This window comes from Bufo gargarizans, chromosome 5 (genome assembly GCF_014858855.1).
Source record: "Bufo gargarizans isolate SCDJY-AF-19 chromosome 5, ASM1485885v1, whole genome shotgun sequence".
NCBI lineage: Eukaryota > Metazoa > Chordata > Amphibia > Anura > Bufonidae > Bufo > Bufo gargarizans.
In genome coordinates, this window is record NC_058084.1 from 478,698,961 (window position 1) to 478,843,139 (window position 144,179).

Here is a 144,179-nt window from a genome sequence, read left to right on the forward strand (position 1 = left end):
TAGTCCAAGATGTGCCAGATTTAGAGGACATTAAAAAAATTACCCTTGAAAAAGATTGCTCCTATGGCGGTTTTCACGCATTCACCACTAGGGGGAGCTCAATAGTCCCTGTATTCATCCATAGCTACTGGGCTCCCCCTAGTGGTGTCCTAGTGAAGGACTTCTGTGCAGATGAAGAGGGAAGATTCTTTGCAGTGATCTCCCAACATAGGAGTCAAATCAGCCAGTCATGTGGGATCACCGCAGTGGCACTAACTGGGCCCCCATCTTAGATCTGAATAGGTGGCCTGGGGATCCAGTGAAAGCATTTCACCAAAATAAAAATAAACACTTTTTATGGTTTTTATTTTTATTGTGGTTTGTATTTTACAAAAGTTTGTAATACTGGAATCCAGTGGTAGTAGCATTTCATCATCCGAAAGGTGTAAGGAGCATCACTCCAGCTGGCAGTGCAGGGCTCGATGGTATACTGTACCCACCAGTAGCTGCCCCTTGTATACGGATGCACAGGAGGAGCCCTGAATCACTGAGCCATTGTCCACATAGACTTTGGTGATGATGGGGTTATTGGAGAGAATATTCTGTACACGGACCACCTGACATAGAAAACAGAAGAAAAAAAAAAGAGTGTAACATGGATCCCACATACATGCGCCAAATAGGGGTCCTTGGGAATCTGCAGCCTAGTTATGGGGCAGATCTCCTGTATGCTGACAGCTCCTCCTAGCCATAGAGAATTTAGAGGAGGTCATCACTTATGGTCTCCTGCCCCACAGCTAGAGGCAGCAAACAGGGGGAATGCTACGATACTAGATAGCAGTGACAACCAGAGGTTTGTATGATCAGTGAGCATGGAGGAGGAATGTCTACCTACATCGGGATGTTATCTGAGCCACTCTGGTTGTCACTCTTATGGGGGCACTCCGGCTGGCTCTGGATAGCTATATGGGGCACTATGGTTGGTTGTGTTATGTGATACTGTGGTTCTGCTATGGTTACACAGTGGTTGGTACTGTAATCGGGCATTGGTGTGGCTCGCTCTGTTATGGGGGCACTTTGGCTAGCTCTGTTATGTAGGGAATCGTGGCTAGCTCTGTTATGAGGGCACTTTGGCTAGCTCTGTTATGGGGCACCTTGGCTAGCTCTGTTATGGGAGCATTGTGGTTGGCTCTGTTATGGGTCACTGTGTCTTATTCTGTTATGGGGGCTCTGTGGTTAGCTCTATTATGGGGGCCTTACCCTGCTATGGGAGCACTGTGGCTTAGTTTGCTATGGGGTTCTGTGTCTGGTCCTGGTATGGGACACTGGTTGGTTACATTACGGAGCAGCATGGATGTCACTGTTAGGGGGCAGAGTGGTTGTGTTATGGGGGCACTGGCTGGCTCTGTTATGGGGGCTAATCCTCATTATATGGGAACTACCACTGTTTAATTTACGAACACGGTCAAGTCACTGGATTCTCCACCTGTGGTAGGTGGACCATGTCTTTAGGGGGTACTTTGACTGGAGCTGCTCTCCAAATGGCCTAAAAGGGTCTTTGGTCAGTGTCTCACCAGATGGTTGGGGGTAAATTTATCAGATTTTTCCCGCTGATCTACCATCCACCTCCCAATAGGTCTTTCAGCCTTCCTGCAGTACCCCCTCTGTGTACTTTATAGGCTGTGGTCTGAGTACGTGTCCTGTAGCTGCAGGGTCCCTATTACATAACGGTATATAATAACTGACCTCCGAGCATGGCGGATCGTCTTCTTTGTACACTAAGAATTTGTATCCGTTCGGATGAGCCCCCGTCCAGATGTCGCCGGTGACTGGATCCACCGACAGGTTATCCACAATTGTATCAAGATCTACCACCTAGTATACAAGGGAAGGGAAGTATTGTGAAGCGTCAGACAAGGTTCACGTGGCGTATTCCGTGACAGAAACCGGAATAGGCCACAGACCTCCTCACAGTTTAGTTGCATAATGTTTTTGATGACAAATCTGCACCGAGTTACGACTGGCTAGGGAGAGGGGAGTATTGACAAAAAAAGATACATAGATATGAAGTAGATTATGGAATTATCTAAACTGTATATTTTTACCTTTACTGGGGACAGTGACCAATCTTTATTCCTTTTAAAGACATTAATTGTATGACCTGTGGCATCGGCAGCATAGATATATCTACGGAAAGACACAAATGTCACATCAAAACAACGAGGCTTACTGTATGGTACAGGGGCGAGATGATGGTTCTAGGCTATGATTGGTAAGAAGGGAGAGAACATGAAGAACAGTTCCTGTGTCTCCCTGCTCCCCATCACTGGAGGCTGTATGGGGGGGGGACATGACCGTGACTGGTACAATGGGGGGGATGACAGTAACATCTTCTTCCTGGCGTCACCTTCAGCTTCTTCCCACTTCTCCTCTACACATGGACACAACCAGGAAATGAAACTTTTCAAGGTGCTCAAAGTCAGCCGGACCTGACTTCTATGTCAGAAGAATGGAATTGACTGCCTCAGGGCGGCTCTCATTCTGAAAACCAGATTTCTCAACATATTAACACCAGAAAACTGCCATAAATACCGTATTCTGCTAGATCTCCCCATATACCGTAGCTTTAAAGGGGTTCTCCGGGCTTTTAATACTGAAGACCTATCTGTAGGGCAGGTCATTAATATTAGATCGCCGGGGGGAGGGGGGGCGGTAGGGTGACACCTGGCACCCCCACCGATCAGCTGTATGAGAAGACGGCGCGCCATAGACATAGCAGCAGCAAGGGAGACGGTACGAGCACACTGCATGCGCCATCTCCTCATACATCTGATCGCAGGGGCGCCGATCCACATTTTTTTCAGATTGCACACGGACCCTTTAATTTCTATTGGTCTGCAAAAAAAAGGATGTCATCCTCGTGCTGTCCACATCCGTATGTCCGTCCACAAACTATAGAACATGTCTTAGTCGTGTCTGTATTGCGTATTTCTAGTGATGGGAGTGAAAAAAAATGTGCATTGCTCACAGAAGGTATCCATGCATTTGTGCTCCACAATACAGACATGGTCATGGGCATGAGGCCTAAACCTGTCTACCTTTAACCACCAATAGGGGGAGCTCAATGCATAGGATTTTATACAGTTAACATTGCGCTTAATGGAAGCTGTAAAGATCTCTATGCACTGAGCTCCCTCTAGTGACAGCTGCAGGAAAACAGGAGAGGTTCAGGGCCTGGACATGTGAAAATGGGTTGTGAGTAATTAGATGGGAGACACATGGACATTTTTGCTGTGGACATACAGATTAGAGGAACGTGGACTGAACCTGATCATTTCGGTGGGACCAGTCAGCCATACAGTCTGTCTCAACTCCCCCAATGTGTTACGGGGAACGAAGGTCCAGGCAGTTGGATTTCAACATGTCCAATCCTTTTGTTCTGAGGGGACGTGAGCCACTGCTTGAGGTTTGTATGTTTTGTCTGCCATCTGGGTCTCCATAACTGGTCAGCAACGAGAAGACATAGAAGAAGACCACTTACTGTTTGTCATTAGAAATGGTGATCCCATTGCCACTGTAAAATCCTGTGGCCACGTGTCTGACATCTCCAGGACTGTAATACACAACGCCTGTCCAAGATAATCCAATTAAAACCTCTGCAACTTTCATGAGCAAATTGGAGAAATAATAGTCGTTGGTGGCGTAGAAGCTCTCAGGTCCAACAGCGATTATATCATTAACACTAAAGAAAAAAGTGAAGAGCACTTACAGAGGTTCTCCAGGATTATTATTTTTTCGAACAGTGCCACTCTTGTCTAAGGGTCATGTCTGGTGTTACAGCTCTGTTCTATTGACTTAAATGCCAATGTCAATTGGTCTTTATTAAAAATGTTCAGCCGTTTCTGAGAAACAGAGGTTAAAAATCAGCCTGTTTGCAAGCTGTTACAATCTGTTTTCTTTGAATCCAGTCATCTGACAGCTCATGTGTAGCTCTCATCTCTGATCTCCTGACCTCAAACACATATTTCAGCCATATTCTTATCAGTTTGATGAGAATTGAGCTGTGGCTGCTTGCAAACAGACTGATTTGTAACCCTTTTTTTTCTTAGAAACGGCTGAATATTTTTTGATATAAAACATCTGAAAAAAATAACTTTTGGCCCAAAATGCAAATATAAAAAAATAGCCCTGAAGGTTTCCTTTAAATAGGAATGAGCAACTTATTGCGTCATGTCCCAAATACTGAGTTTTCCCTGTTCCTCCTCACCCCCAGGCACTGCCACAGACAAAATCCTGACACCAACCCCAGCGTCAGGAGATTGCCTGCAGTGACACCTGCAAGTGACGAGGTCTTAAATGGGTTTTCAGGCTTATATATTGATGACCTATCATCAGGATAGGTCATTAATATCCAATTGGTAAGGGGCTGACACCACATACTGCCACCGGTCAGCTGTTCCCTGCAGTACTATCACTGTGAATGGAACAGGAATAACAGCTCCATTCAAAATGTAGTGGCCGTGCTGGTATACTGCAGCTCAGTTCCCATTGAAATCAAAGGGAGCTGACCTGCAGTAACCTGTTGTGGCCACTACGCTTTGAATGGAGCTGTGCTTCCTGGTCCAGCACTGGAGGCTGCTGGAAACAGCTGATCAGTGGGGATGTGAGGAATCAGACCACCACCAATCGGATACTAATGATCTATCTTGAGGACAGGTCATCAATATCAGGAGCCTGAAAACCCCTTTAAAGAACGGGAAGAAATTAGTATTTTTAGAGTCAGGTCTTGGGTCTGTATTCACATTAATTTAAAAGGTTAGGTCAGGGGTCTGTTTTATTTAGGGGGTCTGGTCTTGGGTCTATATAAGGAAAATGACCTAGTCTTGACTCTGCATTCATTTAAGGGTTATGGTCTTGAGTCTCCATTAATTTAGGATTTCTGTATTAGGGGGTCTGGTCTTAGTTTGGTATTTGTTTAGGGGTTCTGGTCTAGAGCCTATATTTCTTTAGGGGTTCTGGTCTAGAGCCTATATTTCTTTAGGGGTTCTGGTCTAGAGCCTATATTTCTTTAGGGGTTCTGGTCTAGAGCCTATATTTATTTAGGGGTTCTGGTCTAGAGCCTATATTTCTTTAGGGGTTCTGGTCTAGAGCCTATATTTCTTTAGGGGTTCTGGTCTAGAGCCTATATTTCTTTAGGGGTTCTGGTCTAGAGCCTATATTTCTTTAGGGGTTCTGGTCTAGAGCCTATATTTCTTTAGGGGTTCTGGTCTAGAGCCTATATTTCTTTAGGGGTTCTGGTCTAGAGCCTATATTTCTTTAGGGGTTCTGGTCTAGAGCCTATATTTCTTTAGGGGTTCTGGTCTAGAGCCTATATTTCTTTAGGGGTTCTGGTCTAGAGCCTATATTTCTTTAGGGGTTCTGGTCTAGAGCCTATATTCTTTAGGGGTTCTGGTCTAGAGCCTATATTTCTTTAGGGGTTCTGGTCTAGAGCCTATATTTCTTTAGGGGTTCTGGTCTAGAGCCTATATTTCTTTAGGGGTTCTGGTCTAGAGCCTATATTTCTTTAGGGGTTCTGGTCTAGAGCCTATATTTCTTTAGGGGTTCTGGTCTAGAGCCTATATTTCTTTAGGGGTTCTGGTCTAGAGCCTATATTTCTTTAGGGGTTCTGGTCTAGAGCCTATATTTCTTTAGGGGTTCTGGTCTAGAGCCTATATTTCTTTAGGGGTTCTGGTCTAGAGCCTATATTTCTTTAGGGGTTCTGGTCTAGAGCCTATATTTCTTTAGGGGTTCTGGTCTAGAGCCTATATTTCTTTAGGGGTTCTGGTCTAGAGCCTATATTTCTTTAGGGGTTCTGTCTAGAGCCTATATTTCTTTAGGGGTTCTGGTCTAGAGCCTATATTTCTTTAGGGGTTCTGGTCTAGAGCCTATATTTCTTTAGGGGTTCTGGTCTAGAGCCTATATTTCTTTAGGGGTTCTGGTCTAGAGCCTATATTTCTTTAGGGGTTCTGGTCTAGAGCCTATATTTCTTTAGGGGTTCTGGTCTAGAGCCTATATTTCTTTAGGGGTTCTGGTCTAGAGCCTATATTTCTTTAGGGGTTCTGGTCTAGAGCCTATATTTCTTTAGGGGTTCTGGTCTAGAGCCTATATTTCTTTAGGGGTTCTGGTCTAGAGCCTATATTTCTTTAGGGGTTCTGGTCTAGAGCCTATATTTCTTTAGGGGTTCTGGTCTAGAGCCTATATTTCTTTAGGGGTTCTGGTCTAGAGCCTATATTTCTTTAGGGGTTCTGGTCTAGAGCCTATATTTCTTTAGGGGTTCTGGTCTAGAGCCTATATTTCTTTAGGGGTTCTGGTCTAGAGCCTATATTTCTTTAGGGGTTCTGGTCTAGAGCCTATATTTCTTAGGGGTTCTGGTCTAGAGCCTATATTTCTTTAGGGGTTCTGGTCTAGAGCCTATATTTCTTTAGGGGTTCTGGTCTAGAGCCTATATTTCTTTAGGGGTTCTGGTCTAGAGCCTATATTTCTTTAGGGGTTCTGGTCTAGAGCCTATATTTCTTTAGGGGTTCTGGTCTAGAGCCTATATTTCTTTAGGGGTTCTGGTCTAGAGCCTATATTTCTTTAGGGGTTCTGGTCTAGAGCCTATATTTCTTTAGGGTTCTGGTCTAGAGCCTATATTTCTTTAGGGGTTCTGGTCTAGAGCCTATATTTCTTTAGGGGTTCTGGTCTAGAGCCTATATTTCTTTAGGGGTTCTGGTCTAGAGCCTATATTTCTTTAGGGGTTCTGGTCTAGAGCCTATATTCTTTAGGGGTTCTGGTCTAGAGCCTATATTTCTTTAGGGGTTCTGGTCTAGAGCCTATATTTCTTTAGGGGTTCTGGTCTAGAGCCTATATTTCTTTAGGGGTTCTGGTCTAGAGCCTATATTTCTTTAGGGGTTCTGGTCTAGAGCCTATATTTCTTTAGGGGTTCTGGTCTAGAGCCTATATTTCTTTAGGGGTTCTGGTCTAGAGCCTATATTTCTTTAGGGGTTCTGGTCTAGAGCCTATATTTCTTTAGGGGTTCTGGTCTAGAGCCTATATTTCTTTAGGGGTTCTGGTCTAGAGCCTATATTTCTTTAGGGGTTCTGGTCTAGAGCCTATATTTCTTTAGGGTTCTGGTCTAGAGCCTATATTTCTTTAGGGGTTCTGGTCTAGAGCCTATATTTCTTTAGGGGTTCTGGTCTAGAGCCTTATTTCTTTAGGGGTTCTGGTCTAGAGCCTATATTCTTTAGGGGTTCTGGTCTAGAGCCTATATTTCTTTAGGGGTTCTGGTCTAGAGCCTATATTTCTTTAGGGGTTCTGGTCTAGAGCATATATTTCTTAGGGGTTCTGGTCTAGAGCCTATATTTCTTTAGGGGTTCTGGTCTAGAGCCTATATTTCTTTAGGGTTCTGGTCTAGAGCCTATATTTCTTTAGGGGTTCTGGTCTAGAGCCTATATTTCTTTAGGGGTTCTGGTCTAGAGCCTATATTTCTTTAGGGGTTCTGGTCTAGAGCCTATATTTCTTTAGGGGTTCTGGTCTAGAGCCTATATTTCTTTAGGGGTTCTGGTCTAGAGCCTATATTTCTTTAGGGGTTCTGGTCTAGAGCCTATATTTCTTTAGGGTTCTGGTCTAGAGCCTATATTTCTTTAGGGGTTCTGGTCTAGAGCCTATATTTCTTTAGGGGTTCCGGTCTAGAGCCTATATTTCTTTGCGGGTTCCGGTCTAGAGCCTATTTCTTTAGGGGTTCTGGTCTAGAGCCTGTATTTCTTTAGAAGCTCTAGTCTAGAGCGTCTGTATTAATCTAAGGGATCTTCATACGTCACTTTTCAGAATTTTCCTGATTTCCCTTCTCAGCATCGAAGACAGATATAACAATAGTTTACATATTTTTGATGTACCTGATGGGGTCTTTTATATATCTCCACTGGTGGGACTCCATTAACATGAAAAAAAAATAAAACTAAACTATGGGAGGGGGGATTTTAGGTTGAGGACTTCCTGTACCTGTTGAGAAGTTCATGTTTGATTGATTTCAGATGGATAAGAGAATTTTCTTCCTCTACGAATCTAAAAATCTCAATAATGGATTGTAAGTGAGGATGATTCACCACAAAGAGATAGACCGCATCATCTGAAAATAGAGGGAAGGACAAGGAGAAATTGCAAGCACTCAGGAGAAGCAGTGTCCGGAGTGTGTACAGAGTTCACACAGGTTATGTAGAACGTGGGATGTTCAACTTTGTACTTGTAAGGCTGAAATTCATTCTGCTGCCACTAGAAGGAGCACTGCACTGCGGCTGCATCTATGATTCACTACACTCATGCATAAAGCCATATCTGTTTTGCAGTCCGCGAACCGCGGATCCACAAAATACGGATACTGTCCGAGTGCCTGCCACAATTTTACAATGGATCTGCCAATTGTCTACAACACGGACAAAAATAGTACATGTTATATAATTTATAGATGCGGACAGCACATATCGATAAACTGCCCGCATTTATTGCAGACTCCACGTGCAACCCACAAAAATACGTATAGGACACGAACCAAAAATAAGGTTGTGTGCATGAGGTCATGGCATTCTGCCTGGGCAGCAGGTTCAGCTGCACAGGGACATACAGAACTGTCCGCAGAAAAATGGATCCGCATTATTGCGGACAGCAAACAACATATGGCTGTCTGATTGAGCCCTTAGTGGGGCTACAGGGCGGAGCTTAGCTGTGCGACTGGGCGAAGATTAGCCCAGTATAGCTTACTGGTGTAACAGGGGCGCCAGATATACCGGAACTTCTGGGGCCCCAGAAAAGCCAAATCCACCCATACTAATCCGCCCACAACTACTGATTTTTGGGATAATACAAAAAAAATTTTTAAAAAAAAGGGACAGTTGCTACCAGTAGTCCCACATTGTGTGACCACCAGTGCACTGTTCGACTTGTGCCAGTACGCTGGAGTGACACAAAGATGCCAGGGCCCTCTAGTCTGAGGAGTGGGGGGCCACAGCGGTTTGGGTAAATACAGTATACCCGGGTGGGCTGACTGATTACTTCACTACCATAGATAATGGGATCTGGCCCTGCGTCACGTCGGCTTACTGAAATGATTGGATCAGGCAAAAAAAAAACTGCCAAGGGAATTTATAAAAATTACTTTAAAATGATGAAAATACTATTAATTTCAGATATATGTCAATATAAGAGCACATGAAATCCAGGCTCATAGCCTGAGGCTGCACTACTGATGACAATATGGTATAGTTGCCAGCAGTCCCAAATTTGCAAGGAGCGTCCCTAATTTCAGCCACCCAGACACTGGCCCAGGCAAGAAATGGGCATGGCTTGTGTAAACCCTGCCCAAAAGTGGGCATTCCCAGGTAAGTTTGTGTGTTCCAAGGGGTGAGTTTAGTATGATTTTAGCTGAATTTAGTATGTATGGGCAATAAGGTACGTAAATGCGGTACCTTGTGTCGCCATCTATGTACAGTACAGACCAAAAGTTTGGACACACCTACTCATTCAAAGAGTTTTCTTTATTTTCATGACTATGAAAATTGTAGATTCACACTGAAGGCATCAAAACTATGAATTAACACATGTGGAATTATATACATAACAAAAAAGTGTGAAACAACTGAAAATATGTCATATTCTAGGTTCTTCAAAGTAGCCACCTTTTGCTTTGATTACTGCTTTGCACACTCTTGGCATTCTCTTGAGGAGCTTCAAGAGGTAGTCACCTGAAATGGTCTTCCAACAGTCTTGAAGGAGTTCCCAGAGATGCTTAGCACTTGTTGGCCCTTTTGCCTTCACTCTGCGGTCCAGCTCACCCCAAACCATCTCGATTGGGTTCAGGTCCGGTGACTGTGGAGGCCAGGTCATCTGACGCAGCACCCCATCACTCTCCTTCATGGTCAAATAGCCCTTACACAGCCTGGAGGTGTGTTTGGGGTCATTGTCCTGTTGAAAAATAAATGATGGTCCAACTAAACGCAAACCGGATGGAATAGCATGCCGCTGCAAGATGCTGTGGTAGCCATGCTGGTTCAGTATGCCTTCAATTTTGAATAAATCCCCAACAGTGTCACCAGCAAAGCACCCCCACACCATCACACCTCCTCCTCCTCCATGCTTCATGGTGGGAACCAGGCATGTAGAGTCCATCCGTTCACCTTTTCTGCGTCGCACAAAGACACGGTGGTTGGAACCAAAGATCTCAAATTTGGACTCATCAGACCAAAGCACAGATTTCCACTGGTCTAATGTCCATTCCTTGTGTTCTTTAGCCCAAACAAGTCTCTTCTGCTTGTTGCCTGTCCTTAGCAGTGGTTTTCTAGCAGATATTCTACCATGAAGGCCTGATTCACACAGTCTCCTCTTAACAGTTGTTCTAGAGATGTGTCTGCTGCTAGAACTCTGTGTGGCATTGACCTGGTCTCTAATCTGAGCTGCTGTTAACTGCGATTTCTGTGGCTGGTGACTCGGATGAACTTATCCTCCGCAGCAGAGGTGACTCTTGGTCTTCCTTTCCTGGGGCGGTCCGCATGTGAGCCAGTTTCTTTGTAGCGCTTGATGGTTTTTGTGACTGCACTTGGGGACACTTTCAAAGTTTTCCCAATTTTTCGGACTGACTGACCTTCATTTCTTAAAGTAATGATGGCCACTCGTTTTTCTTTACGTAGCTGCTTTTTTCTTGCCATAATACAAATTCTAACAGTCTATTCAGTAGGACTATCAGCTGTGTATCCACCTGACTTCTCCACAACGCAACTGATGGTCCCAACCCCATTTATAAGGCAAGAAATCCCACTTATTAAACCTGACAGGGCACACCTGTGAAGTGAAAACCATTTCAGGTGACTACCTCTTGAAGCTCATCAAGAGAATGCCAAGAGTGTGCAAAGCAGTAATCAAAGCAAAAGGTGGCTACTTTGAAGAACCTAGAATATGACATATTTTCAGATGTTTCACACTTTTTTGTTATGTATATAATTCCACATGTGTTAATTCATAGTTTTGATGCCTTCAGTGTGAACCTACAATTTTCATAGTCATGAAAATAAAGAAAACTCTTTGAATGAGAAGGTGTGTCCAAACTTTTGGTTTGTACTGTATGCCTGAGTTTGTATACTGGATGTGAACATTGATGTGCATGATTTGGGTCCAAAGACAGGAATCAGAAGGGAACACACAATATTCTCCTACCATTAATGTCTACAGACCTATGCGTTTCCATGGTAACAGACTACAAACCTTGTGTAGTCTGATCCTTCTATGGTCCATAGATTTGCGGGAAGAGGGGCCAGAGGGAGTAACACAAGACGGCAGGACCAGACCACATGAGGTTTGCTTGTACTCTGTAACCGTGGAGCCACATAGATCTGCATAGGAGCTGTGTACACAAAACGGCAGCATAATTTTAATGAAGCATGAAGGCATGGCATAATTGAAAACCAGTTGCAAAAGTATGCATACCCCCCAAAGCATTTATTTTCAGCAATGGATGCATTTATGCTGGAAACTGTTGATGTCATGTACTGCAGCGTCTCTATATTTTGCCTGCCCTAGATTTTTCTATATGATCTTCTTAAGCCAAGGGGTCAGCAACCTCAGGCATTCCAGCTGTTGTGAAAGTACAACTCCCAGCATGGTCCTCTGTGGGCGTTACGAGAGCTGCCAAGCAAGTGTGCATGCTGGGAGTTGAAGGAGGTTGCTTTCCCCTCGGCTGAACTTTACTCTGGCTCGTCGCCAGTATTTGGTTGGCTGCCTTCAGATGAGTGACATTGATATGTGCCCTATGGTATAATGGTCACACGTTCAGGACATCAACTTCTGTTTTCCTGGAGCAGACATTGCGATTCCTTTCTTCCCTTCTACTCCCCAAGTACCGTATGTACAGTATGTCCCCTCTCCTGACAGGTCTGTTTTAGTAAATTCTTGCATTCCCCATAAAATAACAATTCTGGAGCTATTTTACTTTGTGGTGTTCCCCTGGTTATTCCTCCTGGAAATGTATAACTAAGGTCTGGGCTAAACTGCGACTTCTTTGTCGCGCTACTGATTGATTTTAAATCTTGAGTGCCGTCTGCAGTCCACCAGACTGCATATTGTGTTCCTTTGGACTGCAGCTGTGGCTCCAGGAATTAAGAAAATGAAAATAAGTATATATTACTTTATTATAAATATATTCCCAAATAGCTTTCACTAGTTATTATGTCTTGTTTAGTCTCTTGAAAAATCATTAGGAGAAATAAAATGGCCCCCGTCCCATTAGTGCACACATAACCTGTCCTAATCACACAGCAGCACAAGTTACTTCTGAACACTTAGCTAAAGAGCTGCCTCATCCTCCTCTCTGCTCTGCTTGTCAAGGATTATCAACCTGGATACAGCTGATAAGATCTTCAGCTGAATCTCTGTAGGAATGGAGTCCATGAGGAGACATGAAGTACAGAGAGGAGGTGGGGATGTGGCTGATGAGCAGCGGTTCTTGTATGCAGTCTCCATTACCTCTCTGTACTTTGTATCTCCTCATGGACTCCGTTCCTACAGACATTCATCAGACATAGATCATATTAAACTGTGTTCATCATGATAATCCCTGACAAGCAGAGCAGAGAGGAGCATGAGGCAGCTCTTTAGCTAACTGCTCTGAAGTAACTTGTCCTGTGCGATTAGGACAGGTTCTATGTGTACTAATAGGACGGCGGCCATTTTATTTCCCCTAATGATTGCCCCCTAGACATAATAAGCCATTATAACTAATGAAAGGTATTTGGGAATATATCTATAATAAAGTAATATTTAGGTATTTTAATTTTCTTAATTCCCGGAGAACCCCTTTAAAATCAATCAGTAGCACTACAAAAAAGTCAGTGTAGCCTGAGCCTAAATGGACAACTGGGTTTTACCATTCCCCTGTGTCTGACACTGTCCGATCAGTGCTGACATTGATAATATTGAAACAGATGAGGGCGGCGCGAGGACAGTAACGATGCGGACCGACAGAGTGATTATAATGAGTTAATCGGAGCCCGGTGCGGCTGTATGGTGCTCAACCAGATGGTGCCAACGTTGTGAGGTCATATCCTAGGAAGGAACAACTTACCCTTCTCATCAATGTAGGTGCTCAACCCATGAGGGTTGAAGGAGGACGAGTCAAACCCTTCACTGAAGGACAGAGGAGACGGGCTGAGGTCGCCATCGTTCAGGTCTAAAAGCATGATTTGTCCAGGTTTGTCAGGTGCAAAGGCCTTCAAGCCAGGAAACTTCAGACCCTGAGGAGACATGCAAGTAATGAGCAGAAAGTCATACACAACCCCAAAAACAGGGACATTAAGTGGATACCGGAGGTTTTTTTTTGTTTGTTTTTGCATTTTCATTTTCCTTCCCCGTATTACTGGAGCCATAACTTTTTTATTTTTCTGTTCACATATCCGTATGAGAGCTTGTTCTTTGCGAGACAAGTTGTTCTTTCTAATGCCACCATTTATTTTGGCAAGCGGGAAAAAAATGGGGTGGAATTGGAAAACAAAAATGCAACTCCTCCGCACGGGTGTTGTCCCTACGGCATTCCCTATGAGGCAAAGCTGACCTGTGCCCCTCATTCTCTGGGTCAGTATGATTACAATATGTATAGGTTTTATATGTTTAGATACTGAAAAAAAAAAAAAAAAAAGTATGAAAACCATGAAAAATTTTTTTTTACATCTCCATAGTCTGGGTTTTTGGTATTTAGATGCCGTGATCACACTTAATCATGGTATCTAAAGGCTGTAATTGCATTATTGCCGGTCGCGGACATTAGCAGTGGGCCTCTGCTGTTGGAACAGCAGAGACATGTTAACTATGGCGCCCAAGGCATGCCAGCGGGCGCCATGTTTAAAAGACCCTCCCAGCGCCGTACGTCTACGGTGCTGGTAACAAAGCAGTTAAGGGGGTCGTCCTGAGGTCTTGATCCTGCTCTCAGCTGAGAAGTGGATATAATTGTATCCAGTGTAGACAATGCTCTGTGACTCCAGACTGATACGTTGTAGCAGAGAGATCTGTGCAGCTGCTGCTTATCTGTTTGTCTGGACCGGATACAATTGTATTCACTCCTTAGCGAGAGTAAGGCGAACTAAGGATCGGTTTACTGCCTCCGAATGTAGATGAGAGTGTTCTCATTCACTGACAGCAAGCAAATAGGAAAATGGTGAAGAACTGATACACAAAGGGGCACATTTACTAATGGACTTGCGAATATTTTAGTCATAAAATATTCGCAAGTCCCCTTTTTTAACTGGCTGTGCGACAATCTTTAGTCACATGGCCAGTCTTACTCCACTTCCGCCAGTTGGGCATGGCAGGGCTATGCTGGGGCCGGGACTTCAGCCCCGGGAAATTTACTAACATTTACACAGGCATAAATGTTAACGGAAAACTACGCCAGTAACCACAACGCAGAGGGAGAAATGAAGACTGGCGTAAAAAGCCAGTCTTAGTAAATGTGCCCCAAAGTACATTAGACTGTAGCAAACCAGATTTATGCATAGGGTGAAGTCTGCCCAGTGTGGCCGTACCGGTTTCTTTTTCACTCCTTTATCCTAAACGTCAAAGGTTAGAGATAAGGCTACATTCACATCTGCGTTTTCAATTCCGCTATTGAGATCCATCATGGGATCTCAATAGCGGAAGAAAACGCTTCAGTTTTGTCCAAATCTGAACGAAATGGAATGCACCAAAATGCATTTCTTTCCGTTTGGTTGTGCTCCCATTGCGGACAGAATAACGCTGCAAGCAGCGTTTTTCTGTCCGCGATGTGGTTCGGTGCAAGACAGATCCGTCCTGACACACAATGTAAGTCAATGGGGACAGATCCTTTTTCTCAGACACAATAGAAAACGGATTCCGTCCCCCATTGACTTTCAAAGGTGTTCATGATGGATCTGTCATGGCTATATAAGACATAATACAACCGAATCCGTTCATGATGGATGCATGCGGTTGTATTATGGTAACGGAAGCGTTTTTTGCAGATCAATGACGGATCCGCATAAAACGCTAATGTGAAAGTAGCCTAACATAGTACATAAGGCCAAAAAAAAACATTTGTCCATCCAGTTCGGCCTGTCATCCTGCAAGTTGGTCCAGAGGAAGGCAAAAAAAATAACAACTGTGAGGTAGAAGCCAATTTTCCCCACTTTAGGGGAATTAAAAATTCCTTCCCAACTCCAATCAGGCAATCGGAATAACTCCCTGGATCAGCGACCCCTCTCTAGTAGCTATATCCTGTAATATTATTACGCTCCAGAAATACATCCAGGCCCCTCCTGAATTCCTTTATTGTACTCACCATCACCACCTCCTCAGGCAGAGAGTTCCATAGTCTCACTGCTCTTACCGTAAAGAATCCTTTTCTATGTTTGTGTACAAACCTTCTTTCCTCCAGACGCAGAGGATGTCCCCTCGTCACAGTCACAGTCCTGGGGATAAATAGATGATGGGAGTGATCTCTGTACTGAACCCCGATATATTTATACATAGTAATTAGATCTCCCCTCAGTCGTCTTTTTTCTAAAGTGAATAACCCTAATGCTGATAATCTTTCAGGGTACTGTAGTTGCCCCATTCCAGTTATTACTTTAGATGCCCTCCTCTGGACCCTCTCCAGCTCTGCTATGTCTGCCTTGTTCACAGGAGCCCAGAACTGTACACAGTACTCCATGTGTGGTCTGACCAGTGATTTGTAAAGTGGTAGGACTATGTTCTCATCACGGGCATCTATGCCCCTTTTGATGCAACCCACTATCCTATTGGCCTTGGCAGCAGCTGCCTGACACTGGTTTTTACAGCTTAGTTTGCTGTTTATTAAAATTCCTAGGTCCTTTTCCATGTCAGTGTTACCCAGTGTTTTACCATTTAGTATGTACGGGTGACTTGCATTTTTCCTTCCCATGTGCATAACCTTACATTTGTCAGTGTTAAACCTTATCTGCCCAAGCCTCCAATCTATCCAGATCCCTCTGTAGTAGTATACGGTCCTCTACCGTGTTAATTACTTTACACAGTTTAGTGTAATCTGCAAAAATTATATTGAAGAGAATAGGGTCCAATACTGACCCCTGAGGTACCCCACTAGTGACAGTGACCCAATCTGGGTGTGTACCGTTAATAACCACCCTATGTTTTCTATAACTGAGTTACTTACCCACATACAGACGTTTTCTCCCAGTCCGAGCATTCTCACTTTATATACTAACCTTTTATGTGGTACAGTGTCAAATGCTTTGGAGAAGTCCAGATATACGACATCCATTGATTCGCCGCTGTCAAGTCTAGAACTTACCTCCTCATAGAAACTGATTAAATTCGTTTTGCATGACCGATCCCTCATGAAGCCATGCTGATATGGCGTTATTTGCTTATTTTCATTGACGTACTCCAAGATAGCATCTCTTAGAAAACCTTCAAACTGTTTACCCACAACAGATGTTAAACTTACCAGCCTATAGTCTCCGGGCTCTGTTTTTGGACCCTTTTTGAATATTGGCACCACATTTGCTATGCGCCAATCCTGTGGGACATTCCCTGTCAATATAGAATCTGCAAATATCAGAAATAAGGGTCTGGCTATGACATTACTTAATTCCCTTAGGCTACGGGGGTGTATGCCATCCGGTCCTGGCGATTTGTCTATTTTAATCTTTTTAAGACGCCGCTGTACTTCTTCCTGGGTCAGACAGGACACTTTTAATGGGGAATTTACTTTTACATTCTGCATTTCATCTGACAGTTTATTTTCCTCAGTGAATCCATTGGAGGAAAAAATATTTAACAGCTTTGCTTTCTCCTCGTCGCTCTCTGCGACTTCCCCCTCATTACTCTTTAACCCCTTAAGGACCAGGCTCATTTTCACCTTAAGGACCAGGCCATTTTTTGCAAATCTGACCAGTGTCACTTTAAGTGCCGATAACTTTAAAACGCTTTTACTTATACAGGCCATTCTGAGATTGTTTTTTCGTCACATATTGTACTTCATGACACTGGTAAAATAAAGTCAAAAAAATTATTTTTTTTGCATAATAAAATACCTAATTTACCAAAAATTTGGAAAAATTTGCAAATTTCAAAGTTTCAGTTTCTCTACTTCTGTAATACATAGTAATACCCCCAAAAATTGTGATGACTTAACATTCCCCATATGTCTACTTCATGTTTGAATTATTTTGGGAATGATATTTTATTTTTTGGGGATGTTACAAGGCTTAGAAGTTTAGAAGCAAATCTTGAAATTTTTCCGAAATTTACAGAAACCCAATTTTTAGTGACCCCTACAGCTCTGAAGTCACTTTGCGAGGCTTACATAATAGAAACCGCCCAAAAATGACCCCATTCTATAAACTACACCCCTCAAGGTATTCAAAACTGATTTTACAAACTTCGTTAACCCTTTAGGTGTTGCACAAGAGTTATTGGCAAATGGGGATGAAATTTGAGAATTTCATTTTTTTGCCTAATTTTCAATTTTAACCCATTTTTTCCACTAACAAAGCAAGGGTTAACAGCCAAACAAGACTGTATCTTTATTGCCCTGACTCTGCCGTTTACAGAAACACCCCATATGTGGCCGTAAACTACTGTACGGCCACACAGCGGGGCGTAGAGTGAAAGGTGCGCCGTATGGTTTTTGGAAGCCAGATTTTGCTGGACAGTTTTTTTGACACCATGTCCCATTTGAAGCCCCCCTGATGCACCCCTAGAGTAGAAACTCCATAAAAGTGACCCCATCTAAGAAACTACACCCCTCAAGGTATTCAAAACTGATTTTACAAACTTTGTTAACCCTTTAGGTGTTGCACAAGATTTAATGGAAAATAGAGATACAATTTCAAAATTTCACTTTTTTGGCAGATTTTCCATTTTAATATTTTTTTTTCCAGTTACAAAGCAAGGGTTAACAGCCAAACAAAACTCATTATTTATGGCCCTGATTCTGTAGTTTACAGAAACACCTCATTTGTGGTTGTAGACTGCTGTACGGGCAAACGGCAGGGTGCAGAAGGAAAGGAATGCCACATGGTTTTTGGAAGGCAGATTTTGCTGGACTGGTTTTTTGACACCATGTCCCATTTGAAGCCCCCCTGATGCACCCCTAGAGTAGAAACTTTATAAAAGTGACCCCATCTAAGAAACTACACCCCTCAAGGTATTCAAAACTGATTTTACAAACTTTGTTAACCCTTTAGGTGTTGCACAAGATTTAATGGAAAATAGAGATACAATTTCAAAATTTCACTTTTTTGGCAGATTTTCCATTTTAATATTTTTTTTCCAGTTACAAAGCAAGGGTTAACAGCCAAACAAAACTCATTATTTATGGCCCTGATTCTGTAGTTTACAGAAACACCCCATATGTGGTCGTAAACCGCTGTACGGGCAAACGGCAGGGTGCAGAAGGAAAGGAATGCCACATGGTTTTTGGAAGGCAGATTTTGCTGGACTGGTTTTTTGACACCATGTCCCATTTGAAGCCCCCCTGATGCACCCCTAGAGTAGAAACTCCAAAAAAGTGACCCCATTTTAGAAAGTACGGGATAGGATGGCAGTATTGTTGGTACTAGTTCAGGGTAGATATGATTTTTGGTTGCTCTATATTACAGTTTTTGTGCGGCAAGGTAACAAGAAATAGCTTTTTTGGCACTTTTTTTTTTTGTTATTTACAACGTTCATCTGACAGGTTAGATCACGTGGTAATTTTATAGAGCAGGTTGTCACGGACGCAGCGATACCTAATATGTATACAATTTTTTTTTATTTATGTAAGTTTTATACAATAACTTCATTTTTAAAACCAAAAAATTGTTTAGTGTCTCCATAGTCTGAGAGCCATAGTTTTTTCAGTTTTTGGGCGATTATCTTGAGTAGGGTCAAATTTTTTGCGGGATGAGATGACAGTTTGATTGGCACTATTTTGGGGTGCATATGACTTTTTGATCGCTTGCTATTACACTTTTTGTGACGTAAGATGGCAAAAAATAGCTTTTTTTACACCGTTTTTTTTTTTTTTTTTTACGGTGGTCACCTGAGGGGTTAGGTCATGTGATATTTATATAGAGCCGGTCGATACGGACGCGGCAATACCTAATATGTATACTTTATTTTTATTTATGTAGGTTTTACACAATGATTTTATTTTTGAAACAAAAAAAATGATGTTTTAGTGTTTCCATAGTCTAAGAGCCATAGTTTTTTCAGTTTTTGGGCGATTATCTTGAGTAGGGTCTCATTTTTTGCGGGATGAGATGACGGTTTGATTGGTACTATTTTGGCGTACATGCGACTTTTTTGATCACTTTTATTACCTTTTTTGGGAAGTAAGGTGGGCAAAATTTCAATTTTCTCATAGTTTTTATTTTTTTATTTTTATGGCGTTCACTGTGCGGGGAAAGTAACATGGCCGTTTTATAGATCAGGTCGTTACGGACGCGGCGATACCTAATATGTGTAGTTTATTTTATTTTTTTAATTTTTATTCAGTGATAAATGTTTTTTTTTTTATCTTAACTTTTTTCACTTATTCTTTTTATTTTTTGACCCAGACCCACTTGGTTCTTGAAGATCCAGTGGGTCTGATGTCTGTAAAATACAGTACTGTACTCTATATAGGTTTCTGTACTGTATTTTACTTCCACTGAACAGATCTATGCTTTCAGCACAGATCTGTTCAGCACCATGGACAGCAGGACGCCTGAGCAGGCGTCCTGTTGCCATGGGAACCTTCCCCGTCTGCTCAGTTATGGTCAGAACTTCGCAGACGGGGAAGGGTGAGGACGGGGCTTCGGGGGGCTCTCTGGGGGCTCTCTCCCTCTCCATCGGGGGGCTGCAAAGGCACAGCAGCCCCCCGATCGGAGAGGGAGGGAGCTCCCTCTTACTGTTAACCTTTTCCATACAGCGGTCCGTACGGACCGCTGTATGGAAAGGGTTAAACGGCTGACATCGCATCAACGATGTCAGCCGTTTATACCAGGGTGCCAGCAATGTGCTGGCACCCTGGTATACCCACTGTACACCAACGATTACGCAATAGGAGGCGGGCGGGGGATCGCGATCCCGCCTGCCGCACCGCCCGCCTCCCGCAACGCCCCCACCGCCTGCGACACCCCCCCTGCACCACCCGCCGCCATCAAATCATGCATGGGTGCAGGGGGGGGTGTACTATATTGATTTTAGGCACTCTAAAGTTTCTGATCCCCGCGGTCAGGGACCGCGGGGATCAGAAACTGCAAAAAGCGCAGCAAACCGCAGGTCTGAATTGACCTGCGGTTTGCTGCGATCGCCGACACGGGGGGGTCACATGACCCCCCCTGGCGTTTTAACAGGATGCCGGCTGAATGATTTCAGCCGGCATCCTGTTCAAATTAACCCCTGCGGCGCCGGAATGCCGATTTTAAAGTCAGGACGTACCGGTACGTCCTTGGTCCTTAAGGACTCGGGAAATAGGGCGTACCGGTACGTCCTATGTCCTTAAGGGGTTAAAGGGCCGACACCTTCAGATTTATACTTTTTACCATTTAAATAATTGAAGAACATTTTAGGGTTAGTTTTGCTCTCTTTGGCAATTAATCTCTCGGTCTCTAGTTTGGCTGCTTTTATTAGTTTTTTACATACTCAATTTTTTTCTTTATAGTTTTTCAGTGCTTCCGTGCTATCCTCCTGTTTTAGTGATTTAAATGCTTTCTTTTTGTCATTTATTGCTTTTTTTTTACAGTTCTATTTATCCACATTGGTTTCTTCTTGTACCTTAACCTTGTATTCCCATACGGTATGTACCTCTCACAATCAGATTTTAGGATGCTTTTAAAAATATCCCATTTTGGGCTGTATTTTTTATTTTTGAGGACTTTGTCCCAGTTAGTTAGGCCTATGGCCTCTCTTAGTTGGCTAAAATTAGCTTTTTTGAAGTTTGGTATTTTTGTTCCTCTCTGAAGAAACGCTCTTTTGAATGATAATTGGAAGGTTATTACTTTGTGGTCACTATTTCCCAGGTGTCCCCCAACCTGCACGTCTGTTGTTCTGTCAGGTCTATTGGTTAGAACTAAGCTCAGTATTGCCGTCCCTCTAGTCGGGTTCTGAACCAGTTGGGAGAGGTAATTGTCTTTGGTTATTGCCAAGAACCTGTTTCCTTTATGAGATGTACAGTTTCCAGGTAGTTAAAGTTTCCCATAATAACCACCTCATTATGATTTGCCGCCTCGTCTATCTCATTTTATATCAGATTTTCTGTGGACTCTGGTATATTAGGTGGTTTATAGTAAACTCCTATTAGTATTTTATTATTGTTTTTGCCTCCATGTATTTCTACCCACAGTGACTCCACATGTTCATGTCCCTCATGAAGACGCATGTAAAACGCATTTATCATTATGAGCCTTCTGGGATGTATAATAAAGTACACTGAAGAGCTGGAAATTCAGGTGTGACTGCTGTAAGCACCCATAGGGGGGGATATTGAAGTAATGGGTCATATTTGTCTACTGGATATGCATAACTAACAAAATTTGGATCCCTGTTTGTAGTAACTTTTTTTGTGGCTGTCTTGAGGTTGTTTTGATGAGCCACCTCTCATGACTGGGGTGGCCTATGGTCCTTAAGATAGCTCATCAATATCAGGTGAGGGATGAGGGGAAGCAGTGACTCCTGGCACCCCCAAGATCAGGCTGATGTGCTTTGGAAGAGGAACAGGATGAAAACAGCGCCACACGTTGGACAGTGGCCATGAATGGTACTGCAGTGCTGCTCCCATTTGAAAGGGTTTTCCAGGGAGATATAAAAAAAATGGGAGCATAAAGGTGCTGATGTCATATCTATTCCTGCTGACATAATTCTTCAAACTGATGATGTCATTTCTATTTTTACTGACATAATTCCTCTACATGCTGACATCATTTCTGTACTTGCTGATGTCATTCCCTGTGAAATCTATCGCGAAATGGCAAATACTCACAGTACTTATAAAGGCCAAACCATTAGGAAGAACATCAATATCTTCAGAACCAAACTCTGCAAAGAAGAATAGAAGAAGCGTTTAAAATGGATTAGATGGTTCAGAGCTGCATTCATAATTCTGCAGCATTCCCTGCTTCTCCAATGTCTGCACAATATCAGATCAGCGGTGGTCCCACTCCCGGCACCCCCACAGAGCAGTTTTTAGAGGAGAACGCAGCGCTGCCTTCTCTGTTTACCTGCTCGCCATTGACATTGCAGCGGCGGACGGTGTAATAACGTCTCCTCCGTCCCGCAGAGTGTAACTACACCTGCTCCTTTCCTAACAAGGTGGTAAACCACATGGAGGGGGCCCAGGAGGCAGAGGTTGGGGAGCTCTGACTAAGGGCTCATGCACACAAACGTATTTTCTTTCCACTTCCATTCAGTTTTTATTTTTTTTGCGGACTGTATGCGGAACCATTCACTTTAATGGGGATGTAGAAAATACAGAAGTTACTCCGTGTGCATTCCGTTTCTGTTTGTCCGCATGGCCGTTCAGCAAAAAAGTTGTGCATGTCCTATTGTCCACAAATCATGGCCCGAGGCCCCATTCAAGTCAATGGGTCCGCAAAAAATACAGAACGCACACGGAACACATCCGTATTTTGCGGATCTATACTGTAGAAATGCTATGCCCAGCCCATATTGCTCATGTGTTCGGTGATTAGTAAGTTACTGTTTCTGTATACGATCCGCAAAAAACTGGTCAAATACGGAAACCATACGGATATGTTTTGTGCAATAACGGAACGGAAGAGGACTTAAATCAGAGGGGGAAAAAAACCTCAGATACTGAACGAATCCGTGAAAAACGGACCGCAAAAAAAACAATGGTCATGTGCATGAGCCATTAGGCCCCTTTCACACGGGCGAGAATTCTGTGCGGGTGCAATACGTGAGGTGAACGCATTGCACCCGCACTGAATCCGGACCTATTCACTTCAATGGGGCTGTGTACATGAGCAGGTGATTTTCACGCATCACTGGTGTGTTGCATGAAAATCGCAGCATGCTCTATACTGTGCGTTTTTCACGCAACACAGGCCCCATAGAAGTGAATGGGGCTGCGTGAAAATCGCAAGCAAGTGCGGATGCGGTACGATTTTCATGTATGGTTGCTAGGAGACGATCGGGATGGGGATCCGATCTTTATTATTTTCCCTTATAACATGGTTATAAGGGAAAATAATAGCATTCTTAATACAGAATGCTTAGTAAAATAGTGATGGAGGGGTTAAAAAATAAACTATTAATAAACTCACCTTAATCCACTTGAACGCTCAGCTTGGCATGTCGTCTTTATTTTTTTTATAAAAAGGACCTGTGGGACCATGTGATGAGCGCAGTGACGTCATCAAAGGTCCTTTAGCCAGGTCCTGAAGAAAGTAGAAAGAAGAGCAGATCCGCTACGTGATCAAGTGGATGGGGTGAGTTAAATTTGTTTATTATGGACATTGTACTATGCATTCTGTATCAAGAATGCTATTATTTTCCCTTATAACCATGTTATAAGGGAAATAATAAAATCTACACAACACCGATCCCAAACCCGAACTTCTGTGAAGAAGTTCGGGTCTGGGTACCAAATATGCAGATTTTTCTCACGCGTGTGCAAAACGCATTAAACCGCTTTGCACTCGCGCTGAAAAATCGCCCATTTTCCCGCAACGCACCTGCATCTTTTCCCACAATGTCCGTGTGAAAGAGGCCTTAGGGCTTATGCACACAAACGTTTTTTGCTTTCCGTATACGGGCCGTTTTTTGCATTCAGCATACATTCTATATACGGAACCATTCATTTCAATGGGACTGCAAAAAAAACTGAATGTGCTCCGTATGCATTCCGTTTCCGTATTTCCGTTCAAAGGATAGAACATATTTTTGCCCGCAAATCATGTTCCGTGGCTCTATTCAAGTCAATGGGTCCGCAAAAAAAAACAGAACACATACAGAATGTACTCCACATATCTAACGTATCCGTTCCGTTTTTGCGGAGCCACCTATTGAAAATGTTATGCCCAGCACAGTTTTTTCTATGTAATTACTGTGTACTGTATATGCCATATGCAAAAACGAAACCAGAAACACTACTGAGAAAAAATAAAAAATAAAAAAAAAAATGGAAAAATGGTTTCAGGAAAAACACCGCAAAACACCGAAAAAGTCATACGGTCGGTTGCACGAGGCCTTACAGGGTTGACACGCTCCCTGCTTCAATTACGAAACCTTGTAGCATCTTGGAATTTGGTACCAGAGGATAGACATTTTCTTTCCAGCGCACTTACCTATCCCTTTTAAGAGCTGACAGTTTGGGAGGTCTATGGGCTCTACTTCTTTGAAGAATCTGGTTCTATGACTGCAAAAAATAAAAAATAAAATAAAGATCACAAATTTCCAAAAACAATTCAGCATCTACAAAAATATTTGCAGGCGATTTACAGTAGATCAGTATCGGATCGGTGGTGTCCCAGCACACCTGCTTCAGCCCTTGGATGAGCGCTGCGCCCTCTTCAAAGTATGATAAGCACAGCGCCATACATCGGATAGTGGCTGTGATTGGTATTGCAGATCATTCCCATCCACTTGAATAGGATGGAGCTGCACAAAGGCAATGTCACCAATGGACGTCACAGGCCAAGGAAGAAGCCGCAGCACCACAGCCCCTTTGTGGTGATGGGGATGCCAGGAGTTGGACCCCCACTGATCAGGTATTGATGACCATCGCTGCGTGCGAAAATGCCCATACTATTAAAATATAACAATATTAATGGAATACGGCAAATGGCGTAGCGAAAAATAAATAAAGCCAATTTGCCATTTTTGTCATTTAAACTACCCAATAATTTTTTTATAAAAGTGATCAAAAAGTCGCACAGACTTAAAATTGGTATCACTGAAGAGAACAGATCGTCCCGCAAAAAATGAACCCTCACACAGCCCCGTACACATAGCTACAAAAAAGTTATAGGGGTCAGAATATGGTTATGAAAAAAAAAAAAAGATTTTCTCAAAAGGTTTTACTTTTTTTTCCCAGTATTAAAACGCAATAAAAATTATTCAAGTGTGGTATCGTTGGAACCGACTGACTTGGAGAATGAAGATAACAGGTCAATTTCACCGCATAGTGTACAGTGTAAAAAAATTAAAACCTTTATCAGAATTGCATTTTTTCACAATTCTACCCCATTTGGAAAAAGAAAATCTGCTCCCCACTACATGGTATGCAACCTTAAATGGTGTCATTAGAAAGTACAACCTGTCCCGCAAAAAATAAGCTCTCATAAGGCTATGTGAATGGAAAAATAAAAAAAGTTAGGCCTATGGGAAGGCGGGGAGTGAAAAACGAAAGCACAAAAAAAGGAAAATGCCAGGGTCCTTATTCAGAAGCATTACTGTACTCTCCGGACTGTAAAGTGATGGAACCAGCTCCTAGTGCAGTGGCCGGGTGTGGGGTGGTCCCAATGCTATTCTGGGTCCCCTGAACACCATGTGTTGCTGCTCTGTGGAGGGGATGGTAAGACGTGGTGCACCCCGATGGGAAATAACTCCAGAGAGTCAGAGTCTGTAGTAAACCAATGCGCTTCTTTACTGGAGGAGCTGAAGTGCAAAACAATACAGGCAGTGCACCGAGCTGACTTCTCCAGTCTCCTCCCTGGCAGAAGAAGGAGGAAAAGCCTGAGATAGCTGTCCCCCACTCTCGCAGAAGACACTGGCCAAAGGGCTGGTGACTCAGGGTCTGTGGGAGAGTATTCCTGTCTCAGAGTCTTTTTCTGGTCACTCATGCAGCCTGGAAAAGTCTCCCCTACTAAAACCAGTCCCTATCTACAGACAACTGGAGGCTATAACTGCTCTCCTTATAGTCACTTTCTAGCTGAAAGGTTGGAGTGGAGAATAACAGCCAAAATAGAAACAACGTTGCAATTTCAGTCTGTCATAGACTTGTATAGAGTTTATCCAGACATAAACAAGTCTTTAGACGTAAACAACAGAGCTAAACCAGACAGTCAGAAGGTCAGTGTGTCTGGTTATTTGCCTCCAAAACTTTGCATAGTCCCTTATAATAACTGTGGAAGATTTCTAACTTCTCAGCGCAAAGATAGAAAGTCCCAAAGTCTTTCAGTTTTAGCTGGCTGTTCATTAGCCCTTTTCCAGATACAGTGCAAATAAACAGGATATATTACAATAAACTTATAAAATACAGTTCAACAATATAAAACAGTGTAAGTTTAAATAACTGCATAAATCAAAGAGCACTAAAGTAAGTAGTTGGCTTTGCGTTGCAGCAATAGGCGCAAATGTCCATAGTCCAAAGTACCCTTGCTACAGGGCAATATATACTGGATGTAACTAAGCAAACAGTTATGAGCCTCCTATTGGATAATTACTGCATGGGTGATTATCTTTCAGCTGGCAAGTTAGTTAACCCCAACTGGTGCAATGAGTTGCTTCTCATTTCTTAAACAACCATGTTGAAAGACGCATCTCGTGGTCGTAGAAAAGATGTTAGTCTGTTTGAGACGGGTCTAATCATTGGCCTGCATCAAGCAGAGAAAACATCTAAGGAGATTGCAGAAACTACTAAAATTGGGTTAAGAACTGTACAACGCATTATTAAAAACTGGAAGGATAGTGGGGACGCATCGTATTCGAGTAAGAAGAAATGTGGCGGGAAAAAAAATCCTGAATGATCGTGATCGGCGATCACTTAAACGTTTGGTGAAATCAAAATTGAAGAAAAAACAGTAGAACTCAGGGCTATGTTTAATAGTGAAAGTAAGAGCATTTCCACACTCACAATGCAAAGAGATCTCAAGGGATTGGGACTGAACAGCTGTGTAGCCGTAAGAAAACCACTAATCAGTGAGGCAAACCAGAATAAAAAGCTTCAATTTGCTCGGGAGCATAAAGATTGGACTCTGGAGCAATGGAAGAAGGTGATGTGGTCTGATGAGTCCAGATTTACCCTGTTCCAGAGTGATGGGCGCATCAGGGTAAGAAGAGAGGCAGATGTGATGCCCCCATCATGCCCAGTGCCTCCTGTACAAGCCCATGGGGGCAGTGCTATGATCTGGGGTCGCTGCAGTTGGTCAGGTCTCGGTTCAGCAACAGTATGTGCTCCAAGAATGAGGTCAGCGACTACCTGAACATACTGAATGGCCAGATTATTCCATCAATGGATTTGTTCTTCCTTGATGGCACGGGCATATTCCAAGATGACAATGCCAGGATTCATCGGGCTTAAATTGTGAAAGGGTGGTTCAGCGAGCATGAGACATCATCGTCACACATGGATTGGCCACCACAGAGTCCAGACCTTAACCCCATTGAGAATCTTTGGGATGTGCTGGAGAAGGCTTTGCGCAGCGGTCAGACTCTACCATCATCAATGCAAGATCTTGTGACATTGCAGAAGCTTATCGAAACAATGCCACAGCGAATGAGTGCCGTACTCAAAGCAAAAAGGCGGTCCAACAAAATATTTATGGTGGCGACTTTTTTTTTGGGAAGGGCAGTGTATTAGAGCGTTATTTTTAGCAACGGATTAGATTGGTCACAGTTGAGGGCAGAGGAGGGCTGGTAGTGGTCAGAACAAGATGATAACAATACACATCTGCATAACTCAGGAATTCAGAGAATTGTAATGCTCGGGGGCAGTAAGGATCCGATCCAGACCTGACAGTGTAAATCCCAGCCACTTCATCAGAATTCCTGTGCACTGTCCCTTTAAATCTAATGAGCGTAGCCTCTATTGCCATACGCCATTGATTTTCTTACTCAATAGTAGAGAGACCTTTACACCAGGGCCCCGGGGTGACCTTTGTGTGGAAATTTGTGTACATTTCACAACGTCCTCCTATCATATCCTAATATTGTATAAAGTCTTGTGAGGTCCCAAACCTGGGTTAATGGAGTAAGATAATAGAACGCGACATGTATAAGGATATACAGTACAGACCAAAAGTTTGGACACACCTTCTCATTCAAAGAGTTTTCTTTATTTTAATGACTATGAAAATTGTAGATTCACACTGAAGGCATCAAAACTATGAATTAACACATGTGGAATTATATACCTAACAAAAAAGTGTGAAACAACTGAAAATATGTCATATTCTAGGTTCTTCAAAGTAGCCACCTTTTGCTTTGATTACTGCTTTGCACACTCTTGGCATTCTCTTGATGAGCTTCAAGAGGTAGTCACCTGAAATGGTCTTCCAACAGTCTTGAAGGAGTTCCCAGAGATGCTTAGCACTTGTTGGCCCTTTTGCCTTCACTCTGCGGTCCAGCTCACCCCAAACCATCTCGATTGGGTTCAGGTCCGGTGACTGGAGGCCAGGTCATCTGACGCAGCACCCCATCACTCTCCTTCATGGTCAAATAGCCCTTACACAGCCTGGAGGTGTGTTTGGGGTCATTGTCCTGTTGAAAAATAAATGATGGTCCAACTAAACGCAAACCGGATGGAATAGCATGCCGCTGCAAGATGCTGTGGTAGCCATGCTGGATCAGTATGCCTTCAATTTTGAATAAATCCCCAACAGTGTCACCAGCAAAGCACCCCCACACCATCACACCCCCTCCTCCATGCTTCACGGTGGGAACCAGGCATGTAGAGTCCATCCGTTAACCTTTTCTGCGTCGCACAAAGACACGGTGGTTGGAACCAAAGATCTCAAATTTGGACTCATTAGACCAAAGCACAGATTTCCACTGGTCTAATGTCCATTCCTTGTGTTCTTTAGCCCAAACAAGTCTATTCTGCTTGTTGCCTGTCCTTAGCAGTGGTTTCCTAGCAGATATTCTACCATGAAGGCCTGATTCACACAGTCTCCTCTTAACAGTTGTTCTAGAGATGTGTCTGCTGCTAGAACTCTGTGTGGCATTGACCTGGTCTCTAATCTGAGCTGCTGTTAACCTGCGATTTCTGAGGCTGGTGACTCGGATGAACTTATCCTCCGCAGCAGAGGTGACTCTTGGTCTTCCTTTCCTGGGGCGGTCTGCATGTGAGCCAGTTTCTTTGTAGCGCTTGATGGTTTTTGTGACTGCACTTGGGGACACTTTCAAAGTTTTCCCAATTTTTCGGACTGACTGACCTTCATTTCTTAAAGTAATGATGGCCACTAGTTTTTCTTTACTTAGCTGCTTTTTTCTTGCCATAATACAAATTCTAACAGTCTATTCAGTAGGACTATTAGCTGTGTATCCACCTGACCTCTCCACAACGCAACTGATAGTCCCAACCCCATTTATAAGGCAAGAAATCCCACTTATTAAACCTGACAGGGCACACCTGTGAAGTGAAAACCATTTCAGGTGACTACCTCTTGAAGCTCATCAAGAGAATGCCAAGAGTGTGCAAAGCAGTAATCAAAGCAAAAGGTGGCTACTCTGAAGAACCTAGAATATGACATATTTTCAGTTGTTTCACACTTTTTTGTTATGTATATAATTCCACATGTGTTAATTCATAGTTTTGATGCCTTCAGTGTGAATCTCCAATTTTCATAGTCATGAAAATAAAGAAAACTCTTTGAATGAGAAGGTGTGTCCAAACTTTTGGTCTGTACTGTACATGGAAACAAACACATGACGTTCATACCCAGAGTCTACAGAATGAGACCCGGATGAAAATAATAGCGCTCAATGCCAGTCAGCTGGATCGAAAGCTAACAAAGTATTGTCTTGTGTTAGAAAGGGCATGGCTTCTGTACCTTGGGGCTCATTAACACCTCCCTACCTGCAATCCGTATACAACCTAGTACTGCTGTAGTTTGTTACAATGTGTCACTACAGGTAAGAGCTGTAACAGATTGCCTACATGAATACATTGTAACAAACTGCAGGTGCATGACTGCTGTACAGGTTGTAGAACTTTTCCAATCAGTGACATCAAGCAGAGCTATTGGTGAAGAACGTTACATGTAAGGAATCTTTTTTCCAGTTTACGTTCCGTTTTTTGCATTTTGTATACGGAACCAGTCATTTCAATAGATCCGCAAAAAAAAACAAACGAAAAGGTACTCCATATGCCTTCTGTTTCCGTATTTCTGTTCCATTCAAACATAGAACATGTCCTATTATTGTCCGCATAACGGACAAAGATAGTACTGTTCTATTAGGGGCCAGATGTTCAGTTCCGCAAAAAACGGAATGCACACGGATGTCATCCGTATTTTTTGCGGACCGCAAAATACAGAAAAAGACACACGGTCATGTGCAAGAGGCCTAATACTGAACAACCCTTTTAACTGTCTGCCAGATAGCGTGTACACAATCTGTACAGCAGATGCTGGGGGCTGGTTGCAGTTGGGACTTGGGTCTCAGTGGAACTGGTGGCAGTATGAGGCAGGTGATGGCACTGGCAGCCACAGTGCGTGAGGTGAGCGTGGTTGTCACGGCAAGTAGAGATAAGAGGAACACTAAGTAAACAAACAACAACAGGTAAACGGACTAGGCTCCAAAGCTAGGGAGGAGGTTGTCACAGCAAGTGGGGATAAGAGGAACACCAAGTAAACAAACAACAACAGGTAAACAAACTAGGCCCCAAAGCTAGGAATGGTAACCTCCTAACAATCCCTGAGCCTCTCCCTGACTGATGACAGTATGAGCAACTCCTGATGGTGAACAAACTCATACGCTGGAACCTAAGCCCTGCTGACACTGAAGCAAACCCTAACTTAGGGAGCGGGGAATGAGACAGCCAGTACCTTCCACCGTGAAGGGACCAGCGTCTCCCTGAGATCTAGCAGCAATACACGCACAAAGGGGAGAACAGAAGGACTTAGCTTGAGACGAGCAGGAAGTAGAGGATCCACAAACAACCTGTATAGAACTCCAGAAGGAAAATATCAACCGCAAAGTCAGCAGTAAGAGGCAGACTTAAAGAGAGCCACTTAAACAGCTAATGAGCAGTACCTGTCGAGAGGTGGGATCCTGCCCACAACAACAAACAGAAGGGAAACACAGAAATACCTGTCAGATAGACTCACGCGCTGCAAGTCTAATCTTTTCATGAAAAAGGTAGCGTCGATCATGCTCGTTGCCTGCACCCCACCACCCTAAAACCCTCACCCCATTGACCCAATAACTACACATGACACCAGGTTGGATTTGAATTGGCCACAGCAGCCGATTATAAAATGTATAACACTTTTATCCTTAAGTTTTAAATAACATATTTTAACAACGAACCCATATGCAACCGCATATGATATCCAACATATGTGCAACATATAAAATAACGACGAGGGAGGTCCTCGAAGCCCCAACAGTTTTTGTTCAACTCCTCCTCCACGTGGTACTCCATCTTGCTCCCCGCCAATGAGCGCCAGCTCGGAGGCACCACTGATGGACCAAAACCTGCCACGAAAATACAAACCGGATTCCAAAAAAGTTGGGACACTACAAATCATGAATAAAAACTGAATGCAATCATGTGGAGGTGCCAACTTCTAATATTTTATTCAGAATAGAACATAAATCACGGAACAAAAGTTTAAACTGAGAAAATTTACCATTTTAAGGGACAAATATGTTGAATCAGAATTTCATGGTGTCAACAAATCCCCAAAAAGTTGGGACAAGGCCATTTTCACCACTGTGTGGCATCTCCCCTTCTTCTTACAACACTGAACAGACGTCTGGGGACCGAGGAGACCAGTTTCTCAAGTTTAGAAATAGGAATGCTCTCCCATTCTTGTCTAATACAGGCCTCTAACTGTTCAATCGTCTTGGGCCTTCTTTGTTGCACCTTCCTCTTTATGATGCGCCAAATGTTCTCTATAGGTGAAAGATCTGGACTGCAGACTGGCCATTTCAGTAACCGCATCCTTCTCCTACGCAGCCATGATGTTGTGATTGATGCAGAATGTGGTCTGGCATTATCTTGTTGAAAAATGCAGGGTCTTCCCTGAAAGAGATGACGTCTGGATGGGAGCAGATGTTGTTCTAGAACCTGAATATATTTTTCTGCATTGATGGTGCCTTTCCAGACATGCAAGCTGCCCATGCCACACGCACTCATGCAACCCCATACCAGCAGAGATCCAGGCTTCTGAACTGAGCGTTGATAACAACTTGGGTTGTCCTTGTCCTCTTTGGTCCGGATGACATGGCGTCCCAGATTTCCAAAAAAAGAACTTGGAATCGTGACTCGTCTGACCACAGAACAGTCTTCCATTTTGCCACACTCCATTTTAAATGATCCCTGGCCCAGTGAAAACGCCTGAGCTTGTGGATCTTGCTTAGAAATGGCTTCTTCTTTGCACTGTAGAGTTTCAGCTGGCAACGGCGGATGGCACGGTGGATTGTGTTCACTGACCATGGTTTCTGGAAGTATTCCTGAGCCCATTCTGTGATTTCCTTTAGAGTAGCATTCCTGTTTGTGGTGCAGTGTCCTTTAAGGGCCCGGAGATCACGGGCATCCAGTATGGTTTTACGGCCTTGACCCTTACGCACAGAGATTGTTCCAGATTCTCTGAATCTTCGGATGATGTTATGCACAGTTGATGATGATAGATGCAAAGTCTTTGCAATTTTTCGCTGGGTAACACCTTTCTGATATTGCTCCACTATCTTTCTGCGCAACATTGTGGGAATTGGTGATCCTCTACCCATCTTAGCTTCTGAGAGACACTGCCACTCTGAGAAGCTCTTTTTATACCCAATCATGTTGCCAATTGACCTAATTAGTGTTAATTGGTCTTCCAGCTCTTCGTTATGCTCAAATTTACTTTTTCCAGCCTCTTATTGCTACTTGTCCCAACTTTTTGGGGATTTGTTGACACCGTGAAATTTTGAATCAACGTATTTTTCCTTTAAAATGATACATTTACTCGGATTAAACGTTTGATCTGTCATCTACGTTCTATTACAAATAAAATATTGACATTTGCCATCTCCACATCATTGCATTCAGTTTTTATTCACAATTTGTTTAGTGTTCCAACTTTTTGGGAATCTGGTTTGTACTACCATGGGAGTCCAGCCCCAACTATGGAGCCCTCCAATCCTCCAGAACCTGATATTCAACCAACTCCAAGGACCTCCCTCCGCCATGAACGCACAGGCTTAACACCTTATGCCTGGGCGTCTCTCCACACCCCCAAAGCCGTCTCTATGCCCCCTTGCAGGCCTAGGCACCAGAGATCGATTCAAATTGCGTTCAGGTGAATACCATCTCTCCTCCAGAAAGCACCAATCCCCTGTTCCAACTCAGCATGTCTCACAGCCACGGCCCCATTCCTAGCCATAAACCTCCCTATTACCCGGTTCACCTTTATCCTGGCTTTGTTCACCCAGTCCGCTGACCGAGCACCCCTCCACACATGCCTGTGGACCATATCAGACCAAACCGTGACAATTACCGGGAATAAGGCCCATATCCTCAGCAAATCAAATTTTATGTCCCTAATTAGCTCACAAAAAGGTCGTGCCCCCAAATCATTACCCCCCACATGAAGGACCAACACATCAGGGGCCCTATCTAACCGCACAAACCTGTGTATCTCCGGTAACATGTTACTCCACACCATGCCTCTCTTTCCCAACCAACGTATCACTGCTACCTCTCTTGCGAAGCCAAGCTGTCACCCCTCCTGCCTCACTGCCGCTCTTAACGCTCCCCAAAAAACAAAGGAATGGCCGAGTATCCACACTAACGCCGGGCACCAATCTGTAACGAGAAAAAAGAAACAGAGAACCATCCTCGTTAGCCGGCCAGTTCCTTAGGGGACGAACATTAAACTACAACAGGCAAACCCCAACTACATAATCCTTACAGGCGAGCCAGGAGTACAAACGACCTGAAACAAAGACTCCCAGCGACCAATCTTCTTAACCACTTCATCACCCACCCTGTGCTGTCTCAGTGGCGGCACCTATGCGAAAAGAATGCCCTGTATAACCCGTCCAATCCAGACCCAAGCTGGCGAGACACTGGCGAAACACCGCCAAAAACTGATAGCGGGACAGCGAAGAACCATCCTCGTGAATCAAAAGCAGAAAAGCCCTCCCCCTCCTTACTAACCTAAAATCCCTTAAGCAACGCACTGGGCACATCTCACAGTTTGGAACGTCGTACAGCGCTATCTTATACACCCTCCCGTTAACATCCGTCTTCGAACTGCGTAATCTAAACACTACCCTATCGGGGTACAAATCAACGTGCTCCTGCAGCAACCCACCCACTCTACGTTGTCACTAACTAATCCCCCTAACCGCAATGCCCAAAAGAAGGCTAATGAAAACGCAAGCTTAAACAAAAAACCCTCAAACACTGACCGACATCCTACCCCTACCTGTCTACCCATGTCCAACAGTAATGCAAAGAACACCAGACGCCTGCAATCCTCCACTCTCCTTTTTCACCTCCAACCCTACAACGCCTGACTCACCAGAAAACATTTTGTAATGTTCCTTAATCCCCGTAACCGAAAACCAAAGACTAAACCAGCTATTATTTTATTTAACTTGGCTAATGACCAACCCTCATCCCTACCGTGCCCAATATACAATAACATAGGGGCTTCAAGCTCAACCCCCACAACTTCAACATCCACTCCTATCGTTTGACACCAACCCTTCCAATCCTCCCAAGCCCTAGCCTACGAATCCCACGTCCATGGGGCCAACGACGATCTGATCAACCTTGCTACAGCTCCTCCAGCAGCTCCCATAGAAAGGTTGGACAGGGCAAGGGGGTACTCCTCCGCTTCCGGCGCCAGCACCCGAAAACGCTCCTACTGGAAACGAGAAAGTGCGTCAGCTATACAGTTCTGAACCCCTGGAGCATGAACTGCCAGCACCCAAGCGTTCAACGCCAGACACTCAAGGACCAACCGTTGCAACAACTGAACTACCTGTGGTGACGATGCCGACAGATAATTGATTGACTGCACTACACTCAGATTGTCACAATGGAAACGCACTTTCCTATGGTGAAGTCTCTCCCCCCACAAGAAAACCGACACTACGATTGGAAAGAGCTCAAGCAAAGCCAGATTGCGAACCCAACCCCTGGAGAACCACTCTGCCGGCCATTTTTTCGCTCACCATTGCCCCCCACAATAGACCCCAAATCCTGTCCCACCTGCCGCATCCGAGAACAATTCGAAATCAAAACAATCCTTCTTCCCCAAAATTAGCGACCGCCCGTTGTAAGATGCCAAGAAGGAACCCCAAACTGCTAGATCTGCCCGCAACTCCCTACCGAAACAAATGAAGTGATGTGGCGCAGACACCTTTGAAGTCGCCATTGACAAACGCCGCAAAAAAACTCTACCCATCGGCATTATCCGAAAGGCAAAATTCAGCTTGCCCAACAGCGACTGCAAGCTTCACCGCCAGCTTTAAATCCTCCAATTTGTCTGATGGCAACCGACACTTCATCCTTTCGGTATCAATAATGATCCCCAAAAAACTGTTCGGTGGCCGGGCCTACTGTTTTTTCTGGTGCCAGCGGGACTTCAAAACGCGCAAACACCGTCTCAAGCGTGTGCAGCAATAAAGAGCACACTGCCGAGTCTGGTGGGCCTATGCACAAGAAGTAATCTAAATAATGGATGACCGAAGCGCATCCTGCCACATCCGCCACCGCCCATTCTAAAAAGGAACTGAAATATTCTAAATATGCACACGACAGTGAACACCCCATAGGCAAGCATCTATCCACAAAAAATGTTTCTTCCCAAAAACAACCCAGCAGGTGCATGCAGTCCGGGTGTAATCGGCAGTAACTGAAAAGCCGACTCTATATCTGTTTTTACCAATAACGCCTCTTTGCCAAAATTGTTAACCCACCCTACAGCCGCGTCAAATGACGTATAAACCACCGAACAAAGTTCGGGATCTATCCCATCATTGACAGACGTCCCTCTAGGGTATGGCAAATGATGAATAAACCGCAAATCCGACACTGGGGGTTCCGCAAATAGCCCCGCCATTCTCCCCAGCCTCACCACCCGAAACAGCTTTTCCGTTACACAGAAAGTGCACTCATGCTTAAATTTGCACTTCGCACCGAACTTACATTAAACAGGAAGCACAGTCCCTTGGCTGAAGCTGTATGCAACGAGGTTTGACCGCCCCCCCCCCCTGTATCCCCCCAAAAGGACAGACTTGTTCTCCCCTGCGCCGTGACTTTTAGCCACAACGCAATGTCCTTGTGATCCCAACGAATATTGGGACGCACTGCTTTCCGCTGGCGAAATTGCTCGTCATATCGTAACCAAGCTTGACCGCCATAAACACGGTACGCCTCCCTAATCGCGTCTTGATAACAGAAAAGCGCTGAACAACATTCGGGCTCTTTCTCCCCAATAATACTCGCGAATATGGCGAAGGCTTGTAGCCAGTTGACAAACGTGCGCGGGATTTACAGATACCAACGCTTTTCCTCCTCCTCTCTCTTACAGTCATCTTTTTTAGCCCTGTCCAAATTAAAACGTTCTAAAGGGAGTAGTGAAAAAATTTCCACATACTCCCCCTTCCAAATCCGCTCCCTCATGTCCTGCTTCAAGTGAGCCCCTAATGGGCCTTCAAAACAGACATACACCTCCCCCCGAGCTGCGTCATCCACACTAACCGTTCCCTCCCCGCCTGTCTGCACTGACACAGAGCTCGTTCCTGCCGCCGACTACTCGTTCCCAACCGCAGCTGTTACCTGGGTTTGAACCGTCCCCAATTCCCCATTTTGTAACTGGTTAGCCCCTGGTCCCATCGCCCCCCAGGCGGGTAGCGGCGAACCCCCTTGCGTGCCCCCCCACACGCTGCCATTGACGCCAAGCCCCCCAACACGGTAAGAAGCCCCCGCCCTAACTCCCCCGTGGGTCCCCCATGGCACTAAATATAGATTATAAGGGTCCACAGTTGAACTCACCAGGCTGCCTAGGCGCTGTGATCCCACCAGCCAGAACTCCAGAATCCCTTCCAGTCACAGATCCCGCAGCTCGTCCAACCACGGATCCGGTAGCCATCAGTTGAGAGCCGGTGCTGACCAACGATGCCAAACCTAGCGGGGGAGGAGTAGATGGGGCCAGTGTCCTGCTGCCCGCTAAGCCTCTTTAGCCTGCCCCCCCCCCCCCACACAACTGCAGGGGGAAACAGCCGTCTCCTCATTGCTTCTAACATGCTGGGCAGTTTCCCACAGGGGCACCGTGGGAACTGCCGAACCTGCTCCATTTCCAGCGCTCCCACCAGCAGGAGGAGCGCTAACACCTGTCTGCGCTCTGCTGTAGTCCCGCCGTACATAAGGATTCCTCCCACAGCGGGACGGCCGAACGGGAGGCTGCCGCACAGCCGCCCCGCGTGGAGGGTCCCTAGAGGGGCTCCGGACTCTTGGGGTCAACTCGGGACTCAGGTGCACCGGTGGGCGAGTACGCCGTGGCCAGCGCGTCTCCTGCTGCAAGGGCCCGACCCCACACTCCTCGCTCCTGTCCGCAGGCCTTGAAGCTGCGCCTGCAACCATTGTGGGCCCTGCGCTTCCGTCCTCGACCTGAGCTGCCTGATCAACTCCTCGACCTCAGACATGACGGTAGGCTAAGGTTGGGGGATAAACACTGCACTATCCTAAAATGGCTCCCTCTCCCCTTTCACCTAGCTATTTAAGACCTCTCCTCTTTTCTCTCCGCCCCTACTTCTAAACAAAACTCCTAACCCCCCTATCCTAACTCGCCGCTGCCCCATCTCGTCATGCTGGCCTACCCCAAGGCTACGCCCTCCAGTCCGGCCATACTGATCTCTCACAGGGCAGGCAGTGACAGCAGTAAGCACAAGACTGCCGCCCTGCCCATCCACCCTCCTGCACAGTTCTGCTCTGATCTGCTGCTGTCCGCGACTCGCACACTGGCCAATCAGCAGCAGGAGCTTTGCACCACGAAATGCTGATTGGCCAGTGCAGTGCGAGCGCCCAGCAAACAGAGGAGAATGAGCGGCGTTGCAGTAGGTCACTGGCTGGGTCGGTCAGGAGGAGACAGCTCACAGGTGGGACATTGCCCATCGGCGGTTTGCACACAAGGTGGGTGGGGGAGGGCCTGAGCAGAGGGGAAGCAGGGCCCGTCCAAGCTCCAGATAGGGACTTGGGACAGAAGACTGTGGCAATGATAAATACATAACTACAGACATAGGGACGGGGCCTTCCATGCACTCCGGGCCCCCTCCCCCCCTTGGCACGGGCCCCATAGCAGCTTCATTTTTTTGTGTATTTCTACGGACATTGTTGTTAAAATTCCTATGCCTATTTTTTTACATTTTCTATTTTTCTTTGTGCATTTTTTTTTACATTTTACATATATTTTTATAATTTTTATAGTTTTTTTCTTGGAGTATTATTAATATGTACTGAATAAATAACTTTGGGTATTTACATATTGCACGTTTCCTTGCAAATCCAGATATCTGAGTGCCCTCCAGATTATCTATTTCTTTATACCTTTCAGACATTGGTGGCATATCGCTAGGCTATGCCCACAATGTCCAAGATTGGGACAACCCCCTTAAGGGATGCAGCATAAGCAATGGGAGATTACAGTGCGGTTACATCTTCTCCGATTTGAGTAGTCTGCTACCCAAATAGTGACCGCAGCATCTAAGGTGTTTGACAGAGGGTCTGATCTCTGATGTCAGCCAATGCATGAACATCAAACTTTAAACTGCTTGGGCTGTAGGTCCTATATGGGTCTTACTTTAGTCACTGCAGACCCCTAGACACCGCCAGCACTCTAAGCATCTGCAAGCATCTGGCCATGTAAAGGTCTAATTTTTTTAGGCTTTGTCCCTCATCAGGCGTCATTTTTTTCAAATAACACTGTGTGTGTTTAATCGCCATCTGCCTCCTGCGCATTAGAAATCTTCTCCCACAGTCTCCTTCACTCCAACTTTTCAGAAGCACAATATTTTGGCTGACAGACATCAAACGAGAACAGAAAGGAGATCAAACAAGTACAGCCAGCCTTACTGCGATGAGGGGGACTATGAGTGACTTGGCTTGTGGACCAGGTCACAGTTGCATTTGCTGAGACCCCTATAGTTATGCTGCAGCCAATCACTAGCCTCTTCAGCGCATCACCATCAGAATCAAAACTGACTAGACATGCCAAAAAGAAAGACGTGCAAACCCCTGATGAAGCTGTTTGCAGGCGATCTGCTTCCCCATGTGGAACCATAGATCAACAGATTTATGCTGGGACCGCTGTTTTTATCTCAGTTATCTCCGATCATGGACACTGCCTGCTGCGGTATAACACAGTAGTCACCTGACGGCTATGGCGCCATCCTCCTGAGGATGCGCCATGTTTAAAGACCGTCGGTGACATCTGCCATACAGTGGATGTCACAAAGTGCTTAAACAGTATGTGGTTAGCTTCTAAGCGCCACCCAGTGGTGACTGCAGACAACCAGAATTGTGTCTTGTAACTACAATGGGGGTAATTTAGTGCATCAGAAAAAAGTTGCAAATTTTAATACAAACACTATTTGGGCAAGAAATGTTGCTTTTTTATGCCATTTTTGTGACTTTGCTGAAAAATGGGAAGGGAGGGTGCAGACCTTAAATTACAGCAGAAATATGAACCTCTTAATAAATTTGGAGCATGTTTAATCCAGCATTAATTTATTTTTTATGTATGGAGTAAGAAATTACAGTCTTCATAAATTTACCCCTACGTCTATGCAGTGGATTTGGAGCTCTAAATAAAAATTAAATCACTGTAGAATTTTGGATCTATTTAAGAAAAAAAATTTATAGTGTCATCTACTCTTTAGATCACGGGCAGATTTACCATGCCTCCTATTCCACCCATAATAATTGTCCCAGTGCCATCTCACAGCGACAGAATGAGGACACCAGTCACTATAGATCACAATGATCCCAGGAGTCAGGACATCGGTCACTATAGATTACAATGGAATTCCATGAATCGGGACACAGGTCACTATAGATTACAATGGAATTCCATGAATCGGGACACAGGTCACTATAGATTACAATGATCTCACGAGTCAGGACTGTCACGAACCAGCCGGTGTGAACCCACTGTGCCACGTGTCAACCCCTCAATTCTTCACAGTACCCCTGATGGTGGGGATAGACTTTCCAGAGGGAAACACCAGGTCGCTACCTCTTGAGGAGGATAGGTACACGAGGCAGCTGGTCCAGTCGGACCAGGAGGAACCAGGGAAAGGTACCAGAAGTACAGGCACAGTCGTTACCAGGAGCAACAGTGCAGGACCGAAGGATGAGGCAGAGGTGTAGTCAGACAGGCGAAAGGTCACGGCAGACGGCACAGGTACAGGTGAGGCAATCCGAGGCGGCAACAGGAGAGTCAAGGCAAGCAGAAAGGGATCAGACTGTGAGCAGAATCCAGGAACGAAGTAGAAGTCAGGAACACACATGAGTATCAGGATCTTTAGCACAGCACCTTGACACTGAGGCATCTGGGAAGGGGGCTGAGCCACTTATATATGCGCATGAGGGCTAGGATTGGTCAGCAAGGTCACATGACCTAACCGATAAAGCCCAGGAAATGACGAGCGCCAGCCTTTAAAGGGAATCTGTCACCTAGTTTCACGCTATAGAGCTGCGGATATGCATGGATAGATCTCATCTAGCATGTCGCCAATATACCTGTCCCATAGCTCTGTGTGGTTTTATTTCATAAAAAAAAGATTTTATAGATATGTAAATTAGCCAAGTAAGGTGCCCAAGGCGTGGTTACTTACGGTTAAGCACCCCAGCCACGCCCCCTGTGAAGGAGCCCAGCACCACCTGCATCCAGGAATCTCCTTGCTCACAAAGTTACAGTGCCGTAATCTCGCAATGCGCGAGCTAGCGCATGCGCAGTTCGTTCACTGAAGCTGATGCCAGCACTTTGCCGGCACTGTGCATGCGCTAGCTCGCGCACTGTAATTTTGTGAGCAAGGAGGAGATTCCTGGATGCAGGCGGTGCTGGGCTCCTTCACAGGGGGCGTGGTTGGGCTCCTTAAGTGACCACGCCTTGGGCACCTTACGTGGCTAATTTACATATCTATAAAATAATTTTTTTAAACAAAATAAAACCACAAAGCGCTATGGGACAGGTATATTGCGGACATGCTAGCGGAGATCTATCCGTGCATGTCTGCAGCTCTATAGGGTAAAACTAGGTGATCCTTTAACCCCTTAGGGACACAGCCTTTTTACACCTTAGGACCAGGCCATTTTTTGAAAATCTGACCAGTGTCACTTTAAGTGATGATAACTTTAAAACGCTTTGACTTATCCAGGCCATTCTGAGATTGTTTTTTCGTCACATATTGTACTTCATGACACTGGTAAAATAAAGTTAAAAAAAATATATTTTTTTTGCATAAAAAAATGTCAAATTTACCAAAAATTGGGAAAAATTAGCAAATTTCAAAGTTTCATTTTCACTACTTCTGTAATACATAGTAATACCCTTAAAAATTGTGATGACTTTACATTCCCCATATGTCTACTTCATGTTTGAATTATTTTGGGAATGATATTTTATTTTTTGGGGATGTTACAAGGCTTAGAAGTTTAGAAGCAAATCTTGAAATTTTTCAGAAATTTACAAAAACCCAATTTTTAGGGACCACTACAGCTCTGAAGTCACTTTGCGAGGCTTACATAATAGAAACCACCCAAAAATGACCCCATTCTATAAACTACACCCCTCAAGGTATTCAAAACTGATTTTACAAACTTTGTTAACCTTTTAGGTGTTGCACAAGAGTTATTGGCAAATGGGGATGAAATTTGAGAATTTAATTTTTTTGCCTAATTTTCCATTTTAACCCATTTTTTCCACTAACAAAGCAAGGGTTAACAGCCAAACAAGACTGTATCTTTATTGCCCTGACTCTGCCGTTTACAGAAACACGCCATATGTGGCCGTAAACTACTGTACGGCCACACAGCGGGGCGTAGAGTGAAAGGTTTGGTTTTTGGAAGGCATGTTTTGCTGGACAGTTTTTTTGACACCATGTCCCATTTGAAGCCCCCCTGATGCACCCCTAGAGTAGAAACTCCATAAAACTGACCCCATCTAAGAAACTACACCCCTCAAGGTATTCAAAACTGATTTTACAAACTTTGTTAACCCTTTAGGTGTTGCACAAGATTTAATGGAAAATAGAGATACAATTTCAAAATTTCACTTTTTTGGCAGATTTTCCATTTTAATATTTTTTTTCCAGTTACAAAGCAAGGAGTAACAGCCAAACAAAACTCATTATTTATGGCCCTGATTCTGTAGTTTACAGAAACACCCCATATGTGGTCATAAACTGCTGTACGGGCACACGGCAGGGCGCAGAAGGAAAGGAATGCCATACGGTTTTTGGAAGGCAGATTTTGCTGGACTGGTTTTTTTGACACCATGTCCCATTTGAAGCACCCTGATGCACCCCTAGAATAGAAACTCCAAAAAAGTGCCCCTATTTTAGAAACTACGGGATAGGGTGGCAGTTTTGTTGGTACTAGTTTAGGGTACATATGATTTTTGGTTGCTCTATATTACACTTTTTGTGCGGCAAGGTAACAAGAAATTGCTTTTTTGGCACAGTTTTTTTTTTTGTTATTTACACCATTCATCTGACAGGTTAGATCATGTGGTAATTTTATAGAGCAGGTTGTCACGGACGCGGTGATACCCAATATGTATACAATTTTTTTTATTTATGTACGTTTTACACAATAATTTCATTTTTAAAACAAAAAAAATGTTTTAGTGTCTCCATAGTCTAAGAGCCATAGTTTTTTAAATTTTTGGGCGATTATCTTAAGTAGGGTCTAATTTTTTGTGGGATGAGATGACGGTTTGATTGGCACTATTTTGGGGTGCACATGACTTTTTGATTGCTTGCTATTACACTTTTTGTGACGGAAGATGACAAAAAATGTTTTTTATTTAAATGTTTAAACGTTTTTATTTTTATTTTTTTACGGTGGTCATCTGAGGGGTTAGGTCATGTGATATTTTTATAGAGCCGGTCAATACGGACGCGGCGATACCTAATATGTATACTTTTTTTTTATTTATGTAAGTTTTACACAATGATTTCATTTTTGAAACAAAAGAAATCATGTTTTAGTGTTTCCATAGTCTAAGAGCCATAACTTTTACAGTTTTTGGGCGATTATCTTGGGTAGGGTATGATTTTTGCGGGATGAGATAACGGTTTGATTGTTACAATTTTGGCGTAGATGCGATTTTTTTGATCACTTTTATTACCTTTTTTGGGAAGTAAGGTGGGCAAAATTCCAATTTCATCATAGTTTTTAATTTTTTATTTTTATGGCGTTCACCGTTCGGGTAAAGTAACATTACCGTTTTATAGATCAGGTCGTTACGGACGCGGCGATACCAAACATGTGTAGGGAATTTTATTTTTTTCATTTTTAATCAGTGATAAATGTGTTTTTTGATTTTTACTTTATTTTTCACTTTTTTCACTTTTTTTTGGACCCAGACTCACTTGGTTCTTGAAGATATAGTGGGTCTGATGTCTGCATAATACAGTACAGTACAATATATATTGTACTGTACTGTATTTTACTTACACTTTGTCTGAACAGATCTATGCTTTCAGCACAGATCTGTTCAGAACCATGGACAGCAGGACGCCTGAGAAGGCGTCCTGTTGCCATGGGAACCTTCCCCGTCTGCTCAGTAGTGGCCAGAACTGCGCAGACGGGGAAGGGTAAGGACGGGGCTTGGGGGGCTGCCTGGAAGCTCTCTCCCTCTCCATTCGGGGGACTGCAAAGGCACAGCAGCCCCCCGATCGGAGAGGGAGGGAGCTCCCTCTTACTGTTAACCTTTTCCATACAGCGGTCCGTACGGACCGCTGTATGGAAAGGGTTAAACGGCTGACATCGCATCACCGATGTCAGCCGTTTATACCAGGGTGCCAGCAATGTGCTGGCACCCTGGTATACCCACTAGACGTCAACACCGCCCGCAACCCTCCCCCTGCACCTCCCACCGTGCTCGAATAACTCAGGGGTGCAGGGGGGAGGGATACAGGAAACAATTTTTAATCCTAAAGTTTCTGATCCCCGCGGTCAGGGACCGCGGGGATCAGAAACTGCAGAAATCGCAGCAAACCGCAGGTCTGAATTGACCTGCGGTTTGCCGCGATCGCCGACATGGGGGGGTCACGGGACCCCCCCCGCGCATTTAGCCTAGGTGCCTGCTCAATGATTTGAGCAGGCACCGGGTTCCGATCACTGCCAGCCGCACAGCAGTGATCGAAAATGCACAGGGCGTACATGTACGCCCTGTGTCCTTAAGTACCAGGGCACAAGGGCGTACCTGTACACCCTGTGTCCTTAAGGGGTTAAAGGGTATTTTTTTTTTTTTTTGCTACTTTATTAGAGTTAGGCATGTATACCTGAGTTAGTCTGTCAATGATTGTCAAAAGATCTGTAATTACCTTATAATAACAGCTTTCATTAATGTCTCCTGTCCCTTTCCACTGCTCCCTTAAAAGACTGTTGCTATGGCTGGTCTGTCTCCCAACTTAATGTAAACAGAAGACAGAGGGGCGGTCCTTCACACTGCATGCCTGCATTAGGCTTCAGAGTGAGGAGGCGTGTCTCTCAGTAATCCAATTTGATTGGCTGGCAGGAAGCTGCTGGCTACAGCAAGTGTGTATGGGAAGTGAGGGAAAGCAGTTTTGGCCTCAGAGAAGGATTCAAGACAGCCTTAACTAAGGCTCAAGGAAAACAGTGATATGTGAAGAAACTAAAGATTGCTTTATGCATAATGCTGCTGCAGCAGTAACATATGCTAAAACTGATTTTTTGATGAAAACATGACAGTTATTCTTTAAGGAAGTGCTGCAGAAAACCACAGCACCTACACAAACAAAGCCCAGAGCTGCAGCGGTGAATGGGAAACTGGTCACAGATCACCGCTGAACACAGTGCCCGGGACCGCGGCGGTAAGCAGGGGAACAGCTGCGCACAGCAGCCGCTGTTACAAGGACGCCGGTCCCTATAGTGTAGAATGATCCCAGGAGCCAGGACGCCGGTCCCTATAGTGTAGAATGATCCCAGGACGCCGGTCCCTATAGTGTAGAATGATCCCAGGAGCCAGGACGCCGGTCCCTATAGTGTAGAATGATCCCAGGAGCCAGGACGCCGGTCCCTATAGTGTAGAATGATCCCAGGAGCCAGGACGCCGGTCCCTATAGTGTAGAATGATCCCAGGAGCCAGGACGCCGGTCCCTATAGTGTAGAATGATCCCAGGAGCCAGGACGCCGGTCCCTATAGTGTAGAATGATCCCAGGAGCCAGGACGCCGGTCCCTATAGTGTAAAATGATCCCAGGAGCCAGGACGCCGGTCCCTATAGTGTAAAATGATCCCAGGAGCCAGGACGCCGGTCCCTATAGTGTAAAATGATCCCAGGAGCCAGGACGCCGGTCCCTATAGTGTAGAATGATCCCAGGAGCCAGGACGCCGGTCCCTATAGTGTAGAATGATCCCAGGAGCCAGGACGCCGGTCCCTATAGTGTAGAATGATCCCAGGAGCCAGGACGCCGGTCCCTATAGTGTAGAATGATCCCAGGAGCCAGGACGCCGGTCCCTATAGTGTAGAATGATCCCAGGAGCCAGGACGCCGGTCCCTATAGTGTAGAATGATCCCAGGAGCCAGGACGCCGGTCCCTATAGTGTAGAATGATCCCAGGAGCCAGGACGCCGGTCCCTATAGTGTAGAATGATCCCAGGAGCCAGGACGCCGGTCCCTATAGTGTAGAATGATCCCAGGAGCCAGGACGCCGGTCACTATAGTGTAGAATGATCCCAGGAGCCAGGACGCCGGTCCCTATAGTGTAGAATGATCCCAGGAGCCAGGACGCCGGTCCCTATAGTGTAGAATGATCCCAGGAGCCAGGACGCCGGTCCCTATAGTGTAGAATGATCCCAGGAGCCAGGACGCCGGTCCCTATAGTGTAGAATGATCCCAGAAGCCAGGACGCCGGTCACTATAGTGTAGAATGATCCCAGGAGTCAGGACGCCGAACCCTATAGTGTAGAATGATCCCAGGAGCCAGGACGCCGGTCACTATAGTGTAGAATGATCCCAGGAGCCAGGACGCCGGTCACTATAGTGTAGAATGATCCCAGGAGCCAGGACGCCGGTCACTATAGTGTAGAATGATCCCAGGAGCCAGGACGCCCGTCACTATAGTGTAGAATGATCCCAGGAGTCAGGACACAGGTCAATATAGATTACAATTTGGGATGAGAGAATCGACTTCGAACAACCAAAGTCGATTTGCATAAAACTTTGTTCTAATACTGTACTGAGCAGAAGCGCCGTACAGTATTAGAATGTATTGGCTCTGATGAGCCGAAGTTATTGCTTTGCTAAGACTTTGCATAATAACTTCATAAATTAATTTGTACTGTAAAAAAACATTTCCCGAACTCAGGTTCGGTTCCAAGTGATACCCTAATTACAATGATCCCAGGAGTAAGGACACAGTCACTATAGATTACAATGGAATCCCATTAGTCAGGACACCGGTCACTAGATTAAGGTAGTGTCGGACTGGGGTACTTAGGGTCCACCAGTGTAACTGATCCTGGGGGCCCACCTTAGGGCTCTTTCACATGAGTGGATGCCGTACGCGGAATCCGCTGCGTGAATGAGAGCCAAGCCCCGCTCCGGACAGCAGAGACCCGGAGCAGTAACATGACTGATAATGCTCTGTGCCTCTCTGGGATCTTTTTACTACAAAATCACGGTGACAATTTTATCTCTCTGTGATTTTGTAGTAAAAAGATCCCAGAGAGAAGCAAAGAGCATTATCAGTCATGTTACTGCTCCGGGTCTCTGCTGTCCGGAGCGGGGCTTGGCATTCTTTCACGTAGCGGATTCCGCGTACGGCATCCGCTCAAGTGAAAGAGCCCTTAGGGCTCCTGCACACAAACTTATATTTTTTTCCATGTCTGTACCGTTCCCTTCACTTCAACGGGGCCGCATAAAAAATGACTCCATGTGCATTCCGTGTCTGTATGTCCGCATGGCCGTTCTGCAAAATGATAGAACATGTCCTATTATTGTCGGCATTACAGGCAAGGATCGGACGGTTCTATTAGAGGCCGGCTGTTCTGTTCCACATAATGTGGAATGCAAACACCCGGTATCCATGTTTTGCAGATCTGCAATTTGCAGACTGCAAAACATCCAACGGTCGCGTTCATGAGCCCTTACAGTGATAACAGAAATATTACAGATGAAGTATGATGGCGGACAGTCACAGCAACACGCACAAACATACATGTGGCAGAATCTACCCATATATGGATATCCTGCACACATGGCCGTGCTGCGGCCTGCAAATTGCGGGCCGCAATGCACGAACACCGACCGTGGAGCAGCCGCAGCGGATCGCGGACCCATTCACTTTAATGGGTCCGTGATCCTGACGTTCCGCAAAGAGATAGGACATGTTCTATCTTTTTGTGGAACGGAAGTACGGGACGAAACCCCACAGAAGCACTCCGTAGTGCTTCCATAGGGTTCCGTGCTTCCATTCCGCATCTCCGGATTTGCGGACCCATTGAAGTGAATGGGTCTGCATCCGTGATGCGGATAGCCCACGAAACGGCGCTCGTGTATTGCGGATCCGCAATACGGCAACGGGCAGCACACTTTCATGTGCAGGAGACCTAAGTCAGGCTACTTTCACACTTGCGTTCAGGACGGATCCGTCTGCATTATATTGTAAAAAATATTCTAAGTGTCAAAGTAGCCTCAGACGGATCCGTCCAGACTTTACATTGAAAGTCAATGGGGGATGGATCAGTTTGAAAATTGAGCCATATTGTGTCAACTTCAAACGGATCCGTCCCCATTGACTTCCGTTGTAAGTCTGGACGGATCCGTTTGCCTTTGCGCGGCCAGGCGGACACCCGAACGCTGCAAGAAGCGTTCAGGTGTCCGCCTGCTGAGCGGAGCCCAAACTGCTGCCAGACTGATGCATTCTGAGCGCATCCGCATCCACTCAGAATGCATTAGGGCTGGACGGAAGCGTTCGGGGCCGGTTGTGAGAGCCTTTAAACGGAACTCACAAGCGGAGCCCCGAACACAAGTGTGAAAGTAGCCTCAGTCAGACACAAGAAGTGCACACCAATCGCTTATTGGACACATGTGGCACACAAGACAGTTATACAGTACGTGGCTCACATGCCATTGATGTATATGTCACATGCTGCACACACACCACTGATACATAGATCATACATAGCACACACCAATCACACATAGGAAACCCGCAATGCACACACCAAGACATTGATGCCTAACCCTGTTATGTGTAGCACAAAGGGGTTAAAGGGGTTGTCTTACATCAGTAATTGGCATGTATCATGTAGAGAAAGTTAATACAAGACACTTACTAATGTATTGTGATTGTCCATATTGCCTCCTTTCCATTACATTATACACAGCACAGGAGTCAGGACACCGGTCACTATAGATTGCAGTGATCCCTGGAGTCAGGACACCAGTCACTATAGATTCCAGTGATCCCTGGAGTCAGGACACCGGTCACTATAGATTCCAGTGATCCCTGGAGTCAGGACACCAGTCACTATAGATTCCAGTGATCCCTGGAGTCAGGACACCGGTCACTATAGATTCCAGTGATCCCTGGAGTCAGGACACCGGTCACTATAGATTGCAGTGATCCCTGGAGTCAGGACACCGGTCACTATAGATTGCAGTGATCCCAGGAGTCAGGACACCGGTCACTATAGATTGCAGTGATCCCTGGAGTCAGGACACCGGTCACTATAGATTCCAGTGATCCCTGGAGTCAGGACACCGGTCACTATAGATTCCAGTGATCCCTGGAGTCAGGACACCGGTCACTATAGATTCCAGTGATCCCTGGAGTCAGGACACCGGTCACTATAGATTCCAGTGATCCCTGGAGTCAGGACACCGGTCACTATAGATTGCAGTGATCCCAGTAGCCAGGACACCGGTCACTATAGATTCCAGTGATCCCTGGAGTCAGGACACCGGTCACTATAGATTGCAGTGATCCCAGGAGCCAGGACACCGGTCACTATAGATTGCAGTGATCCCAGGAGCCAGGACACCGGTCACTATAGATTGCAGTGATCCCAGGAGCCAGGACACCGGTCACTATAGATTGCAGTGATCCCAGGAGCCAGGACACCGGTCACTATAGATTGCAGTGATCCCAGGAGCCAGGACACCGGTCACTATAGATTGCAGTGATCCCTGGAGTCAGGACACCGGTCACTATAGATTGCAGTGATCCCAGGAGCCAGGACACCGGTCACTATAGATTGCAGTGATCCCAGGAGCCAGGACACCGGTCACTATAGATTGCAGCGATCCCAGGAGCCAGGACACCGGTCACTATAGATTACAAAGATCCCAGGAGTCAGGACACCGGTCACTATAGATTGCAGTGATCCCAGGAGTCAAGACACCGGTCACTATAGATTGCAGTGATCCCAGGAGCCAGGACACCGGTCACTATAGATTGCAGTGATCCCAGGAGCCAGGACACCGGTCACTATAGATTGCAGTGATCCCAGGAGCCAGGACACCGGTCACTATAGATTGCAGTGATCCCAGGAGCCAGGACACCGGTCACTATAGATTGCAGTGATCCCTGGAGTCAGGACACCGGTCACTATAGATTCCAGTGATCCCTGGAGTCAGGACACCGGTCACTATAGATTCCAGTGATCCCTGGAGTCAGGACACCGGTCACTATAGATTCCAGTGATCCCTGGAGTCAGGACACCGGTCACTATAGATTGCAATGATCCCAGTAGCCAGGACACCGGTCACTATAGATTGCAGTGATCCCTGGAGTCAGGACACCGGTCACTATAGATTCCAGTGATCCATGGAGTCAGGACACCGGTCACTATAGATTGCAGTGATCCCAGGAGCCAGGACACCGGTCACTATAGATTGCAGTGATCCCAGGAGCCAGGACACCGGTCACTATAGATTGCAGTGATCCCAGGAGCCAGGACACCGGTCACTATAGATTGCAGTGATCCCAGGAGCCAGGACACCGGTCACTATAGATTGCAGTGATCCCAGGAGCCAGGACACCGGTCACTATAGATTGCAGCGATCCCAGGAGCCAGGACACCGGTCACTATAGATTACAAAGATCCCAGGAGTCAGGACACCGGTCACTATAGATTGCAGTGATCCCAGGAGTCAGGACACCGGTCACTATAGATTGCAGTGATCCCAGGAGCCAGGACACCGGTCACTATAGATTGCAGTGATCCCAGGAGCCAGGACACCGGTCACTATAGATTGCAGTGATCCCAGGAGCCAGGACACCGGTCACTATAGATTGCAGTGATCCCTGGAGTCAGGACACCGGTCACTATAGATTGCAGTGATCCCAGGAGCCAGGACACCGGTCACTATAGATTGCAGTGATCCCAGGAGTCAGTGCTAGTGAAGCACAGCTGAAAATTACTCACCTGAAATTCACGATCCTTTCCCCCAGGAGAGCCAGGAGCGCCCCAACAAGGGTTATTGTGAGCAGCCTCCCCATGGTGCTGTGCTGCCCCTGCACCTTTTTACATTTGAGGTAGAGGAGCAGACGAGGTGGCTCTGTGATCGCAGCAGCACAAGCACTGGGAGCTGTAAGTTGTGCAGTGCCTTGTGCCTCCCTCTGCTTCCACACCCCCTAAGACGTCTGTATTTGCTGCTATCATCTCAAGGAGGTTCCAAAGAGCAGCAGAAGCTGCACCGCCCAGAACCAGTCCTGGTATTACTGGTGGCCCTTACTTTACAGGCATTGCTATTAACCCTTAGGCTACCGGAGGTTTTTTTGTTTTTGCGTTTTCATTTTTCTTCCCTATTTTCCTTGAGTCATTTTTTTTATATTTCTGGTCACATAGCTGTATGAGGGCTTATTTTTTGCCGGACAGGTTGTACTTTCTAATGCCACCATTAATTATAGCATAAAATGTAGTGGGAAGCGATAAGAAAAATTCTAAATGGGGTGGAATTGTAAAAAAAAAAACACAATTCCTTCACGGCTTTACGGCTTTCGTTCCTACTCCATTTTGTTTATGGCAAAACTGACCCATGCCCTTCATTATATGGGTCAGTATGATTGCCAGGATACCCCATACGTGTAGGTTTTTTATGTCTAAATAGTGTAAAAATAAATGTAAACTTTGATTATTTTTTTTTACATCATCATATTTTGACCCCATACCTTTTTTATACTTATGTCTAATGAGCTGTTTAGGGGCTCATTTTTTGAGGAACAATCTGTAGTTTTTATTAATACCATTTTGGAGTGTGCATGACTTTTTGATCACTTTTTTTAAAAAATTTTTGGGAAAGAGGAGCAATGAAAAAATGGCAAATTGGCCATTTTGACCCTTTTTTCCATTACACCATTTGCCGTATTGGAATTTTTTATAAATATATTAATAGTATGGGCGTTTTCGGTCGCGACGATACCCATGATGTTTATATTTATTGTTGTTTAGATATTTATTTTTTAATTATACAGAAAGGGGGCTGATTTAAACTTTTATTTTTAAGATATATTTTTTATTTTTTTTGTAATGATTTTGAAGGTCATATATGAGCCTATAAATAATGTTTTTAGTTTTTGTTTTTTTGTTCTATCAGGGAGGGTGTGTAGTCTAACTGGGTCTGGGCGTGGCTTTTAAGTCTCAATGGCACCCTACCTGCCCCCTTAACCCTGGGTTCACACCTGAGCGCTTCTCAAACGCGCGTTTTACGCGCGTTTTTGTCGCGCGTTCTTATGCGCGTTTTTTGTAATAGTAAACGCGCGTTTGACGCGCGTTTGTGTCATTGACTGCAGTGTCCTATGGCCACAAACGCGCGTCAAAACGCCCCAAAGAAGCTCAAGTACTTGTTTGAGCGTCGGGCGTTTTACAGCGCGTTCGTACGCGCTGTAAAACGCCCAGGTGTGAACCCTTCCCATAGGGAAGCATTGGTTTTGATGTCTTAAGCGTTTTACAGCGCGTTTGAACGCGCTGTAAAACGCTCAGGTGTGAACCCAGCGTAACAGTGTCATCCACAGTGCTCTGCCCCTTTAAAGCTGACCTACAGCAGTGAAGAAAAATGGCTGGGTTGTTATGGAAACCTGGTGTAAAACTATGTGTATGTGGAGACTAAGGGCCTGCAAGCTTCTATTGGCTGATAAGGGTCATGTGACCAGGCTTCTTTTGGCTAATGCATTTTTTGGGAATACCTCAGGAACGGTACGTGCTAGAGAGCTGAGACCCGGTCTGAAACCTTCCCGGACACCTGATGTACCTGTTTGCCAAATTTCGTCATTGTAAATGCGACGGGTGGATTCCTTTAGTGGACATACACACACACACATACACACACACACACATACACACACACATACACACACACACATAAACACACACACACATACACACACACACATACACACACACACATACACACACACACATACACACACACACACATACACACACACATACACACACACATACACACACACACATAAACACACACACACACATACACACACACACATAAACACACACACATACACACACACACATACACACACACACACACATACACACACACACACATACACACACACACACACATACACACATAAACACACACACACATACACACACACACACATACACACACACACACACACATACACACACATACACACACACACATACACACACACACGCACACACACATACACACACACACACACACATACACACACATACACACACACACACACATACAGTACACTCAGCTTTATATATGAAATGTTTAATTAATCCTTCTATCTATCTATCTATCTATCTAATCTATCTTCAGCCCCAGCTCCGCAACATAATTATTAATACAGCCCTTATTATGTAAGGTCCAGAAACCTTTTACTCTAGTTTTTGATAAGTATTCACACCCCTCTTATGTGATACAACAGATGAAGGCGGAACGTTTCTGGAGTTCAGTTTCTTATGATCTGCACATGTGAATTCTTGTTCTGAAACTTGTTTGGCAGCGATAATGCAGTGTCCCACTCAGTGATGGTCGTGGGCACTTCTGTAGAGGTTACATCAATGTATTCCTGTATATAGCTGTAATTCCTTATAACAGGCTGTTCTAGAGGAGAGTGTCATTACATCTATTCACCCCTAGGTGGTGCTGGCACCGCATATATATATATATATATATATATATATATATATATATATATAGCTTAGGGTGTGTTAATGCGGGGTAGAACAAGAAGTACCGTATTTTTCGCTTTATAAGACGCACTTCCCCAAAAAGTGGGGGGAAATGGTTGTGCATCTTATAAAGCGAATACTAGTGAGCGCTTACTAGTATACATTAGGTGCCGGGAGAGGGGAGTGAAGCGCTGCGAGTGCTTCCTGTACTCACCCTCCCTGGTCTTCCCTCTGCCTGCTGTTAGGGAGACCGCCCTGTGGATTGCTAATTACAAGGAAGAAGTTATTATAGCCAGTATCTGGCTGTGTGGACAGATATAAGAAGGAATCTCTCCCACCGTTTGCCAAGCCTGTTACAAGGATTACAGCTGAGACAATATTTAGATTATTACTCTGGATATATAGATGAACCGTACTGACTACTCTGAGACAAGTGATCAAGTAAAAGTTCCATTGCTTTGAGCCATTGACTCCTCATTCTTTCTACCACCTTCCTTTGCACCTAACGGTACTGGCGTCACGAACACCAGGGACCCTGCCTCCAAGGCACCTAAAACCGTTCCACCAAGGGCACCTCAACCACCATCTGGCGGGAATCCGTGGACAGCAGAGTGTGCCCCGAAGGAACTGGTGCTGTCCTTTCCTTCACTGCACGCCGGCCCAGGGAGCGCTGCTAACCGTGAGTAAAACTACCACTACCCCCATCAGCCCACCGTAGCTGACGTGTTGCCCCTGCAGCCCGGTCGCTGCAATAATAGCGATTAGTCAGACAAAGCTCTTCTCGGTTTCAGTATCTCATGTGAGAGGATCATCTCATATTCCAGCTATGCCTTCCTTAAAGGGGTATTCAGGAATTTAAATGGGTATAAAATATTATTTTACTATAATTAAATTATAATTTACTTTCTGTTGCTCCAGTTGTGAGATATTCCTTTTATTTCATTATTAGCGCACCCTGGTGTTCACTTTGCATAGTAATGTGTATGTCCATCTTCTCAGGTGGTCGCACATGCTCAATTCCATCCTTCTACTGCCACCAGCCCTATATACTGTTTCAAGCTGTGACTGTTACAAAGAGAGAGTTGCAGTTAAAAGGACACAACCCCTGAGCTGTGATAGGGAGAGAGCTGCAGCAGAAAGGACACAACCCCTGAGCTGTGATAGGGAGAGAGCTGCAGCAGAAAGGACACAACCCCTGAGCTGTGATAGGGAGAGATCTGCAGGAAAAAGGACACAACCCCTGAGCTGTGATGGGGAGAGAGCTGCAGCAGAAAGGACACAACCCCTGAGCTGTGATAGGGAGAGAGCTGCAGGAAAAAGGACACAACCCCTGAGCTGTGATAGGGAGAGAGCTGCAGGAAAAAAGACACAACCCCTGAGCTGTGATAGAGAGCTGCAGCAGAAAGGACACAACCCCTGAGCTGTGATAGGGAGAGAGCTGCAGGAAAAAGGACACAACCCCTGAGCTGTGATAGGGAGAGAGCTGCAGGAAAAAAGACACACCTTCTGAGCTGTGATAGGGAGGGAGCTATAGCAGAAGGGACGCCCCTCCTAATTAGTTGTGATAGGGAGAGAGCTGCTGCAGAAAGGACACTCCTACTGATCTGTGATATGGAGAGAGCTTCAACAGAAAGGGCATGCCCCCTAAGATGTGATACAGAGAGCTGTAACAAAATTGCCCCCTTTACTGTGATAGGGTGAGAGCTTAGCAGAAAGGACACCCCCACACCCCCTGAGCTGTGATAGAGAAAGAGAACTGGTGCAGAAAGAACACGTCATCTCAGCTGTGATAAGAAAAAGAGCTGCAGCAGAAAGGACACACCAGCCTGAAGAGTATCTAGCAGAGGAATTGGATCAATGAATGAGGAGATCTCTGGATCCATGTGAGGTACAGGGCTGGCTCTAGTTTTGTTAGAAAGAGATTTGCATGTACTATATGATGTCTGATTTAGATTTTCACATTAATGGGGTAACTCCTTCATCAACGATGACCGTACGATGACCGTTCCTTAAGATAGGGTCATCAATGTCACATTAGTGGGGGACCAAACTAGATAGATAATTTTAACTGAATGAAGAAACAGAAAAGTCACAATCACATTTTATTTCACAGCACATTTGTCCACAATATGATTTATTTTGGTTTCATTCAAGAAATTTAAAAATCACATTTTTAGATAAAAATACAAGATAGAAAAATCCAAAATAGACATCATCCATGATTTATATAAACCTGTTTAAAGTGATCAATAAAAAAAAAAGCATGAACCAATACTGGGGCAGAATGATCAGTCATGGTGATGACAGTGCCCCAGTGAGCTACTGTCGTGGATGGGAACTTTAGGGGACGTCCACAACATTCATAACGAGACATTAGAACATCAGATATAATTGAAATTTACATGGCCCGACAACAGGATTCATAAATCTGCCCCATTAACCACCAGTGAGGCCGCAATGATGTGAAAATCTACAAACACATAGACTGAAATGAGACTAGATTCATCCATGGACCTAAAACCTATAGACACATCGTGATGCATAAAAATGCAATTTAACCCATTGGGATTGGGATGGGTTTAACACTGTGACAACTATATAATTTTTGCTTGCAGTACCCTATCTGACCACATGGTGTGCTATTACTAAGAACTTATTTATAGGCAGCATAAAGCATGATCTACATACATTCAGGCACATGTTGTACAATGCTCTATAGCACCAGCTAGTGGTAGAAAAATGTAATGCCCAATATATGCATTTCTCTGAGTTCTCCAAATTTTGACAGCCATTATATTACAAAGTAAAAGCACTGCATGTGTCTTCACGATTTTACGCCATGTATTATCATGATATCACCCCTTTAAGGGGAAGGCTGGGGAGTAAACGATGATGCCTTGTGTTAGAGGATGACAATTTGATAAATTGGTGAGTTTGATACTTATGCTAGGGTGCTTCCTAGTGAAACTGAGTTCATCAGGAGGTCCTACTTAAAGGAAAGAATAGAAAAACAGGACTATATTCTTCTAAAAACAGCGCCACTGTTGTCCACAGGTTGTTTGTGGTATTGCAGCTAAGCTCCATTCATATCAATGAAGCAGAGCTGCAATACCAGACACAACTCCTGGACAGATGTGGCGCTGTTTTTGGAATAAACTGCTACTTTTTTTTAAAATCCTGTACAACCCCACTATTACCTAATAACATTTAGTAACTGATGGGTGGCCGTAGACCACTGCGTACATTGAGTGTTCCTGGTAGCAGGTAGTAATAATCACAGGGAAAAGTTACCAATGTATCAGGGAAGCAAAAGTGGCCAAAACTTGACATATTCGTACTAATTACCCAAATTAAGTGCTCTTTGACCAAACCTAGTTCTTCAGCCTCCGGAGCAGCAATCCGGAGCTCAAGTTGTTTATTGAAACGGGCAGTACAAAACTTTGTGAAATACTGTGCCGACGAGAAGTTTCTTGCCGTACAAGACGGCGCAGGACGAGCCTTGTAAGACAGAGCCCTTGTTGGCATAAACGGTGGTCACTATGGGGTTGTCCGAGTGAATGTTCTGTATGCGGACAACCTGCAGAAGATAAAAAATTGTTAAAAAATGCAAAACATAGTAAATCAGGAGAGCAGTGATACCCTCTGTATCAAAGGGGCCACCTTATTTATGGTTTAAACCAGCGGTCTTCAGCTGTTTGGAAACTACTACTCCCAAGGGGCTTGGAAACCTTGGAGAACAACGTCTTGGAAACCACTGATTGAAAACATATCTCAGTAACGTCCTATAGACTGTAGGTTCTCTCATCAGAGAGGAGGCGATGAAAGATGGTTCCCAGTTCCCAAGCAAAAGTGGCCAAAATCTTCACATATTCGTACCAATTACCCAAATTAAGTGCTATTTGACCAAACCTAGTTCTTCAGCGATGAGCTTTGTTCAGGTAACCCTACAAAGACTGCCTCTCGCCCTGGAGGACCTGACCTGGCCATCAATTTGATTGGACACTGAGTAATGCTTCATTATCCTTGTGGTGGCCATGCAGGAAAATGAAACACTTAACTACCACTTTCCCCTATAGATTGCAGATGACTGCTGGGAGCCCCTGCTGAGGAAGACGTTGTCCTCAGCTTCTGGAAGACCCTTTTAAACGGGCAAGTTAATATTACAATCCCCCCATAGGCTGCTGTGGAGGGGTATTAGACGTAGGCAGCCGTAACCTGCAGACTTTCAGTGTGATGTAAGATCAGTGCTCTGATCAGATGTCTCCCCTCTGACAGCATGCAGCTGCATCCCCCTCCTCAGTTTCTTCTGTTTACTGTTTTACACTAGATGGACTTTATGGTGACTGAGGAGAATTCGGAGCAGTGTCTGATAATGGCAGAATTATAGATTCCTAATCAGTCTGGTTTTTTTCTGCTAAATATTTAGATGTATGGAATAATTAGGCTCTTTACAATATCACAATTTATGCACTGACCTCTGTCCCAGGAGGATCATCTTTGTTGTAAAAGAACAATTTATAGGCATTTGGGTGACCTCCTGTCCAGACATCTCCTGTAACTGGATCCACGAAGAGGTTGTCCGGGAGGGTCTCTAACTGCACCACCTGGTATAGAGATCACACGGACAATACACCATGGATTAGTCCTTTTCTACGTAATTTGGGTTTACACCATATTAGAGGAACACTATGGGGGGAATTTATATACAAGGTGGCACTGTGGGGGACCTTATATATACTGAGGCTACTACGGGGGCATTATAGACACCGGGGGCATTATGGGGACATTATAGATACTGGGGGCACTGTAGGGGTTGGGATACGAAAAAAATAATAATAATAATAAACCAATTAAATTAATCAATTTTTCATGGACATTTTTCTAACAGATGCAAAACTGCCATTAAAAATGGACAAACGGACAGAAAACACTGATGCAGAATGGCCATGAAAAACTCACAGCAAGTCTGTTTTTAACACTGTTTTGTGAATGTAGCCTTAGATCAGGGTCATTGCTAGGTTAAAACATTCGGGGGCCTGGGCCCCTGATGTTTTGTCCCAGGCCCCGAATGTCATGCCTGCCAGATAGATACAACTGTAAGTCCTCAGGACGGCAATACAATTGAATCTAATGCAGTAGAAGAGCTGAAGGACCTGTGGTGACATCACCGGTCATGTGACCAGTAAAACAGGCAGTGGTTGAGAAGGACCTGCGATGATGTCACCATCATGTGACCAGTGCAGGAATGGATGGCAGTGAAGAGGAGAAGACCTGGGGGAAGAAGATGTGGTGAGGTCTGCTACATGAGGAGAGGTAAGTGAAGGGAGAGGCAGAGCAATGCTGGGAGTTATTTAACTGGGACTGTATGTTAGGGCTAAAGGGAAGGATGTTATTTACATGGGACTGTATGTTGGAGGGGACTGTGGGAGGGAGTGATGCTATTTACATGGGACTGTATGTTGGAGGGGACTGTGGGAGGGAGTGATGTTATTTACATGGGACTGTATGTCGGAGTGGACTGGGGGAGCAGTGATGTTATTTACATGGGACTGTATGTTGAAGGCAGCTGGGGGAGGGAGTGATGTTATTTACATGGGACTGAATGTTGAGGGGTGATGTTTACATGGGATTGCATGTTGGAGGCAGCTGGGGAGGGGGTGATATTATTTACATGGGACTGTATGTTGAAGGCGGCTGGGGAGGAGATTATGTTTTTTACATGTGACTGTATTTTGGAGGGGGCTAGAGAGATGATGTGATGTTATTTACATGGGACTGTATGGTGGAGGGAGGAATATAAATACTGTAGGGGTATTATAAATCCAGGGGACATAATAGGCATTCTTATCACTACTGGGGGCTCTATAGGAGGGGGTTATAGAGCCGCATTATTTCTGCTAAGAGCACTATGGGGGCCTTATTACTACTGAGGGGTCTGTAGGGAGCTTTATTACCACTGGGGGAACAATAGAGGGCCTTATTTCTACTGGGGACTCTGTGAGGGTATTATTAATACTGGAGGGCTCTTCTACTAATGGAGGCACTCTTGGGGAGCACTATCACAGTTGGGGGCACTGTAGGGGGCAGTATTACTAATTGGGGCATTTTTGGGGAGCATTATAACTGTTGGGGGCACTGTAGGGGACAGTATTACTAATGAGGGCATTCTAGAATGGAATTACTATTGATGGGACTATGGGGGCACTCATTTTTCTTCAACATAGTATTTGGGAGTATTGGGGGGCACAGCGAGCAGCAGGATAACACTGTGGGGACTCCAGGTTGGGGGATGATGATAGAAAAGTGTCTGTGTGTCACACTCTGCAAAGACGAGGTGGCTGAGAGAAGTTGTCCGGACCAAATGGAGAAGATGATGACAGAGAATGTGCTCAGGCGGACGGGGATATAAACCATTGTTTTTGGTCTTGCTCATCTGTCCAGAGAAGACCATTACCCTAAATCCATTGACATTGAGGAATCTTTGGTTGATGCAAAAAACAACGTTAGACCAGCACCTCCAAGCAATATGTAATAAAGTACAGGTGCACCCCCGGCTGCAAAGCAGAAGCAAACACACACTGTATGCAGCAGCACACCGCTCCGTGCGCGAAGATACTGCAAACACTGGAAACAAGGATAAGACTGAATAGCATCACTGCTGTAGTTACTGTATGGTAGGCTACCACGGCTGCAACACAAAAGCAAACAAACACTGTGTGCACAAAGTATGGTAAATATAGCAGTGATGCAATTCAGATTCATCCATGTTTCCAGTGCTTGCAGTGTCTTTGGGCATGGAGTGGTGTGCTGCTGCATACAGTGTTTGTTTGCTTCTGCATTGCAGCCATAGTAGCATGCACCTGTACTTTACATCATATAGTTTGGAGGTGCTGGTCTAACTTTGTTTTTTGCATTGTACATTTTGGGGATTGGCTGCCTCCATTTGGACCGTCCACTCCGGCCCAGCTGCCCAGGGCTTCTAATCAGAGTACACTACAGCTGGATCCTACATTGCCCTGAAATTTTGTAGGCTTAGGCCTCCTTCACACGACCGTATGGCTTTTTCAGTATTTTGCGGTCCGCAAAAAATATGGATGACATCCGTGTGCATTCAGTTTTTTGCGGAACGGAACATCTGTCCCTTAATAGAACTGTACTATCCTTGTCTGTAATGCGGACAATAATAGGACATGTTCTATCTTTGAACGGAATAGAAATACGGAAACGGAAGGCATATGGAACACCTTCCTTTTTTTTTGCGGATCCATTAATATGAATGGTTCCGTATACGGTACGTATACGGAATGTAAACGGGAAAAAAAAAACGTTTGTGTGCAGCAGGCCTTAGGCCTCCTGGACATGAACGTGTGCGCCCTGTGGCCGTGCTGCGGCCCGCAAATTGTGGGCCGCAATGCACGAACACCGACCGTGGGGCAGCCGCAGCGGCTCGTGGACCCACTCCCTTTAATGGGTCCGTGATCCTCCCGTTCCGCAAAAAGATAGGACATGTTCTATCTTTTTGCGGAACAGAAGTACGGGACAAAACCCCATGGAAGCACTCTGTAGTGCTTCCGTAGGGTTCTGTTCCGTGCTTCCGTTCCGCACCATTCCGCATCTCCGGATTTGCGGACCCATTGAAGTGAATGGGTCCGCATCTGTGATGCGGAATGCCCACGGAACGGCACCCGTGTATTGCGGACCGCATATATATATATATATATATATATACGGCAACAGGACACCTACGGTCGTGTGCAGGAGGCCTTAGGCTCAGGAAAGGCAAGTCTGTTAGTGTAGGTCCCATCTGTTGGAAGCCACCTGGAGGCTGGTAAATGGGGTCTCACACATTTTTGATTAAAATGTGCACAAAGATCTTGTGAGTTTCCTATAGTCAGTAGAGCAGTGATGCAGTTCTAAATTACGTATCTATGTTTCTAGTGTTGGCACGTGTCTTTGAGCATGTGAGTGGGGAATCTTTGGTTGGGTGGACCCATCAGAATACAGTTGCACTAGGGGGAGAAGAAGTCTACATAATGTGGCGGCCATGGTCTTAAAGGCCATTTTGCATTTTTGGATGCAGCCCCAACCCCTTCCCAAGACATTATTCTTGGAGACTCTAACTCCAACTGGAAGACCCAGTACAATGTTTCTATTAAGTTTGAGAAAGCTTTATTCAAATATTGCCACATAGAATACAAGATAAGACAACACCTCAGCCCGACCACATGGTATTTGGAGAGAGAATGGACAGGAGACCGCCCTGTGTAGGTGTGTAAGTTCTTGATTAGTGTCGTTCTTTCCTGGGGTTGGTGATGGGGCCTATTGGCACTATGTCTTAGGGTTCCGGTATAACTTGAACCTTGAAGCTGACCAGACACATTAGACACGTATTCGCCAAACCCAACAATGTCAACAGGATTGGACAACTTATGTGTGTGGAGGCCTCCTGACTTTAGTTTCTACCAATGTTGGAGAAGATAAAGATTGGGCAGGTTGGGTTTCATCTGCCCGGTCCTTCTGTGCTTGGGGAGATAATTCAAGAACAAAGGTGTCTGACAGCAATTTACTCCCTTCTTGGGGAGGGTCAAGAGAGAAAGATTTCAGCCGAGTGTTTGGCTGACTGCTATCTAATGTGCATGGATGGTCTTAGAAGGAAGAAGATGGGTTAATGGTGACATGACTGGTTTGGTGCCTACATAGATACAAGTGGTCAGCTTTGAGGTCGGCATCTCCAGAACATTTGTAGATGGTGGAATTAGAAATAAGACCTTCATGCACTTATACTCCATATTACCTTTACTGGAGACAGAGACCAGTTGCCATGTTTCTCTAACACGTTCACTGTGTGACCAGTCAGATCAGAGACATAGATGAACCTACAAGAAGACAAATATTGCTTTCACGTATCTGCTGGCATCACATACCTGCCGCCTCCCCTGTAAATGAACTCACATTGGGTATTGCGCATTGGTCCTACTGTAATTAATAGACCGTGCACACAATACTCGCCTGGTATTGTACTGCAAACCACCCAGTGAGCGCATCTCAAAGCTGGCGTCAGACATAACATTAGTACGTCCGGTGACAGGGAACCCATGCAGTTTGTTTTACTTCATAGCAAGCCCTCCTGACTACACAGCCAGATTGGCTACGTAGTCTGGACCTCCCCCCTGTAACAGCAGCCTGGCTGCATACCCTGCAGAATCTATATATATAAAGAACAACATATACAGTGGGATGCGAAAGTTTGGGCAACCTTGTTAATCGTCATGATTTTCCTGTATAAATCGTTGGTAGTTACGATTAAAAATGTCAGTTAAATATATCATATAGGAGACACACACAGTGATATTTGAGAAGTGAAATGAAGTTTATTGGATTTACAGAAAGTGTGCTATAATTGTTTAAACAAAATTAGGCAGGTGCATAAATTTGGGCACCACAAAAAAGAAATGAAATCAATATTTAGTAGATCCTCCTTTTGCAGAAATTACAGCCTCTAAACGCTTCCTGTAGGTTCCAATGAGAGTCTGGATTCTGGTTGAAGGTATTTTGGACCATTCCTCTTTACAAAACATCTTTAGTTCATTCAGGTTTGATGGCTTCCGAGCAGGAACAGCTCTCTTTAAGTCACACCACAGATTTTCAATTCTATTCAGGTCTGGGGACTGAGATGGCCATTCCAGAACGTTGTACTTGTTCCTCTGCATAAATGCCTTAGTGGATTTTGAGCAGTGTTTAGGGTCGTTGTCTTGTTGAAAGATCCAGCCCCGGTGCAGCTTCAGCTTTGTCACTGATTCCTGGACATTGGTCTCCAGAATCTGCTGATACTGAGGGGAATCCATGCGTCCCTCAACTTTGACAAGATTCCCAGTCCCTGCACTGGCCACACAGCCCCACAGCATGATGGAACCACCACCATATTTTGCTGTAGGTAGCAGGTGTTTTTCTTGGAATGCTGTGTTCTTTTTCCCCCATGCATAAAGCCCCTTGTTATGGCCAAATAACTCAATTTTAGTTTCATCAGTCCACAGCACCTTATTCCAAAATGAAGCTGGCTTGTCCAAATGTGCTTTAGCCCACCTCAAGCGGCACTTTTCGTGCTGTGGGCGGAGAAAAGGCTTCCTCTGCATCACTCTCGCATACAGCATCTCCTTGTGTAAAGTGCGCCGAATGGTTGAACGATGCACAGTGACTCCATCTGCAGCAAGATGATGTTGTAGGTCTTTGGTGCTGGTCTGTGGGTTGACTCTGACTGTTCTCACCATTCGTCGCTTCTGTCTATCCGAGATTTTTCTTGGTCTGCCACTTCGAGCCTTAACTTGAACTGAGCCTGTGGTCTTCCATTTCCTCAATATGTTCCTAACTGTGGAAACAGACGGCGGAAATCTCTGAGACAGCTTTCTGCATCCTTCCCCTAAACCATGATGGTGAACAATCTTTGTCTTCAGGTCATTTGAGAGTTGTTTTGAGACCCCCATGTTGCTACTCGTCAGAGAAAATTAAAAGAGGAGGGAAACTTACAATTGACCCCCTTAAATACTCTTTCTCATAATTGGATTCACCTGTGTATGTGGGTCAGGGGTCACTGAGCTTACCAAGCCAATCTGAGTTCCAATAATTAGTCCTAAAGGTTTTGGAATCAATAAGACGACAACGGTGCCCAAATTTATGCACCTGCCTGATTGTGTTTAAACAATTATAGCACTTTCTGTAAATCCAATAAACTTCATTTCACTTCTCAGATATCACTGTGTGTGTCTCCTATATGATATATTTACCTGACATTTTATATCGTAACAACCAACGATTTATACAGGAAAATCATGACGATTAACAAGGTTGCCCAAACTTTCGCATCCCACTGTATATGTATGTATGTATGTTCCGCGATCACTCAAAAACGCAACCATCGATTTCAACAAAACTTGGTATACACATCCCTTGCTACCTGGAAAGAAATCTTGTGGGGGTCACAGCTCTGTAGGACGTACCGTTCCTGAGATATTCCCAAAAAATGACCTGCATTAGCCAATACAAGTCTTTCTCTTCATATCCCAACTGCCATGCACACGGTCACATGTCCCTTATCAGCCAATAGAAGCTTGCAGGCCCTTAGTCTCCACATACACACAGTTTTACTCCAGGTTTCCATAATAACCTAGCCATTTTTCTTCACTGCTGTAGGTAAACTTTAGGCTAGGGCTACATGACGACATGTGTCACGCGACAATAAGTCTCACGACATACAGGCCACAACTACACTGCGACATTGATGTCGCATGACAATTTTTATAACGATAGTCTATAGTCTTGCACTGCGACATGCTGCGACTGTGACGCGCGACACATGTCGTCGTGTAGCCCTAGCCTTAAAGGGGCAGGGCGCTGTGGAGGTCACTGTTAAGGGGGCAGGGGCCACTATTAAAAGGGCAGCTGCTGTGGAGCTCACTGTTGAAGGGGCGGGCACTGTGGAGGTCACTGTTAAGGGGGCAGGCCGCTGTGGAGGTCACTGTTAAAGGGGCGGGCACTGCAGAGGTTACTGTTAAGGGGGCAGGGGCCACTATTAAAAGGGCAGCTGCTGTATAGCTCACTGTTAAAGGGGTTTTCACTGTGGATGTTACTGTTAGGGGGCAGGCCGCAGTGGGGGTCACTGTTAAAAGGGCGGGAACTGCGGAGGTCACTGTTAAGGGTGCGGACCCCTGAGGGATGGGCTGCTGTCGAGATCCCATTTTAAGGAGGCGGGGCACTGTGGGGGGGGGGGCAGTGTTAAGGGGGGGGCAGTGGAGTTAATTGTTAAGGGGGCGGAGTGCTGTAGCGGTCACTGTTATGGGGGATACTGTCTATGTTTTAACGACACACACAAACATTAAATGAAATAGATGAAATATACCCGTGCGAAGCCGGGTCCTTCTGCTAGTCCCCTATACTAAAGTACACATCCAGACTGCTGTTATAGGGGGCGCCCCAGACTGCACATCCAGACTGCTGTTATAGAGGGCGCTCCAGACTACACATCTAGACTGCTGTTATAGGGGGGCGCTCCAGACTACACATCTAGACTGCTGTTATAGGGGGGCGCTCCAGACTACACATCCAGACTGCTGTTATAGAGGGCGCTCCAGACTACACATCCAGACTGCTGTTATAGAGGGCGCTCCAGACTACACATCCAGACTGCTGTTATAGGGGGCACTCCAGACTACACATCCAGACTGCTGTTATAGAGGGCGCTCCAGACTACACATCCAGACTGCTGTTATAGGGGGCACTCCAGACTACACATCCAGACTGCTGTTATAGGGGGCGCTCCAGACTACACATCCAGACTGCTGTTATAGAGGGCGCTCCAGACTACACATCTAGACTGCTGTTATAGGGGGGCGCTCCAGACTACACATCCAGACTGCTGTTATAGGGGGCGCCCCAGACTACACATCCAGACTGCTGTTATAGGGGGGCGCTCCAGACTACACATCCAGACTGCTGTTATAGGGGGCGCTCCAGACTACACATCCAGACTGCTGTTATAGGGGGCGCTCCAGACTACACATCCAGACTGCTGTTATAGGGGGCGCTCCAGACTACACATCCAGACTGCTGTTATAGGGGGCGCTCCAGATTACACATCCAGACTGCTGTTATAGGGGGCGCTCCAGATTACACATGCAGACTGCTGTTATATGGGGCGCTCCAGACTACACATGCAGACTGCTGTTCTAGGGGGTGCTCCAGACTACACAGCCAGACTTCTGTTATAGAGGGCGCTCCAGACTACACATCTAGACTGCTGTTATAGGGGGCGCTCCAGACTACACATCCAGACTGCTGTTATAGGGGGCGCCCCAGACTACACATCCAGACTGCTGTTATAGGGGGCGCCCCAGACTACACATCCAGACTGCTGTTATAGGGGGCGCTCCAGACTACACATCCAGACTGCTGTTATAGGGGGCGCCCCAGACTACACATCCAGACTGCTGTTATAGGGGGCGCTCCAGACTACACATCCAGACTGCTGTTATAGGGGGCGCCCCAGACTACACATCCAGACTGCTGTTATAGGGGGCGCTCCAGACTACACATCCAGACTGCTGTTATAGGGGGCGCTCCAGACTACACATCCAGACTGCTGTTATAATGGGCGCTCCAGACTACACATCCAGACTGCTGTTATAGGGGGCGCCCCAGACTACACATCCAGACTGCTGTTATAGGGGGCGCTCCAGACTACACATCCAGACTGCTGTTATAGGGGGTGGTCCAGACTACACATCTAGACTGCTGTTATAGGGGGCGCTCCAGACTACACATCCAGACTGCTGTTATAGGGGGCGCCCCAGACTACACATCCAGACTGCTGTTATAGGGGGCGCTCCAGACTACACATCCAGACTGCTGTTATAGGGGGCGCTCCAGACTACACATCCAGACTGCTGTTATAGGGGGCGCTCCAGATTACACATGCAGACTGCTGTTATAGGGGGCGCTCCAGACTACACATGCAGACTGCTGTTCTAGGGGGTGCTCCAGACTACTCAGCCAGACTTCTGTTATAGGGGGCGCTCCTGACTGCTGTTATAGGGGGCGCTCCAGACTACACATCCAGACTGCTGTTCTAGGGGGTGCTCCAGACTACACAGCCAGACTTCTGTTCTAGGGGGTGGTCCAGACTACACAGCCAGACTGCTGTTATAGGGGGTGCTCCAGACTACACATCTAGACTGCTGTTCTAGGGGGCGCTCCAGACTACACATCTAGACTGCTGTTATAGGGGGGCGCTCCAGACTACACATCCAGACTGCTGTTATAGGGGGCACTCCAGACTACACATCCAGACTGCTGTTATAGGGGGCGCTCCAGACTACACATCCAGACTGCTGTTATAGAGGGCGCTCCAGACTACACATCTAGACTGCTGTTATAGGGGGGCGCTCCAGACTACACATCCAGACTGCTGTTATAGGGGGCGCCCCAGACTACACATCCAGACTGCTGTTATAGGGGGGCGCTCCAGACTACACATCCAGACTGCTGTTATAGGGGGCGCTCCAGACTACACATCCAGACTGCTGTTATAGGGGGCGCTCCAGACTACACATCCAGACTGCTGTTATAGGGGGCGCTCCAGACTACACATCCAGACTGCTGTTATAGGGGGCGCTCCAGATTACACATCCAGACTGCTGTTATAGGGGGCGCTCCAGATTACACATGCAGACTGCTGTTATATGGGGCGCTCCAGACTACACATGCAGACTGCTGTTCTAGGGGGTGCTCCAGACTACACAGCCAGACTTCTGTTATAGAGGGCGCTCCAGACTACACATCTAGACTGCTGTTATAGGGGGCGCTCCAGACTACACATCCAGACTGCTGTTATAGGGGGCGCCCCAGACTACACATCCAGACTGCTGTTATAGGGGGCGCCCCAGACTACACATCCAGACTGCTGTTATAGGGGGCGCTCCAGACTACACATCCAGACTGCTGTTATAGGGGGCGCCCCAGACTACACATCCAGACTGCTGTTATAGGGGGCGCTCCAGACTACACATCCAGACTGCTGTTATAGGGGGCGCCCCAGACTACACATCCAGACTGCTGTTATAGGGGGCGCTCCAGACTACACATCCAGACTGCTGTTATAGGGGGCGCTCCAGACTACACATCCAGACTGCTGTTATAATGGGCGCTCCAGACTACACATCCAGACTGCTGTTATAGGGGGCGCCCCAGACTACACATCCAGACTGCTGTTATAGGGGGCGCTCCAGACTACACATCCAGACTGCTGTTATAGGGGGTGGTCCAGACTACACATCTAGACTGCTGTTATAGGGGGCGCTCCAGACTACACATCCAGACTGCTGTTATAGGGGGCGCCCCAGACTACACATCCAGACTGCTGTTATAGGGGGCGCTCCAGACTACACATCCAGACTGCTGTTATAGGGGGCGCTCCAGACTACACATCCAGACTGCTGTTATAGGGGGCGCTCCAGATTACACATGCAGACTGCTGTTATAGGGGGCGCTCCAGACTACACATGCAGACTGCTGTTCTAGGGGGTGCTCCAGACTACTCAGCCAGACTTCTGTTATAGGGGGCGCTCCTGACTGCTGTTATAGGGGGCGCTCCAGACTACACATCCAGACTGCTGTTCTAGGGGGTGCTCCAGACTACACAGCCAGACTTCTGTTCTAGGGGGTGGTCCAGACTACACAGCCAGACTGCTGTTATAGGGGGTGCTCCAGACTACACATCTAGACTGCTGTTCTAGGGGGTGCTCCAGACTACACAGCCAGACTTCTGTTCTAGGGGGTGGTCCAGACTACACAGCCAGACTGCTGTTATAGGGGGCGCTCCAGACTACACAACCAGACTGCTGTTATAGGGGGCGCTCCAGACTACACATCCAAACTGCTGTATAGGTGTCACAACCAGACAGCTGAGAAGCTCTGACAGAGGCCTTTCAGAACCTCCTCCTTGAGTTTCTGTGTTGTGGTATTCAGCTCCTCCTCTCGTTAGCCTCTCTCAGCTGTCATGTGTTGGACTAATTGCTTCCCTTTAAATTCTTCCCCAGAAGGCTTTTCTGGGCGGCTTATACTACTTCCTGGAGTGTGTGTGCACGCTGACTCTGTCCTCCTGTTTGCTTCAAAGCTAAGTGTTGTACCTTTATCTGTTATTTTCTGTTTGCTGGATCCCAGGTGACCCTGACTCCCTCCGTATCTTGTGTAGGGAGCCGGTGGTTGTGTCCCCTCACTATTGTAGGGTGCTCAGGGCTTTATAGTCAAGGTTCGTGGATATGCAAACCTCCACCATTCGGATCTTTGCATAGGCTGAGCAGCCAGGGAAAGTGCCAGGTCTTCTGCAGGGGTCTCCCTTTTGTTCCTTAGTTTTTGGATCCAGCGAGTCGTTTATACATGTTGCTTTGCCTTGTTTCCTGTACACCGTCCGTGACATTATAAGCCGCCATAACCGTCTCAAGCATGGATCCGGTTTCACTTTTGGCTGAACGCTTCCAGGGTCTTTCATTGGAGGTAGCTTATCTCCGTAAGACTTTTTCTCAGCTTCAAGTGACCGGTTCAGCTTGCGTTCATGGAGTTTGTTCTGAGCCTAAGATCTCGCTCCCGGATACGTTCTCCGGGGGTAGTGAGAATTTTGTGCGTTTTAGAGAGGCTTGCAAACTCCATTTTCGCCTTCTTCCCCACTCCTCTGGTGATGAGGAACGGAGGGTGGGGATCATTATATCGCTGCTCAGAGGTAACGCTCAGTCCTGGGCCTTTTCGCTGCCGGAGGGGGCACGGCCTCTCCGTTCAGTGGATGAATTCTTTTTAGCCCTGGGTCAGATATATGATGATCCGGATCGTATTGCTCTGGCTGAGTCTAAACTACGTCTATTATGCCAGGGTAAACAATCCGCAGAAATATACTGCTCAGAATTTCGGAGATGGGCAGTTGATACTGGTTGGAATGATGCTGCGCTCCAAAGTCAATTTTGCCATGGTCTTTCAGAGGGATTGAAAGATGCATTTGCCTTTCATGAGAGGCCTATTTCTTTGGACTCTGCTATGTCTCAGGCCGTTCGTATTGACAGGCATCTTAGAGAGAGAGGAGAGATGTCCCCTTCCTGTCATACTCAGTCCCAGGACAGTGCAGCGGTCCCGTTCTGTGCGCAGGGGTCTCAGTCGCCGTCACCCCCTTCTGAGCAGGAGCCCATGCAGCTGGGGTTGATTGCTTCTGACAATAGAAGATTCAGCTCGCATGGGAGGGTTTGTTTTTGTTGTGGAGGTATAAATCATTTGGCAAATATTTGTCCCTCTAGGAGATTCAGGCAGTTTTCTGGGAGTAATAAAGAAACAAACAGGAAAAAATCTTTTAAAAATGTTCCGTCTGTTACTATTGGCAGGGTTGAGGCGGAAATTGAAGGTTTTCCATTTGCTTGTAGTTCCCATTTTGTCCTGCCGGCTAGGGTGGCGCTACAGAGCAAGAACATTTTTTGTGAGATTTTTGTGGATAGTGGAGCAGCGGTTAATCTCATTGATAATCAATTTGCGATAACTCATGGTTTCCAGGTGCGCACTTTGGGAAAGGATATTCCTGTTTTTGCTATCGATTCCGCTCCACTTTCTCAAAAATCATTAAAGGGCATAGTTCACAATATCCGTTTAATTGTGAGTGATGCTCATGTTGAGGATGTGTCATGTTTCGTCCTTAGCGGTTTACCCACCCCTCTGGTGTTGGGTCTGCCCTGGCTCACTAAGCATAACCCCACCATTGATTGGCAAGCGAGGCAAATAAATGGTTGGAGTGACTTTTGCAGAGAGATTTGCCTCATGACATCTGTTTCTGAGGTTGCTACTAAGACTGTACCATCTTTTCTCTCTGAATTTTCGGATGTCTTCTCTGAGAGTGGAGTTCAGGATTTGCCCCCGCACAGGGAGTACGATTGCCCTATTAATCTCATCCCAGACGCCAAGCTGCCTAAATCTCGTTTATACAATCTTTCTCAACCTGAGAGGATCGCTATGCGTACTTATATCTCTGAGAGTCTGAGAAAGGGACACATACGACCCTCAAAGTCACCTGTTGCCGCTGGTTTTTTCTTTGTTAAGAAAAAAGATGGTTCTTTAAGACCTTGTCTGGATTTCAGGGAGCTGAACAGTATCACTATTCGTGACCCTTATCCGCTTCCTCTGATCCCGGACCTATTTAACCAGGTTGTTGGGGCTAAAGTCTTTTCCAAATTAGATTTAAGAGGGGCATACAACCTGGTCAGGGTCAGAAAAGGGGACGAATGGAAGACGGCCTTCAATACCCTTCAATGGCCCTCATTTTCAATGAGGGCCATTTTGAAAATTTGGTTATGCCTTTTGGTTTGATGAATGCCCCAGCCGTTTTTCAGCATTTCGTGAACAGCATTTTTTATCATTTGATGGGAAAATTTGTATTGGTGTATTTGGATGACATTTTGATTTTTTCTCCCGATTTCAAAACTCATAAGGAACATTTACGTCAGGTCTTGCTCATTCTGCGGGAGAATAAATTATATGCGAAACTGGAAAAATGTGTGTTTGCGGTTCCAGAAATTCAATTTCTGGGGTTTCTTCTCTCCGCTTCTGGTTTTCGCATGGACCACGAGAAGGTCCGCGCTGTGCTTGAGTGGGAGCTTCCTGAGAATCAAAAGGCGCTGATGCGTTTTTTGGGCTTTGCCAATTATTACAGGAAGTTCATTTTGAATTATTCTTCTATTGTTAAACCACTCACTGATATGACCAGAAAGGGGGTAGATTTTTCTTCTTGGTCAGTAGAGGCGCGTAAGGCTTTTTCTGATATCAAGGAGAGTTTTGCTTCCGCTCCCATCTTGGTGCAACCTGATGTTTCTTTACCCTTCATAGTTGAGGTTGATGCTTCTGAGGTGGGTGTGGGGGCGGTCTTGTCTCAGGGTTCCTCTCCTGCCAATTGGCGACCGTGTGCCTTTTTCTCAAGAAAACTCTCCTCCGCAGAGAGAAATTACGATGTGGGAGATAGGGAATTGTTGGCCATCAAGTTGGCTTTTGAGGAATGGCGCCATTGGCTAGAGGGAGCCAGACACCCTATTACCGTATTTACTGACCATAAAAATCTGGCCTACTTGGAGTCAGCCAAGCGTCTGAACCCGAGACAGGCCAGATGGTCGTTGTTCTTTTCTAGGTTTAATTTTGTTGTCACGTTCCGCCCTGGAGTTAAGAATGTGAAGGCAGATGCCCTGTCACGTTGTTTTCCGGGAGGCGGGAATTTTGAAGACCCGGGTCCCATTTTGGCTGAAGGTGTGGTGGTCTCTGCTCTTTTTCCTGAATTGGAGGCAGAGGTGCAGGCAGCCCAGTCAGAGGCTCCTGATCTTTGTCCTCCTGGGAGGTTGTTTGTGCCTCTCGCTTTAAGACACAAGATTTTTAAAGAACACCACGATACGGTCCTTGCTGGGCACCCGGGGGTAAGAGCCACACTGGATCTCATCGCTCGGAGATTCTGGTGGCCTGCGCTTCGTAAGTCGGTTAAGTGTTTTGTGGCAGCCTGCGAGACTTGCGCTCGTGCCAAAGTCCCTCATTCACGGCCATCAGGTCCTCTCCTTCCCTTACCCATTCCTTCCCGTCCTTGGACACATCTGTCCATGGACTTCATAACAGACCTGCCTTGTTCCTCGGGGAAGACTGTGATTCTGGTGGTGGTGGACCGTTTTAGCAAAATGGTGCATTTCATCCCTTTTCCTGGTTTGCCCAATGCTAAGACGCTGGCGCAGGCATTTGTTGATCACATTGTCAAATTGCACGGTATTCCTTCAGACATAGTCTCTGATAGGGGCACGCAGTTTGTTTCCAGATTCTGGAAGGCTTTCTGTTCTCGCTTGGGGGTTCGGTTGTCATTCTCTTCTGCTTTCCACCCGCAGTCGAATGGCCAGACAGAGCGCGTCAATCAGAATCTGGAGACATATCTGCGTTGTTTTGTGGCGGAGAATCAAGAGGATTGGTGTTCTTTTTTGTCCCTTGCTGAGTTTGCTTTAAATAACCGTCGTCAGGAGTCCTCTGATAAGTCACCATTTTTTGGTGCATATGGGTTTCATCCACAGTTTGGGACTTTCTCGGGAGAGGGGTCTTCTGGTTTACCTGATGAGGACAGATTCTCCTCGTCTTTGTCATCTATTTGGCAAAAGATTCAAGATAATCTAAAGAGCATGAGTGAGAGATATAAGCGTGTGGCTGATAAGAGACGTGTGCTTGGTCCGGACCTGAATGTTGGTGATCTGGTGTGGTTGTCTACCAAGAATATCAAATTGAAGGTTCCCTCCTGGAAGTTGGGTCCTAGGTTTATTGGGCCTTACAAAATCCTGTCTGTCATCAATCCTGTTGCATACCGTCTTGATCTTCCTCAGACTTGGAAGATCCATAATGTTTTTCATAAGTCCTTATTGAAACCTTATGTTCAACCCATTGTACCCTCGCCTTTGCCTCCTCCTCCGATTATGGTTGATGGGAATCTTGAATTTCAGGTCTCTAGGATTGTGGATTCTCGTCTTGTCCGCGGTTCTCTTCAGTACCTTGTTCAGTGGGAGGGGTATGGTCCTGAGGAGAGGATGTGGGTCCCAGTGACGGACATTAAGGCCTCTCGTCTCATCAGGGCTTTCCATAGGTCCCATCCTGAGAAGGTGGGTTCTGAGTGTCCGGAGTCCACTCGTAGAGGGAGGGGTACTGTCACAACCAGACAGCTGAGAAGCTCTGACAGAGGCCTTTCAGAACCTCCTCCTTGAGTTTCTGTGTTGTGGTATTCAGCTCCTCCTCTCGTTAGCCTCTCTCAGCTGTCATGTGTTGGACTAATTGCTTCCCTTTAAATTCTTCCCCAGAAGGCTTTTCTGGGCGGCTTATACTACTTCCTGGAGTGTGTGTGCACGCTGACTCTGTCCTCCTGTTTGCTTCAAAGCTAAGTGTTGTACCTTTATCTGTTATTTTCTGTTTGCTGGATCCCAGGTGACCCTGACTCCCTCCGTATCTTGTGTAGGGAGCCGGTGGTCGTGTCCCCTCACTATTGTAGGGTGCTCAGGGCTTTATAGTCAAGGTTCGTGGATATGCAAACCTCCACCATTCGGATCTTTGCATAGGCTGAGCAGCCAGGGAAAGTGCCAGGTCTTCTGCAGGGGTCTCCCTTGGTTCCTTAGTTTTTGGATCCAGCGAGTCGTTTATACATGTTGCTTTGCCTTGTTTCCTGTACACCGTCCGTGACAATAGGGGGCTTAACAGACTCCACATCCAGACTGCTGTTATAGGGGGCGCTCCAGACTACACATCCAGACTGCTGTTATCGGGGGTGCTCCAGACTACACATTCAGACTGCTGTTATAGGGGGCGCCCCAGACTACACATCCAGACTGCTGTTATCGGGGGTGCTCCAGACTACACATTCAGACTGCTGTTATAGGGGGTGCTCCAGACTACACATCCAGACTGCTGTTATAGGGGGAGCTCCAGACTACATATCCAGACTGCTGTTATAGGGGGCGCTGCAGACTACACATCCAGACAGTTGTTATAGGGGGCGCTCCAGGCTACACATCTAGACTGCTGTTATAGGGGGCGCTCCAGACTACACATCTAGACTGCTGTTATAGGGGGCGCTCCGGACTACACAACCAGACTGCTGTTAGAGGGTTCTCCGGACTACACATCTAGACTGCTGTTATAGGGGCGCTCCAGATTACACATCTAGACTGCTGTTATAGGGGGCGCTCCAGACTGCACATCCAGACTGCTGTTATAGGGGGCGCTCCAGAGTACACATCCAGACTGCTGTTATAGAGGGCGCTCCAGACTAGACATCCAGACTGCTGTTATAGGGGGCGCTCCAGACTACACATCCAGACTGCTGCTATCGGGGGCGGTCCAGACCACACATCCAGACTGCTGCTATCGGGGGCGCTCCAGACTACACATCTAGACTGCTGTTATAGGGGCGCTCCAGATTACACATCTAGACTGCTGTTATAGGGGGCGCTCCAGACTGCACATCCAGACTGCTGTTATAGGGGGCGCTCCAGACTGCACATCCAGACTGCTGTTATAGAGGGCGCTCCAGACTAGACATCCAGACTGCTGTTATAGGGGGCGCTCCAGACTACACATCCAGACTGCTGCTATCGGGGGCGGTCCAGACCACACATCCAGACTGCTGTTATAGGGGGCGCTCCATACTACACATCCAGACTGCTGTTATAGGGGGCGCTCCATACTACACATCCAGACTGCTGTTATAAGGGGCGCCCCTAGACTACACATCCAGAATGCTGTTATCGGAGGAGGTCCAGACTACACATCCAGACTGCTGTTATAGGGGGCGCTCCATACTACACATCCAGACTGCTGTTATAGGGGGCGCTCCAGACTACACATCCAGAATGCTGTTATCGGAGGAGGTCCAGACTACACATCCAGACTGCTGTTATAGGGGGCGCTCCAGAGTACACAGCCAGACTGCTGTCATAAGGGGCACACCAGACTACACATCCAGACTGCTGTCATAAGGGGCACTCCAGACTACACATCCAAACAGTTGTTATAGGGAGCGCTTCAGACTGCACATCCAGACTGCTGTTATAGGGGGCGCTCCAATAATTTTTTCCATTCTTTCATTTCAGACAAAGGATTGCATACAACAGAATGTATAATAATGAAGGGCGGATACTTTTTGTCTTTTGACATGGCAATCCCGTTGGCGCTGTAGAAATCAGTTGCAACTTCTCTGACCTCTTCCGGACTGTAATACACCACGTTTGTCAACTTTGATCCAAATAACAATTCGACTTGTTTCATGAAGTCGTCCGTGAAGTAATGATCATTAGTGACATAAAAGCTCTCAGGTCCAACAGCAACAATATCGTTTACACTGAAAGACATAAAAAACGTGTTTTTGTGTGTGCACGATCTTGTGATGTAGTCATGAGCGTCAAATCCCCTGCTTCCCTTCCCACAGCCATAAAATTACATGATAAAGTTCCGACCATCTGTGGCCCCCACTAAAAAGAACTTCCTGCATATTGTTTTATTGCAGAGTTCAATGTATGCAATTAGCTCCCCCTAATGGTGGTAATCAGAATGTAATAATTTCCTATTTCTATGCATTAGGTTTGGCACTCTGCATCAGATAAACAGCTGATCGCACAGGTTTCGTTCCAGGCACCCTGCCACAAAGGTGAGTGCAGGAGAAATGTTGTATTGCAGTCAACTGAATATCTCTCCATTAAATAAATGAATGACTGTTGTCCACCAGCATGGAAAAGCAGCTCAGAGGTCGCTCCTAAGCATGGGAACACAGCTATATATAACAGTTTGCAAATTATTTAGTTTAGTACAATAATGCATATAATTAAAGGGTCTTCTTTGCTCTGGACAATCCCTTTCTGTTTGGGCTCATGCATTTTTTTCCGCGTCTATTCACTTCAATTGGGCTGCAAAAAAAAAAGATAACTGAAATGACTCCATGTGCTTTCCGTATCCATATGGCGGTTCCGCAAAAAAAAAATAGAACATGTCCTATTATTGTCTGCATGACGGACAAGAATAGGACTGTTCTATCAGGGGCCGGCCTTTCTGCTCCGCGAAATGCGGAATACACACAGCCAGTATCCGTGTTTTGCAGATCCGCAATTTTCAGACTGCAAAACACCCAACGGTCGCGTACATGAGCCCTTAAGCCCCATTCACACGTCAGTATTCCACTTACATGTGCTGTACTTGTCCCGGTGGGACGATGCCCTGGGGGCCGCGCAAGTCCTCCTCTCTGCCGTTGGCCGTATACATAATGAGCTCTCAGCAGTAATTAACCCTGTAAGAATCAGGCACCCATGTACCCGACCAGTGACCGCACATGCCCTCCTGAATTCAGCTGCTCTGGCCCACATGTCACCTCTTAAAGGCTTCTGTTAGCTATTTGCTAATGTCAGCTGAGTGCAATCAGACATGTCCTACCTTTGTCTGTGGCTTATTTCTTGTAAAAATCATACTTTTATCATATGCAAATTTCTTCACTACCAGCAAGTTGGGCGTGTACTTGCTGGTAGCCTCCGCTTCTAGACACGCCCCATCTCCTCTTGATAGACAGGGCCAGCGAGCGCTCTCCTCCTCCCGCTGGCCCCGTCTGCTGCTGAATTCCCGCGCCTGCGCCGTAGCGTTCCTCGATCGGCGCAGGCGTACTGAGTGAAGGACGCGCGCTTGCCAGCTCCTTCCTTAGTGCGACTGCGCCGATTACGTCACACTACACCCGAAAGAGAAGACTGCCGGCATCAGCGATAATCGGCAGTCTTCTCTTCGGGGTGTAGTGTGACGTAATCGGCGCAGGCGCACTGAGGAAGGAGCTGGCAAGCGTGCGTCCTTCACTCAGTACACCTGCGCCGATCGAGGAACGTTATGGCGCAGGCGTGGGAATTTAGCAGCAGACGGGGCCAGCGGGAGGAGGAGAGCGCTTACTGGCCCTGTCTATCAAGAGGAGATGGGGCGTGTCTTGAAGCGGCAGCAAGTACACGCCCAACTTGCTGGTAGTGAAGAAATTTGACACGGACGTATGCTTGAGCCCTGGGAAAAGTTGCCCAAGAAAATCTGATCCCAGGTTATCTCGCTTTGCAGCAATCAGCTGTGATCTGTGAGGGAACCTGGCAGCAAGTGTTTAATTCTCCTGCAGCGCCACCACAGGGCAAATGAAGCATTACATAGTTCCAATAAAATAATGCAATATATGGACACCGCAGGTCCTCCAGATGCTCTCTGTAACAAGTCTCCACTCTGGCTCACAGATGAAAGTGCTGGATCGTAGACCCTCCTCTCCTAAGGCTGCTTTCCCACTAGCGTTAATATTTTCTGGTATTGAGATCCATCATAGGGTCTCAATACTGGAGAAAAACGCCTCAGTTTTGTCCCCATTCATTGTCAATGGGGACAAAATAGAACTGAACAGAACGGAGTGATCCAAAATGCATTCAGTTCCGTTTGGTTGCATTCCCAGACCGGAGAGCAAACCACAGCAAGCAGCGTTTTTCTGTCCGTGATGTGGTGCGGAGCAAGATGGACACAGTGCAAGTCAATGGGGAAGAATCCGTTTTCTCGGACACAATAAAAACTGGATCCGTCCCCTATTGACTTTCAATGGAGTTCATGACGGATCTGTCTTGGTTATGTTAAGGATAATACAACCAGATCCGTTCATAACGGATGCAGGCGGTTGTATTATCAGTAACGGAAGCGTTTTTTCTGAACCCTGCCGGATCCAGAAAAAACGCTAGTGTGAAAGTAGCCTACTCCAGTTTTCCCTAGTACAGCATTTACATTTTTTTTTTTATCTCCGTATCTCCTGGAGTCTTCCCGTACCTGTGAAGTTCAGGATGTTTAATGGTCTTCAGGTGCTCAAGAACATTTTCTTTCTTTATAAACTTGAATATCTCAATAGTCGTCTTGTGATGAGGATGATTCACCACGAAGAGGTAGACCGAGTTATCTGAAAATAGAGGGGAGACTAAGAACCCTCTAAAAACATCAGAATCTTAAAGTGTACCTGCGAGTAAAGCTGAAAATTCCGGATGGGGCTCAGCTCGTCTCAACATATCTTCTACTAGGCATCTAGAAGGCTGAGATGTAGGCTGCTATATGTAGTGTCACTGATTTACATAAAGGGATCGTGCCACCATTTAAAGGGTTTTTTGAGACTCATATACTGATCGGTGGGGGGTCTGACACCCGGGACCCCCGCCAATCAGCTGTTTGAGAAGGCACCAGCGCTCACAGTACCGCCGCGGCCGTCTCTTTGCTCACTAAGCATAGTGCTGTCCATGGTATAGTGGCCGTGCTTGGTATCACAGCCCAGCCCCATTCACTTCAGCTGTACCTAGGCTATGTGATGGATAAACGTGACATCACATGGCCTAGGCTAAGCCCTGATAAAGCCTTGGTGGTCTCGGTCTCTCAAAGAGCTGATCGGCATAGGTCCCGGGTGTCGACCCTCCACCAACTAGGGTGGTCGCACAGCAAGCCTATCTAGGGTTAGAAGCAGGGGTGCACCACCAATGAGGCCAGGTGAGGCGACTGCCTCAGGCAGCACCAGGTAGGGGCAAAAGGGGGGCAGCTGAAGGGCCATGGGCTGAAGAAAAGGGGTTAGGTTAAGAAATTGGCATTGGGAAGGGGGGAGGTGCCGTATCAGTTTTTGCCTCAGGCAGCAGAAAGGCTAGGTGCACCCCTGGTTAGAAGCTGCGACAGTCACAGGTAGAGACTTTCTGGGTTTGCAGACCAAGGACAAGGACCAGTAATTGGCAAACAATAGCAGTGAACCACCATAGGGACTGGCAGTAGTCTTAGACGTGTAGCATTAAGGAAGACAAGACAAGGTGCGGAGAGTGGTCGTCTGACAAATAGCAAAGCCGCAAGGCAACTGATCCCAGGGGAACTCAGAGGGTCCAAGCTGGGAAGAAATAAACTTGCAAATTTATTTAAAATTTGCAAATAAAGAGGTTCCTCTGATGTGCACTTGTGCTTTCTTTTCTTGTGCTTGCTCAGGAGGGCACCAACAAGCCAAAAATAAAATGGTTCATGATATAGACCTTTCCTGGGACCCCAGAATTTGCAGATTGCTGGCCATGAGCTGGAGGTAATGTAATAAGACTTGAAGTTTCACAACAAATACTTTTCTTCGCAGCGTTTATTTGCAGGATCTATGAAAGACTTGGTTGTCTTTGTAAAGGAACAGGCTTTACGCGCTCCACAACTATGAGCGCCAACTGTACAATATGAAGGCCAAACATGGAGGGAGAGAAATGCTGCCTAGCCTTGGTTCATCTCTGAACACCAACTTATGGTTATGTTTAGAATTAACCCACATGCTGCATTTACAATTCTGCAGGCTTCAGAGCTGAACTCTCTCCCAGCGCTATAGGAAAATAAATGTTCTTGTGCTTCTTACCCTTCTCGTCAATGTACGAGCTCAATCCATGAGGGTTAAACGTAGACATATCGAAGCCTTTGCTGATCGGCAGAGAGATCGGCTGGAGATCGTCATTGTTCATATCGAGCAGTAATATTTCGGCAGGCCTTTCAGGAGCAAAGCTCATGATTCCGGGATATTTCAGACCCTTGGAGAACATAGAAAGGGTTAGCATGTATGATGTAATATTTCAGTGAATTTAAGGGGTGCACCCCACGGTTTCACCTATGGCTGGCTATGCATTAATTTCATGGTGTTGTACATCTAATTAGAGGGTAGGAGGAGAGGACCCTTCCTGCAGGCACTAAAAAGTCCATCCAGTGTTAAACAGTAACAAGGAGGGAGAGGAGGGGGATGCAGCTGCAGCATCCTATGTGGAACAGTATCAGGAGGAGGGGAAAAACAGGGGGGCATCTGATTGACTTAGAGCACACGGCATGGCTCTGACATCGCACCAGGTAATATGCATGCTCCCATCCAGCAAGCTTGTTTTACAGAAGCCAGTATCCTGGTCAGTACTTTGCAGTATAAATAAATCCGTCATGTCCAGATATGCATATGTCATAACCTCCTCCTCCAGAATGATAGGACCCCCTCTATCTTAAGGGTTACCCGAGGACTGGAACTGGAGGCCTTAAAAACTGTGGACCACTGAAGACGTGACCTTTACCCTTTTACTATTTAGGCACTGTATGGCTGTATTATGTGGACCTTGGGGGGCAGGTTTACTGGGCACTGACTGGTGGTGGAATTGTGTGGGAATGTTATGAGGCACCTATATAGTAGTATTATTTGGATCTCTAATGGAAGTATTATTTGGACACTGAATTGCAGTATTTTCTGGGCATGGTGTGGAAGTATTTGGGAACAAAAAATTAGGGTAAAACATACTTCTGTATATGGTGCGGCATGGCCTTCTTTAATTCTTTCCTCCTGTTCTATAAATGTGGCATTGCGTTAGATTGCACGTGATCTCAGCTAAACTATCTCTGAAAGCAGCTCTGGATGTGACTTGAGTATACGACATGGTATAACTTAAAGAGTAGGATCAGCCCTACAAAACCCAGCATATGGCATGGTAGAGTTGATCTTGCTGATTAAAATAATACCTGTTTGTGAAAATCCATTGCGGCGTTCCCCCCAAAAAATAAAAAAAATATTTTTTTTTAATTCTTTATGCAAATGAGGCTTTCAGTGCACCGCGGGGGTGGGTCCAGCCCTGGAAAACTGGAGAGCTGAGGTGCACTGGGTGGACAGGTCCCGCCCCTTAGTGCACTGAATTACCACATCCAGTTTTCACAAGACAGGGATCATTTCATTCAGCAGGTTGAACCCTACCAGACAGTATGTCTGGGGTTGAGGGGTTGATCCTGCTCAGAGATGCTCTTTAAGATCCTGTGCTACTCAGAGTCCTTAGAAAATCCTAATTTGTGTCCTTATGTACAGTGTTTGCTGTGTTCTTAGCTCTTTGGTAATTTGCTAAATAAATGTTTAATATATGATTATTTCCCCCCCCCCCCCCCCCCAACCACAGCATGCTATACCATATGGAAAGTTCTATAGACTGTTTCTTTAAGAAGAACCCAATTCTTTGCTCCCAGGTGAAGGATTCAAGGCCTGGTGGTGCAAACTGAAGATCAGTCAATAGCCATCGTACTCACGGAGCTCGCCCCAGGTTCAGAAGTTCATGTCAATACAGAAATACAAATATTCTTGGGTATTTACGGGGATTAACTGTTCTGGCGAATGTTATAATAGAAACCAATCCCGGCAAAATGCAACAAATGAGAGGTCTCATTATGAAAAAGGCATAACCAACCGAACCTAGATAAACCGATCACAGGTTATCCAGCTGCTGGGATCGACAGCGATCAGCAGTGATCTAGGGGAGAAGAGCCCAGCAGCAAGTGTTTAATTATCCTGCAGTGACACCACAGGTAAAAAACAGGCATTGCAGTTTGGTTGGCATGAATTTGGCCAGAAGGTCCTGTGTACTTACAGAGCTGATAAAGGCCAGGCCGTTCGGAAGAACCTCTATATCTTCAGAGCCATAGTCTGCGAGAGTAATAACAGAAGGCACAGACATCAGTTATATAATATTTCACCAGCATCGAGGGTAGTACAAAGGGTTGTGAATTCCAGGGTGAGCATAAAATCCAGCATGCATGCTAATTCGGTTGGTTTTTGTGATGGAAACCATCAGCAAGTAGGTCAGCAGCAGACATTTTGTATTATTGTTGGTTCTATTTGTGGCTTCTGTAACTCAAAACATCCTAAACAAGATAACCAACACCTAATCCTAGGAAAAGGTCCCTGGTTCTAATATCTGCACCTTTAATCCAAACTCAGCAATCCCGTTAGTGTGCAGGATCATTGCACGATTATTTTAAAGGGGTTTTCCAAGTGTTTAATACTGACGAACTATCCTTAAGTCATCAATATCTGATTGGCAGGGGGCCAACACCTAGCACCCCTGCCGATCAGTCGTTTGAAGAAGACGAGGCACTCCAGCTCACCAAGCACAGCGCCGCACCTTGTATAGTGGCTGTGCTTGGTATTGCAGCTCAGATACGGATGACCTATCCTGAGGACAACCCCTTTACGCACTCACAATGCTCGATTGATAAAAATTTCAGATCCGTTAACAGCAGCTTGTGGATGCAACAACCCCTATAGATTATCAAGGTGCACAAACAATGCTCAACCCAAAGAGTTAAAGGGGGTAAATTCAGCTCTGCTACATCGGTATTGAGCGTTATATATTATTAGTGCCCCTACTTTTCACAGGCCTCTGTGTATTTTACGGATACATACCGATCCCTTTCACAAGATGGCAGTTCGGGAGATCTATGTTGTCTATCTCTCTGGAGTAGTTGAATCGATGACTATAAAAATAAGAGGGGGGGTAGCAAAATAAATTAAGTTTTCAGAAAATTTTCAAACAGGGTGTCACTCATTGTAATACTGCATATAAGACTTACCCCATTAAGTAAATTGCAGTGCTGTACGTTAGATGCCTTAAAGAGGTCGTCCCATATGGACATTTATGGCATATTGATAGAATATGTCATAAATGTCCGATGGGTGCGGGTCCCACCTCCTGTCGGCAGAACGGGTCCCTTAAAGTGAACGGAGAGCAGCCACGCCTGTACGGCCACCCTCTGTTCACCGCTATGGGCGTTCTGAAAATGGCCATAGGTGCGGGTCCCGCTTTTGTGACCTGCTTCTATCTTCAGAAAAGGGCCTCCGAAGTGAAGTAGACGGTACTGCGCATGCTCTGCGTGCTCTCCATTCACCAAAAATAGCTGCGTGCTGACTCGACTATTTCTGGAGCTCTCATAGTAATGAATGGAGGGCAGGCCACCACGCATGCGCAGTGCACTTCAGAGGCCCATTTCTGGAGATAGGAGCGGGTCGCATAGGTGGGACCCGCGACTATCCGTCATTGATGGCATATTCCTAGGATATGCCAGATTGTCCGCCTCGTCGATGGAGGGCATGCTGTTCATGCGCCGCTTTCTCCTTTCAGTGCAATGGGACTTCGCCTGCTCGAAAGTCCATGGCAGCGAATGGAGAGGATGCCAGGCAAGTCTCTGGATCACCCTCTTGGGGTCACCGCAGTACAGGGGTAGAGAAGACTGTGGCAGGCCATGGTCTTTCTTGCAGCGATCACTTGCAGCTCCTTCTCTCCTACACAGTCACAGATCCTGAGAACTTCATTCTGGTGTCAGTGGAAGCTCAGATTTTAAGGTGCCGTCAGGGTCGGACTGGGAACTTAAAGTAACTCTAAAAAAACCGTAAACATGGCCCTATTTTGTAGTGGGGCCCAAATCGACAGACGGCAGGGTCAACACAACCAGGTGGGGCCAGCAATACCATATTGCGGCAGAATACACCGCCCCAGCAGAGCCAAATGCCACAGAGCATCACAAAATACTTCCCCAAAAACTGCCTCTGCGGGGTGGCCAGCGCCAGCGTCCTGCCACCAGTTGCCTCAGGGTGCCAATACAGTTGATGTCAGGAGGGGAGCGCCATCAGATTATTACTTACCATGGACGGCGGCCGTGAGGAGGGCTCAGGCGGCCCCCTGGGAAATCTCCCTGTAGGGTCTATGCCCAGTCCACCCCCCGGTCCCACCCTCGTGTACCTAATAGGGGGCAGATGGAAGACAGTTAGGCTCCTTTCACATCTGCGTCAGAGCCGCTGTCACAGAGTTCGTGGAAAATAGCGGTGAGAACTTGTATTTCTCCGATAAAGAAACGTTCTACTGAACAGAAACCCAACGGATCCCATTATGGTCAATGGTATCTGTTTGGTTCCGTTCCTGTCACTCATTTAGTTTTTTTCCCATTATTTTCGGAAATGTAAATCGCTGATGTGAAGGCCGCCTCCTACTCAGGACTGCAGGAGGTTTGTTTGTAGTCTGTCACCGTGGAGATACACAGGTTTGCAAAGGAGCTGTGTGCACAAAACAGTCGGAGATTTATGATAAGCAGCTTTATTTATTTATTTATTTATTTTTTTAGTTACATTGGAACAAACCAAAAAGGCAATTGCAAATGTATACACGCCATTTATACAATCGGATCAATAGGTTTAGTTTTTTTTTGTGGAGCGGTTTTGGATTCAATGGTCATAGTCACAGCAAGAGAGGGCAGATAGTGCGGACATGGCCTCATTTGTCCTAACCTCTGCTTTTAGTTGATGTCCTGCCAGAGCCGGGATCGGTCCAGGACGTGGCCCCAGAGTGCACACTGCTGAGCAGCCCAGTCATCCCTTATCTCTGTCTGTGACCTCTCACTTGTCTCCATTCACCTTCTCACATCAGGACAAGCGAAGGTAACAGCACAAAGGATCAAGTCATTGCCTCCCATAAGGTCATCCACACTTATCTGCTGAAATACTTTGTGCTGCGGGGACAGCCTTGCTCCTTCCACTAGTTGCCTCCTCACATCATGACTCTGCCCCCTTCACACGCATCCCTGTCCTATCTGATCTTCTCCTGAAATACTCTGTACTGCTAGACTTTCAGTCTGTGGCTTCTCACTGGATGATGTTCCCTTGCTCACATCATACTAGAGAATGCTTCATCATAACCTCCCCATCTGAAATACTCTGTGCTGCTTTGCACTGCGTAGGTTCTGCACGCAGCGCAGCTGTTGGGGCTTCTGCTCTGTTGGATTCTGCTTGCCGTAGGTTGGTATAGCTGTAAGGACTCTGCCTCCCAATCATTGCCTGTTCATTCAGCTGCATCATCTCCTCTACATGGGGATGAATGATCGCTTGTATGATCATTCATCCCCAAAACGATTTATCGTTTGCTGGCAGCACATTCCTGATTACAGAGTCAAGGTGAAGATAATAAAAAAATTATTTCATAACTGTGGTAAGTAAAACCTGTTGTTTATGATTAAAATACATATAGGTATGACTACAATAAAGAGGAGGGTGTGGGAAGGTGGGGGCGCCCCAGACCCGTCTCTGTGCAGGTTGGTTGGGGGGGTCACAAACAGGTGCAAGAATATTGTGGGGAATAACAATATGGCAGCTTTTCGCTATAACGTGGGTTTTCTGATACATTATACATACCTTTAATTATTGCTACTTTCTTACACTAGGTGGTGGGGGCCCCATCTTGTTTTGCTGTTGGGCCCTATGAATTATAGTTACGCCCCTGTTTATGTATTGATCTGGTATTTATTTCATCGATGAGATATTACGCAGTGCTACTACCATATGGCAGTTAATTCCGTGGGTAGTATCTGGCGGTAGAACATTACATTCTGGATTTACCCTTCCAGGTTGTAGTCAGCTCATTATAGCGTGTTTTTAATATATATTTTATATATTCATACTTTTTTCTTTCTTTTTGTAATACACAGGTAACAATATCCAATGACTCAGTGTGGACTTTAGATTTTAATTGTGTATTTTGCAAATAAGCGGCGCTGGTTTAGACTTGCCTCTAAAATGCGTTACTATTCTTCACATTGCTGGTGCATTACGGGTTTTACCTCGTGGTGCGAATCCAGATCACAACCTTTACAGCTCCCTGTGGCCTATTAAAGGAAAAACTTAGAAGAAATAGCTTCCCACTACAAGACTCTATATGCCACTGGAGCCCGAAACGCGTCTAGCCTATCTTCATATGTGATACTATCACCATGCAGCATAGACATAGCAGCGCCCTGCTAATAGAGACTAGATTATTATTATTTTTTTATATATTTTTTTTTTTTATACTGTGTACTTTATGCAATCAGGATAATAATCTTCCTTATCCACAGACACATATTGGGTGTATATGTCTCTATATGTGATGTTGTACATGGTTTTACAGGTTTTATTCACCACTGTTACTCATTTTTTATTCTCTTCACCTCTAGTGCTGCCTCTGTCATCATTTTGGACTTATTCTGTTTTTGGCTCCGTGGTGCTGAGAGCCCGGTCAGTGCGCTCGGTGCCTATTACATTTTAGGAACCTGGTTTGGTGGTCATTAGCCGCTATCTGTGTATTAGGCCTTGTGCACACAACCGTCTCTGTTTTGCAATCTTCAAACCACGGATCCGCAAAATACGTATGTGGTCCGTGTGCCATTCGCATCTTTTTGCGGATCTATTGACTTTAATGTTTCTGCATTGTATAGGACGGATGCTTTCCGCGTCCATGTGTCCTTTCCACAAAGGGTACAACGTGTCCTATACTTGTCTGCAAAATGCATTTAACATTGAAGTCCATGGGTCCATAAAAATTCGGACGACACATGGACCGCCTCTCGCATTTTGCGGATTCGGGGTTTGTGGACTGCAAAACGGATACTATCGCGTGCATGAGGCCTGATGCTACATTCCTGATTACACCGTGTGATGGGCTGCCCACTAACAATGATTTTAGGTGCATTCTCCCAATAGATGAGCATTTGCTTGTTCGTCGGGTGATCGTTGGCGCCTTTATACCAGGCAGTTATCAGGAAGGAGCGTCCCTATTTAATGTTAATCCCCATTAATTGCTGATTCTCGGCAGGTGTGAAAGGTTCACATGGAAGGCATCAGAGTCGTATGTTGTCTGTGTCTCGTGTGTTAACCAACATGTGGGCTGTTTTTTGTCTCACACGTGTGTCACATGTTCAAAGTGCGTGCGTCACACAGCATACCCATATCGCTAAAATTTATCCATAATGCACTTGTCAGTAATATGGATTAATATTTACTGTCAGCCATGTCCTCACACCCACCATTAGCTGAAAGATAGCAGAGGTAGTGAACTCCACAGGAGGGCCCTGCTTCAAAGCCAGATAGCAGAAAACTCCTAGCAGGCCACATTTGATTACATTTCACACCTTCATTCAGATAGCACGGATCCTGTAGGAAAACCTCCCTGCAGGGGGTCTAAGCCATTCCCCAGTTCAATTAAATCTAGCAGACAGCATGGAAACAGCGATTTATAAGGAATTATGAATCGCCCGGCCATCACAGGCACAAACCGGATACATATTTGTGTCCCGGTGGCCACGATGAACATGCCCATGGTCTTAGTTTGGTGGTGGGATGCCAGGAAAGGGAGATATACATATCTCCCCACAGAAACCCAATAACAGTACCATGTTTGGACTCTACTTGTAGCCGGCACCCAGGCGGATCTGTTGGCCCCAGAACCATCTCCCTGTGACATTATGAGCCCTAAAAGGTTTTGTGGGTCATTGAGCTGCCAGGATCAGCAGAGGCCGATTAAAAGGCTTGTGCCAGCAAGCGGGCATGTCTTTTTCTGAAAGGGGGTCACATCGTGCAAATGTGTTTGGAGAGACCTGGAAACCAGCTGACATCACTGCCCTCCAAGTACCATAACCCAAGAGAACATTCATCTACCCGGTAACTGACTTGAACTCTGTGTAATCCTGTTTGTACCATATTACCTGTATTTGTAACCTCAGACCACTGTATATATTCTTAGTGTATATTGTGTTATATCTAATGTGCCCTTAAGGCGATTAAATATATAATTTGAATCTTGTGCTGTCTTGTATCTGGCTCACAAATCCCCACGTCCGTGTTTCGGCCTAGTTATAAGCTACCGTGGTTTCTTACCCTATATAATCCCGTTAGCGGACCGGCTTATATCAAACAAGAAGCTGGTGGTAGATTACCCGGGCTGAGAAAGCGCTGTTTTCACTGCTTGTTGCCTCTCTGAGCCCGCGTGGACAGGAGGAGTCTGTGTAAACTGTACCAAGCTGACCTTACATGCTCCTCCAGGAGGGCGTAACGTCACATCTTGGTAACTGGACACCATACCTTCGTCTCGTGAGCTCGACGTAGTTGACGTCAAGCGGGCACGAGGGGTGGTATCCATCACAGCACTGCTATGAAACTGACCCTTTTGATGAGTAGCGAGGGGCGCTCTCAGGGGAACCTGCCTTGCCCTGGTCTATGGACAGCAAGAATAGACGTCCTTTAGATTTGCTTTGCAAGCCATTCTAGAAATCACAGTCCTCTCCCTCAGGACGTCATATAGTATACAACAATAAATCCCTATCCTGGTGTTGCAAAACGACAACTCCCAGCATGTGGTGACAGCGCTGGAAGAAGCTGTCCTAAGGGTAAGGCCACACAGTCTGGTTTTCTGATTTGTGGAGTCATTGTGGCCTCATACATATCGCTTCGTAGATGTGCAGTGACAACTTGGTCACCTTATGCACCACATACTGGGACTTGCTAGCAATACTTGTCCCCATTCCACAATGTGGGGTTATCACTCCCAGCAAATCCAAGCCCGTGCAAAGCCGTGATATCTAGAGGGGTTTTCAAAAATATGGACTTAGTAAGGTATTCACCAGCAGTCTACAACCTATTGGAAAAGTAAGTACGACTCCCAGCATGCACTAACAGCCACTAGTGATGGACAAACATCGGCTGGGACGATTCGTGAACGCACAATCGCGTTCAAATGTTCGCGAACCTGCGCGTTCGCGGTGGGCCCCATTCACTGTAATGGCAGGCAAACCTGAAAAACCTTCAGGTCATATTTGCAGCCAGCAAACACTTACTAGAAGTACACAAATAGTCCCACAACATGGGCAGTGATATACCAGAGGGGGATCATTGGCAAAAATTCCCACAAAAAATATGTATTTTAATCAGGGGCCATTTTTATGCATCTTAAAGGGAAACTCTCAAAAATGTGCCCTGCTGGAGCCTAGAAAAAATTGTTTTCCTATCGGTTTGATGTATACAAATGTGCAGCACTCCACGTTTTTGTATCCTGCAGAGTCCATTTAAAAAATGCATACGTAAACGTAAATTTTTGAACGGATGCCACCGTACGGCATCAGTCTGAGGCATCTGTTAATGCTTACATTTTTGGTATGCATTAAATGGATAGCAAAAATAGGATGTGAACCCGGCCCTAGTGTCAGAATAAGCCCCAGTACACAGCGGAGCAGCGTGGCGGAGAGCGGAGGCCGCCATGTACTGACAGAGCGCTACCTGGTCCTGGTGGTCAGTGATGAGGACTGTGCTTCCCAAGGATCATTTTCTACTAGGAAATACAGGGCACAGTATAATACACTAGAATCTATATAATATAAAGATATTAGCCCTACCCCCGAATGATAATCATTTATTATATAGAAATACGTCTATGTTAGGTGTATTTCTGACACAGATTGCAAAGGTCCTCAGCACTGCAATCTGCATATTTTTTCCACTCCTGCCAGGTCTAAAAAAGGATGGCGTGGGCAGGGAAAGGAATACAGTTATGGCCATCCACTTATTAGATACCACCGCCATACAGTGACCGGATAACACCTCTGTACAGTGACCGGATAACACCGCCATACCGTGACTGGATAAAAGGGTATAAGAGGGCACAGTACAGGGAATGACTAGGGGCACTGCACAGGGTGTGGTAAGAGGGCACAATGCAGGGTATAAGGGGGCACAGTATAGGGTGAAGAGCACAGTATGGGGTGGGGGGCACAGTCACATGACCCTGTGATATTAGAAGGTCCTTATGGTGAATGCGGTTCATACGCCACCATAATAAGAGGAGTGAGACAAGGGTGTGATTATGTGGCTTGAGATAAAAAAGCTGTCGGCCAGTACAGGCAGAGCCGGTGCTACCATAAGGCAGACCAAGCTGGAGGGCGGAAAAATGAACCTTCTTTTTTTTTTTCTTTTTTAAATCACTTACTTATGAGTTGCGCCGCAGCTCACAGAGCGGCACGGGCCCGACAGCACTGCAACACGGTCATGGGGTCAGGCCAGGGCGGTGTGACTGGCGAGTGGCGCAGCGGCGGCGGGGTGCAGCAGGGACTGGAGCTGACTGCGTCTGTGAGTCTGACTCCCACACAGGCAGATTGCCGTAGCAGCAGGACAGGTGGGTAGGTGATCACTGATGAGCGGCAGAGTGCACGGCATCAATGTGTTTAAAAAAAATTATTACACAAACAACAATCATAAATGGAGGGGGGGGGAGGTGACCGTGACATGATGGGAGGGGGGACAATGTCTGTAGTCTGTGACATGGGGATGGGGCCAGGGCCGGCCGGGGGGATGATGTGCCATGGGGGGGGGGGGGAGAAATGTGACACAATAGGGGGTAATGATGTGATCATGATGTGACACGAAGGGGGTGATGTGACATGGATGGAGGGGGAGAATTGTGACATGGGGGGCTAATGGCTGACATGGGGGCTAATGGCTGACATAGGGGCATGATGGTTGACATGGGGGCATGATGACTGACATGGGGGGCTAATGGCTGACATGGGGGCTAATGGCTGACATGGGGGCATGATGACTGACATGGGAGGCTGATGTCTGACATGGATGGAGGGGGAGAATTGTGACATGGGGGGCTAATGGCTGACATGGGGGCTAATGGCTGACATGGGGGCATGATGGTTGACATGGGGGCATGATGACTGACATGGGGGGCTGATGTCTGACATGGGAGTCTGATCTGAGGCATTGGGGGTCTGATCTGAGGTCTGATTAACATTGGGCGTCTGATTGCTGGTCTGACCTGAGGTGTAATGGAAAATATATTTTTTCCTATTATCCTCCTCTAAAACGTAGGTGCGTCTTAGAGGGCGAAAAATAGAGTCCTTAAACCAGCCATTGTCTGAAGCAGAGAGAAGATACCAGGATCCACAGAGGAGAAGCCAGCTGCTGCAGACGGGACCAGGGCCAGGTGAGCTGCGACAGGGGTGGTCCTTCTGCGTGCGTTCTGTATTTTTCTCACACCAATCAATTGCAAGGGCTGTTATCGTCTGAAAGTATGAACAAGAATAGGACTTGCTCTGTAATTTGCAGAACAGTTGCAAAAATTCAGCCCCATAGACATGAATGGGTCAGAAAATGGCGGTTGTGTGCATGCGCTATTTGCCTTCTTATGGTTCTTTACATTGTTTTTGGTTTGTTTGTTTTTTAATTGTGCCTTTTATCTTGCAAATTTTTCAGCCATATTTACATAAAACATGAAAACCTCTCTGCTTTCACATGGCCGAACTATTGGAGCATTTTAGCCTCTGTATTACGGCTGCAACAAACGGACAGCAATGGCTCAACTGAACCATAGAGTTCTGGGGTGGGGAGGGGCACCAAAATGTAGCTTCGCTTGTGTTGGCAAAAATCCTTGCACCGGCCCTGAGTACAGGCGCCAAAAATTAGGCAATAGGCATTCACCTGACAGCAAAGAACTTTGGATTCTGTAGCTGGAGGTACATTAGGCGGTCACAGGATAAATATGTAACTGTCGGCCAGTACAGGCCCCAAAAATTAGGCAATAGGCATTCACCTGACAGCAAAGAACTTTGGATTCTGTGGCTGGAGGTACATTAAGCGGTCACAGGATAAATATGTAACTGTCGGCCAGTACAGGCCCCAAAAATTAGGCATTCACCTGACATAAAAGGCCTTTTATGCCACTGTATGTACATAAGACAAGGACGATTCTTTGTTCTGGGTGGTGGCGGATATGTGTGGGCTGGCATGAGGAAATTCAATTACACGTGGTCATCAGAGGTGTTGAATTCCTCCGAGATCCATGCCTCATTCATTTAAAAAAATGTGAGGTAGTCCACACTGTCGTGAGCTAGGCGAGTGCGCTTATTGGTCACGATCCTCCCTGCTGTGCTGAAAGTCTTTTCAGACAGGACACTCGATGAGGGGCAAGCCAAGATTTCCATGGCAAATTGTACCAGCTCTGGCCGCAGGTCAAGCCTGCACACCCAATAGTCCAGGGGTTCCTCGCTTCTCAGAGCATCCACATCGGCTATTAACCCGATGTAGTCGGACACCTGTCGGTCTAGGCGTTCCCTGGGACTGGATCCGGAGGGCGACTGTCGATGGGTTGGCTGCAAGAATGATCTCATATCTGAAGTGACCAACACATCTTCAAACCGCCCGCTTTTTGCAGGCGTGGTAGGATTGGTACCCGCACCTGTTTCGCTGTGGGTGGAAATTCCTCTGCCAGTGCCCACAACAGCAGAATGCAGCATCTCTCGCAGCAAGGCCTGGAAATGCTGCATTCTGACAGCCCTCTGTGATGCTGGTAACATGTCCGCCATGTTGCGTTTGTACCAGGGGTCTAAGTACGTTGCCACCCAGTACAGGTCCTTGACCTTTATGCTTTTTATACGGGGGTCCCTCTTGAAACACTGGAGCATGAAGGCCCCCATTTGCACTAAATTGAAAGCGTTGGGGCGCCCTGGCTCCTGCTCATCTCCCAGGAGAATGTTGTCCTCGGTCTCCTCCCCCCAGCCACGGACAACACCAGGGATCCCCGAAAAGCCTGCTCTTCTTGCTTCTCCTCCTCCCCCCAGCCACCATCCTCCTTTGACTCCTCTTTAGACTCCTGCTGACTTGTCTCAGATGGAGTAGCCCCCCTGGGAATTAATTCAGCATTGCGACTTCCTCCTCTTCCAGCTCCTGCTCCTCAACGGCTTGATCAATGACACAACGCAATGCACACTCCAGAAAGGCGTAAGGTACAATGTCACTGATGGCGCCCTGGCTGCGACACACAAGTTTGGTGATCCCATCAAATGGCCGCAGAAGTCTGCATGCGTCGCGCATGAGCAGCCACTGGAGTGGTGAAAAGAAACCAAGCTTCCCAGAACCTATCCTACCACAGAGTTCGTACAGGTAGTCATTAACGGCGCGTTTCTGCTGGAGCAGCCTATCAAGCATATACAAGGTGGAGATCCAGCGCGTCGGGCTGTCAGAAAGTCAGACGTCTGACAGGCAGGTGGTATCGCCGCTGAACGTCAGCAAGGCGAGCCATGGCCGTGTGAGATCTTCTAAAATGGCCAGAGATTTTCCTGGCCTGCCGCAAGATGTCCTAGACCGCAGGGTATTTGGCAACGAATCGCTGCATGACTAAGTTCAGGACGTGTGCCATGTGTAATTTTGCCCTGTTTCACAGCGCTCAGCAGATTGGCACCGTTGTCACACACCACTTTACCAACTGTCAAATTGAGCGTGGTTAGCCACAGATCTGCCTGTGACCACAGAGCTGAAAGAAGTGCAGGACCGGTGTGGCTCTTGGCTTTCAGGCACAACAGCCGCAGCACAGCATGGCAACGTCTCACCTGGCACGTCGAATAGGTTCTGGGGAGCTTGGGGGGGCGCAGCGGAAGAGGCGGTAGCAGTGTAAAAGGAGGAGTCAGCCGAGGAGGAGGCGGAGGATGGGGTAGGAGGAGGAGAAGAAGAGGCAGGCCTGCATGCAATCCGTGGCGGTAACACCAAATCCACACGGGTGCCACGGGTTACATGCTTGACAGCCGTCAGAAGGTTCACCCAGTGGGCAGTAAAAGTTATGTACCTTCCCTGCCCGTGTTTGCTAGACCACGTGTCTGTGGTCAGATGTATCTTGGCACCGACACTGTGTGCCAGAGATATATTCACTTGCCGCTAAACGTGGCCATATAGTTCAGGGATGTCCTTCTGGGAGAAATATTTCCTTCCGTGGACCTTCCATTGCGGTGTGCCAATGGCCACAAATTTTCAAAAGGCCTCCGAGTCCACCAGTTTATATGGCAGTAGTTGGCGGGCTAGCAGTTCCGACAAGCCAGCGGTCAGCCGTTGGGCATAAGGGTTATCCGGCGTCATAATTTTTTTACGCTCGAACATTTGGGCCACGGAAGCCTGACTTGTGCCAGATGAACGCGACGACGACACGGCGGAAGGTGGAGTGGAGGAAAAATGGGAGGAGAGAGGAGAAGGAGAAGAGGCAGGACGTGAAGCGCCGGGAGTGTGGTTTTGTGGGTTCTGACGGCATTGCTCCCACTGGGCTCGGTGATGGGAGGCCAGGTGCCTTCTTAAGGCGGTCATCCCTAGGTGAGTGTTGGGCTTACCGCGACTTATGCGTTGACAGTACAGGCTGCAGATGGCAACACTATTATCAGCAGCTGACACATTAAAAAAAGCCCACACTGCGGAGCCATGTGCCAGGCGTCCTGGGAACGCCAGATGTGACCGTGCATGGTGGATGGCTCGCTCCAGATACATTTGCAGTCTACTTTTTGCCTCTTGTGCAGTGCAAGTTCTGCCTGCTTCTCCTCCTTCTCCTCCCTCTCTGCTGCTCCGTCTCTCCCTCTGAACTCCCTCTTCCTTTCTTGTGGGCACCCACGTGACGTCCATAGACACGTCATCATCATTGTCACCTTCACCACCACTGACATTAGAGATCTCGGAGTAGGCAGCAACAGCGGGGACCACCCTCCTTGGGCTGATCTGGGTACTGTCGTCAGACCGCTGGGTGGCGGCCGTTGTTACTTCCTCTTCCTCATCCGATGCCAAGAATGGCTGCGCATCGGTAAGGTCTTGGAATGGATAGAAAAATAATTCCTCTGACTCGAGTGGAGGGGCTATGGTGGTGGTGGTAGTGGTGGTGGTGTCTTTGGGGGTGCACACAGCAGAGAGTGAGGAGGGGGCAGATACAGAGGATGAGGAGGGTGCAGAAGTGGAAGGCTGAATAAGCCACTCAACCAACTCTGGTCTGGTGCACCTGTCTGACTCTACCACCCCTGCGGAACTGTCCGGCCTCTTCCTCTGTCTGTCATTTTCAAAATGACCCTGTGCCAAAGTCCCTAGAGAAGAGCAGCATTTGTGGATGCTGATATATGGCAGGCCTCAATCAGTTCTTAGTTGAAGCTGGTATATCACACTCAAGCAGTAATTTTGTGGACGCAGGTATATGGAAAACCTCAATCACTATTTTGTGGAAGCTGCTAGATCGCAGCCCTTAATCAGTATTTTCTGTAAGCATAAAAATGCACTATAATATACTTTCTATGTTAGAAAGTATATTATAAGTATATGACACCCCTCAGTGTATCACACCTATCGATAGCACAATGTTACCAGTCCTTAAAAGGACTTTTGTGGCCCTATTAGCTAGCGTTTGGTGTCCCTGACTCCCTAAGTTCCTAACAGTCCTGTCCCTGCTCCAAAATGCAACCTCTCCCTACACTGGTAAAACACATGTAAAATGGCTGCCAGATTGGGTTCTGTGATAAGGTAGGGTGTGTGTCCATGTGCTGAAACATCTCATTTGGCTGTCCTGTCCCCCCTGATGGATGTGTCATGGGACAAAGTTCGGCGCAATGCAAAAGAATTATGGCAGCGCGCGGACATCTCCATATGTTCGCATGTTCGGCGGATCGCGAACGCGCAAAGTTCGCCGCGAACAGACTGCCGGGTGATCCGCAAGGCCATCACTAACAGCCACATGCTGGCTCCAGCTTTTGTGAGGTACAGGTTGGAAACTATGGTCTATAGCGGAGATGCTCAACCAGCGGCCTTTCAACCTGCGACCCTAAAAGGTTGTCCAGGCATTTTGTGAGTTCTAGTTTTGCAACAGCTGGAGGGCCGCAGGTTGGGCATCCCTGGTCTATAGGGTCACAAAGCAACAGATAAGATAAGCCTTATTAATGTCGCATCAGTTGCTCAGTGTGCACACAGTTCATGAGAGGAGGTAGCTGCAACAGAATACACGTTGGGGTAGGCTCACATCCAAGGGCGTTGCTAGGGTCTGAAGACATCCGGAGGCACGAGCCCACGTGAAGCCACGCCCCCATCACCACAGGGGGGGCTTCACAGTAGTTATTAACCCCTTTCAGCAGTCCCCCCTTCAGTGAATGGGGGACTGCTGAATGGGGTTAATAACTACAGTGAAGGGCCTAGCTGTCTGGGCAACCCCACAGATCATCCATAACAGTGCCATCCACAGATCCCCCTCCCCATAACAGTGCCATCCACAGATCCCCCTCCCCATAACTAGTGCCATCCACAGATCCCCTCCCATAACAGTGCCATCCACAGATCCCCCTCCCCATAACAGTGCCATCCACAGATCCCCCTCCCCATAACAGTGCCATCCACAGATCCCCCTCCCCATAACAGTGCCATCCACAGATCCCCCTCCCCATAACAGTGCCATCCACAGATCCCCCTCCACATAACAGTGCCATCCACAGATCCCCCTCCACATAACAGTGCCATCCACAGATCCCCCTCCCCATAACAGTGCCATCCACAGATCCCCCTCCCATAACAGTGCCATCCACAGATCCACCTCCACATAACAGTGCCATCCACAGATCCCCCTCCCCATAACAGTGCCATCCACAGATCCCCCTCCCCATAACAGTGCCATCCACAGATCCCCCTCCCCATAACAGTGCCATCCACAGATCCCCCTCCCCATAACAGTGCCATCCACAGATCCCCCTCCCCATAACAGTGCCATCCACAGATCCCCTCCATAACAGTGCCATCCACAAATCCCCCTCCCCGCCACCCACAGGAGTGTACATTAACATTTTAAACTGTAATCCTAATCCGTATCCTGCAACTTTAACTTTAAGTTTAAATCAGCGCTCATCTCTAGTCTTTACTCCATCTTACTCTCAGCTAGTCAGCTCCAGTAACAGGCAGTGCGGGCGGCGCTCACTCACTGACGCCACGCGCCTGTGCCGCCTAGTGGGAGGAGCAGCGGCCTGACGTCAGTGAGCGAGCGCCGCCCACACTGCCTGCTGTTAACGGAGCTGAGTAAGACTCTAGTAATAAGATGAGCGGCTGATTTCAAGTTAAAAGTTACGTCTGCAGGCGGATTAGGATTACAGTTTAGAGTTAAATATATGTGAGCGGCGGGGCCGGTGTAGCGCAGGAGAGTCAGAGCGCCGGCCGGCCCTGCCAGTGCCAGCAATCATTCGGGGCACTGGTCAAAACATCCGGCGCTCAAGCCCCAAATGTTTTGACCTAACGACGCCCCTGCTCACATCACCATTTAATTTTCTTTCTTGTGATCAGAAACAATAAAAAATAAAAAAAGGGATATTTTATTTTGAGCATCCGTTGTGCTTATTTTTATATTTTTATTTTGCATCTATTTTAGCCATTTCCGTCTGAGATCCGTTTATGGAGGACTTTTTATTCCATCAAAAAAAAAACAGAATTGCTTTCTGTTCTTCTGATGGATCAGAAGAACGGACAACGAAGTGGAACAAGTATGGATTCAAGGATTGTTGCCCATCCTGATACTTCATCTTAGTTGCTTTTTATATCGGTTTATAGCCATCGGTAAGAAGGACCTGTTAAACCTATCCATTCCGCACTTGAGCTGGAAAAACTCCTGATTCTGCACCAGTAATCACATGTTATTAAATTTTTTGGGGGTGAATCCCCCATTTTGATTTGTTTTTTTCCATTACGCCATTCACTGTATGGGATAAATATTTTAGTATTTTAATAGTTTACGCATTTGGGACATGGCGATGCCTTTTGATCTTTATGTTTATTATTGTTTATTTTTATCTCAATTCAGGAGAAAGGGAGAGTGATTTCAATTTTAATGTTTTATTTAAAAAAAAAAAAATTATTTTTTTTTTGCCCCCCCCCTCCTTCCCCACGACTAGGAGACCAGAATATGCGATTATCAGATCGCTTTTAGTTTAAATTGTAGTTCAATAGCACTACATTGTAAGCCTGGTTTGCTGTTATCCTATAGAGCCCTGCCACCTTTAAGCCTCCATAGAACCTACAGCTCTGATATGCTGGGTCTCTTCAGAGACGCTGCATGGCGGAGTCGTTTCCGGCCCAGAAACGCGAATTTAGAAGCTGTAGTCACATTTGATTAACAGTTAAATGTCTGCGATTGGCATTATTGCCAGTTGTAGACATTAGTCCCGGTCCTCTGCTGTTTAAAACAGGAGATACCTGATGGCTATGGCACCCGCTGGGCTCACGAGTCGGTGTCATATTTAAATCCCCTGCTTTCACCATACATGTTCAGAGCTGGGAATCAAGGAGTTAATAATGATCAGCTGAATGGGTTCCTTCTTCTTGCCAGACTTCACTATCATCTCTTTTGTCTTTGTCACAGCCCATTTCCCGCACACCAGTCGGAATAATGGGCAGTATGGTGGCTCAGTGGTTAGCACTGGTGCCTTGCAGTACTGGGGGTCCTAGGTTAAAATCCGACCGAGGACAACATCTGCATGGAGTTTGTATGTTCTCCCCGTGTTTGTGCGGGTTTCCTCCCACACTCCAAAAGCATACTGATAGGGAAGTTAGATTGGGAGATCCTTTGGAAACCGCAAATGGTGTAAATCGCTGCGTAATATGTCAGCGCTATGTGAGTAATATAAATAAGAGTCAATACAGGAGACATATACAGGTGAAACTCGAAAAATTTGAATATCGTGCAAAAGTCCATTTATTTCAGTAATGCAAATTAAAAGGAATTGCATTAATGCAGCTTAAAATTAGAATTTTGTGAAAAGGTTCTATATTCTAGGCTCAAAGTGTCGCACTCTAGTCAGCTAATTAATCCATACCCCCTGAGCAAAGGGGACCTCAAAATTGTGACTTTGGGGTTTCATAAGCTATAAGCCATAATCATCCAAATTATAAGAAATAAAGGCTTGAAATATCTCGCTTTGCCTGTAATGAGTCTCATGTGTTAGTTTCACCTTTTAAGTTGCATTACTGAGATAAATGAACTTTGCACAATATTCTAATTTTCCGAGTTTCACCTGTAGATCATTCTAACAGCATCAACCACCATAGATACAACGTATTCAAGGGAAATGTCAATGGTGTCCCTCCACAAAGCAGGATGGGTGGGCTATTTGACCCTGCTTCCCTTGCAGAGAAGCATGATGGGACTGATTGTTCTACAAGACCCAGTTGTAATCTTTTGACAAATTATATAAATAAATACAACACAAAGATACAATGTATCAGAGGAGAAATCTCCCCTCAAGCATCTCTAGGGTCTAGGAAAGTTACATTTTTATATAGTTCATCAGCTACAAGTGTCTGCAAAGTGACTACTTACCAGAACTTCCCCAGTCTCTCTCCCACACTAGCAAGGAGCACCCCAATAAAGGTGACTTTGAGCAGAACCCCCATGTCTGCGACCTGTCAGTGTCAGGTCCCTGCGCTGTACTTTATCAGTGTGGAGCAGATAAGGAGGAGCGATGATCTGTCATCTCTGAGCCCTGCCTGTGTGTGGGATCTGCCCATGCCCTGGTTGACCAGGAGACTTCCCCACCACTGGGACTTAATTGTGGCTATCAGGGCATGATGGGAGTTGTAGTTTTGCTGCAGCTGGAGAGCCACAGGTTGGAGATCTCAGTTGTAATGCACTGAAGAAAATGGAAACATGGAGAGCAGCAGTGACACGGAAAAGTGATAAAATATGGAAATCTTTCAATATCATTGAATTGCACTTTCATATAGTTATAGTATATATATGGACAGGATAGCTTTAAGGGTGCTGCCAAACCTGGCAGTTGCCCAGGGACTCATTTTCTTTGTGGAGCCCTAAGGAAAAGATCACCAGGAGCAACCAAGAGTGGTCACATAAGTGATGTAGGATGGGAGAAGCTCAGACCCTAAAATTAATTCAGACCAGACCCAGGCTAGAATCTTTAATGCATTCAGACCAGACTGTGGCATTTACATACTGTGCCCGGATCTTCTTAATTTTTGGGCGCTAACGCACTAGGACGTGACTAGGGATGAGCTCATCGACTTTGGAGGCTTCATCCGAAGTCAATTCGCATAAAACTTTGTTTTAATACTGTATGGAGTGGGCGCTCGCTAGACTCCATGCAATAACTTCGGTACCACTTGGAACCGAACCCGAGTTCGATACAAAGTTAGAAAACTAACTTCCGGAATTATTACACGAAGTATCGCAAAGTATTAACTTCGGTTCATCGGAGCCAATACATTCTAATACTCTACGGAGCGCAGTTTTATGTGAATCGACTTTGGCTGATGCATCCGAAGTTGATTAGCTCATCCCTAGTTGTGACGATGGACAGCATAAGGGCTCATGCACACGACCGTATGTATTTTGCGATCCGCAAAAAATGGATCCGCAAAAAATACGGATGACGTCCATTTGCATTCTGTATTTTGCAGAACGGAACAGCTGGCCCCTAATAGAACAGTCCTGTCCTTGGACACGGAAAGAAAATACGTTTGTGTGCATGAGCCCTAAAGATGAGACTAGATCCTGCACAGCGCCACCCGAAGGAGAAAGGACCCATGAGCTGTAAGTGATGTCAGCTGAGGTTAGTCCGTTTTTAAACGTCACGTGCTTCACCACTCGAAGCCCGTCTCTATGAGTTAGCGTGGTCTACCACCTCGTGGCTGAGCTGCCACTACTTCTGGACGCTTCAATCTTAAAATAATAGCACGTACAGGAGACCGAGGCAGACCGTGGAAGATCAGAAACTTAACAGACTAACTTACAGTGAAGGTGGCATCCATGAAAGTCGCATTATAAGCAACTGAGCTTTTCAGTACAACCCATAATACTATGAATTAGTGGTGGTCCGACCACTGGAACCCCTACTGATCATGTGAACAGTGGTCCTGTGCCCCCTCTTGTTTGAATAGAGAAGCAGTTGAGCAGTGGCGTACCAAGCAACTGTTGCGGAGCCCTTGGGGCCCATGGCTGTACTCCTTTTCCCGAAATGAAAACACTGCATTTTCATGCAGATACCACTAGGGGGAGCTCAGGGCATAGAGATTATTTCAGCCTCCATTCCAGTAAATGGTTACAGTATACATTCCCATGTCCTGAGCTCCCCCTAGTGGTGACTGTAGGCATGCAGCTTTGTGATTGAAGGGAAGCAGATTCATCAATGAGGTGTGAGGAGTAAATACATTGGGAAACGTGGTAAGAATAAGCACCATATTTATGAAGCACCTGTTTCACTTTTTCTGACATAGAAGTCAGATAAGGGTGGGGAGGTGGAGGGCGACTTTTTATTACCATTTTTTTTAATTAAAATTTCTTCCTTTTAAGAAAAACACTGTAAATAAGTTAGAAATCTGGGGCATTGTGCTTTGCGTTGCCTGGGAGTGATTGTCAAATGCACACTGGGAAACTGGGTTGGGCATACTGCTATGGGGCCTATGAGATCTGTGCACGCCCTTGCGGTTGAGCGTGTGTGACGCCACTCCATTGATCTCTATGAGGCAGCCGGAAAAAGCCAAGTACAGCACTTGGCAATCTCCAGCGGTTCCATATAGAGAAATGGAGCACCACCATTGAATTTTTACATTTTCAATTTTGCGATGTTTACAGCCTAAACAATATAACTTTATTTCCTGGGTCGGTACAATTGAAGAGATACCAAATATATGTTATTTTCCTATATCTCTGAATTATAGGATTTTGGCATATTCTCAGCACTGGCACCAGCTACATCAGCTTGTCAGCACAGATTTCAGGTACGTCAGCTCCTCAGCCCTGGCACCAGGTACGTCAGTCACCATCTCCCCCTGACCGTGGTTTTTTAGTAGTCATACATAAAGAGGATTTTTTATTTTTTTTGCTCTCTTTGGCCACCTGTCATCCATTCATTATTTTTGCAGATTTTATTTCTTTTTTCATTGATTTTATTAAAGGGGTTGTCCCATCGTGGCCATTGGGGTCATATCAATAGGATATGCCCCCAATGTCTGATAGGTGCAGGTCCCATTTATCCTCAGTTTATGTGACAGTTAGTGTTGAGCGAATCGAAGTCCAAATTTCAGGGAAAATTTGTTTTGCCACGAAGCTGAATTCCTTTGTGCTTCGTGGTAGCGATTTTCCCTAAGATGGTGTAAAAAAAAAAAAATCAAACTTACCTTCTCCATTTGCTCGTGATAGGCTGGCTGACTCATGCTGGATCTTCTGCTCCAGTTGTGTATACGTGTGGCAAAGTGTGCACCGAAGAAAACCCCCAATTCTGCCGCCATTATCCAGGTACAACAACAGTACAAGTTCCCCATTGTGGTACCCCTGAGCTTGTGGTGGAACCTGTCAAGGAGAACTCAAGGATCCCCGGGATGAAAGAAAATGTGGGACTTCTTGTAGGCCAAGCTCATGTGGAATGGATCTACACAAGTCCTTCACATCCATACTGGCCAATACTGCATTCCTTTCCTACAGTTATGCCTTCCAGCTGTCTGAGGAGGCCTCCAGTGTCACGTGTGTAAGAGGGCAAAGCTATTACCAATGGTGCCAATGTATTGTAAATGCCTACGTTTTAGCAAATGCTTCCTACACCTGACACAATGGGTCTCCCCTTAAGTGGATTCACACCTTTATGAATTTTAGGGAGACAACAATCTGTGAATGTCGTAACAATAAAAACTCACATTACTCCTGACTAATCAGACTAGCTCCTTTGGCCTCATCAAAGATTCCCATCAAATTTCTGTGAGTTCATTGGCCAACACCTCATAGCGTTGTCTACTAGATAACGGGCTTTACAGATCCTTCTGTATTGATCAGCATCCATGACCGCTGCGTTTCCAACCTTATCTGATGGTTTGATTGTGATGTTCTTATGATGTTCCTCTTGGAAGAAATTAGAATGGAATTAGTGTAAATTAAGGGATCCCAACTCTTCTCTGACCAACTTTAGGAAAACGTCCACACACAAGATATCACCTTGGGGCGGAATCTTAGTGATTTTGGTCTTAAGAGAGGAAAAAGGAGCTTACTTAATGATTGTTCACCACTTAGAAGATTGTGTAGTAGTTGGATGTCTGGTAGCATCTCACACAGTCCTACATAAGTCAAACCAAGGGTACTTTCACACTAGCTTTTAAGTTTTCCGGTATTGAGATCCATCATAGGGACTCAATACCAGAAAAAAACGCTTCAGTTTTGTCGCCATTCATTGTCAATGGGGACAAAACAGAACTGAACAGAATGGAGTGATCCAAAATGCATTCCGTTTAGTTGCGTTCCCAGACCGGAGAGCAAACCGCAACATGTTGTAGTTTGCTTTCCGTCCTGGGATACTGAGCAAGACGTATCCGGCATGACCCCTAATGCCAGTCAATAGGGACGGATCAGTTTTCTCTGCCACAATCTGCCACAATCGAAAACGGATTTGTCCCCCATTGACTTACAATGGAGTTAATGACGGATCCGTCTTGGCTATGTTAAAGATAACACAACGGGATCTGTTCATAACGGATGCAGACGGTTGTATTATCAGTAACAGAAGCGTTTTTGCTAGACCCTGCCGGATCCAGCAAAAAAAACGCTAGTGTGAAAGTAGCCTTAGTTGTAGATACAAAGGTTAACCCCTTTTCTAAAACATTAGAACAGACATAATGGGACGGCTGGAAATATTCATTACTTTAGGTCCTGATCTCACTTGGGATCCTGCGACTCAGTGTTTACAAACTTACAAAGATTTACAAAGAGCAACTAACCTCGTCGTGAGAGGTTCAAAGCTTAGAAAACCATATTAAACCTAACATGGTCCACCAGGGTCTGTGAATTGCACTCACTTGACTCCAGCAGCCAGATGCAAGAACCCAAGCTTAATGACAAAGTGGAAACTGGAGGGTACTAATAGCTCCCTGCACTTTATCCAACTAGTGCTAGTGGAAGAGAAGGTGACTTTGGAACATCTAAACATTACAGTAAAAGAACAAACAGAGATAACACAAACTTTTGCACATTAATCAGTTTTTTCAAATCAAGAAAAACAATTGCAAAACACTCGAGAGCGGTTCCAGCATCAGCTGAAAGACCGAAAACACAGACAGTGTGTATGTGATCTATCTGACTTCAGAGAGAATAAGGCCTATGGGATAATGGAGACCTGAACACAGACGAGTTTCAAGACACTTGTAGTCCCCTGGAGCAAGGGCCCTTTGGACTATAGACATTTGCCCTAATTGCTACAATGCAAAGCCATCAACTCACTGCTTTATTGCACAGATGTACAATACTGTACTGTACAATATTGTACTGTGATTTATGCTGTTGTGTGCACTTACCGTATTTTTCGCCCTATATGAGGCACCTGCCCATAAGACGCACCTAGGTTTTTGAGGAGGAAAATAAGAAAAAAAAATATTTTGAACAAAAAGGTGTGCTTTTGGTGGGTTTTGAACTAATGGTGGTCTGTGGATGACACTGTTATGGAGGATCTGTGGATGACACTGTTATGGAGGATCTGTGGATGACACTGTTATGGGGGATCTGTTGAGGACACTGTTATGGGGGATCTGTGTGTGACACTGTTATGGGGGATCTCTGGATGGCTCTTATTGGGGTGTCTGGATGACACTGTTATGGGGATCTGTGGATGACACTGTTATAGGGCGGATCTGTGGATGACACTGTTATGAGGGGGGGATCTGTGGATGACACATATATGTGTCATCCGCAGATCCCCTCCATAACAGTGTCCCTGTAGTGTGAATGACCCCCAATACAGGGGGTGGGGTCACATCTGCTTTTATAATGACAGCGTGGCCCTAGCAGTGACTGTATTCTACTACACGGGCCCCGCTCACTGTATATACCGTAATCTTATCTATAATTGTGGCATTGTTAATAGTAATTAGCGCTGTGTATTACTTACAACAAGCGCTCGGTAGCAGAGAGGAGGGAGGAGGCAGGCCGGGAGGACGGGCGCTGGCAGCGTGAGTCCGTGTAGTAGAATACAGTCACTGCACGGGCCCCGCTGTCATTATAAAACCAGATGCTGGCCCCCAGCCCCTCATCCCTCTCAGCTGATACACCCGCCGCGCGGCATCACGGCTCGGCGTATCATTGACAGTTCGGCAAAATGCAGCATTTGCCCCATAAGACGCACTGCTATTTCCCCCCACTTTTGGGGGGGGGGGAGTGCGTCTTATAGGGCGAAAAATACGGTATACTGTTTCATATTGTTGATTTGCATTTTATATGCTTATTGTATGTTTATTGTATTATATCCTGTTCATTTGCACTGTTATTACACTATATCCGTGGAAAGGGTTAATGCACAACCAGTTAATACTGAAGGACTTTATGATTTTCTACCTATCCAAAGTTTTGGAGGGACAAAACAGACACACTGGCCTGACCGTCTGGTTTAGTTTTGTTGTTTCTCTGAAGACTTGTTTATGTCTGAAAAAGCTGTTTAGTCATTCCCATACACTTGCATTGAAGCTCTATACAAGTCTATGATAGACAGAAATTGTAACAATGTATCTGTTTTGGCTGTGACTATCCACTCCACCCCTCCCACCAGAAGGTTCTTCAGCTACTTCAGCTAGAAACTGTATATAAGGAGAGCAGTCAGAGCCCCTAGTTATATGCAGAGAGGGATCAGTGTTTAGTAGGAGAGACTCTGCCAGTCTGCATGAGTGACCAGAAAAAAAATGCAGAGATGGAGATGCTGAGCCACAGACCCCAGATTACCAGCCTGTTAACCAGGAAGCCATCCAGATGACTGAGCCGCAGACTCTGGGCCACCAGCCTTTGGCCTGGGTACCATCTTTTTAGGAGCAGGCCTTTCCTTAGCATGAAACCTTCTTTTGCCCTGGAGGAGACTGGAGAAGCCAGCTCTGTGCATTGCCTGTATTGTTTTCCACTTGAGTTCCTCCAGTAAAGAAGCGCACTGGTTTACTGCAGACCCTGACTCTCTGGACTTATTTCCCATTGGGGCTCACCACGCCTTACCATCCCTTCTAGAGAGCAGCAGCATGTGGTGACACCTCGACGGTGTCCACGGGACCGAGCATGTTGTTGGGGCCACCCCAAACCCAATCACTGATTTATCATCCACAGTGACTGAAGACTTCGACCATGAAAAGGACCAGGCTCCCAAACATAATAGGAGGGGAGGTAAAAGTGAATGTGGGGGAAATTCCCGTGGTCGAGATAGCAGTTTTTTAGGCTGGGGTCCAACATACCCCCTCCGGAATCACAACACTCATTCTCAGGGCCAATCATAGGATCCCAAGTGACATAAAAACCTAAATCTCTCCAGCCGTCCCCTTACATCTGTTGAAACAAAAAAAATTGAAAAGGGGTTACCGTTTGTACCTCCAACTAAGTTTGATCTATTTAGGCCTATCACTGATTTGCACTTCTTTACACACAAATTACTGTGGCATAAATGTTTTTGTAACTCCAATAGCAAACTTGAATTGGGCATACCGAATGAGATGCTACCAGATGTCCAACTACTACATGATCTTTCTTTAGGTTGTGAGCAATCATTTGGTAACGGTCCTTTTTTTTCCCCTTGAGGACAAAAGTACTAAGACACCTCTTCAAGGTGACATCTTGTGTGTGGTCGTTTTCCTAAAGTGAAGAGTTGGGATCCTTTAATTTACACTCATTCCATTGTAATTGTTCCCAAGAGAAACTGGAAGCCATCTCCTCTTTGGAACGTGATAAGAAGATCATAGTCAAACTATCAGATAAGGGTGGGAACATAGCGGGCAGGGATAAATGTGCGAAACTCATTAAGGTGTGGGAAGTCTTTGCCAAAATGTAGGAATTTATATTGACAACGTTTTGGCTTTTCCCTCTTAAACGTGTGACATGGGGGCCTCCTCAGACAGCTGGAAGGCATAACCATTGGAAAGAATGCAGTATCAGCCGGTATTGATGTGGAGGTCCTGTATGCATCCATTCCACATGAGCTTGGCGTACAAGTAGTCCAGCATTTTCTTTCATCCTGAGGATCCTTGAGTTCTTCTTGACAAAATGTTTTTCCAGTTTAATACCAGGTTCTACCACCAGCTCCAGGGTACCGCGATGGGGAGTTCTTGTGCCCCATCATAATCAAACCCATTATTGAGAAGGTGGGAGGAAATTTGGATTTTTGGAGAGGATACCATGATTAATTCTAGTCAAATCGGTTTGTGGATGCAGTATATTGATATAGTCGCAGGGGTGTGGAATTCCTATCGCCCGATGCCCGGGACATGCAGTTCCAGGCGCCGGGCAGGTAGTTTGTGCAGGCAGCTTAGCCCTGCGGGCAAGTAGCAGGGCTAGGGTTGCGCCGTGTTTTCCTCTAATACACAGCCCCGTGCAGCAGGTCCGGGCTGCTTACCGCAGTGTTCATGGAAAATGCAGACAGAGCCGCACACCTCACGCTGGCAGCAGGGAGGAGCCTGAGGGAGGGACGGGGAGGAGCGTAATATGATCTTAGAGTGGAAGCTGGCTTCTGCCAGCCCCACCCCTCCCCGCCCACCAACCAATCACCGACCAGAGCTGAGGGGGCAGGGCAAGCACACTAGCAGCTCTGAGTCGTCTGAGGGAGTGCAGGGAGTCTAAGAATAGAAAGGAATCGAATGAGTCACAAGTTAAAAGAATCTAAAGATCCGACTTAGTTTGTGACTCATTCGATTCATTGAGTTAAAGAGCCGTGAGTCAGAGTGTAGAACAGGTTACACTGAGGCTGAGGCTTTTGTTGCAGCAGTGATGAGATTAAGGGACAGGAGCAGAGAGATAAGAGAAGGGACAGATGACAGAGTTTAGATTACAGGTTGAATTAAATTAACCCTTTAGAATCAAATTGGCTTCTCAGGAGATATATGTTAAAGGCATCTCATTCAGTAGCTATATAACCAAGGGTGGGTTCACATCACCTTTATGGATTCCAGTATGGCTTTCCGTTATAAAAGGGTTATAACAGAAAATAACGTAATCCATAAAATGGAATGCAAAACGGAAACCTTTAAGAGGCATTCCGTTTTGCTTTCCGTCATCGTAAAAGTCTATGAAAATCATAACAGATCCGTCTGGGTCCTGTCGTGTCGACAGGACTTAGTTTTCCGTCTTGCATAACTGGACCCAGACGGATCCATTTTGATTTGCATAGACTTCTATTAGGACGGAAAGCAAATGGAATGCCTTTTAAAGCCTTCCATTTTGCTTTACGCCATAAGTCTATTGTCCTCCTGTCCTGAGTCCTCCTGTCCGGCGTCAGCAGCAGCAAGTGAATCGAATGTGTATAGCATCTGCGCATGCGCACCGGCACCTAGAGTCTTCGGTTCACTTGCGAGTCAGCTCAGCAGTCTGACTCACCAAGTGAACCGAAGATCCGATTCATGAATCGGTTCATTTGAATGAGCTGATTCAAATGAACCGATTCACCTAAAAGATCCGAACTTCCCATCACTAGTTATCAGCGCTCCTGTGCAGGCCGGAAGTCGGGCGCCACGGGCCGGAAGTCAGCTCCCAGCGGAGGCACACATTAGTCAGGCTGCCGCTCTGCTTCTTCTCCCTGGCATTAAAGTGTCATAGGAGTGCTGCCAGGTTCCAACTTCCAGCCACTCACCCTCCATGAATAGGGGGGGGGGGGACGGGGACTTCCCCATACTGGCATGTACATCAAGGGGATTCACTGCCCCAGTATGGCATGAACATTAAAGGGATTCACTGGCCCAGTATGGCATGAACATTAAAGGGATTCACTTAAATATGGTTTTGATTTAAAATTACTTTTTGTATCAGGACAAGTAGATTGAGACCCCGCTTTAGTCCTTCGACAAGTAGTTTTTTAAAAATTTCCACACCCCTGAGTCGTCATATAGAATGACTCCCCTAAGAGCTTCACTAAGTGGGCAAGAGATCTTTATTTATTTATTTTTGCTTTACTTTATTTATTAGATTTTTTCCATATGATACAAAGTTAAAAAATAATTTGACAGTGTTGAATCCGAGCACATCAGTACACCAATCTGCCAACATAACAGGTATACAGAATTGTGACACATTGAACAGACATTCACATGCAGAACTAGTACATAGTCTGAACTCTTTTGGGGGAGCTCACAAGCTCCCTGTTCAATCCATATTACATTTGACTCAGATCTCCCACTGTCAATCCAAACTTATCACCCATCTCCCAGCCCCCCAATGATGATCATCTCGGTGGGTCTCGCTGATAGTCGCTCCAGTCCCTCTCCCCCCGCTCTGCCCCGGGGCGGCAATGACACTCATTCGGGGCGTACCGCATATTCCTCATATCTCTCAATCCTTGCCAAAAGATTTTTCCATTCCCTAATGTTGGGTGCTCTTTTTGATGCCCACTCACTTGCAATACTGACTTTCGCCGCAATTAGGCCTCTTATCCAGACTCTTTTTTTTCTCTTTTTCCCTAATTGGTTATGGAAAGCAGCCTGAAACGGCCACTTCCGGTTTATATGGGAGGGATATTAAAGACTCTGCACTTACAAATCCAAAGACCTCTCTCCAGTAAGATTGAATACTTGAACAGGTCCACAGATCATATGAATGTAATTAGCGGACTCTTCACTACATCTCCAGCATTCTGATTCTCGTTCTTTATAGCTCTTACTCAGCATTATTGGAGTCAGGTATATTCTGTGAATAATGGTAAAATAAATAATCCTAAAGCTACTAGAAATCGTAGTCTTTTTTATATTTTTATATATATATTCCCCCATTCTATTGTGTTTAATCCTATATCCTTTGCCCATTTTTCCTCTCTATTAAACTTTAGTGTTATTCCCATTCCCTTCCTTATTATCCTATGCACTCGAGAGATGGTCACCCTTGTTGTCATGTGTTTGTGACAAAAATCTATAAATTCATGTGTTGTTGTGATAAAGTATTCCCTATTTTGTGTAGCTTCAAATGCGTGTTTTAATTGGTGATACCGGTATTGGCTCATTAAATCTATATTTATGCCAGGACATAATTCTTTTACTGCTCTTATTGTCCCGTTTTTTTACTAATTGTGATACATAGAAAATACCATGATTTTCCCAGTATTTATGATCAGTGATTAATTGAAATTCTACAATGTTGCTATTACACCACAAAGGTGAAAGATGTGAGGTATTCGAGATTCCTAATATTTTTTTTTATCTTCTCCCAAGACAGATCCACCATTTGACATATTGGAAATTTTTTCCCTTTTTTTAAAATAAATCCCGTCTCCAATATGCTAAATATACTATATTTTGGACCGCTGAAGCCCCGTTCCAGGTATTCTTTTATCTCCCCCCTGACTTTATCCACTGAACTTGAGAGGCTAAGTAGTATCCCTGAAAAAAAGGGACCGATAGTCCTCCATCCTCTTCCGCTAGCCAGAGATATTTTTGTTTGAGTTTTACCCTTTTTCTTCCCCAGATTAAATCATTCAGCAGTCGTTCCAGATGATTGAAGAACCGGTCCTCTATCCAAACTGGACAGGCCGCCAAAATATACAAAATCTGGGGAAGCAAAACCATTTTTATTAGTGCAATTCTATCCGCCTGACCAATTGATAGCTTCTGCCATACACCAATTTTACTTTTACATCTAGTCAGCAGGGGAGTGACGTTCAATCTCACAAAGTCTAATATACTTGCACTTAGCTTTGTACCCAGGTATTCCATAGATTCCGTAGTTTTTAATACATACCCTAATTCCTAGGGGGTTCGGTAGGTTTCCCTGGTCGAGTGGTAACAGTACTGACTTTGCCCAGTTGACTTTATTTCCCGAAATATCACTAAACGTATTTATTAGTTCCATAAGATGAGACATCTGCGATATTGGGTTCTCCAAAAAGATCAGAATGTCGTTTGCATACATACTTATCTTATCAGAGATCCCCTTCATACCAAAACCAGAGATCCCCTCATCTGATCTAATTTTAGCTGCCAATGGTTTTATAAATAAAGCAAACAATAGGGGGGAGAGGGGACATCCCTGTCTTGTTCCTCTATGCAGCTCTATTTGCTCAGACCATACTCCATTAATGTTGATTTCAGCTTTAGGGTGTTTGTATATGATCTGGACCCATTTGATAAAATATTTACCCATAATTATCCTATACATTACTTTCCAGAGATATTCCCACTCCACCCTGTCAAACGCCTTTTCGGCGTCTAATGACAGGATGGAGCGGGAGCCCCCCCGCTCTACCTGCATATTCAAAAAGGCTCTACGTATACTAAATTGCACCAACCTCTTGGGTATAAATCCGGTTTGATCTGGATGTATTAGCCTGTCAATAACTCCCTTTAGTCTGTTGGCAAATATTTTTGCGCAGATTTTATAATCTGTATTTAAAGGGAACCTGTCACCAGTTTTATGGTGTCCTAACTAAGGGCAACACAAATAAGTTACTGATTCTCTTAGCAAAATGCTGGGTCACTTTCTTTAATTGACCCAGTCAATCTGCCAACATCTTGTATTGAAAACCTCCAGCTCATAATGAGGAGTCCTGAATATTCATGAGCTCCTGACTCTCCCCGCCCACCTGCTGCTGATTGACAGTTATTTTCCATATGAATCAGCAGCAGGTGGGCAGGGGAGTGGCTATAGCTCTGAATTAAATATACGCTGGACTCACTGACATCACGCTGGACTCAAATCAGCTCATTTGCATGCGGCTTCTTTGTGTGGATATTATGAGGTAACCATCTGTCACACCAGTAAGTAAATACATCTAAGGTACTTTTTAGTAGTTAATGATTGTATATAATTAGTTAGATTATAGTCAAATATCCACATGACAGGTTCCCTTTAAGAGAGAGATCGGGCGAAATGCACCTCTCTCTCGCTCATCCTTACCCTTTTTTTAAATGAGCGTAATCACTGCCTCAGAAAGAGATGCAGGAAGCTCACCTGTCTCATAGGTATTATTTAGAACCTGTAGTAACATTGGCAGGATTGTATCCCCATATTGACGGTAGATTTCAAATGGGAGCCCGTCAGTCCCTGGGGAGGAATTTCCCCGAGTAGTCCTAAACGCCTCGAATAATTCTTTTAATTCTATAGGTCGATTTAACATTTTACGCTTCTGCTCTGTTAATTTAGGGAGATTAATCCTCTCCAGGAACTTTTCGACATCTCCATCCTGCTGGTTTTTATTGTTTGTGTATAAGATATTATAGTACTTAACAAACTCCCGCTCGATCTCCTCCGGGCACGTGGTAATCTTTCCATTTCCCAATTTGATATTTTTTATTCCATTGGTTTCTTTTTGTTTTGGATCAAGGATGACAAAAGGTTTCCTGGCTTCCCTGCTTGAGAGAAATGTTTAGCTCCTGTAAAGAAAACCCTATGTTGTGCTTTTCACATAAATCGTTTTTATATTCCAATCTTTCAAACTGTAATTGCTCAGTAGTACCTGTATTTTTAGCTAAGTCTCCCTGTAGGTTCTGAACCCTTTTTTTTTAAAGCTAATTCTTTTGCTGCATATTCTTTCTTTTTCCAATTAATCTTGGCTATATACACCCCGCGCAAGAATGCTCATAAAGAATCCCATACTATATGCATGGATGCTGATGGAGCTTTCCATCGCCAAAATTCTCGGATCTCCCTTATTATATTTTCCTGATCCTTAACCAATTTCATCCAATGGGGATTTAATCTGAAACTCCTTGTTTTCTTTTTAACATTCCCCATTTTTTATCGTAACTACTATTGGGGAGTGGTCCGATATTGTATGTATTTCATTCTTCATTTTTATTACACAGTCTAAGAGATCAGGATTAGCTAAAGCTAAATCTATTCTAGACATAACAGTTTTCGCCCGACTGAAACAGGAAAAAAAAAATTTTTCCCCATATAGATATCGCCAAATGTCTATCAATGCCATTTCTCGGGAAATCCTTCTTAGCAATGTTAATTTTTCGTTATCTACTTTATAGGGATGGTCCTGAGAGTATCTATCCTCCTCCAAGTCCATGACATCACACCGTGCTCTGGAACCAATAAAGTCCGCCAAATATGACATGACACACATGGAAAATGGAGGAGGGACATACACAAATGCCAATATACAGACAGTTACCAGTAATGGATGAATCTTGTCTGGTGGTTCCAAACCTACTGAATGGGTCCAACCGGACGTGACTCAAAAAAGGAAACACTATAGTAGGCGCCACTCCCAAGAGTATGGAGGAGATAGGTGTGGTAAAAGATACCCACCTTACACCAGATAATGGTGATGGTACAAAGTAAAAATCCTAAGAGGAGGTTGGTGATTCTGTAAGTTAGAGTACTCACTTCACAGGGGGGGTAGTCACAGGATAAATCTCAAGACACCCGTGACCAACTGCCCCCCTAGCCAGGATCGCATGTCAGATGGCATCAATTGATGGCCGCCAAACGATAAGGCTTCTGATCAAATGCAGTTTATTGCAGTAGAACAATCCAAATATCCCAACGCGTTTCGGAGGTCTCACAACCCTCCTTCTTCAGGGGTATTGAGAAAAGAATAAAACATATAGAATAATTGAGAACAAAAAAACATATATATATAGAAATAAAAAAAATAAAAAAAAAAGTAATAATAGGCACATATTCTAATCCACACATATTCTAATACATAAAAAATTACATAAAAAATTAAAAGTTGGTGTCCAGATAGGGCCAGGTGTAAAAACAACTGTACTATGAAATGTGGTTCCAATTGGAAGTCAAACTATTAGGTGTTAGGCTTATAGACAGTACCATATATATAAGCAAATATTTCTTCCTTATCCAATTCTGGTTTAGACCAGACCAATAATCCAACTAGAATTAATTAGTATTATAAACACTATACTAGGATATCCAAAATTTACCTTCAGGGGTCCCTTGACAGAGGTCTCCAGTACTTAAGGAGGAGATAGTCCCACTGAGTGTACTTCCCCTTTAATGGACGCTTAAAATGGGGGTGGTGTCCCAGGGAAAGAGGGCCCGAAACCGGAAGTAGGGATTTCTCCAATGTCTGATCTACCAAAGATTATAATAGGCCTGGGGACCGACTCCCTCCTGTATAATGCTAAATTATCTTGACCAGATGTCATACCTTTATCCTATATTCCGGCTATAATCAGGGGCCTAAAATCGGCCGAATCGCAATGCGTTCCAGGGTGGAACGCACAGCCACTTTCGGTAAGCGGCCTGTGATGTAACTTCCTGTGCGTTCCACAGTGGAACGCACAGCGCTCTCCGGCGCTTCCGGCGAGAACCTCCCATCAGCTGGGGTAACAATAACATTGGGATACCAGTAACATCTAGCACTCCACTATAGAGTGGACAGTCCAGGAGGACATCGCAAGAGTCTTTAAGGCAAACAGTCCAGGATAATGTCGCAGGGGTCTCAGATATTCAACAGAGGGTCTATCATAAGATTGCAAGGATCAGGTGTTATATATATCAATATATATACCTTGATCCTATAAGTATTAGACAGTGAATAAATTTTTAAAAAAAATTAAAAAAAGGCGGATAAATAAATAAAATGGGCTAAATATTAGATTATATATAAGACATGTCAGTATTGAATAAAAAAAAATATATATATATATAAAGAGGAATTGGTATGTGGGATAAGAATAAAGAGATTAAATATGGACTAATAAAGGATCATATATTCAGTAAAACAAACTTTATATATAATGGATGAATTTCCTCTATACAATACATAATATATAATATATAGTATAAAATTCCCTCTTCCCTTTTCTTCTTCCCTTCCCTTCCTTCCCTTCTTTCTCCCTTCAAACTCTAAAACTATAAATATAGAAAAAATGAAGGCATTATATATTAGTATAATAATATAAAATAATATAATAAATGGGACTAGAAGGACTAATAAAATGTTCATGGGATAAAATGGGATTCCATAAAACATATATCTAAAAAATCCTAAACCAATCAAAGATCTATATGGTTCAGAAATTCACATATTCCAGGGACTCATTAAGACCAAACGGTGTTAGTGTGTTCAGGTGGAATATCCAGTACATTTCCTTCTTACACAATACCTGGAAACAGTGTGTGACCTGTTCAATTGGTGTCACCCGCAAGCATGCTGGGTCGCCATCATGTATTTTAGCGTAATGTCTGGAGACACTGTGTGTGAGTACTTTCCTCGTAATGTTAGAGCGGTGTTCGTTCATTCTTTCACGCAGGGTTTGTGTAGGTACGGCCTACGTAAAAGAGTGAACAAGAGCATTGGAGGAGATAAATTACATTCATCGTGCCACAATCCATATGCTGTTTGAACGTATATATTTCGCCTGTTCGAAGGATTTCTGATAGTTACTAATGCCATCTGTGATCATAAGGCAACACTTACACCTACTGCCCTTACACTTAAATATACCCGGAGTGACTTTTATTCTTTTCTCTATGTTTGGGGCGTGATCTAGTTTCGGACAGGAGGGGGCCACTAAATTTTTTTAAGTTTTTGCTCTGCGGAATGTCAGAATAGGTGTAGGGGTGATGCCTTGGTTCAAAAGGGGATCCTTTAATAGTATGGACCAATTTTTTCTTAGGATTTCTCGAATAAGGGTATGTTGGGAACTATATCTGGTAACTAGACTTAGACGGCGCATTGTGCCAGGGTCTTTAGTTCCCGATGCTGAATTTATAACCTTCGGTTGTAGACTATCCAATTGGGATGTTTTCAAGATCCTTTTGATGGAATCTTCCAATAGTTTTTTTGGGTCCCCTTTGTCCCTGAATCTTTTCTTAAGGAAACCTATTTGGGTCTTCGCAGTGTGGTCATCAGAACAGTTCCTCCTAATCCTTTTTAATTGACTAAAGGCAGGCATGGGATCCAGCCGGTTCTCTCCGGTTCTGCCGAACCGTTTGTTAAAATTACAGGCGGTTCGCAGGACCGGTGAGAAGCAGGGATCCCGACCCGGTCCTGCAGCTGCGCCTGCACCAGTGGCGTAGCTATAGGGGTGGGGGCGGAGCGGAAGCCGAGAGGAGAGGCCCTGTGTGACGCGCACTGTGCAGGGCAGCTGGGCAGGCGAAGTGAGGAGGGGCCGGGGGAGCGGCTTCAGTTGAGGTGCGACGCAGGACTTAGTCACGTACCTCACTGTGACCTCCTGCGGCGGATCTCGCGAGATGACGCGATGACGCGGCGCGGGAAGGCACAGTGAGCGAGGCATTGGTGACCGCCTGTACCAGGATGCCACAAGCTGTGAAGGAGAGAGAGGTAAGTATTAATTATTTCTCCTAAGCAGGTGCCTACTCCACCTTCCCCTCATCCTGACCCAATGTTTAGATTCTTTTAGCCAAACAAGAGTTATGGATGGGGTTGATGACAATATTTAAGGTGGCCACACACAGGGAAACACATCTATTTTGCCCACAGAGTAAGAGCAGCTTTTTTAAGCGGTACTCCACTATGTAATGGCCCCCTCTTTATTATTAATATAATGGCCCCCTCTTTATTATTAATGTAATGGCTCCCTCTTTGTTATTAATGTAATGGCCCCCTCTTTATTATTAAAGTGGGGGTCATTATATTAATAATAAAGAGGGGGCCATTATATTAATAATAAAGAGGGGGCCATTATATTAATAATAAAGTGGGGGCCATTATATTAATAATAAAGAGGGGACCATTATACTAATAATAAAGTGGGGGCCATTAAATTAATAACAAAGAGGGGGCCATTATATTAATAATAAAATGGGGGCCATTATAATATACAGGGGGAATAATATTTACAAAGGGGAGTGTCTTGAGAGTGAGCAGAGGCGCGAAGCTGCCAGCCCAGAACAGAGAAGGAGAGAGGAGTCCTCTCACTGTCTGCAGAGTGCCCTAGTTGCTGACAGTCCACACCCCACACACAGCCATGAAAGATTGAAGAGCCGGCCCCTAGCCTAACAGAAAGGAGTCTGAACAGGTCAGGACAGCCTGGTTGGTTGAGTGTGATTTGTGTGACACTGACAAGTTGGCATTAACCACCGACCAGGGGCTGAAATTGAAATGTGACAACATAACAAAAATGGAGGGGGCCATGAATCTGTGGGGAGAAGCTATATGAGAAGTTTGAGAACATGGAGGGAGCCATGAATCTGTGGGGAGAAGCTATGTGAGAATATGGAGGGGGCCATGTGGGGAGAAGCAATGTGAGAACATGGAGGGGGCCATGAATCTGTGGGGAGAAGCAATGTGAGAACATGGAGGGGGCCATGTGGGGAGAAGCAATGTGAGAACATGGAGGGGCCATGAATCTGTGGGGAGAAGCAATGTGAGAACATGGAGGGGCCATGAATCTGTGGGGAGAAGCAATGTGAGAACATGGAGGGGGCCATGAATCTGTGGGGAGAAGCAATGTGAGAACATGGAGCGGTGTATATAAATATGTGTCGTGACTCGTGACGCGCTGCGTATCCACCGCTGAGTAGGGAACCTGTTGTTAAAAATTTGAATCCCACCCCTGACTAAAGGGTATATTCCTAATCCACTTGGAGTGATGACAACTTGTATATTCCAAATAACTATTTGCATCAACCGTCTTAAAATGAGTTTGCGTAACAATTTTATTGCTTTCTATAGTGAGTTTGAGATCTAAAAAGATGACCGATATGGTACTGTATTCCAGAGTAAAGGTTAAATTCCAATCATTTAAATTCAGTTCCTCAATAAAATTACATAATTTAACACTATCACCCTTCCAAATAAAAATAATTTCGTCTATAAACCTACGATAAAATTTAGTATTAGGATGGGATAAAAGGCCAATCTTCTCCTCAAACATACCCATAAACAAATTAGCGTAGGAAGGCGCAAATTTGGTGCCCATTGCAGTGCCTTGAGTTTGTAGATAAAAGTTGTTATTAAAAGTGAAATAATTATGTTTTAAAATAAATTCTATGGCCCTACCAATGAAATCTCTCTAATTGTCTGGCATCTGTATATCCTGGGATAACGTATGGATTATAGCAGCAATCCCCAGTTCGTGTCTGATATTGGTGTAAAGGGCTGACACATCTAGTGTTACCCTTTTTTGAGTCACGTCCGGTTGGACCCATTCAGTAGGTTTGGAACCACCAGACAAGATTCATCCATTACTGGTATGTGTCTGTTGGGATTGAAATTTTTTTTTCAACTCCCTTTAACACTTGTGCTGCCTTCCCTAAAATAATTACCGAACGACACTTAGACGGTGGTGCTATCTTATTTTACTTTATTCACACTAACATCTTCTCCATCCCTCTGGCGCCTGTTCCCCAGGGCTAATAAACCCTGGTGGAATTACTCAACCTCTTTTTTCTCTTCTCCTATTGCAATATACAGACAGTGCCATTCAGATAACAAATCTACCTTCTCTGTCAATTCTATGGGCTATTGGAATATAATCCATAGTTCTGTGGACATACACACTAACACCCTGGGAATATGTCGAACAGCAAGCATGGTAGTCATATTTTGCCCATTTCCTTTTCACATAGTTAATATTCTCATTTATAAGGTGTGTTTCCAAAAGGCATACTATTGCGGGAAGATGTCTCGCAATTACATCAAATATATATGACCACCCGCTTAGCTCTCTCGGCCATTCCACGTATATTCCACTTCAGTATTCTATTCGTATATTTTTATGCACAGTGATACAACCTTCAGAACCCGCCCGAAGGCAGGCAGAGAAGGGGGTAGAGAGAGAGCAGACCACAGCAACCACCGAGATCCCATCTACCCACCCTAACCTTCCCATCACCCTATTACCCTCCCATCCTGGCCAAACGAACCAACCGTTCGCCAACCTCTTAACCGTCACCCCTCCCTCCCACCTGCCCCTCTGGCTCCATTTATACATATTCTACTAATACCATATTTACTTGATAACGAGCCTATCCCCCTATCATCCAGCCATTCTTGAACCTCTTCAGTGTGAGTGAAAAAATGTACTTGTTCCTGGTAAATCACTCTCAATTTAGTGGGGTAGAATAAAGAGTATTTAATCTTAGCGGCCGCCATTCTCTTCTTGACTTCCCTAAATTCTCGACGCTTAGCTTGGGTTGCCCTCGAGTAATCCAGATAGATTAGTATTTTCCTGCCATTATATTCTAAGGGCGGGAGATTTCTTTTATTTTTCATAATAGAATCTTTATCCCGTGCATTCATCATTTTGGCCAAGATTACTCTTGGCGAGCTCCCGACCGGTGGCTTTTTATTTGGTATTCAGTGATCTTAATTAACTCATTAGGTATGAGATGGAATTTAACACTCTTACCAGTCTTAGATGTACGTATTTCATAGAATATACAAGGGAAGTCGAATACTGCAGTTTTTGTAAACCTACACTACCTCCCTATACTAAAGTGGTAAAGTAGTCATCCGTACCCATTGAAGACAGGGAATCCCTAAAGCAGGACAGGGACTTGCGTACATGATTTACTGATGGGGGCTACCCAGATAGCAACCTCAGATGGGTTTTTCAATCTGCCCTACAAACCAACCAGACAATGTATCAAACCCCTGAGGAGCCAGTGCAGAGGATTGAAGTGGTAATAGCCCTGATGAGGTGTTGTGTCATGGTGTACTCTCTTAGGCTGTTGCTCCCTGGGGATTGGTGCAGTGGAAAAGTAGTTTGAAGAATCAGGTCAGAAGTAAAAGTATAAAAGTCTCTCTTTACTTAGTGCAAAATATAACTGGTGGTACATCCAGCAGTAGTAGGTACAAAGTGCCATTTTGGTCACCAGATGGTAAGGTATGGTGGCTGTTTGGGTGGCAATTAAATGGCACTAGCAGGCACTTGTGAATATAGGTATCCACAATGTGATACAGGCTTGATATTTGACTGAATGTGGTCTAGGTGATAGTTGTCTAAGCTATAGTATCTCACCTGCAGCAGGGTATGTAATTTTGCTGGTAACTCTGCTGTCTAGGCTTTTGGAAGAAGTGGCCACAATTCTGTCTATCTTCCAGGAATAAAGATCTCACAGGAGAACTGGATACGGTCCCTTAGAGTATGAGCTCTGGCATATGCTTCCAACATCAGTCTGTCTGGATTTGAACTCCCCCTTCTGGTAGGAAGCAGGACCAGCCCACTCCTATCAAGAGGGGAGGAACTGGGTGGTTCCAGAGGATAAGTCATCAGTATCAAAATCTTGGAGAACTTCTTTACCCAGTCAGTGCTGTCATTGTCAGACTGTGCAGCGGCACACCCCTAACTGGTTACCTCCCCTCTGTACCCTTACTGCAGACTGTTCACAATCCATTCATAACTTCTAGCATCTGGATGTAAATTTTTGAATTCTGCGTGATTTAATAAAGCGCTAACAAGCAATTTTCTGGAGTGCCATAGGTTTTTTAGACTTGATACGTGACCTTGAGGTCCTCTATGTGCACCTGCAATTAACTGTCTGAGTGCAGGTCACATTTATCTACTATATCACCTCCAAGGTGACCACAATTCGCCACGGCATCTAAGGGGTTAAACGTTTGCAATCGGCCATAGTTGTGCCTGATTTAGCCTCTCTACTAATTCATGCCAGGCCTGACATACTTGCACGATTTGCTGCTTTCTTCATGCTCTCTAAAATGGTTGCAAATACTAATCCACGAGCGATAGCCAACACTACTAAGAGCAAACATTTTCAAAGAGTGTGCAACACAAGCAAAACACAGAATCGCTGCTCGCTGAATAAACTAGCTGATTTCTATGTATTTTCGTTCCATTTTTCATCTTCACGTGGTAACTGTCAAGGACGAGGGACTTTGCCGTCAATTTAAGAAAAATCAAGATCCTTTATTTGAACTGGCCAGTGTTTGACAATTTCGCATCGCTGTTGGTCATCTTTCAGGCCAATGTACCATTGCAGTACCCCAGAATAGGGTACTTGCAAATAGTTTCTTGTTGTAATATCTGGTGTATTGCATGACTCAATATAGCTCTATATGGATCAGTCAGGGTTAACAATCCTGACTGCCCTTGTAGGAAGCTGTGTTGGACTTAGGTCCGCCCCTAATTCAGGGTACTGTAGGTGGGTAGTGTGTTAGTTGAGGAAGTGAGAGGAGCTACATGTGCTTACTCCTTCTAGCTTTGCATCGAGAAAGCCATCTCTATTTCACAGTACTCCGGAGAGAGGAAACAAAGAAGTAGAAGGTCCAGAATCTGCACGGTCGAGCACTGGAGTCAGTCAGTAAGGTATTCGGTGTTTAAGACTGAAAAAGACTTTACTGCAGTAAGAGGGATGTTGCTAATACACCCTTCTCAGTGTTATAAACCATAAGTGAGCACCCTTACTACGTCTACTCCACTGGGACTTCACAGGTACTTGTAAACTGGCATGTCACGGTCAGACGGAACTCCAAAGGCGATCCTTTATTTCTTTGCAAGATACAAGGAGATAAAACGTTGATGCATTTCAGGCTACAATAGCCCATTTTCAAAACATATATATATATATACAGTACAGACCAAAAGTTTGGACACACCTTCTCATTCAAAGAGTTTTCTTTATTTTCATGACTATGAAAATTGTAGATTCACACTGAAGGCATCAAAACTATGAATTAACACATATGGAATTATATACATAACAAAAAAGTGTGAAACAACTGAAAATATGTCATATTCTAGGTTCTTCAAAGTAGCCACCTTTTGCTTTGATTACTGCTTTGCACACTCTTGGCATTCTCTTGATGAGCTTCAAGAGGTAGTCACCTGAAATGGTTTTCACTTCACAGGTGTGCCCTGTCAGGTTTAATAAGTGGGATTTCTTGCCTTATAAATGGGGTTGGGACCATCAGTTGTGTGGTGGAGAAGTCAGGTGGATACACAGCTGATAGTCCTACTGAATAGACTGTTAGAATTTGTATTATGGCAAGAAAAAAGCAGCTAAGTAAAGAAAAACGAGTGGCCATCATTACTTTAAGAAATTAAGGTCAGTCAGTCCGAAAAATTGGGAAAACTTTGAAAGTGTCCCCAAGTGCAGTCACAAAAACCATCAAGCGCTACAAAGAAACTGGCTCACATGCGGACCACCCCAGGAAAGGAAGACCAAGAGTCACCTCTGCTGCGTAGGATAAGTTCATCCGAGTCCCCAGCCTCAGAATTCGCAGGTTAACAGCAGCTCAGATTAGAGACCAGGTCAATGCCACACAGAGTTCTAGCAGCAGACACATCTCTAGAACAACTGTTAAGAGGAGACTGTGTGAATCAGGCCTTCATGGTAGAATATCTGCTAGGAAACCACTGCTAAGCACAGGCAACAAGCAGAAGAGACATGTTTGGGCTAAAGAACACAAGGAATGGACATTAGACCAGTGGAAATCTGTGCTTTGGTGTGATGAGTCCAAATTTGAGATCTTTGGTTCCAACCACAGTGTCTTTGTGCGACGCAGAAAAGGTGAACGGATGGACTCTACATGCCTGGTTCCCACCGTGAAGCATGGAGGAGGAGGTGTGATGGTGTGGGGGTACTTTGCTGGTGACACTGTTGGGGATTTATTCAAAATTGAAGGCATACTGAACCAGCATGGCTACCACAGCATCTTGCAGCGGCATGCTATTCCATCCGGTTTGCGTTTAGTTGGACCATCATTTATTTTTCAACAGGACAATGACCCCAAACACACCTCCAGGCTGTGTAAGGGCTATTTGACCATGAAGGAGAGTGATGGGGTTCTGGGCCAGATGACCTGGCCTCCACAGTCACCAGACCTGAACCCAATCGAGATGGTTTGGGGTGAGCTGGACCGCAGAGAGAAGGCAAAAGGGCCAACAAGTGCTAAGCATCTCTGGGAACTCCTTCAAGACTGTTGGAAGACCATTTCAGGTGACTACCTCTTGAAGCTCATCAAGAGAATGCCAAGAGTGTGCAAAGCAGTAATCAAAGCAAAAGGTGGCTACTTTGAAGAACCTAGAATATGACATATTTTCAGTTGTTTCACACTTTTTTGTTATGTATATAATTCCACATGTGTTAATTCATAGTTTTGATGCCTTCAGTGTGAATCTACAATTTTCATAGTCATGAAAATAAAGAAAACTCTTTGAATGAGAAGGTGTGTCCAAACTTTTGGTCTGTACTGTATATATATTTATATGTTTTGAAAATGGGCTATTGTAGCCTGAAATGCATCAACGTTTTATCTCCTTGTATCTTGCAAAAAAATAAAGGATCGTCTTTGGAGTTCCGTCTGACCGTGACATGCCAGTTTACAAGTACCTGTGAAGTCCCAGTGGAGTAGACGTAGTAAGGGTGCTCACTTATGGTTTATGAAAATAAAGAAAACTCTTTGAATGAGAAGGTGTGTCCAAACTTTTGGTCTGTACTGTATATATATATATATATATATATATATACAGTAAATGATGGTCCAACTAAACGCAAACCGGATGGAATAGCATGCCGCTGCAAGATGCTGTGGTAGCCATGCTGGTTCAGTATATATATACACTGCCTGTTCTAAAAAAAGAATAAAAGTTGCCACCAAAAAAAAGCCTTTAGCTTTGATTCCGGCAGGCATTCGCTGTGGCATTGTTTCGATAAGCTTCTGCAATGTCACAAGATTTATTTCCATCCAGTGTTGCATTAATTTTTCACCAAGATCTTGCATTGATGATGGCAGAGTCTGACTGCTGCGCAAAGCCTTCTCCAGCACATCCCAAAGATTCTCAATGAGGTAAAGGTCTGGACTCTGTGGTGGCCAATCCATGTGTGACAATGACGTATCATGCTCCCTGAACCACTCTTTCACAATTTGAGCCCGATGAATGCTGGCATTGTCATCTTGGAATATGCCCGTGCCATCAGGGAAGAAAAAAAAACATTGATGGAATAACCTGGTCATTCAGTATGTTCAGGTAGTCGCTGACCTCATTCTTGGAGCACATACTGTTGGTGAACCTAGACCTGACCAACTGCAGCAACCCCAGATCATAGCACTGCCCCCACAGGCTTGTACAGTAGGCACTGGGCATGATGGGGGCATCACTTCATCTGCCTCTCTTCTTACCCTGATGCGCCCATCACTCTGGAACAGGGTAAATCTGGACTCATCAGACCACATGACCTTCTTTCATTGCTCCAGAGTCCAATCTTTATGCTCCCGAGCAAATTGAAGCCTTTTTTTCTGGTTTGCCTCACTGATTAGTGGTTTTCTTACGGTTACACAGCTGTTCAGTCCCAATCCCTTGAGTTCCCTTAACATTGTGCGTGTGGAAATGCTCTTACTTTCACTATTAAACATAGCCCTGAACATAGCTATTAAACATAGCCCTGAGTTCTACTGTTGTTTTTCTTCGATTTGATTTCACCCTACGTTAAAGAGATCACCGATCACGATCATTCAGGATATGTTTCCCGCCACATTTCTCCCTCGAATACGATGGGTCCCCACTATCCTTCCAGTTTTTAATAATGCGTTGGACAGTTCTTAACCCGATTTTAGTAGTTTCTGCAATCTCCTTAGATGTTTCCTCTGCTTGATGCATGCCAATGATTTCACCCTTCTCAAACAGACTAACATCTTTTCCATGACCACGAGATGTGTCTATCGAGATGGTTGTTTAAGAAATGAGAAGCAACTCATTGCACCAGTTGGGGTTAAATAACTTGTTGCCAGCTGAAAGATAATCGCCCATGCAGTAATTATCCAATAGGAGGCTCCTAACTATTTGCTTAGTTAAATCCGGTGGCGACTTTTTTTGGACAGGCAGTGTGTATGTAATTCAACAATTAAAATACACATGTGAAAATCACTGAGCGTCATTAATTAGTTGATTGCCCAGATAATTGCATAAACCTGATTTGGAGTATATACATCATGGAATGAACTGAAGGCGCTGTTGACACTAGAATTACATTCACTCAAAACTTTCTGTATAAACAAATTATAGAATTATTCAAATATAACATTCTGTCTGTTAATCAGACCCTTTGGGATTCTTAAAGATCCAAAAGGTTTCCCGGGACAAAAGTTTCTTCCTCTGTGAGGCCTGTCCACTCGTTCAATCCCACAAAAAGAGAAACATTTGTGAATGTCCGTAAAAAATGATTGGACACTGCTGAGGCATTCGTGGACTTATCATTATTATTGTTTCCTTATTCCTTATGCAACCAGTCAGATATACAACAAATGCAGTGTTGCAATTAATATAAGCTGAAATTTTAAATGTGTTGCCATTGCTGTAGGGCAGTGATGCCCAACCTACGGCCCGCGGGGCCGTGTTATGCGGCCCGCGCAGTGATCGGACTTTATCAGCGCACTAGCGCAGGACGCGCTGCGAATGGCACAGGTAGCAAAGCGATGCTGCCTGTGCCTGCAATCTCCCCGCCCAGCGCCGCCTCCTAGCTAATTTATGCACTGCACTTGCCTCTGTGAAATTTAAGAGAAGCGCCGTAATCTCGCACAGGCGCCCTAGCAGAGGCATCGAAGTGCGCATGCACCGTCTTCCTGGCCTCTGCCAGTGCGCCTGTGCGAGATTACGGCGCTCTCTTCAATTTCACAGAGGCAAGTACAGTGCATAAATTAGCTAGGAAGCGGCTCTGGGTGGGGGGGGGGGATATCTGTGGACGGCACTGAAGGGGGGGTATTTGTGGACGGCACTGAAGGGGGGGATATCTGTGGACGGCACTGAAGGGGGGGATATCTGTGGATGGCACTAAAGGGGGGATATCTGTGGACGGCACTGAAGGGGGGGATATCTGTGGACGGCACTGAAGGGGGGATATCTGTGGACAGCACTGAAGGGGGGGATATCTGTGGACGGCACTGAAGGGGGGGATATCTGTGGACGGCACTGAAGGGGGGGATATCTGTGGACGGCACTGAAGGGGGGGATATCTGTGGACGGCACTGAAGGGGGGATATCTGTGGACGGCACTGAAGGGGGGGATATCTGTGGACGGCACTGAAGGGGGGGATATCTGTGGACGGCACTGAAGGGGGGATATCTGTGGACAGCACTGAAGGGGGGGATATCTGTGGACGGCACTGAAGGGGGGGATATCTGTGGACGGCGCTGAAGGGGGGGATATCTGTGGACGGCACTGAAGGGGGGGATATCTGTGGACGGCACTGAAGGGGGGATATCTGTGGACGGCACTGAAGGGGGATATCTGTGGACGGCACTGAAGGGGGGGATATCTGTGGACGGCACTGAAGGGGGGGATATCTGTGGACGGCACTGAAGGGGGGATATCTGTGGACGGCACTGAAGGGGGGGATATCTGTGGACGGCACTAAAGGGGGTGATATCTGTGGACGGCACTGGGGAGGGCTGTGGGGATGTTTGGGTGGGAGCTCTGGAAGGGGTGGGAGGTTTCTGCAGAAAGAATTCTCCATCAAAACTAAAGTAATTATGTTTTTAAAGATAGTTCCCGGCAGAAAAAGTTAATCCTGCCGGGATCTACAGTACAGACCAAAAGTTTGGACACACCTTCTCATTCAAAGAGTTTTCTTTATTTTCATGACTATGAAAATTGTAGATTCACACTGAAGGCATCAAAACTATGAATTAACACATGTGGAATTATATACATAACAAAAAAGTGTGAAACAACGGAAAATATGTCATATTCTAGGTTCTTCAAAGTAGCCACCTTTTGCTTTGATTACTGCTTTGCACACTCTTGGCATTCTCTTGATGAGCTTCAAGAGGTAGTCACCTGAAATGGTTTTCACTTCACAGGTGTGCCCTGTCAGGTTTAATAAGTGGGATTTCATGGCTTATAAATGGGGTTGGGACCATCAGTTGCGTTGTGGAGAAGTCAGGTGGATACACAGCTGATAGTCCTACTGAATAGACTGTTAGAATTTGTATTATGGCAAGAAAAAAGCAGCTAAGTAAAGAAAAACGAGTGGCCATCATTACTTTAAGAAATGAAGGTCAGTCAGTCCGAAAAATTGGGAAAACTTTGAAAGTGTCCCCAAGTGCAGTCACAAAAACCATCAAGCGCTACAAAGAAACTGGCTCACATGCGGACCGCCCCAGGAAAGGAAGACCAAGAGTCACCTCTGCTGCGGAGGATAAGTTCATCCGAGTCACCAGCCTCAGAAATCGCAGGTTAACAGCAGCTCAGATTAGAGACCAGGTCAATGCCACACAGAGTTCTAGCAGCAGACACATCTCTAGAACAACTGTTAAGAGGAGACTGTGTGAATCAGGCCTTCATGGTAGAATATCTGCTAGGAAACCACTGCTAAGGACAGGCAACAAGCAGAACAGACTTGTTTGGGCTAAAGAACACAAGGAATGGACATTAGACCAGTGGAAATCTGTGCTTTGGTCTGATGAGTCCGAATTTGAGATCTTTGGTTCCAACCACCGTGTCTTTGTGCGACGCAGAAAAGGTGAACGGATGGACTCTACATGCCTGGTTCCCACCGTGAAGCATGGAGGAGGAGGTGTGATGGTGTGGGGGTGCTTTGCTGGTGACACTGTTGGGGATTTATTCAAAATTGAAGGCATACTGAACCAGCATGGCTACCACAGCATCTTGCAGCGGCATGCTATTCCATCCAGTTTGCGTTTAGTTGGACCATCATTTATTTTTCAACAGGACAATGACCCCAAACACACCTCCAGGCTGTGTAAGGGCTATTTGACCATGAAGGAGAGTGATGAGGGTGCTGCGCCAGATGACCTGGCCTCCACAGTCACCAGACCTGAACCCAATCGAGATGGTTTGGGGTGAGCTGGACCGCAGAGTGAAGGCAAAAGGGCCAACAAGTGCTAAGCATCTCTGGGAACTCCTTCAAGACTGTTGGAAGACCATTTCAGGTGACTACCTCTTGAAGCTCATCAAGAGAATGCCAAGAGTGTGCAAAGCAGTAATCAAAGCAAAAGGTGGCTACTTTGAAGAACCTAGAATATGACATATTTTCAGTTGTTTCACACTTTTTTGTTATGTATATAATTCCACATGTGTTAATTCATAGTTTTGATGCCTTCAGTGTGAATGTACAATTTTCATAGTCATGAAAATAAAGAAAACTCTTTGAATGAGAAGGTGTGTCCAAACTTTTGGTCTGTACTGTATTTAAATGATGAGATAAAGCTGATGACAGTACTCCTGTCACTGACCGGTTAGGGAGCAACAGTTTGAGGATTGCTACTGTGATTAACTGCCAGAGCCACTACCCCTCCCATCTTCCGCTCCTCCGAGGCTTGAGGCACCATCTCATCACAAATTATGGTAAGGTTAGTTTCACTTACCATCTCTTCTATGCTTAATGGCTACTGCAACTTGGAAGTCTCAGGAGAAACGATAAGACCAGCATCTTCTGACATCCTAGTGAAGAAATTGGAGACCTTTGGCAGGTTCTCTATGAATTCCTTTCCTTTATTCTCTTGCTTTTTTCAGCACCACTGGAAAACAAGCGTTTTATTGTTGAGTCCTGTTATGGTATCACTGATAGAAGGACTTTAAAGGCGTTTTCTGAGATTTAAATCCTGATCAGGATAGGTCATCAGTAGTACCTGATCGGTGGGGGTCCGACACCAGGGGACCTCGGCCGATCAGCTCTTTGAGAAGGCACCGGCTCTCCTGTGAGCACCAAGGCCTTCTTTCAGCTTTTCCTAGGCAAAGTCAATACAGGTTCATGTGTCACGTGGCCTAGGAGCGAATGGGGCTGAGCTGCGACACCAAGCACAGCAGCTATACAATGTAACCTGTGAAAATTCAAAGACGCTCACAGGAGTGTCGGACCCCCAACGATCAGATACTGATGACCTATTTTCGGCCCATCCTGAGCCTTTTTCAACGGTTGAAAAAGGCTCAGGACGGGCCGAAACGTGTCTCCTTATTGTAACTGATGTTTGAATAAGCATATTGAAGGAAGGAAGCGAGTGCCGGGATCTTTCCTACTGTACCATATCGGGATTTACCCTGCCATGTGCACCTGTCACCGCCACTTCTGTGAGAAGGTCTGTTAGATGTTCTTCTCTACCTGCATGACGTTCTTTGTTTTGGTTTCACTTTGTCATCTCCTTTCCTTCTCCCAGCTATTTACACTAATTGTCTCCCTTTATATTCCCTCCCATGCTGCCTCACTTTGCGGTTTATACTTCTTCCTGGATTGTGTTCACTGCTGGAGGCTGCTTCTGCTGATTCCTCAGATAAGTCTGTTTCCTTTATTTGTGTTTCCTTGCTGGCTTGATTCTAGGTGACCCTGACTCCGTCCGTATTAAGTGCAGGGAGCCGGTGGTCGTGTCCCCTCACAATTATAGGGTTTTCAGGTGTCACATAGTATTAGGTACGAGGGCATGCAATTGTCTACCATAAAGACCTTTGCATGGGCATAGCAGTCAGGGAGAGCTCTAGGGGTTTTATAGGGCTCACCCATATGCTCCTTAGTTTGGGATCAAGCCAGTCGGATGGTTATTTATAAGTTCCAGCTTTCTGCAACACCATCCGTGACAGCACCGCGGACCTCTAAGTGCCGACCCCATATACAGCTTCGCAGTGTCAGGCAGATGGTCAACAAATGGTGTCCACCACAACGCGTTTCAGTCTTTGGAGACAGTTCACCCTTGTCTTGCATAACTTTTATATTTTTGAATCTTTTATGGTGATTAAGCTTCATTCACATAAAACTTTAAATCGCTCTAACACTGAGGTAAAATGGGTAAAGGCCCGCAGGGTTCTCAATCACTTTGGGGACCTTTTTTACTTTGCTAGCTCTAAAGAGAAACTGATGGTAATCAATAGGTTCTAGAGGTTTAGCAACACATGGCTACTTCCTTCCAAAAACAGCTCCACCCCTGTCCACAGACTGTGTGTGATATTGCAGTTCCGCTTCATTGAATGGAATTGAGCCGCAATACCAGGCACAGACAGGTGTGGCGCTGTTCCTGGGGAAAAAAGGCTGTTGTGTTTTTGTAAATCTGCGCGGTAATTATTATTATTTTTTTTACAGTGCTGTAAATGCAGAGGGTTTGTATCCGTGCAATTGCATGGATTAAGGGTCAATCACCATTTAACCCCTTAAATGACCAGCTCATCTGTACATGATTGTAGGCTGCTGACAGTTTAGTAACAAAAATTATACCTATCAGAATTAAGGCAAAAACAGAAGAAAAAAGACCATAATGAGCCATGTCCTTAAGAGGTTAAAGGAGTTGTCCCATTATGACAACCACAGGATAAGGGATAAGTGTTTGGTCAACTGCTGTAGTCCCGGCCGATCATGAGAACATGGGCCCATGCTCACATGCATGTGTAAGGCCCCAGAGTGTCGTTACCACTCCTGCACCTTGCTACTGTCTCCTATGGTCAACCTCATGTCATCACATGTAACTTTTGCAATGTGCATTCCTGTGTTTGAAGCAGTTTATGTTAACATGTAATGTGCCTGGTTCACCAGCAGGTGGCAGCATAAATGGCAGATCTACAGGGACAGAGAATGGAGCCTTCCTTTCCATTCTAACCCCCCTCTGTGGTGTGGTGGGCGTTTTCCCGCTTGCTGCAGGGAGGGAGGAGTTTTAGTTTAGAGTCTAGCTTACCCCCTGCTAGGGGAAAGGTTACCCCCTGCTAGGGGGAAGGCAGCAGTAGCCCATCCCTGTTGGACAAGCCCTATCACCATCAGCTCAGCTGGACCTGGAGGCAGAAGTCTGAAGCCTCAGAAACCAGGAGTAAAGTTTACCCTGGATACAGCTAAAGACAGACTAGATTACAGAAAGTGAATTACTGCATAAAGAAGAAGCTGAGATCTAGAGCCAGCCTGTTAGCACAGCAGAGCCAGAGAGCAACAGATGTAGCAGAGAGGAGTTTGCCTGCCACAGTTAATGCCAAAGCCTGCTGGAAACCAAGATAAAGCCTGTAAATCGTTTGGAAAAATGTTTATCCAAGTAAAGCTGTTATCACAAGGTCTGGACTCAAGTTATTTCTTTCATCCCCTTCATCAACTACCCCCTTTTTCTGCACTTCGGAAGGCCACGTCTGGGGTTCCAGCGTATCCAAGTAGGAGCACCGTGACACATGCAACACCATTAAGGGACATTTAGGCCACCCTACACCACTCTGGCATTCCTACACCTGGGTACCATCAACTACCACTATATCACTAATAAGGGGCCCTGTGCCCGTGTTGCTTCACTGCTACTGGCATCACGACATATATGTACTTTAAGAAACCCCAAGTAGTGCGCACGATGGATGCAGCACATGCCTGTCCACCGCTCCATTCAAGTCTATGTAGATAGTCCGGTACAAGCGCTTTGCATTGAGGTGTTCCTCTGTCCTCAGGATGTTTCTTTATCACGACGGACACCTGAGAAAGTCATCATGGATCCTGTGTCCACAGTGTCATCTAAAATTAGTTCCTCCAAAGTTTACAAGTTGCAGGGTATAAATAGTCAGGGCAGCCATGGCCGGGTGATAGAGTTACCGATGCCCAGCCACGACTTTAGCTTCTTATAGGTAGAGGACATGTTTACTGCCACTCGCTGCAGACATGGGCACGAATGCCGGACAGAGATGTACCCGCACCCTGTCAAACCAGCTCCTGAAGGACACGCTTCTCCGGGCCCTCCAAGCAAATGACTACCTGACGGTGGAAAGTATACTGGATGAGGGCAAGATGGATGTGGACACCATATTTGAGATGCCGGATGAAGGTTTGGTCCTGGCATCCTACAAATCAGGTATGAACCAGCAAAGCGTTCAGAGAGCTGCATGGCAAAGCTGTGGGTCAGTATCTTGGCACATAGTTCTGTGGGCTTTGGGTAAGGGATTTAAAGAGGTGTAAGCTGAAGGTCCTGGACCCCAATGCAAAATCTGTTAAAGGGCCCCCACCTACCATGTGTCATCTATATTACTGGAGTCTTCTTATGTGGCAGAGGAGCCCTCGCAGGCACCAGGACCCCCGTACATCTACACCCTGGGGGTTACTGCACTCAGGATGACTAAGCAGATGTGCGATGTGCTACAAAACCCAGGCCACTGCTGTTGCCCATAAAGTTGGACCACTGCCTGGGGTTGCATCACCTGATGTTACAAGGAAAGCCAAGTCGAACCTGCTCCACACACAGGAATAAAAGCTCCGTTATGTAAGGGGATGTTCACACAAGGCATAATTGTTGCATAAATTTCTGCTACTGTTCTGTCGATCTGAATAGGGCTTGTAGAAATTCTTGCACCTGATTCAGGAACAACTCGATTCAAATGTAAGGAATTGATTTAATAGTCACAAAAAATGTCTGCAACATAAGAAGTAAGTTCTGCAGTTTAGATGTAGAATAAATCTGAATAAACAATGCCTTCCCATTGCAAATAATGTTACATTACTTATCCTGTACTGATCCTGAGTTACATCCTGTATTATACTCCAGAGCTGCACTCACTATTCTGCTGGTGCAGTCACTGTGTACATACATTACTTATTCTGTACTGATCCTGAGTTACATCCTGTATTATACTCCAGAGCTGCACTCTCTATTCTGCTGGTGGAGTCACTGTGTACATACATTACTTATTCTGTACTGATCCTGAGTTACATCCTGTATTATACTCCAGAGCTGCACTCACTATTCTGCTGGTGCAGTCACTGTGTACATACATTACATTACTTATCCTGTACTGACCCTGAGTTACATCCTGTATTATACTCCAGAGCTGCACTCACTATTCTGCTGGTGCAGTCACTGTGTACATACATTACATTACTTATCCTGTACTGACCCTGAGTTACATCCTGCATTATACTCCAGAGCTGCACTCACTATTCTGCTGGTGCAGTCACTGTGTACATACATTACATTACTTATCCTATACTGATCCTGAGTTACATCCTGTATTATACTCCAGAGCTGCACTCATTATTCTGCTGGTGGAGTCTCTGTATACATACATTACTTATCCTGTACTGATCCTGAGTTACATCCTGTATTATACTCCAGAGCTGCACTCACTATTCTGCTGGTGCAGTCACTGTGTACATACATTACGTATCCTGTACTGATCCTGAGCTACATCCTGTATTATACTTCCGAGCTGCACTCACTATTCTGCTGGTGGAGTCACTGTGTACATACATTACATTACTTATCCTGTACTGACCCTGAGTTACATCCTGCATTATACTCCAGAGCTGCACTCACTATTCTGCTGGTGCAGTCACTGTGTACATACATTACATCACTTATCCTGTACTGATCCTGAGTTACATTCTGTATTATACTCCAGAGCTGCACTCACTATTCTGCTGGTGGAGTCACTGTGTACATACATTACTTATTCTGTACTGATCCTGAGTTACATCCTGTATTATACTCCAGAGCTGCACTCACTATTCTGCTGGTGGAGTCACTGTGTACATACATTACTTATTCTGTACTGATCCTGAGTTACATCCTGTATTATACTCCAGAGCTGCACTCACTATTCTGCTGGTGCAGTCACTGTGTACATACATTACATTACTTCTCCTGTACTGATCCTGAGTTACATCCTGTATTATACTCCAGAGCTGCACTCACTATTCTGCTGGTGGATTCACTATGTACATACATTACATCACTTATCCTGTACTGATCCTGAGTTACATCCTGTATTATACTCCAGAGCTGCACTCACTATTCTGCTGGTGCAGTCACTGTGTACATACATTACATTACTTATCCTGTACTGATCCTGAGTTACATCCTGTATTATACTCCAGAGCTGCACTCACTATTCTGCTGGTGCAGTCACTGTGTACATACATTACATTACTTATCCTGTACTGATCCTGAGTTACATCATGTATTATACTCCAGAGCTGCACTCACTATTCTGCTGGTGGAGTCACTGTGTACATACATTACATTACTTATCCTGTACTGATCCTGAGTTACATCCTGTATTATACTCCAGAGCTGCACTCATTATTCTGCTTGTTAGTCGTGTAATTGCCCAATATATTCTTTATAATGTGTCTTAGGCTTATTTAAGACCTCCTTAAGACCATCCTCTAAAATGGTCTATTAGAGCTCATGCACACGACTGTTGTTGTTTTGCGGTCTGCAAATTGTGGATGCGCAAAACACGGATACCAGCCGTGTGCATTCAGCATTTTGCGGAACAGAACATCCGGCCCGTAATAGAACAGTCCTATCCTTATAATAGGACATGTGGTTTTTTTTTTGGGGGGGGGGGGGACATATGGACACGGATTGCACACAGAGTCATTTCAGGTTCCACATACGGGCCGCAAAAAAAGCGGAACAGACACGGACAAAAAATACATTCGTGTGCATGAGCCCTTACTAGAATAAGCTATAACACGGCCATCATACAGGTCTGAGCTCTGGGAGCTCCATAAGAGTGAAGGGATCGAGGTGCCAACCAGTGCTGCTGCCCCCTTTTATTCTCAGGGTTGTGGGGGGTCCCAGCTATCTGACCACCACCGATCATTAAATTATGGCAAATCACTTAATAATATAGTTGGAATACACCTTTAATTTTGCTGCATTTTAGGGTTTGCATTACCTGCACTGCTTCTACTGAGCTGCACAGACTTGACCATAGAGCCATGTAGGGTCCTTGTTTTGGGACATAATGTAGACCTTTATATACAGCCATATTAAATCTGTTTGAACCCCATCTTTAAAAAGACTCTGCAATGTGGCATTCCCCTACGGTGCTTCCTCTATGTCAGTCTTCACTGTACCTCTGACATTTTATTCATGAACTCTGAGATTGGATGAAGTGCAATGCCATTGGTAAACAGTACTGGATCTGTGACCTCAATCTACAGTGTAAATTTCAAAAAGGATTCTTTTTTTTGTCCCAAAAACAGTGAGTGCCCCTCTTGTCCACAGGCAGTGTCTGGTATTGCAGCTCAGTTCCATTCGAGTGTATGGGCTACATCCTTCTTATTTATCCTTCAGGTTACTGGATGCCCAGTTTTAAGCTGACGGCCTCGTGGGCGACAGGGCTGCACATCACGGCTATGCTGGGACATTTGGAAAGCCTGCAGGTTCTCCTGGACCATAAAGCCTCCATCAACAGCAAGCCGAACGGAAAGACCCCGCTACATGTCGCCTGCGAGGTGGCCAACCTGGACTGCGTCAAGATTCTGATCGCCCACGGTGCCAGGCTCAATGTGTTCTCAGTCAGCGGGCATACCCCATTACATTACTGCAAAACCAAGGAGTCTGTGAGGTGCGCCAAAGAGCTACTCTGGAGCGGTAAGGGGCCCTTCATTGAAGGGTTTTGTCACTTCTGGGGGTTCCGGACAATTGGATCTAAGGATATCTAGAAATAAAAAGTGACGATTGCATAATAATGGGCTCTGCAGCTTTCTAATCGAAAGTGCATAGCAATTATTCACCTTGTTAAGATCTCTGCCTGCTGTCAGTGAATGAGGACATTCCTGTTTAAATCAAGAGGCTGAATATATTTCCAATGATAATACTTCTGACAGCTGAAGATTTGTTACAGTTGTATCCAGTCTAGATACTTCTCTGGGAGTTGAACAACCTTTAGAGTGTGGTATAACCCTGGACTGCATGGGCGGATTGGCCTTAGACCTTACAGGGAAATTTCCCAGTGAGCGGATGCCCCGGGGGCCGCCTGGGCCCTCCTTATAGCCGGGCAGTGGAAGTTTTTGGGGATGTATTTTGTGTTGCTTGCCTCAGTATTTTGTAAAGGACTGTGGTATTTGGCTCTGTTGGAGTGGTATAATGTGCCGCAATATGGTAGTGCTGGTCCTGCCTTCCATCAATTTGGACCCAACTACAAAATGGGGCCACTTTTAGCATTTTTTTCCAGGACCACTTTAAAGTTTGTAGTCCGCCCCTGCGTGACTTCAACTATTCCCTATGGATAAAGAAGGTGAATGTGACTCCTCCCAAAACTGTGACTGGCAGAGACCCCTAATAACAGTGAAAGTCTCCATCAGTCCAATAGCGCAGAAAACCCCCACTCCGTTCCCCAGATGTAGTAGCACAACAGCAACCGCCATCCCTTTTATCAACAATAGTAGCACAGCAACTCCCACTTTTCCCCCCAGTAGTCATAGCACAGCAACTCCCACTTTTCCCCCTAGTAGTCATAGCACAGCAACTCCCACTTTTCCCCCCAGTAGTCATAGCACAGCAACTCCCACTCTTCCCCCCAGTAGTCATAGCACAGCAACTCCCACTCTTCCCCCCAGTAGTCATAGCACAGCAACTCCCACTCGTCCCCCCAGTAGTCATAGCACAGCAACTCCCACTTTTCCCCCTAGTAGTAGTAGTAGAACAACTTCCACTCTTTTCCCCAACAGTAACAGCATAGCAACAAATCCTCTTTCCCTAATAGTAGCACAGCATTTCCCACATTTCCCCCCCAGCAGTAAAGGCACTAGGCACAGTCACCCCTACTTTTCCTCAGCCCAGCAGTGGAAACACATCAATCCTCACTGTTTTCCCCAGCAGTAATAGCACAGCAACCCCTATTATTTTCCCCAGTAGTAGTAGCAGAACAGCAATGCCCACTGTTTTCCCTGCAGTAAAAGCACAACTCCCATTATTCCCCCCAGTATTAGTAACACAGTAATCCCCACTGTTTCCCCAGCAGTAATAGCACAGCAACCCCTATTATTCTCCCCAGTAGTAGCAGCAAAGCAATCCTTATTCTTTCCCTAGCAGTAATAGCACAGCAATCTCCATTCTTTCCCCCAGTAGTATTATCACAGTAACCCCCATTATTTTCCCCAGTGGCAGTAGCACAGCAATCCCCGCTGTTTTTCAGTAAAACACAACAACTCCCATTATTCCCCCCAGTAGTAGTAGCAGCACAAAACCTCCATTATTCTCCCAAGTAGTGTTAGCACAGTAACCTCCATTCTTTCCCCCAGTAGTGTTAGCACAGTAACCCCCATTCTTTCCCCCAGTAGTGTTAGCACAGTAACCTCCATTCTTTCCCCCAGTAGTGTTAGCACAGTAACCCCCATTCTTTCCCCCAGTAGTGTTAGCACAGTAACCCCCATTCTTTCCCCCAGTAGTGTTAGCACAGTAAGGGCTTGAATGGGTCCGCAATCACGGAGAGGCGGAACGGAAGCACAGATTGGAACCCCACGGAAGCACTACGGCATGCTTCCGTGATGTTTTTGTCCGTGCCTCCGCACCGCAAAAAAATAGAACATGTTCAATTTTTTTGCAGTGTGGACGGATCATGGACCCATTCAAGTTGAATGGGTCTCGATCCGTCCCGGACGCCACATGGACATTGTCTGTGCATTGGAGACCGCAAATTGTTGTCCCCAATGCACGGAACGGCCGCACAATGGCCGTGTGAATAAGCCCTAACCCCTATTCTTTTCCCCAGTAGTATTAGCACAGCAACCTTGTATTAAGTGTAAGGGCGCCTTCGCACTTTGCGGATTATGTTGCAGAATTTAAACCAACTTAAAACCAGTTCCATTCAGTTGAATGGGGGCGGCAAGCACATGGATATCTGCAAGCCCCATTCAGGTGAAGGGAACTGATTTTCAGTTGCGGAAAATTCTGCAACAAAATCTGCAGCGTGTCAATTGAAGCTGGAGGTAAGGGGGTGAAGCCGCAGCTTTTTATTCATTGCTTTAATGAAACATAGGAGGGGAAGCAGAAGGAAGGGTAAAGACCCAAACCTGAAGGCGACACACAACATTTCTGGCTCTGCTACATCCACAGCTGCCTAATGAATGTTTGGTTGGCTTTTAGGTGCAGATGTAAACCTGCAGAGTGACAATCAGACCCAGGAGACCCCTCTTCACACCGCCGCCCGGATAGGAATCCCAGAACTTGTGGGGTTCTACGTTAAACACGGGGCGATCGTGGACAGTGTGAACTCGACCCTGGAAACACCTCTCTCCACCGCTGCCTACTGGGCACTAAATATTAAGGAGCAGAGATACAGCAGCAGGCACCACCTCATCTGCAGGATGCTGCTGGACTACAACGCCAACGTCAACTCCCGAGACATCGACCGCAAGTCGCCCCTGCACAAGGCGGCATGGAACTGCGACCATATCCTCATGCACATGATGCTGGAGGCGGGCGCCCAGGCCACCACCATGGATGTCAATGGATGTGCCCCCCAACAGTATGTCCTAAAGGTCACGTCTGTCCGCGCCGCTGGTCAGCCTGAAATCTGCTACCAGCTCCTACTGAACCATGGAGCGGCCAGGATATATCCCCCGCAGTTCCATAAGGTGAATGATCTGCATCTGCATCGGCCATGGTTATAGGTGCTTGTCTCCATCTGCAGCTTTCTAATATACTTTCTATATTAATTCATTGTACTTCTCAAGCTCTCTGCATGCTGTCAGTGAATGGAAGATCTTCACTGTTTACAGCAGATGAAAATCTGTCCTGGTCATAGGGCAGACACCCAGGTGCAGGCTCATTACACAACCAAGACCAATTTTTCATTCACTAGAAGTAAACAGTGAGGGTTACCGTTCACTGGCAACAAGCAGAGTTTAGAAACCAGATATAAAGCATATTAAAAAGTAGCACCTTTTTAATATAGAGTGAATGTATTTTATTTTCTGAAACTGGCACTGTTTATGGGGGGCACTGTACTGGCACTGTTTATGGGGGGCACTCTGTTGGCACTGTTTATGGGGGTGCACTCTGTTGGCACTGTTTATGGGGGTGCACTCTGTTGGCACTGTTTATGGGGGGCACTGCTGACACTGTTTATGGGGGACACTCTTCTGGCATTGTTTATGAGGGGCACTCTGCTGGTACGGTTTATGAGGGGCACTCTGCTGGCACGGTTTGAGGGGGCACTCTGCTGGCACGGTTTGAGGGGGCACTCTGCTGGCACTGTTTAGGAGGGGGAACTCTGCTGGCACTGTTTGAGGGGCACTCTGCTGGCACTATTTATGAGGGGGCACTATGCTGGCACTGTTTATGAGGGGGCACTCTGCTGACACTGTTTATGAGGGGGTACTCTGCTGACACTGTTTATGAGGGGGTACTCTGCTGACACTGTTTATGAGGGGGTACTCTGCTGACACTGTTTATGAGGGGGTACTCTGCTGACACTGTTTATGGGGGGCACTGTTGGCACTGTTTATGAGGGGGCACTCTGCTGACACTGTTTATGAGGGGGTACTCTGCTGACACTGTTTATGAGGGGGCACTGCTGACACTGTTTATGGGGGGCACTGTTGGCACTGTTTATAGGGGGCACTCTGTTGGCACTGTTTATGAGGGGGCACTCTGCTGGCACTGTTTATGGGGGGGCACTCTGCTGGCACTGTTTATGGGGGGGCACTCTTCTGGCACTGTTTATGGGGGGCACTCTGTTGGCACTATTTATGGAGGGGCACTCTGTTGGCACTATTTATGGGAGGCACTCTGCTGGCACTGTTTATGGAGGGGCACTCTGCTGGCACTGTTTATGGGAGGCACTGTGCTGGCACTGTTTATAGGGGCACTCTGCTGGCACTGTTTATGGGGGGCACTGTACTGGCAATGTTTATAGGGGGCACTCTGGTGACACTGTTTATGAGGGTGCACTGTTGGCACTGTTTATAGGGGGCACTCTGTTGGCACTGTTTATGGGGGGGCACTGCTGACACTGTTTATAGAGGGACACTGTTCTGACACTGTTTATGAGGGGGCACTCTGCTGGCACTGTTTATGGGAGGCACTGCTAACACTGTTTATGGAGGGGCACTCTGCTGGCACTGTTTATGGAGGGGCCCTCTTCTGGCACAGTTTATGGAGGGGCACTCTGCTGGCACTGTTTATGGAGGGGCACTCTGCTGGCACTGTTTATGGAGGGGCACTCTGCTGGCACTGTTTATGGAGGGGCACTCTGCTGGCACTGTTTATGGAGGGGCACTCTGCTGGCACTGTTTATGGGGGGCACTCTTCTGGCACTGTTTATGGGGGCACTGTACTGGCACTGTTGATGGGGCTGGCTCTCTCCTGGCACTGTTTATGAGGGGGCACTCTGCTGGCACTGTTTATGGGGGGCACTCTGCTGGCACTGTTTATGGGGGGCACTCTGCTGGCACTGTTTATGAGGGGCACTCTGCTGGTACTGTTTATGAGGGGCACTCTGCTGGTACTGATTATGAGGGGCACTCTGCTGGCACTGTTTATGGGGGGCACTCTGCTGGCACTGTTTATGGGGGGCACTCTGCTGTCACTGCTAGCTGTGTGTGAATATGCCATTTGTAAAATATCTGATAGTCGCCCAGGTTGTTCTTGTGCCGGGCACCCGTACTGGTGACAGATGGCACTGACTCCATGGTAAATCCTCAGGTCTTACAGGAATGCCACTCCTATCCCAGAGCAGTGGAAGTCATGGTCAACGCCTACGAGCACATAAAGGCGACATACAAATGGAATAACGCCATTCCGGAGGACGACCTGGAGGTAACGGGAGCGAGACAGATGGAATGGATGGGAATGCCTGATGAGAGTGATTGTTTCCTGTATTACCACCTGGTGTCTCATTGCAGATTCTTTTTTGTAATTCGACTTTAAAGGAGTATTCCCATCTATTCATATGGAGACTGTGGTGAATATGCAAACTCCAAGGTCCTACGAACACCCGCTTTAAATTCAACAACCCCCCCCCCCCTTTTTTTTTTTTACTTAAAAAAGTAGGTCCCCAGTTCTGTGCTGATTGATTTTGTGATCTCCGGCCCCCAATCACACAGCCACAGCGCTGTATGGTAAAACTCCAATAGGTGGCGCTCTTTAGTTATGGTATAGTAAACTTGTATGCCGTGATCTCCCCCTAGTGGTAACTGCACAAATGTGGCTGTGCATGAGAATGGACTGGTATTGCACTGTTCTTTTGGGGGGGCACAATTTTGTGGGTGGGGTGCGGCACTCTACTGGCATTCATTCATTTTTCAGTATTACATTATTATTATTTTTTCATATTTTGCACATTTTTTTATATACTTGAATTTCAATTTCTCAACACTTTTGAGATCTCTGGTTGCTGTCAGTGAATAAAAGCATTGATGCAGATTCACTAACAGTGTAAACATGGATCAGACAGTCTAGAGATGATGGGCACGGGGGTTTCTTCTTTTTGGCACATTTTCTTTAGGGCTCATTCTGACGGCTGTATGCTGTCCGCAAAAATGCGGATCCGTTTTTTTGCAGATTAGATGCACACCTATGACTTCTATGGGGTTCTTTTCTTCCGTTCTACAGGTCCGCAAAACATAAAACATGTCCTATACTTGTCAGTGAAAATCAGGACGTGGGTCCGCAAAAATGCGGAATGCAATCCATTTTTTTGCGGACATGCTGAACTGTGTCTAAAAAAAAAACGGATCCGCATTTTTGCGGAGAGCATACAGCAGTCTGAATGAGTTCTTACTAATAGGTAAACAACTAGATGAGACATTATGCCCGTAAAATGCACCAGATTTTGGCACATCACGTAAATCTGCCCAATAAAAGTCTACGTTCTGTCTCCACCGGGCACTGCTATGTGCCATGCGCTGGTATACCACGACTGATACATTGTAGCAGAGAGATGTGTGCCGCTTCTGCTATTGTATGTAGTTTTCAGAGCATTGTCTGGATTGGATGCCATAGTGGCACTCAGGTGGATGCAGAGTGCACTGCTAGGCAGCGGTGCCCACAACAGCTGCTGCCAGGTAAAGCAGCCACCCAGCAGCCCCCCCTCCGCTCAGCATCTAATACACGTCATCTACCACGGCTCCATAAGGGCTTGTTGACACGACCGTGGTCTGGTTTCGCATCCGAGCCGCATTTTTTGCGGCTTGGGTGCGGACCCATTCACTTCAATGGGGCCGCAAAAGATGCAGACAGCACTCTGTGTGCTATCCGCATCCGTTGCTCCGTTCCGTGGCCCCTCAAAAATTATAGATCTATAATGGGCCACCCGTTCCGTAAATTGCGGAAGGCACACGAGCGGCATCCGTGTTTTGCGGATCCGCAATTTGCGAACCGCAAAAGACGGCACGTTCGTGTAAACGAGCCCTAAGGCTCCTTTCACACAAGCGAGCTTTGCTGCGCGGGTGCAATGCGTTATGCGAATGCATGGTGCCCGCACTGAATCCTGACCTATTCATTTCAATGGGGCTGTGCACATGAGCGTTGGTTTTCACGCATCACTTGTGCGTTGCCTGAAAATCCCAGCATGTTCTATATTCTGCGTTTTTCACGCAACGCTGGCCCCATAGAAGTGAATGGGGCTGCGTGAAAAACGCATCACATCCGCAAGCAAGTGCAGGTGCAATGCGTCTTTTACTGATGGTTGCTAAGAGATGTTGTTTGTAAACCTTCAGTGTTTTATCACGCGCGTGAAAAAAACGCATCAAAACGCATTGAACGCGAGCGGAAAAAACTGAACCACTGAACACAGCAGACAAAACTGACTGCAATTGCTTGCGCAATGGTGCGAGTTTTCCTGAACGCATCCGGACCTAATCCGGATCGTTCGTGTGAAAGAGACCCAAGGCCTCCTGCACACGAATGTGTGCGCCCCGTGGTCGTGCTGTGGCCCGCAAAATGCAGACCGCAATGCACGAACACCGTCCGTGGGGCAGCCGCAGCAGATCGCGGACCCATTCACTTTAATGGGTCCGCGATCCGGCCGTTCCGCAAAAAGATAGGACATGTTCTATCTTTTTGTGGAAAGGAAGTACGGGACGAAACCCCACGGAAGCACTCCGAAGTGCTCCCGTAGGGTTCTGTTCCGTGCTTCCGTTCCGCACCATTCCGCATCTCCGGATTTGCGGACCCATTGAATTGAATGGGTCCGCATCCGTCATGCGGAATGCACACGGAACAGTGCCCGTGTATTGCGGATCCACAAATGCGGTCCGCAATACGGCCACGGAGCGCACACGTTTGTGTGCAGGAGGCCCTAACTGTGTGAGAGGATAGGAGTACGTGTGTACAGTGCGTACAGTACATGCGTGTAGGCGTGTATTCACTGTATGTATGTGGAGCGTGTGTTCATGCATGTGGGAGGGGAGTAAATACATGTGTCATTTGTGTGTATATGTATATATTTATAGCAATGAATAGTTATTTTTTTATAGCTAGAGAAATAGATAGATATAGATCCTATACAGACCTCATACTTCTCACAGGTGAGGGTTTGTTACAATTGTATTCAGTCTAGACCGTCCTCTGATACATTGTTGCATAATCTCAGGACAGGAGAGATTGGTGTTCAGCTCACAGAGCATTGTCTAGACTGGATACAATTGTAACAAACTCTCAGCTGTGAGAATCATTAGGTCCCTTTCACACGAGTGAGTTTTCCGCGCAGGTACAATGCGTGAGGTGAACGCATTGCACCCGCACTGAATCCGGACCCATTCATTTCTATGGGGCTGTGCACATGAGCGGTGATTTTCACGCATCACTTGTGCGTTGCGTGAAAATCGCAGCATGCTCTATATTCTGCGTTTTTCACGCAACGCAGGCCCTATAGAAGTGAATGGGGCTGCGTGAAAATCGCAAGCATCCACAAGCTAGTGCGGATGCGGTGCGATTTTCACGCACGGTTGCTAGGAGACGATCGGGATGGAGACCCGATCATTATTATTTTCCCTTATAACATGGTAATAAGGGAAAATAATAGCATTCTGAATACAGAATGCATAGAACAATAGCGCTGGAGGGGTTAAAAAAATATAAAAAATTATATAACTCACCTTAATCCACTTGTTCGCACAGCCGGCTTCTCTTCTGTCTTCTTCTTTGCTGTGCACGAGAAAAGGACCTGTGGTGATATCACTACGCTCATCACATGGTCCGTCACATGATCCATCACCATGATAAAAGATTATGTGATGGATCATGTGATGAACGCAGTGAGGTCATCAAAGGTCCTATTCCTCAAAGAAGAAGACAGAAGAGATGCCGGCTGTGCGAACAAGTGGATTAAGGTGAGTTAAATTATTTTTTATTTTTTTTTAACCCTTCCAGCGCTATTGTACTATGCATTCTGTATTCAGAATGCTATTATTTTCCCTTATAACCATGTTATAAGGGAAAATAATTACATCTACACAACCTTGAACCCAAACCTGAACTTCTGTGAAGAAGTTCGGGTCTGGGTACCACATTCAGTTTTTTATCACGTGCGTGCAAAACACATTGCACCCGCGTGACAAAACTGAACAACGGAACGCAATCGCAGTCAAAACTGACTACAATTGCATACCTACTCGCGCGGGTTTGCCGCAACTTATCCGGACCTTATCCGGACACGCTCGTCTGCAAGGGGCCTTAGGCCTCATGCACACCACTTTGTTTTTTTCCGCATCCGATCTACATTTTTTGCAGATTGGATGCGTACACATTGGGGGACATTTATCAATAATGGTGTAATTTGCGCCAAAAAAAATACTAACATTACAAATCAAAAGTGGTGATTTCTTTCACCTCATATCAAAAGGTGCACGCCACTTTTAAAATGTGACTTTTTGAAATATAAACTTGATTATTCGCCTATTTCACTTGATTTGCA

The 144,179-nt window shown here is 45.7% G+C and overlaps 3 protein-coding genes across 4 annotated transcripts in view; 1 reads left to right on the forward strand and 2 right to left on the reverse strand.

Moving 5' to 3' along the window:
* Positions 1-363: 363 nt before the first annotated feature.
* Positions 364-50,679, reverse strand: PON2 (paraoxonase 2). The gene is made up of 9 exons (XM_044294800.1): positions 50,527-50,679; positions 24,306-24,376; positions 21,980-22,035; positions 13,103-13,271; positions 7,999-8,125; positions 3,521-3,721; positions 2,085-2,166; positions 1,726-1,854; positions 364-596 (listed from the first exon to the last, which is right to left on the reverse strand). Exons 1-9 carry the CDS (start codon positions 50,598-50,600, stop codon positions 435-437), a joined length of 1,071 nt encoding a protein of 356 aa, XP_044150735.1. The 5' UTR covers positions 50,601-50,679; the 3' UTR covers positions 364-434.
* A 4,687-nt stretch (positions 50,680-55,366) lies between these two features.
* LOC122939265 (serum paraoxonase/arylesterase 2-like) lies at positions 55,367-99,263 on the reverse strand. Its single transcript, XM_044295326.1, has 9 exons — positions 99,111-99,263; positions 82,583-82,653; positions 81,768-81,823; positions 79,748-79,916; positions 78,166-78,292; positions 75,491-75,691; positions 62,072-62,153; positions 57,753-57,881; positions 55,367-56,854 (listed from the first exon to the last, which is right to left on the reverse strand). Exons 1-9 carry the CDS (start codon positions 99,182-99,184, stop codon positions 56,693-56,695), a joined length of 1,071 nt encoding a protein of 356 aa, XP_044151261.1. The 5' UTR covers positions 99,185-99,263; the 3' UTR covers positions 55,367-56,692.
* Positions 99,264-130,968: 31,705 nt separating this feature from the next.
* ASB4 (ankyrin repeat and SOCS box containing 4) overlaps positions 130,969-144,179 on the forward strand; it is a 16,138-nt gene continuing 2,927 nt past the window's right edge. The window contains exons 1-4 of one of the 2 annotated variants that reach the window (XM_044294798.1): positions 130,971-131,383; positions 134,609-134,908; positions 137,405-137,895; positions 139,967-140,080. In XM_044294798.1, the coding sequence (XP_044150733.1) occupies positions 131,194-131,383; positions 134,609-134,908; positions 137,405-137,895; positions 139,967-140,080 (1,095 nt within the window). In that variant the 5' untranslated portion in view covers positions 130,971-131,193. Of the gene's footprint in view, positions 131,384-134,608; positions 134,909-137,404; positions 137,896-139,966; positions 140,081-144,179 lie in introns of both variants that reach the window. The other variant, XM_044294799.1, reaches the window with a different exon arrangement.

What these genes read in the sequence shown, in the direction of transcription:
- PON2 (XM_044294800.1), bottom strand. Translation starts at nt 50,600, where the DNA reads ATGGGGAGGCTGCTCACAATAACCCTTGTTGGGGCGCTCCTGGCTCTC. An exon ending in GTTTGGCCTTTATAAGTACT is followed by an intron (nt 13,272 to 21,979) that starts GTGAGTATTTGC and finishes ATGTCTCCTCAG; the next exon opens with GGTCTGAAGTTTCCTGGCTT. An exon ending in CACCTACATTGATGAGAAGG is followed by an intron (nt 8,126 to 13,102) that starts GTAAGTTGTTCC and finishes CTCTATTTTCAG; the next exon opens with ATGATGCGGTCTATCTCTTT.
- LOC122939265 (XM_044295326.1), bottom strand. Translation starts at nt 99,184, where the DNA reads ATGGGGGTTCTGCTCAAAGTCACCTTTATTGGGGTGCTCCTTGCTAGT. An exon ending in AAACATCCTGAACTTCACAG is followed by an intron (nt 75,692 to 78,165) that starts GTACGGGAAGAC and finishes TATGTCTTTCAG; the next exon opens with TGTAAACGATATTGTTGCTG. An exon ending in GCCATGTCAAAAGACAAAAA is followed by an intron (nt 62,154 to 75,490) that starts GTATCCGCCCTT and finishes GTCTTCTTGTAG; the next exon opens with GTTCATCTATGTCTCTGATC.